This window comes from Hyperoodon ampullatus (assembly GCF_949752795.1).
Source record: "Hyperoodon ampullatus genome assembly, chromosome: 3".
Lineage (NCBI taxonomy): Eukaryota > Metazoa > Chordata > Mammalia > Artiodactyla > Ziphiidae > Hyperoodon > Hyperoodon ampullatus.
Window position 1 is genome coordinate 20155226 of NC_136916.1, and position 144179 is coordinate 20299404.

The 144179-nt window shown below is 40.8% G+C and overlaps 1 protein-coding gene and 1 long non-coding RNA gene across 2 annotated transcripts; one reads left to right on the forward strand and one right to left on the reverse strand.

Moving 5' to 3' along the window:
- Positions 1-2428: 2428 nt before the first annotated feature.
- Positions 2429-9384, reverse strand: LOC307050611. Its single transcript, XR_013810801.1, has 3 exons — positions 9329-9384; positions 7079-7432; positions 2429-2965 (listed from the first exon to the last, which is right to left on the reverse strand). It is a non-coding gene; the product is annotated as an uncharacterized lncRNA (long non-coding RNA).
- A 5476-nt stretch (positions 9385-14860) lies between these two features.
- Positions 14861-103245, forward strand: UPF2 (UPF2 regulator of nonsense mediated mRNA decay; the record flags this gene model as incomplete). Its single annotated transcript, XM_079701206.1, has 20 exons — positions 14861-15237; positions 17826-18605; positions 30044-30204; positions 38989-39186; positions 39898-40047; positions 41311-41414; positions 46198-46283; positions 57951-58059; positions 66800-66913; positions 68992-69108; positions 73733-73918; positions 76037-76240; positions 76957-77232; positions 79562-79745; positions 85004-85143; positions 90901-91005; positions 91314-91412; positions 97225-97392; positions 101649-101790; positions 103121-103245. Exons 1-20 carry the CDS (start codon positions 14879-14881, stop codon positions 103243-103245), a joined length of 3807 nt encoding a protein of 1268 aa, XP_079557332.1. The 5' UTR covers positions 14861-14878.
- Between the last annotated feature and the right edge of the window lie 40934 nt (positions 103246-144179).

Genomic DNA, 144179 nt, shown 5'->3' on the forward strand with positions numbered 1-144179 from the left:
CTTTGCACTTTCATTGGTATGTCTGACACAGGCAGAGATTTTTTTTTTTATCATTATATGTATTGGTTGGTCTTGTTAGGACTAGATTATAAAATTATGTCTTTTCTTATTCTATATTCTGATTGTGTAAAAAGGGACATTTGTATTCACATGTGTATGGTATTCAGTTGTATAAGGTGGAGAAAGCACCCTAGAATAAGAGGAAATATTACATAAGACTGTGAACTTTGGGATCAGATAGTCCAGAATTGAGGTTCTATTTAGTAGCTGTGTCATCCTGGGCACATTATTAAACTATGTTAAGCCCTAGTTTCCCCATTTATAAAAACAAGAAAAACAGTGTCTCTCAAAAAGAATCATTGGATGGATTAATGCCTGACACACATTAAGAAAGAAGTGTCTGTTTATTTCTCTCCATTCATCCATTCAATCACCCAGTGTTAAAAACTTGAATTACCTTTAATGGAAATCACAAAAAGGGACATATAATCCTATATTTGGACTGTTAAGAGTTGGTATATTGCTTGGTAAATAAAAATGAAATTCCAGTCTTTAGTCTGTTCTTTTCACTCTAGTTTAATCCTACACATTCCTGCCTAAGTACACAGGTTTTTCACTCTCTTCCAAGAAAGTGTTTGTAAGAAAGGAAAAATTTTTCCCTCTACCCTTTTAGATTTAATACCTGGGGTGTGTGAATTAAACTGACAACAGACAGATTAACAGGGGGAAAAGGTATATAAATTTAATTGATGTTTTTAATTTTGCATGCATGGGGCTACACAGAAAAGAAGTGAAAACCTAATGAAACAGACTCAGAAGCTTATGTACCATTTTAACAAAGGGTGACTAGACAAAAAAAGGGTGTGTGTGTGTGGACTTCTAGGGGCAGAAAATTGTAGGAAGGCAAATATATGGGATAACCAATGGAACCCCTTTAAGACATATTACCTATATAAATAACCTATATAAGGGTTATTTGAATAAAGTTTGTTTGTGCAGACTCATCTTGGTGTTGGCTTTCCATCTTCTTCAGATCCATAAATCTCCCAGGGAGGGTATTTATGGCAGTCCTCATTTCTCAGAAGTTTCTGCTTTTAGTCGGATAAAGAGAGCTCCAAGAAGTTTTCTTTCTGCATCTGTTGATTCCCAATTGCCTTCAGCTCAAAATAATCCATATGCCAAAGTGGCATATTTTGAGGTGGTATATTCTAATCCCTTTCATATTCATCACTTTTAATTCTTCTATCAAAATGTGATTGTGAAAAAAAAAATGTGCTTGTGGTCCCAGGACACAAAGACTAATAAGTTACCAATCATAGCCTCAAGGAGTTCACAGTCTTAATAGGAAAACAAATATAAACAAATTACTTCAATATAATATCGTTAGTGTTGCAACTGAGTTGTTCACAGGCTGCTATGGGAACCCAGGTAGGGAGAGAGACATAATCTGATATATGTGGGGTGGTGGTGATAAGAAATGGCTTCCCCAAGGAAATAATGCTTGAACGAAAACAGTCTAAAAACAGTCACGGGAGAAAGAGCATTCTAGGCAAAGTCATAATATGTGCACCAAGGGAAGAGGGGGTCCAGTTCATGCAGGTTATTAACTATGGTGAGAACTCAGACCTGTGGGGAATCAGCAGGAAATGAGACTAGATATACAGGCAAGAGCTATTGTATTAAAGGCCCTGCTTAAGGCTGAATTTTACCTTGTAAGTGAGTGGCTTCTAAAGTGGCTTGGCACTAGGGGGTGTGCAAGATTATCCATTTAGGCCAAAATATTAGAACTTGTTTTTTTAAATTTGTTCTACTTTGGGGTATGTAGTATAATGTATAAATTTGTGTAGTATTACATATATACACAGTTTATATCTAAGTAAATAGACATGGGTTGGGAGTATATGCCCTCCTCCCTTCCCCATAGGGTTGTATGACCAAAGAAGTTTGGAGATTATTGCCATTAAAGGGTGTTTTGCACGGGAGTTAAACAATTAGATTTGTGTTTGAAACAATGCTAAGGTCAGGAGGGGGCAAGATTGGAAGCAATTAGGGAGAAGAAAAGATGGTTGCCAATGGTGTGGGTTTGAGTTGCTGTGGGCCTGAACTAAGGCTATGTCAGTGGGGATACAGAGGAGGACCCAGGCAAGATCTTTTTAAGACATACTGATTGCATTTGGATAAGAGACGGTGAGTTGGGACTAAGAAACTATTGCGGGGACTTCCCTGGCAGTCCAGTTGTTAAGACTTTGCCTTCCAGTGCAGGGGGTGCAGGTTTGATCCCTGGTCGAGGAGCTAAGATCCCACATGCCTCGCAGCCAAAAAAACAAAACATAAAACAGAAGCAATATTGTAACAAATTCAATAAAGACTAAAAAAATGATCCACATCAAAAAAATTAAAAAAAAAAGAAACGATTGGGGAGGAATAACTTTTCCTCTATCCTCTTATGTTCTTTAATTGGGAGTGTGCAGATTAAACTAAGGAAAGACAGATTAACAGGAGAAAAGGCATACAATTTTCACTTATATTTATGTGCATGAGTTCTCAGAAAAGAACTGAAACACAGAGAAGCAGTTAGACTCGGGGCTTAGGTACCATCCTAACAAAGGAAAGGGGGCTTGGGTTTCAAGGGATGACAAATTGTGGGATGTCACCAGGAAATATATGGGGGAACTAATGGAAGATAAGGATTATTTCAGTAAGATCTGTTTATGCAAACCCATCTGGATGTTGTCTCTACATTTCCGGTGATAAGAGTCATTTTCTTCTTCTTGATGCTGGGGTTGAGGTTGGGGGTGGACACTTTCTCAAAGGGAAATCCATGTCTTGCATTTAGGCAGATACGGAGAGTCTCAGAGAACTCTTCCTGCATCTGTTGATTCTTAATTGCCTTCCGCTCAAAAGAATCCTTATGATGAAGACACATTTTCGGGGTGGCCTGTCTGATCCTCTTTAGCACCACTAACTGAAAGAATAAAAATAGAAAAAGAAGTAGATGGGATTAGAGGCCAAAATTAAGTTCAATTTTGGACATTTTAGTTTTGAAGTATATGTGGTATATTTCACCACAGTTATCCCACTGCAAAGACTTAGAAATATAAGGAATTAAAGAACTGAGATCAAGTAGATGACATAGGGTTAGCTTTCTCACCACTTACCCATTAGTTCTCCTAAAGAATACTAAAAATGGTTATTCTGCTGGACAAATAGAAGTGAAACCAGGATTAGAGGTGATATTTACAAACCTGTCATTATTGGTTATGATAGCTGAGAACACAATTCCTTTTTTCTCCTTTTTGTTTTTTCTCAGTTTTACTGAGGTATAATTGACAAAATTGTAAGAAAAGTAAAATGTGCAGCGTGGTGATTTGACTTTTCTCCTTTCTTTTAAGTCTTCATTTTAGAGTTCACTGTCTTAGCAGGATAAGTCATGCTGGAGTAAAAACTCCCAGGTGCACTGGTTTCACACCAGTGGGAGGGCAAAGAAAGGGCCATTGAAGCACTATTTACTCAAATTGCAAAGCCATTTAGATGATAGTGTTTATTGTTTCCAAAATGATTTAGTAATAGCTAACACTTATAGAGCATAAACTATGAACACTGTGTTAAGTGCTTTTATTTAAATCACCTCAATTACTGTTCACAAAACCCTAGAAAAAAGTACTGTTATCACAATTTTCAAGAATAAAAAGCTGTGAATTTCAAATAGCTAGTAAATGTTGGGCCTAGAATTTGGACTCATGTAGCCTGGCTTCAGAGATGCATGTTTCTTGCTTCCCTTTGTGGTTTCCAAACCAGTTCTCTTCCGTTCTTTCAAGAGCCTTGGCCCCTCTGGGCTTGCTTCTCCTGTCTATGCCTCCTGCTACCGCAATTCTTCAGAACCACTTTCTTATGTCCTTGTCTGTCCCCATTAATTCACCGAAGCCAAGCTCTTTTGTTACTGTTTTCTTTGCAACCTGTACTCCTGTCAATCCGTTAACCCCATCCACAGTCACGCACACACCTCCTCTCCCTTATCCGCCCTCTGCACCCAGCTTAGATCCCAAGATCCCTCTTTATAATAATTCTTTTGCAAACACCCAAATTCCAGTAGTTGTCTCTTTCTCTTTCATTACTCTCATGGAAAAAAAAAAGCCACAACCCTGATGAAATCTAATTGTCCATCTCTTCTGGAGAAATTGGCATATGTAGGCTGGATGGTTTTACTTTAAATTCATGACCACAAACCTCAACTGGCTCTGCAGGCAATCTCCATTGCTTTCACACTTTGTAGGGCCCTCCCAGGTACCAAAGGCTTTTAGACCTTCCCCCGAGTCCCAAAGGGCAGATTTAAACAGTTACTAATTCGAGGAGTAAGGGAATGCAGAAACAAAGGAAAGGCAGTCAAGAAACGATAGTGCAGCCACAGGGGCAGGGGCCTGGTTTCTCCTCAAGGGATATACACAACAACCTGATATAAATATCTGAGTTCTTCTACAGGAACTAAGGCCCCCACCCAGCTGGAGGATGGTAACTTCAGGCTGAGTGTAAACACTTGGATACCAGGCTGGTTGGAACCAGAAGGCAGATTCCTGGAATGCCACACTGTTACATCACCACCAACCAGTCAGAGGGTTGTCACACACCCTGCAGCCCTCCCCCCAAATTTTGCCTATAAAAACTCTTCCCTGAGGGAATTCCCTGGTGGTCCAGTGGTTAGGACTCCATGTTTCCACTGCTGGGGGCCCGGCTTCCATCGCTGGTCAGGGAACTAAAATCTCTGCAAGCTGCTCTGTGCGGCCAAAAAAAGAAAGAAAACAAACAAAAAAACTCTATACCAAAGACCATTGGGGAGTTTGAACTTTTTTAGCAGGAGCATCCTGTTCTCCTTGCTCAGCCCTTGCGATAAAAATTTCTCTGCTACAAACCTGACGTTTCTGTTTGGTCTCACTGTGTGTCAGGCACACGAACTTGGGTCTGAAACACTATTTTCTCCTCTTTTTAAACCTCCCACAATGTCTCCCTCAACCTACCCTTAGCTGATGAACTTGCCTCAAATTTCATTGAGAAAATGGGATGATCAAGGAGGAAGTCCTTCATGGACCACCCCCTAAATCTACAAGCCTATCTGTACACATATCCATCGTCTTTGTCTTCTCTTAGTATCATGCAGAAATGCCCCTGCTATTAAAGGCACTCTTTCTATTTGTACTTTATTTTTAAAAAAATTTCTGGCCTCACCACGTGACACCTTAGTTCCCCGACCAGGGATCAAACCAGTGTCCCCTGCAGTGGAAGTGCGGAATCTTAACCACTGGACCACCAGGGAAATCCCTCCACTTGTACTTTGGATACCATTCCTTTCCATCACAAAGATTTTGCTCCTTTGTTATCTTTTTTTTCTCTCTCTTGCATCCCCAATATTTCCCTCCTTACTGGATCATTCTCATTAGTACACATTCTCTATATCTTTCGTTAAAAAATACAAAAACAATATAAAAGATACAAAAACAAAATCCTCCCTGACTTCACATTCTCCCACAGTTAGTTTTCTATTGCTCTTCACAATGTCTCAAATACCTGTCTTCACTTTTTCCACCTCCAGTTTAGTCTTGAACTATTCCAATCCGTCCCCCCACTTCACTGAACTGCCTCCGACAAAGTCAACATTGAGACCCATGGTGTCGATCCAGTGAGCTCTTTTCTGTCTTGATGTTACCTGTTCTCTCAGTAACACTTGAGACAGTTAACCACTTTTCCTTTCCTGGAGCATCTCTTTTTTTGGCTTTTACAACACTATACCCTCCAGCTTTCCCCTCTCCTCACCCAGTCACCTTTTTAGGGACCTAACCTCTATATTTGGAAGTTTTTCAGGGCTTTGTCCTGGACCTTCTTCTCTTATAACATTTTCTTTGATCTCGTTCTTTCTTGACTTTATTTATTTACTGGCCACACCGCATGGCATGCGGGATCTTTGTTCCCTGACCAGGGATGAAACCTGTGCCCCCTGCAGTGGAGGCATGGAGTCCTAACCACTGGACCACCAGGGGATTCCCCCTCTCTTATGACTTTAAATATTAGCTATGTTGATGGTGCTCAAATTATCATCTCTGTGCCAGTACACTTCACTGAGCTCCAACTGCCCATTTGATAACTGTATTTGGATAACTCAGATCATCTAATTCTTCAGGTTTTAGCTTGAACTTTGCATCATTAAAGAAGCCTTTCCTGACCACTGTAACAGAAGCCACCTTATTCTCTCTCTCCAGTTCCTCACCATTGTATTTCTATTTTTAAAAAAATATTTATTGATTTATTATTTATCTTGGCCATGCCAGGTCTTAGTTGAAGCACAGGGGATCTTTAGTTGTGGCATATGGGCTTCTTAGTTGTGGCATGCAAACTCTTAGTTGCGGCCTGCATGCATGATCTAGTTCCCTGACCAGGGATTGAACCCAGGCCCCCTGCACTGGGAGCACGGAGTCTTATCCACTAGACCACCAGGGAAGTCCTTTCCCTGTTATTTCCTTTGTAGCATTTATTCTATTTAAGTTTTTTGTTTACTGTCTATCTTGTGCATTTGATTATAACTTCATTTATTTGACTTTCACTATTTGCTATGCAGTATTTTAAGCACTTTATAAGTCTTATGATCTAATTTGCTTTTTTGACTGACCATGTTTATCAAAAGCTAAAAGAAAAAAAGAGTAACCTCACACTGCTTCACTTTTTTTTTTTTTTTTTTTTTTTTTTTTTTTTTTTTTTTACTGCTTCACTTTTACTTTGGTGAAATTAATAGAAGCCAGTGTTAGTAAACTGGTTTTCAACCTTACAGTTTCATGAGAAATTTCAATATGGTTTGCTAACTAGTATCATGTTCCATATACTTTATACTTACATTTGCTTAAATACACTTAGGTTTATTTATTTTTTAAAATAAATTTATTTATTTACTTTTGGCTGCGTTGGGTCCTCATTGCTGCATGCGGGCTTTCTCTAGTGGTGTTAGTGTTCAGTATGATAGTAGATAATATATTTACTAGTTTTGTGATCTTGAATAAATTACTTAATATTTCTGTGACTCATTTTCTATACTTACCTACAGGATTATTGTGATTATTAAAATAACAAATGTAAAATAGCAAATGCTTGATAAAATGCTCTCCTTTTTTGATCCCTGTATTCACATGATTTCTTTTTTTTTAAACACCTGATTTCTTTTCTTTTTTTTTTTTTTTTTTTTGCGGTATGTGGGCCTCTCACTGTTGTGGTGTCTCCCGTTGCGGAGCACAGGCTCCGGACGCGCAGGCTCAGCAGCCATGGCTCACGGGCCCAGCTGCTCCACGGCATGTGGGATCTTCCCGGACTGGGGCATGAACCTGCGTCTCATGCATCGGCAGGCGGACGCTCAACCACTGCGCCACCAGGGAAGCCCCCGATTTCTTTTTAACACCTAATGAAAGGCAAAGGATTGAGGAGAAGGATTTATTTATCAGCAGCATAGGTGAATCTTCTTAAGGTAATCAGACAAAATGAGAAAAAGAAAATTTTGATGAGAACTTGGTGGCTATTGCTAGTATGGTGTTTTAGGATACTTCTCTCATAGTTGTTCATCAATGGTACAAAATAGCAGTAGTTGTCTTTCTCTTTCATTACCCTTTAAATGATGGGCCTATTGGTCGGTTTTTTTTTCTAAGTACAGGAGGCATCAACACTCAGTTTGGAAGCACAACTTGTGTGCTAAGAATAAATGGTAAGTGGAAGCAACCTAATTGGTTGCCACCAACAGATGAATGGAGAAAGATGTGGTGTATACATACAATGCAATACTACTCAGCCATAAAAAAAGAAGGAAATTTTGCCATTTGCAAAAACACAATGGACTTGGAGGGTTTTATGCTTAGTGAAATAAGTCAGACAGAGAAGGACAAATACTGTAGGTTATAACTTGTATGTGAAATCTAAAAAAGAAAACAAACTAGTGAATATAACAAAAGAGAAACAGACTCACAGATACAGAGAACAAACTAGTGGTTACCAGTAGGGCCAGGGGGGCCAGGGGGAGGGGCAAGGTAGGGCTAAGGGATTAAGAGGTATAAATTCGGGCTTCCCTGGTGGCACAGTGGTTGAGAGTCTGCCTGCTAATGCAGGGGACACAGGTTCGAGCCCTGCTCTGGGAGGATCCCACATGCCGCGGAGCGACTAGGCCCGTGAGCCACAACTACTGAGCCTGCGCGTCTGGAGCCTGTGCTCCGCAATAGGAGAGGCCGCGACAGTGAGAGGCCCGCGCACCGCGATGAAGAGTGGCCCCCGCTTGCCACAACTAGAGAAAGCCCTCGCACAGAAACGAAGACCCAACACAGCAAAAATAAATAAATTAATTAATAAACTCCTACCCCCACCATCTTCTTAAAAAAAAAAAAAGTATAAATTCTATGCACAATAAATAAGTTACAAGGATATATTGTACAGCACAGGGAATACGGCCAACATTTTGTAATAATTATTAATGGAATACAATCTTTAAAAATTGTGAATCACTATGTTGTACACCCGAATCTTATATAACATTGTAAATCAACTATACCTCAACAATTAAAAAAAAATGAATAGTAAGTAAAAAACAGTAAATAGAGGCAAAGGGCAAAAGCTGAACACAAGTGAACCTAGACCTGCGTCAAGGATTTGAGGTTGCTAGTAGCTTATTTTGTGGGCGGGGCGCCGCACATCAAGCAAGAATCAAGACTAGTTCTGCACCTTTGTTCCTTTGGCTCCTGACCAGTCAAAGCCGGCCTGTACTTAACACCCAGTCAGATTCTGTTGGCAAACCCTAGCACCGTTTTGGTAAAAATCGGAGGCCAGATGCACGAGTTCATCAATTTAAAAGAAAATAAGTTGTTTAGATAATAAGTTGTTTAGATAAGCTGAGCCATTTTTTTAAGTTGACTTGGTCTCACATTTCAGAAGAAATGGCAAGACTGGCCAATATTTTAACCTGGTGATTTCATTCAATAATTCCAGGAGGTCATTCCACTGTAATTTTAAAAAGCTGCTTGCTAGAACAGGGTACTTTCTAAGATCTGTATAAAAAAAGCCCTGGTTCTTCTTCACCCTGGGGTACTTTTAGGTCGAACACCTAAAACTGCTTCTGGAAATTCCCCCACGGGACTTTCGTAAGTCTAGACCCGTTCCTTACCACTTTGTACCTTCCTTACCAGCCATATTCTTTAGCCTCTCCAGTTTTCAACTCCCTAAATCTTTAACTTCACCCCAAGAATTAGTCCAATCAAACTTTCCCTTCTTAGACCTCTTCCTTACGTTAGCTCCAGGAAACTCCCATGAGACTCACATGGCTAAATTTGTCCTTAATGGCGCTCCGTAACTCGCCTACTGTGCCACCACCCTTCCTCACCTCCTGTTAGCTCCGCCCCGCCCCCTTCTCGCTTTCCTCTCCTTCCCCCCCCCCAACCTCAGTGCCTGCGCTTGCGCACCTCCAATTCAGGCGCTTTCCCTTTCCTGGCGACCAATCCACTTCCTGCCTCCGGTCCTCGGACCATTCCTCCCCTCCCTTGAGGTCCTGGCTAGAGGTGCTGTTTGTGGCTGCCCTGAGGATCGCCTGTCTGAAAAATTCGCTCCTCTCATTGAGAGGGCAATTTGAAGCAGTCGCTATGTGTGTGGCACCTATCTGAGTATTTACTCGCGATCCTCCACCCCGGAGCTAAGCTAAGCGCGTGGGGATGCCGGCGGAAGGAAGCCCCGGGCTGTTTTCGATCTGGCAATCGCACGGATAGCTGTTTCCTTTCCACCTCCCTCCGCCCCGCCCCCACTCGCAGCCCGGCCGCGCTGGTGAGTGGCGGGCGGGAGGGCCGGCGGGCGGAGGGAGGAGGGGGAGCTGAGGGAAGGCGGGCCCTCGGCTGCGAGCTAGGTGGGGGGAGGGGAGGGGAGAGCCCGAGCGCTGGAGTTGGTGCTGGGAAACCCGGGGCTAATGTTGACAACAGGCTCGAGGTGAGTCTCGGGGAACCTCCTCCCCCTCCGCTCCAACGATCGGGAGGAAGCTGGGCTGGGGGGCACCGGCCTGGACTCGTACTCCCTGGGGGACCCAAGAGGCGCCTCCGCACCCCAGCGCTCCGGGGGTGGCGAGCAGGAGCCGGACCGCGGGTCCGGCGTCGTCCTCCTCACACCCCTCTCCTCCGGAGGCTCCCATCAACGCGGGAACCCCTGGTCCGAGGCAGGCCGGAGGGGCGGTCGAGGGGGTGCCTGCCTCACATGCTCGGGCCGGGCCTCGGGGCCGGAGGCGGGGAGCCCGCCGTGACGGGCTGCAGCGGTTTGGGGGTGTGGAGGAGAGCGAGGGGAGGTTGGGGAAAGCTCTCGGGGAGCCGGGAGAGAAGCGAGGGCGAGGAAGTGGGGAGGGTGCGTGTGTGGGAGGATGTGGAGCGGGGAGACCGGCCGGAGCGTGTCGGGCTCCGTCGGTGAGGGAGTGTGGGGTGCGAAGTTCGGGTTGGGGCAGGGGTGGTGCGCGAAGGTGACCGTGGACCCGCGTGGGAAGGGGAGCTGTGGCGGGTAAGCGTGTCGGGCAGAGGCGTGTGGAGCAAGAGCAGGGGGTTGTGGGAGACGAGGGTGTAGGGGAAGGGGTTTGGGTGTATTGGGGCAGGCATTAGTGGGTGTACTTTGTTTTTTAGTCCCGTGGGCTGGTGATTCCTCACTTTGCCCTCATGCCGGGCCTCCTGGTCTTCTCTTGTTTGTTGGCCCTGTTGAAGTAACCGGACGATCGCGGGGTATTTGGTCTCCAGGTTGGCCAAGCAGAGCCAGCTTTCAGGCTTGAGGGGACCGAACCGTCAGTTCTCTTGCTCCCTTGGGCTTGTACGCAGTGATGCCTCAGACCTGAGGAAAACTATTACTCACTTTGCTCCTTTAGCAGAGTTGTTGCGTGTTCATGAGGACTGTACAACTCCTCGAGAAAATCGTTTTTGAACTCTGGTGAAATTTGTAAAAGCTTTGAAAGAGTCCTTTATACTGAGGACGTTCTTTAAAGTCCAAGACTGGGAGGTAATGCCCCTGTGCGGTTCTGCCCTTAGAACATTTTGAATGAATAACCGAGAATGAAAAGAAAAAAACAGCATTCTTTTACTCTGGAGTATTTTCAGAGCAGTCTCTTTGTGATTTCATACATCGTCCATATGGTAGTTTGCGAAGGAATATCTTTGAAAGGGAAACACCCCTTCCTCTGCACTCTCCCCGTACACGCCATTGCTAGTACCTGTTTTGTCAGTAAAGTAGTTTTTACTTTCTTCTGGAAGTTCAGAGTATATTTAGAAAACCAAACAAACTATACAGCCCAAGGGCCAAGACACTATTTTGGGAGCTAGGAAGGTGGTTTTAAAGCATGGCTTCCTTTTAAGGACTGTGTGAATGTAATTATACTCAGTAAAATAGCTTGTTAAGAGCTAATCATATCCAATTAAAAGGTCACTAATTTTTACCTTATTTTGAGATAGAATCTATTTAAAAGTTTTAGTTTTTATTTGAAAAACTTGTGAAACATTTTAGGTAAAATAGATATTTATTAAAGCATGAGTTTATTAAAATAATTAAAGAAATTTGAGTGTTTCATTAAATATAATTTAACACAGTTCAGTTTTTGAAACTTGATGTGGTACAAATGCATACTGATCTGAATCATGTTGTTCGTGTCTTTTATTTGTCTTTCTAAATCTTAGAGTCAGGGCGTATAGTGGAAAAGAGCACTGGACACAGAGTTTCAACCCAGCCGCTAGACTAGTTGTGTAATCTAGGGCAGGTCACTCAACGTACAGATTGAGCATTGGAGTAGGTAAAATCTAGTACTCCTAACTCGAAAAATCTCTCATTTTAGGATGAGCTTTTCAGTGTTCTCTGTGAAAGAGAATAAACATTTGTTGAATGCCTCCCTCATGCTGCTACTGGTTTAGAAATGTAAGAAGTCTGTAATTCCAGAGAGGTAGCAATAGTTCCATTTTATTGATGAATAGACTCAGAGGTGTTGCATTGCCCAGTTTCCATAGCTAGCAGTTTGCAGAGTTGGGATGCAAACTGAAAAGTCTGACTGACTTTAAAGCTCATACTACTTTCACATATTGCATTGATGCCTTTACATGAACCTTTAGATTTCCATCGTATTTTTTGTTCACTGAAATTTAGTTCCAAGTGTACTTTGGGTATATGTTTGTAATACAAGGATGAAATGATTCAAAGGAGATACCACTCCCAAGACTTAAGTGTCTTAACTGAGAATCTGTTTTGCCATGCTTTAGAGCAGAATTTTATTCATGAATGACTACTACAGTTTGATGTAGAAGGCACTTAAAAATCTGTTGAATAATTGAGTACTGTGGAGAGTCACAGAAGTTTGGGAGACTCTTGTGCTAATAAATGATGTTCCTTTATGAATTTGTCAGATTCCAAGTGAATTTCTTAATGTTTTAACAGAATTTAATATCTAATTTCATCTTCATAGATGAGATATTAATTATAAAGTTTGATGCCATTCTTTTTTATATCCTGGGAACTACACTTCCTCGTATCAGCTGAAATGTTGCTTGTTGCTGCTTCACAACAAAGTACAAATTCTGTATAAACATTATTATTTTTTTTGCATAGAATTACAAATATTCCTAAGTAAGATTATCTTGTTACCTAGGAATTACCTGTCCCCATATATTTTAGCATAGAATATGCCATGTGAAAACTGCATAGCCATTATCAGGGACTCTTTCTACTTTGAGATACGTAATTCTGATTTGTTGTAGTCAGTATCTGTTGTCAAGTTTTCCAGCTGACAGTTTCATATTCTAAAGGTTCTTCATAACTTTAGTTAAGAGTTCGGATTCCACTTCTGTCACTAGCTGTGGAGGCCTTGGTCAAGTTACCTGGTCAGGTCTCCATTTACTCATTTATAAAATAGGGAAAGTAATACCCACCTCATAAAGATTTTAGTATCAAATGAGATAATGTATGTAAGATGTTTACTCTGGTACCAGTGAGTAGTAGCTATTAGTAGTCTCTCTTTTGAAAGTTTGCTTGCTTTGGGGCAAAGGTGGCTATTTAATTGAAGCTGCATGAGAAATTGATAACTACACTTCCCAGATAATATAAATATTAACAGTATCTTACCACAAAAATATGTAGTTGTGCTCATATATTTTAATGATTGTTTAGACAGGATTAACAGCCTTTTTTTGTTCAAGTTCCACCAATGGTGTTAACTAAAGCCTTTGGGTGTCATTGTCCAAAAAAATGCATAGAACATGGAAGTGGAGGAGAACAAGAGTAAAAACAGAAAAAGGGAAAGGAAGAGGTGGCTGAGAGAAGGTACAGACTATGGCATGTGCCTCCAGAAATGACTGAAAGTGCTTCTGTTGGCTTAGGTTGTCTTTCTGTGGTAATATTTTATCAGAGGGCTGAAATAAATGCTTTGTGTCTATAAAATATTATTGCAAATGTTTTCTTTGCTAACCTAGTTTTTATTGATGTAATTTAAAACCTATATTTGAAAATACTTAAAGAGTACTGTTTGTCTTTAGCTTGTCAAAAAAAAAAACTAGGTAGTTAAGTCATTCTATACTTCTTAAATGGAAAGTATTTTGATTATCTTGGGTACAACTTTCAGATGATTTAGGAATTAAAACATGAAGTACTGTCCATAAGAGAAATTATATGAGGACATTAAGTTCTAAGTAGAGATGTAGTTTTAGAAAAGAAAATCATGAATTTTGCTGGGGAATACATTTTTTGTTCCAGAGTTTATTTCCAGTTAACTGTATGGAGCCTGTACTATAGACCAGTGCTCTCCAAAAGAATCTTCTGTGATGATGAAATGTTCTGTATCTGCACCGTCCGTACCCACTAGCCAATGTGGAATTGAGCACTTGAAATATGGATAGTGACTGGAGAACTGAATTTCAAATTCCGTTTAATTTTAATTAATTTATAGTGTAAGTAGCCACATGTGGCTAGTGCAGTGGTTTTCAGCTGGTGGTGATTTCCCCCCCAGGGGACATTTGGTGATGTCCAGAGTAATTTTTGGTTTTTAAAACTGGGGAGATACTACTGGCATCTACTGGATAGAAGGCAGGGATGCTGCGTTTAAACTCTGTGCAGTGCACAGAATAGCGTCCCCCTCCTCCCATCCAGAGAATTGTCTTGCCCCAGATGTCCTGAGGCTGAGAAACCCTGGGCTGGTGGCCCTTGTATTGGCCGATATAGAAGAGAATATACAGTTTTTTTATAATCATTATTATGTTTATTTATAAACTAATTTTGACTAATACTAATAAAGAGATGAAAGGTCTAGTCCAGTTTGGGATAGTTAACAGTTTTTGTATTTGAAAGTTCGATAAGGTTAGAGCAATGAGGTGAAATTTATGAGTCTTCATAGGAGGCAAGAGCTCGTTTATGCTCCCACTTATATACTTGCATTGAATATTGTATGAAGTAGTGCCACCAGCATTTCTTAATGGCTGTGAAATGGTGGGGGGGGTAAAACTGATTCAGAATGTTTTCAGTTACATACCGAAGTATTTATGATTAAATATGTTGTTTTGAAGTTGACAGTGGTTGAATCTAGGGAATGGTTACATGGAGTTCCTTATGTTGTGCTCTCCACTTCTGTTTGTGTTTGATTACTTCCTTAATAAGTAAAAAGAAAAAAAATACTTAGACATAGGCATAACTAATCATGATAGATATGGAATTTTATCACTGAAATAGTATTCGTTTTGCATGCATTTTATTTAATCTTTCACAATTGCCAAGTTGCATTAATATGTTCTGCTTAACAAAATAGTGTCACGTCACTAAAAAACGTCACTGCATCTACAATGCTGACATTCTTTTACTCTTACAGATTGTCCTGGGTAACATAATGCCAGCTGAGCGTAAAAAGCCAGCAAGTATGGAAGAAAAAGAATCTTTACTAAACAGCAAGGAAAAAGACTGCAGTGAAAGGCGACCAGTGAGCAGCAGGGAGAAACCAAAAGAGGAGATCAAGCTTACCGCCAAGAAGGAGGTTATTAAGGTCCCTGAAGATAAGAAGAAGAAACTGGAAGAAGATAAGAGAAAAAAAGAAGACAAGGAACGCAAGAAAAAAGAGGAAGAAAAGGTGAAGGCAGAGGAGGAATTAAAGAAAAAAGAGGAAGAAGAAAAAAAGAAGCATGAAGAAGAGAGAAAGAAGCAAGAAGAGCAGGCGAAACGTCAGCAGGAGGAAGAGGCTGCTCAGTTGAAGTAAGAATGTTTATTCTAACTATTGATGTGCAGGAATGGGAAGATTGGAATGTTTTGGAAAAACAGTGATTATTTGAAATAAAACTTCCAGCGTGCAGTTTCTTGAGAGTTGGGAGTATCTTAATTTACTTGTTCTGTTAGTTTTACTGACGAGTGGCATGCTTACAGTGCTTTCATTCTTTAAATTAAATAATAGTAATTTTTTTTTGGGGGGGGGATAAAGCCATTTTATTGAGGGGCTTTGGGGGAGGGTCGAAAAGCTGGGCGGACAATGAGATCCAACGTCCTTCTCCTAGCCGGGACCTTCGCCACTTCACAGTTGCTGCAATAGTAATCTTTAATAAGTATTTTTTGAGGTGTGGGGCAATCTGGGCTGTTTTTGTTTTTTAAAAAAGCTTTTTTCCCTGGTACCTTATGCCATCTTTCTAAGTTGAAAATCTTTAGTTTGTTTTTTTCTTTTTGGCCGTGCCATGCGGCTTGCAGGATCTTAGTTCCCTGACCAGGGATCCAGCCCGGCCCCTGGCAGTGAAAGTGCCAAGCCCTAATCACTGGGATGCCAGGGAATTCCTGAAAATCTTTAGTTCTAAATGGCTGCTGTTTGTTGAGTTCTTATTATATGTCAGGCACTACAGTTGTATCAGTACATGTCTTCAAGGCAGTCTAATGAAGTAGGCTCTGTGATCCTCATTTTACGGATTAATAAAATGAAGCTTCAAGAGGTTAAATGACTTGCCTAAGGTCACAGTAAGTAGTAGAACAGCTGGGATTTGAACCTATGCTGGGCTGACTTTAAAACTTTTGTCCTTAAGTACAACTCCACTAATGCCTCCCATTCTTACCTTTATCTAAATCTATTTTTAACCATGTAAATCTGTGCAAGTGATATAATGAACTGGTGAAAACTGAGGTAGTCCTCATGGGAAGACTACCAGGATGTAGCAGAAATGACAGTTGTTGAATAGTGCATGAGCTCCTCCCTTCATATATATAATTTAAAAAGCTGTTTGCAAACATGAATTTTCATGAATCCCTAGAACAGCTCAGCTACCTACTTCCTTACCAAAGTTCTTTTGTACCTCTATTTTTAATGAGGAACTGGAGCCTTGGGTCTGAAAAGCAGTAGTAGTGACCTGTTTTGGAATATTCAGAACCATGATTCTTGAGAGTTTCTTGCTTATTTTCTATTTTAGTTTTAAAAAAACAATTCACAAGGATATTTAATTAAACTGTAAGTTTTGTTCTCTCACCCCTCCTATTAAAGAGCTTAAAAAAACAACAGCAACCAAAACCCCAACTTCTTACTGGGAAAAATTCAAGGATGCAAAAAGTAGAATGAAATGATGTACCATCCCTCCCCACCTACGCAGCATCAACAATTCGCATTTTTTTCCTTTGGAGTATTTTAAAGCATCACATTATTTTACCTGTAAATTTATAAATATAAATAAATACCTTAAGTGTGTGTGTGTGTGTGTGTGTGTGTGTGTGTGTATGTATATATATATTCATTATATATCAAAGTGTTTCTAATAAAGATGATAATGGAGTTCTTGAGTGCATATACGTAATGAGTTATGCTTTTTTAACGTGTACTCTCACTGCTAATCTTGTGTTTCTGTGTGGCTGGGAGGCTTCCAAGAGATACTCACATGTCCCTGTTCCCAGTGGTAGATGCAACTCTCTGTTAACATATTGTGGCTGTTAGTGGAAAAATCATAGAATTATAGGGTAGCTCAGAAAGATGCAAATCTATTTTATTAGAAATTTATATTTTAAAGCTACATATTTTGGTATCTCAGAAACCTCAAAGTCAGATTGTCTCCACTCTGCCACTCCTGCCCAAGTTATTTTACTGCTTCTACAGTTTAAACATGTCCCATCTTTTTAGTGGAAACATAGGTAGATTTGTTTTTAATTATTCTTTTCAGGATACACTGAGTCTGTTAACCTTTTATTAAAGTGCTCTTATCCTATAGTTCTTCTGGTTCCTATACAAGCTTTCTTAATTACACTTGACCTAAACCTAGCAAGTACTTTTATTAATAAAGGTTCGTTTAATGCTGAAGTATGGAGAAATGGTACTTAACATCTCAAAACATTTTAATGCATTCTTTTATAATGTTTATTCTTTAATTAAAATATTCTTTGTGGACATTTCTTGTTTTTCTGTTTTCCCAATGCTTTTATTTGTTTTAGGTTATCCTTCCCAAATATATTACTTTGTTTTTTCATATTAAGCATCATGTGTTTTATCCATTTATTTATTTTTTTCAGCTTTATTGAGTTAGAGTTGACAAATAAAAGTGTTTTATCCATTTAGCTTGCCAGTTGGCAGAATGATTTTTAATCTAGTTATTCAGAATCCTCCGCTCTTCCACTTTTGGTGTTATCAGAATGGGTTCTCATTATCTTAAGTCATTAATCAGATGTCTTTAGTAGTGAAAGGGCCTCTTGCATCTTTTTTTCCTCTTGGATTCTGTTGCTTTTCTGATCACCTTTTCATTGGCTTTCACTCTTATAGGATTCATCAGTGATGCTTCAAAATATACAGGGTATTTTACTTACGTGTTTGTTTGTTTTTTATATAGAGAGAAAGAGGAATCCCTTCAGCTTCATCAGGAGGCTTGGGAACGACATCAGTTAAGGAAGGAACTTCGTAGCAGAAACCAAAATGCTCCAGACAACCGACCAGAGGAAAATTTCTTTAGCCGACTAGACTCAAGTTTGAAGAAAAATACCGCTTTTGTCAAGAAACTAAAAACTATTACGGAACAACAGAGAGACTCCTTGTCCCATGATTTTAATGGCCTAAATTTAAGCAAGTACATTGCAGAGGCTGTAGCTTCTATTGTGGAAGCAAAGCTAAAAATATCTGATGTGAATTGTGCTGTGCACTTATGCTCTCTCTTTCACCAGCGTTACGCCGACTTTGCCCCATCACTTCTTCAGGTTTGGAAAAAGCATTTTGAAGCAAGGAAAGAAGAGAAAACACCTAACATTACCAAGTTAAGAACTGATTTGCGTTTCATTGCAGAATTGACAATAGTTGGGATTTTCACTGACAAGGAAGGTCTTTCCGTAATCTATGAACAGCTAAAAAATATTATTAATGCTGATCGGGAATCCCATACCCATGTTTCTGTGGTGATTAGTTTTTGTCGACATTGTGGAGATGATATTGCTGGACTTGTACCAAGGAAAGTAAAGAGTGCTGCAGAGAAGTTTAATTTGAGTTTTCCTCCTAGTGAGATAATTAGTCCAGAGAAACAGCAACCTTTCCAGAATCTTTTAAAAGAATACTTTACGTCTTTGACCAAACACCTGAAAAGGGACCACAGGGAGCTACAGAATACTGAGAGACAAAACAGGTGATTTTCAAATGTTTCTCAGAAATGAGAATTTATTTTGGAGCTCATACTTAAAAATTTTAAAGTCTTCATGCCACTGAAAGAACTTTTGGAAAAGGGCTCATTGCAGGTGATTTCTTAACATTCCAGGAAAATTTCACAGTGTAACAATCTAAGTACTCATGTTTAAATGTGAGTCTTCGATAGATTTTGTTTCTGATTTTAAAAGAAATCTGGCAAGTATGTGGTGATTTTTACTTTGTGGATCTGTTTTCTTCCTGTGATTTAAAAAACTTCTTAATGTTGAGGGATAAGTTTTCTTTTTCTGTCACTTTAACTTATCTGCTATTTTTCTGTGTGTTTTGCTGTTCCCTCTCTGTAACAGGTTTGCTTTCATTGTTTTGTATTTTAGTTTATTGATGTCACTGTTGATACTTGCTTTTTAAGAGAAAAAGTCATTCATTATCAGTGATATTTTAGATTAGAAATTTGGAAAATAGTGTACCAAAGTAGCTGTGAAAAAATTCTTCAAGTGCAACTATGAATTTATGGGAGTCTTTCTCCTGGGGACATCCATTCAAAATTCTAGAGGAATGTGTGTGCCTGATTTAGGCCACCTTTGACAGTTACAAGATACTGTAGACTACTGTGTAGCATCTGCACCTAGAAGGCATCAACAAGCTAGAAGTTGATGCAGTTGGTGGGTATTATTAGGTCACCTTTATGGAGGGTTGGATTTGGAGAAGGGCTGAAGGGGTACAGAAAGGAGGCAACAGCAGTAGCCTTTGGATACTCTGCAACTATTTAAAGTGCATGTTGGGGGGAGAACACTTATTCCTATAAGCCTGTAGTTGGGGAGGACTGACTGGTTTAAGTAGTTACCACTAGAAGGTGATTGACTCAACCAGAAAAGACTGCAATAGTGTATGCCAGTAGTTCAGTTAGGTCAGGGGTAAGATAGGTGCAGAGCCTATATGGGTAAATCCTTGGTGGCTGAAGATCACTAAGAGGTGAGAATTTAAGATGGCAGTGGTGCTCCTTAATGTTTCTTAAAAAAAAAAAAAAAAAGCATCCTCGTTTTTTGCTTTCGAATAGCAAGGACTGTTGTTTATTTTTAATTAATTAATTAATTTATGGCTGTGTTGGGTCTTCGTTGCTGCGCACGGGCTTTCTATAATTGCAGCGAGCAGGGGCTACTCTTTGTTGCAGTGCGTGGGCTTCTTATTGTGGTGGCTTCTCTTTTATTTTATTTTATTATTATTTTTTAATTTTACTTTTTGTTTTTGGCTGTGTTGGGTCTCCATTGCTATGTGCGGGCTTTCTCTAGTTGCTGTGAGCCGGGGCTTCTCTTCATTGCGGTGTGCGGGCTTCTCATTGTGGTGGCTTCTCTTGTTGCAGAGCACGGGCTCTAGGCATGCAGGGTTCAGTAGTTGTGGCACGTGGGCTCAGTAGTTGTGGCTTGCGGGCTCTAGTGCTCAGGCTAAGTAGTTGTGGCACATGGGCTTAGTTGCTCCGCGGCATGAGGGATTTTCCCGGGCCAGGGCTCGAACCTGTGTCCCCTTCATTGGCAGGCAGATTCCCAACCACTGAGCCACCAGGGAAGCCCCGTGGCTTCTCTTGGTGCGGAGCATGGGCTCCAGGCACACGGGCCTCAGTAGTTACAGCACGCAGGCTCAGTAGTTGTGGCTCGCGGGCTCTGGAGCACAGGCTCTGTAGTTGTGGCGCACGGGCTTAGTTGCTCTGCGGCATGTGGGATCTTCCCGGACCGGGGCACGAACCCATGTCCCTTGCATCGGCAGGCGGACTCTCAACCACTGCGCCACCAGGGAAGCCCCGTTTCTTTTTTAAAATTTATTTTATTTATTTTATTTTTGGCTGCAGCTTTCTCTAGTTGCGGCGAGCGGGAGCTACTCTTCATTGCGGTGCGCGGTCTTCTCATTGCAGTGGCTTCTCTTGTTGTGGAGCACAGGCTCTAGGCACGTGGGCTACAGTAGTTGTGGCGCATGGGCTCAGTAGTTGTGGCACACGGGCTCTAGAGTGCAGGTTCAGCAGTTGTGGAGCATGGGCTTAGTTGCACCGCGGCGTATGGAATCTTCTTGGACCTGGGATCGAACCTTTGTCCCCTGCATTGGCAGGCGGATTTTAACCACTGCGCCACCAGGGAAGCCCCAAAGTTTTTTTTTTTTCTTTCTTTCTTTTTTTCCCCAAGTTTTCTACTCTTTTTCCACTTCCCGTGTGTCCTACCTAATACATCACAGCTGATTTTAAAAGTATGTTTTGATTACTTCTTATTGGCTACTTTAAGGGTTTTGTGTTTGTGTTTTTTTTTTTTTTTTTTTGCGGTACGCGGGCCTCTCACCGCTGTGGCCTCTCCCGTTGTGGAGCACAGGCTCCAGATGTGCAGGCCCAGCAGCCATGGCTCACGGGCCCAGCAGCCATGGCTCACGGGCCCAGCAGCCATGGCTCACGGGCCTAGCCACACTGCGGCACGTGGGATTTTCCCGGACCGGGGCACGAACCTGCGTCCCCTGCATCGGCAGGCGGACTCTCAACCACTGCGCCACCAGGGAAGCCCTGTGTGTGTGTTTTTGATTGTCCTCACAGAAGCTTATAGGGTAGGGAGTCTGTAATGATTTAATCCGGTCATCCTTCCAATGCAAAATGGAATCCATTTTATAGATTATCTGACATAAATTATCCTTCTGAAAACTTCTCGAGCTTAGTGGTCTGAGCCATTCCACTGTTGGACATACCTATTTGCTAGGAATTCAAGCTGATGTTTAACGCCCCATATAATGGTTCCCTTTGATTTACTTCTTTTTTCTGATACAGACGGAATAAAGCTACTCAAAGTGGGGGTCCATGAACTGTTTACCTGTTCACAATGAATTAAGCTGAGAAACTGAGACTAAGCATTTAAACATTTTGATAGCAATTCTCCATTGCCATGATATTGTCACTGTGTTTTATAGCTGTGCTATGATTGGAAAGAAAATTATTCCTTTATGGCAGATAGTTTGAAAAACACTGGCATGTGACATGTCTCTTCTTTTACACCACGATGTCTCAAATATTTGCAGACTGCCAAGATGTTTCCCTTTCATCTTCTCCAGGCTAAATACCTCTGGTTCCCTCAGTATGCTACATGATTTCCAGACACTTCACTATCCTTAGGATGTTTGTTTTGGATGACTTCTTATCTGCTTATGACCTACAATTCCATTAGTTTTTGTAGCTGCCTTGTCAGTCTTGACTTTTTGTTACGCCTAAAGACTAATTTCTCAGGGGAACTGCTGCCCAGCCAGTTCCTCACCTTGAACTAGTGAAATAATTTTTTTATACCTAATACAGACTTACCTCTTTGAAACTTTATTTAGATACTTTTGGCATATTATGTTAGCCTAATGATAATCGATGGTGTGTGTGTGTGTGTGTGTGTGTGTGTTTGCTGCACTGCGCGGCTTGTGGGATCTTAGTTCCCCGACGAGGTATCGAACCCAGGCCACGGCAGTGAAAGCACTGAGTTCTAACCACTGGATCGCCAGGAAAGTCCCAATGATGTGTATATTATTAATTGTACTTATGCATTGGTCACATTTAGATTAGATAAGCAGACCTTTTTTTTGTTGTTATTAAAGTCACGCAAGAAATTTTGAACAGGATCTCGTGTTGAGAGCACAGCTTTGTGGCCTTTTCCTAGAAACTTACTCATTTTAATACAGAACTATTAACTATGGTTGGTTATTAGAGGAGGTTATTTACTAAGTGTAAATTGACCTTAGCATGGTAGCAGTTATTTTATCACAGGGACTGTCCAATTAGATGTAATAATTTGGGGGAATGTGAGAATCTTAATCACAATGTAGAAAATAATTGGCATATTGCTTAATAAGTCACTCATGCCTTAGGATAGCTTCAACTTGAGCAGCCTCTGTAGTGAGGATTTAAATGCCTGACTGAGAGCAAAGAAGACATGAGGAATTGGTTAGTGCAGAGTCCCTACTTGGCCTAATGTTAGTCTCCTTACTTCTAAGAGGGTACGTTACAGTTAAAATGACCAGTTTCCAAAAGTTTCTCCTTCCCAATCATTATCCAGTAGGTGTTTTGAAGTTTTTCTGTATCATAGGAATAAATCATAGGCAATCGTTTTTTCCCAGTAAGGTTTCTCTTAAGCATGATAATGCTAGAAATCTAAGTGCCAAGCTAGTGAGTATTTAATGCTTGTACATAGTTGAAATACTTTAAGCCTTTATTCCATATCTCAATAATGATGGTTTTTAAAAAGTGACTATATTTTCAGTCTATGGATTATAAATGCTCTTGGTCATTTTAATTAACTTGGGAGATGGCACTGTGCTTAGGGGTTGTGAAGTGTTAGTCTGTACTCATTAAAGTCTTTACTTAAAAATTTATTTAACCAATTAAAAAAAATAGAGTAATAAAATCTCTGTGTTTTCTTAAAAACACTGTAATGAATGAATGAAGATGGTGACTGAATAAGACCTGTCTCAGCTGTATCTCGGCTGATAGATTTTAGATAGCTACTTCTGTTTCTAACCCCCTGAGGGATTTACGATTTACAGTTGTCAGCCAGCAATACAATTGACCCTAGCGTTGGGTGAATTCTAATAAATTTGAATTTATAAGCTTTTCGTACTTTAAGTACAAAATCTTATTTTTATTTTTATTTTATTTATTTATTTTTTTTATTTTTTTTTTTTGCGGTAGGCGGGCCTCTCACTGTTGTGGCCTCTCCCGTTGCGGAGCACAGGCTCCGGAGCACAGGCTCAGTGGCCATGGCTCACGGGCCCAGCCGCTCCGCGGCATGTGGGATCTTCCCAGACCGGGGCACGAACCCGTGTCCCCTGCATCGGCAGGCGGACTCTCAACCACTGCGCCACCAGGGAAGCCCCAAAATCTTATTTTTAAAATGCATTTGGTTAAGTGATTGATCTGGGGAATTAAAATTAATATTTACACATTTAAAAGATCATTTAGTAATATTTGCCAATTTAGAATTAATAGCTTTACTTCTTGCTAAGTTTTGTTTTTTATGTTCAGTGCTCTTTATACTTGAAATGCTTTGTACTTTGAGATATTATTCTCATTAAGGTAATATAACCTAGTATTTTTTTGGCATTTAATAAAAATTGGGTGAATAAATGATTTAATTTTATTAGCTGTAACTTAATGTTAATTATGTAACAGTTCATTTCTAGCAGTATAGTGAAATCATGAATTCAGATATTAAGTCAGAATTCTTGCTTGAATAATTCTCAAGTGTCTTAATTTCTTTTTTTTCTCCTTAATTGGTGGGAGTGGGGGTATGTTTCTCTTTTCAGTACTGGTGAATTATGACCTTCATGATTGCATGCTCAGTCCAACAGCAGTAAATGATTTAAAGTTTAGTAAGGAAGAAAAATGTAGGTAGAATGTAGGCTTTTCCCGTGTTAATAAAACCAGAGAGGTTTCTTTCTTTCTTTTTTTTTTGAATTTTATTTTATTTTTTTATACAGCAGGTTCTTATTAGTTATCCATTTTATACATATTAATGTATATATGTCAATTCCAATCTCCCAATTCATCACCCGCCCCCGCCAGAGATTTCTTTTATTATTGCAAATTCATGAGGCATTACTTTAACAGTGTTGAAACCTGAAAACACATCAATGTGAAATTAAATAGTGTTGCTTTTACCTTTCACATTCTTTCCAGATAAGTTGTACCTTACCTTTACAGGGAGATTGTTTAATAAATTGTGTAGTAATATTTAAGCACTATTAAAATGTTATATCACTGTGCTTTAGACTTAAAGAGGCTTTAACAATTTTATAAGTGCTTCAAAATTGTTACCTCCTTCCAGATATTTTCTAATTCTGAGTCAATGACTTTGACATAGTTGGTTAATAAATCTTTGGGTACAGTTATGCTTAACTATTGCGCTAGTCTCTTTTCATATAAGATTGTACAACATTTGTGACCAAATTCTAAAATGAAGCCACAAGAAAATTTAAGTTCTCATGAGAATTTGATAGAGCGCTAAAGGAGATGAAAAGTGAAACCTAGTAGTTTTTCATGGGTCTGCTTCATGGTTATTTTTTCAAGATTTGGCCATGTGTTCTATGTTGTTTTGCATTACTGCATAAGAACAAGGCTAAAATGGATTTTCTGTGGTCTTTTCAATATTTTTTTCTTTTTTAACTTGGCTAATAGAAGATCAAAATAATACTTGGCATTGAAGTTCTTGCTTTTTCTACAGTGAGCTCTGGCATTTTTTTTTTTCACGAAAATACTGTTTTACATTGATATAGTGCATCAGATGTATGATTTTAATTGATCCTCACAGTACCCTTGAAAGAAATACCTGTATTTTGAAGGTGATAGATCTGAGTTAGGGATTAAAGAGCTTGCCCAATGTGACTTGGATAGCAAATGATAGAATCAGGTTCTTTCCTACCTTTTCATTCTGTATTTTTCACATCTTCCATAGTACTCATTTTCATCTGCATTTAGTACTTATTTTTTTATTATTATTATTTTTAATGTTATGTATTTTTTAAATTAATTATTTATTTTTGTCTGCATTGGGTCTTTGTTGCTGTGCGTGGGCTTTCTCTAGTTGTGGCAAGTGGGGGCTACTCTTCTGTTTTGTTTTTTTTGGCTGTGTTGGGTCTTCGTTGCTGTGCGTGGGCTTTCTTTAGTTGCGGTGAGCGGGGGCTACTCTCGGTTGTGGTGCGCGGGCTTCTCATCGTGGTGGCTTCTCTTGTTGCGGAGCACGAGCTCTAGGTGCGCAGGCGTCAGTAGTTGTGGCCTGTGGCTCAGTAGTTGTGGCTTGTGGGCTCTAGAGCTCGGGTTCAGTAGTTGTGGCGCATGGGCTTAGCTGCTCTGTGGCATGTGGAATCTTCCCAGACCAGGGCTCGAACCTGTGTCCCTTGCATTGGCAGGCAGATTCTTAACCACTGCACCACCAGGGAAGTCCTAGTACTTATTTTTAAGGTGTCTAGTAAACTCATTAGCTACTCAGGACTTACAAAGTCAAATCCAAACAAAAGAAGGACCCAAAAGAGAATATAAAACAAGAACCTCAATGTGGGAAGGCTTGCCTTTGATATGCATTTGAGAGACATCCTAATTCAAAATAAGGTACCAAGTGGATAATTTTAATTTTATTTGAGAGGCAGTATAATCCAGTAGTTACGAGAGTGGACTTTGGAGCCAGACTGCTTGGGTTCAAGTTTTAGATGTCATTTACTCATTCTGTAACTTTGGGCAAGTTATCTCACATCTCTGTGCTTTGGTTTTCTCTTCTGTAAAATGGGATAACAATAGCACTCTGCCTCTGAGGTACATGCCAACAATGCAGTGAACTCATATGTGTAAAAGCATTTAATAACAGTATCTGGCACATTGTAAGTATTCAATAAATGTTAGTTCACCATTAATGGTATATTGCCTCCTCAATCCTTCAGAAAGGTTTTTGAATGAGAATTTCTCTTTGTGCCTTTTTATGATTGTGAAAATTTGTATGTTAAACTTCTTAAACTTTCATGGGTTATTTTAAAAATTCATTTTTAAAAACAATACAAAACAGAATAAACACTATACAAAATAAAAGAAATAGCAAGAAAGTCAGGCAATAACAATAAAAATGAAAAAAATGGAAAAAAAGAAAACCGAATGTCTCAATGCTAGAATTTTTTGAGGCATCTGTGGCTTTTCTTATTTATGAGATATAATGCTAGATTCCAGAATGGACTATTTGAAATTTTCTGTCAGTTTTACAATATTAAGTTAAATTAATATTAAATGTAGGGGGCTTCCCTGGTGGCGCAGTGGTTGAGAGTCCGCCAGCCGATGCAGGGGACACGGGTTCGTGCCCCGGTCCAGGAAGATCCCACATGCCGCGGAGCGGCTGGGCCCGTGAGCCATGGCCGCTGAGCCTGCGCGTCTGGAGCCTGTGCTCCGCAACGGGAGAGGCCACAGCAGTGAGAGGCCCGTGTACCGCAAAAAAAAAAAAAAAAAAAAAAAAAATAATAATATTAAATGTAATATAAAAAACACTCCAAAAATCAAGGATCGATGTACCTTAGGGGGTCCTCCCAGATAGTGATATCTCATATTTTGGGTGAAGGAGGTCTACTTTCTTATTTTTTTATTACAGTGACTAAGACTTGGAATTAGTTTTGTTTTCATTGCTTACTTTTCATATCTTTATGGTACCATTTCCTCCCTATCGTTCAGTGATACCAGGAGAGAGAATGAACTTGTTTATAATATATTTAACAGTGATATTCAGTTATCTCCAGTTATGACAGGGATTGGCAAACTATGGCCTGCAGGCCAGATTAGGCCCACCACTCGTTTTTGTACAGCTGGTGAGCTAAGAATGGTCTTTACCTTTTTATATGGTTCAAAAAAATCAAAAGAACATTTTGTGAAATAGTAAAACTATATGACGTTCAGACTTCAGTGTCCATAAATAAAGTTTTATTGGAACATAGTCACACTCATTTGTTTACATATTGTCTGTGGCTGCTTTTGTGCTGTATCAGCAGAGTTGAGTAGTCGCAACAAAGACCATATGGTCTGCAAAGCTTAAAATAATTATTATCTGGCGCTTTGCAGAAAAAGTTTGCTGACCTCTGGTTTATGACGGTCTCAGAATAATGGCTTCAAAGCAGCTTTGTGTAATAGATGTGTTTCTGAAGAGATTGTAATTAAAGTGATATGTGATGAATCATATCTGTAGCTTGATTTTGCTTAGTGATATATTCCCATGGAATTTACATAAGAAATTTTGGTGAGATTTATACTGATGTACAGAAAAGGTGCTCTGGTCAAAGGTGCTGTGTATATTTAGTTCCCTCATACAGGTCTAAAATTTAATCAAACTGAAAAACTTCCATATGGACTTCATAAACTTATAAAAACTGACTCATATAGTACATTAGCTAGAAACTGTTTCATTTAAATTTCATTAGAACCTCTAAATGACTAGGGATTTTAAATTTTCAGGTACCTGTTATGGGTTCTTTCTTTGCTTGAAGTCTGTAGTCTTATTACATGCTATAGGATTTGTCGGATGTTTAGGAAATGTATATTAAATAAATGGTCGAGGAAAAAATACATATGACTATATAAGTTTTGTGTATAACAGAACTCTTCTAATGCCATTTCATTGGTATCCTGTACTGCTTTCTGAGTGCGTAGTATAAGATTCAATTAGAAAACCAGTCAACCAAAATCTAACCCCCCCCAACTATTCTCATTAGACAATAACCTAAACACGTATAAATTAAGTAGTTAGGTAAATTAGTACTGTTAAAAGTTTAATCGTGGAATTGAGGTTTTGGGAGGACGAGGAATATCTCTGAAGCTTCAAAGTTTTATATGGTTCCAGGGGAAATGGAAAGGAACTGAATGCATACAAAGGGACCCCTCATAGAATTCAGTCACTTTTAATTTACCCATGCAAAGTCCCAGGCAAAAGTTTGAAAGTGAAGTTGATACTGGAAAAAAGAGTTCATTTTCTGTTCTGATAAAATAGTCACCACCTTGCTACAGCTTGTATGTCATAAATCCTTAGTGAATATTGTATAACCTAAACTGGGTGTATGTTCTTCAGATGACCAGAATGTCAACTTGTTAGAGAAATAAAGTTCCAGGTTCATGGTATTTTGAGATATTTTCCAATTTCGTTTCAAGCTGAAGTAATTTTGCATCTTAGTTGTCATTAGAGGTTTTGAAATCCCTTGGAACTATTATCCCTTTTAACATAATTTGTTTCTGAATAAACTCAAGTTTTTATTAATTTACATTTTTCCTAATAATTGTAGAACATTTTAGAGTAGCCTGCCTTTGAGTATTATTTATTCAAATTATTTAATTTTAATGGCTTTTTTAACTTCAAAAATGACATGACTTCTAATTAAAAGTTCTAACAACAACAAAAAAGTTCTAACAAGCTCATTTAAAGTAATGTCAGTCATTTCTTTCATGGCTTGAATATTTTTAAATGCTTGGGTTTTTGCTTTAATTAAAAAAATTCATTCATAAAACTTACTGAAAGAAACTTTCTTTTTGCCTGTAAAGTTAGTCTGAAATATATGTTTGAAGAGAGAAAGAAACTTCTTTAATGACAGTGTTGTTAGAGGAATACTTTTTAGCCTGGATTATTATGGTTAAACTATCTTGGCATTTTACTTATCTATTTGTAGAACGATATTGTCTAATGTGTATTTAAATCACAAGAAAGTGAGTGAAAAATTCTCACTTTAGATCCTAATAGGCCAGATTTGGGGAAAAAAAGAATTGGATTTAATGAATAATAATTGATCTTTGTATTGATCTATCTTGTGCTTGTAAATGGGAACTGCTATTCCTAAAAATAGAAAATGTTGATATTTGGAATATTGTAGCATTTAAACAAAAGTTCCTGTGGATAAGAATGGGATAAGATGGGAAACTTCGGAAATTGTTCCAAATAAGCAGGGATAAATAAGTGTAGGGATGGATTTTCTACTTCATTTTCTGTAACTTTTAAGGAAATAACACACAAAAAACTCTCTAACTCGTTTTCTTCACTGTTCCTAAGGAAACTCAAAACAAGGAATAAAAAATACTTTTAAATATTACTTTTGAAAATGACTTAATTTTCAATTTATAATTGACTTTTTGAAATCCATATTGTATTTGTATTAAGGTTTATAAATTTCAGATGTTACACTACTACATAAATATTTAGTTATAGAAAAATTGGGTACAGCTATAGACACTTCAACCATCTAAACTACTACAGTACATTTTTTACTTTATGCAATTTGAAAATTTTCATTAGTTTTACGTTTCTAATTATGGGTGGCTTATTAGTGAACTGTTTGCAGAGTGCAGGAGTACTTGTGTCCAATGCTCCTCAGGGCGGCCTGGCCTTGATTAAGTGGGTTTGCTCAGTTAATGTTTGTTAAATGTATAAATAACGAGTGCTTGCACAGTAGCTTGAGAATTGACTACGTGGAAGATGTAGGCTTCTTCAAGATAATCTCGAATCAAATCATTGTGTGAGTTTAAAGATACTGATTCTTTCTATAACGTGCTATTTTTGAAAACCAACTTGTATGTCTGATGGGAATATGGCTGTAACAAAATACTAAAAATTAGTGGCATACTGTTGAATTTTATATTTCTGCAAGCATAAGTGTTAATCACACTTCATGTTTTCTGAAGAGCCAGTGTGAAAATTCAATTGTTTAAAAAATTTTAATTGTTTAGGTGAATTTGACATACAAGTTTTAATTTCAGATATGTCTTGAAAGTTAAGTATTAAAAATAAGTTGTTAAAGAGGATTGTGTTAATAAGCTTGTGTGATAAAGTCAAATTTTATGGAACATTCCCAATGTAATAATACATGATCCCATCTATTTTGATAAGATTATCAGATTATTTCATCATTTGTTTATAGGCGTATTCTACATTCTAAAGGGGAGCTAAGCGAAGATAGACATAAACAGTATGAGGAATTTGCTATGTCTTATCAGAAGCTGCTGGCAAACTCTCAATCCTTAGCAGACCTTTTGGATGAAAATATGCCAGATCTTCCTCAAGACAAACCAACACCAGAAGGTAAGATATCCTTAAAAACAAACATTGTGATTTTTTTTAGTAGGCAGTAATCACTTATATCTTTAGTCTTCTCAGATGTGTAATATTGAAAATGGATGTTTTGAAATGTCTTTAAAATTTTTTAAATGAAGAAGTAGTATTAAGACCTAATAAGAACATTGAAAATCTGCTTGAAATGCTTCTCTGAATGGAAAAGGCTTTGCACTTAGAGAATAGTAATTAACTCATATGATGATACGATGAATTTCTTCAGGTTCTTTTCTTTTTTAATAATAAATTTACTTGTTTATTTAATTTTTGGCTGAATTAGGTCTTCATTGCTGTGCTTGGGCTTTCTCTAGTTGCAGTGAGCAGGGGCTACTCTTCTTTGTGGTCCGTAGACTTCTCATCATGTTGGCTTCTTTTGTTGTGGAGCACAGGCTCTAGGTGCGCAGCCTACAGTAGTTGCAGCGCATGGGCTCAGTAGTTGTGGCTCACAGGCTCTAGAGCACAGGCTCAGTAGTTGTGGTGCACGAGCTTAGTTGCTCCGCAGCATGTGGGATCTTCCTGGACCAAGGCTCGAACCTGAGTCCCCTGCATTGGCAGCTGGATTCTTAACCACTGCCCCACCAGGGAAGTCCCTTCAGGTTCTTCTGTAATAGATATCCTTAGATTGTGTCTAACAGGGGCCTGTCTTAAATCATACTTGGAGCTACAGAAAGATTTACTTTATTTCTTGGATAGGTAATAAGGTGAATTAGACATTTGCGATACTAATATTTCTGTGCTTATTTTTATTCGTAATTTAGTTTTTTTCTTTAAGGCTGAGATTCTACTTTATTTATTTATTTTTAACATCTTTATTGGAATATAATTGCTTTACAATGGTGTGTTAGTTTCTGCTTTATAACAAAGTGAATCAGTTATACATATACATATGTTCCCATATCTCTTCCCTCTTGTGTCTCCCTCCCTCCCACCCTCCCTATCCCATACCTCTAGGGGGTCACAAAGCACCGAGCTGATCTCCCTGTGCTATGCGGCTGCTTCCCACTAGCTATCTATTTTACATTTGGTAGTGTATTTATGTCCATGCCACTCTCTCACTTCATCCTAGCTTACCCTTCCCCTTCCCCATATCCTCAAGTCCATTTTCTAGTAAGTCTCTCTTTATTCCCGTCTTACCCCTAGGTTCTTCATGACCGTTTTTTTTTTCTTAGATTCCATATATATGTGTTAATATATGGTATTTGTCTTTCTCTTTCTGACTTACTTCACCCTGTATGACAGACTCTAGGTCCATCCACCTCACTACAAATGACTCAATTTCGTTTCTTTTTATGGCTGAGTAATATTCCATTATATATATGTGCCACATCTTCTTTATCCATTCATCCTATGATGGACACTTAGGTTGCTTCCATCTCCTGGCTATTGTAAATAGAGCTGCAATGAACATTTTGGTACATGACTCTTTTTGAATTATGGTTTTCTCAGGGTATATGCCCAGTAGTGGGATTGCTGGGTCATATGGTAGTTCTATTTGTAGTTTTTTAAGGAACCTCCATACTGTTCTCTATAGTGGCTGTACCAATTCACATTCCCAGCAGCAGTGCAAGAGTGTTCCCTTTTCTCCACACCCTCTCCAGCATTTATTGTTTCTAGAGTTTTTGATGATGGCCATTCTGACCAGTGTGAGACGATATCTCATTGTAGTTTTGATTTGCATTTCTCTAATGATTAATGATGTTGAGCATTCTTTCATGTGTTTGTTGGCAATCTGTATATCTTCTTTGGAGAAATGTCTATTTAGGTCTTCTGCCCATTTTTGGATTGGGTTGTTCATTTTTTTGTTATTGAGCTGCATGAGCTGCTTGTAAATTTTGGAAATTAATCCTTTGTCAGTTGCTTCATTTGCAAATATTTTCTCCCATTCTGAGGGTTGTCTTTTGGTCTTGTTTATGGTTTCCTTTGCTGTGCAAAAGCTTTTAAGTTTCATTAGGTCCCATGTGTTTATTTTTGTTTTTATTTCCATTTCTCTAGGAGGTGGGTCCAAAAGGATCTTGCTGTGATGTATGTCATAGAGTGTTCTGCCTATGTTTTCCTCTAAGAGTTTGATAGTTTCTGGTCTTATATTTAGGTCTTTAATCCATTTTGAGCTTATTTTTGTGTATGGTGTTAGGGAATGTTCTAATCTCATACTTTTACATGTCCCTATCCAGTTTTCCCAGCACCACTTATTGAAGAGGCTGTCCTTTCTCCACTGTACATTCCTGCCTCCTTTATCAAAGATAAGGTGACCATATGTGCATGGGTTTATCTCTGGGCTTTCTATCCTGTTCCATCGATCTATATTTCTGTTTTTGTGCCAGTACCATACTGTCTTATTACTGTAGCTTTGTAGTATAGTCCGAAGCCAGGGAGCCGGATTCCTCCAGCTCCGTTTTTCTTTCTCAAGATTGCTTTGGCTATTTGGGGTCTTTTGTGTTTCCATACAAATTGTGAAACTTTTTGTTCTAGTTCTGTGAAAAATGCCAGTGGTAGTTTGATAGGGATTGCATTGAATCTGTAGATTGCTTTGGGTAGTAGAGTCATTTTCACAATGTTGATTCTTCCAATCCAAGAACATGGTATATCTCTCCATCTATTTGTATCATCTTTAATTTCTTTCATCTGTGTCTTATAGTTTTCTGCATACAGGTCTTTTGTCTCCTTAGGTAGGTTTATTCCTAGATATTTTATTCTTTTTGTTGCAATGGTAAATGGGAGTGTTTTCTTAATTTCACTTTCAGATTTTTCATCATTAGTGTATAGGAATGCCAGAGATTTCTGTGCATTAATTTTGTATCCTGCTACTTTACCAAATTCATTGATTAGCTCTAGTAGTTTTCTGATAGCATCTTTAGGATTCTCTATGTATAATATCATGTCATCTGCAAACACTGACAGCTTTACTTCTTTTCCCATTTGGATTCCTTTTATTTCCTTCTCTTCTCTGATTGCTGTGGCTAAAACTTCCAAAACTATGTTGAATAATAGTGGTGAGAGTGGGCAACCTTGTCTTGTTCCTGATCTTAGTGGAAATGCTTTCAGCTTTTCACCATTGAGGACGATGTTGGCTGTGGGTTTGTCATATATGGACTTTATTATGTTGAGGAAAGTTCCCTCTATGCCTACTTTCTGCAGGGTTTTTATCATAAATGGGTGTTGAATTTTGTCGAAAGCTTTCTCTGCACCTATTGAGATGATCATATGGTTTTTCTCCTTCAATTTGTTAACATGGTGTATCACGTTGACTGATTTGCGTATATTGAAGAATCCTTGCATTCCTGGAATAAACCCCACTTGATCATGGTGTATGATCCTTTTAATGTGCTGTTGGATTCTGTTTTCTAATATTTTGTTGAGGATTTTTGCATCTATGTTCATCAGTGATATTGGCCTGTAATTTTCTTTTTTTGTGACATCTTTGTCTGGTTTTGGTATCAGGGTGATGGTGGCCTCGTAGAATGAGTTTGGGAGTGTTCCTCCCTCTGCTATGTTTTGGAAGAGTTTGAGAAAGATAGGTGTTAGCTCTTCTCTAAATATTTGATAGAATTTGCCTGTGAAGCCATCTGGTCCTGGGCTTTTGTTTGTTAGAAGATTTTTAATCACAGTTTCAATTACAGTGCTTGTGATTGGTCTGTTCATATGTTCTATTTCTTCCTGATTCAGTCTTGGCAGGTTGTGCATTTCTAAGAATTTGTCCATTTCTTCCAGGTTGTCCATTTTATTGGCATATAGTTGCTTGTAGTAATCTCTCATGACCCTTTGTATTTCTGCAGTGTCAGTTTTTACTTCTCCTTTTTCATTTCTAATTCTATTGAATTGAGTCTTCTCCCTTTTTTTATTGATGAGTCTGGCTAATGCTTATCAATTTTGTTTATCTTCTCAAAGAACCAGCTTTTAGTTTTATTGATCTTTGCTATCGTTTCCTTCATTTCTTTTTCATTTATTTCTGGTCTGATCTTTATGATTTCTTTCCTTCTGCTAACTGGGGTTTTTTTGTTCTTCTTCCTCTATTGCTTTAGGTGCAAGGTTAGGTTGTTTATTTGAGTTGTTTCCTGTTTCTTAAGGTAGGATTGTATTGCTATAAACTTCCCTCTTAGAATTGCTTTTGCTGCATCCCATAGGTTTTGGGTCATCATGTGTCCATTGTCATTTGTTTCTAGGTATTTTTTGATTTCCTCTTTGATTTCTTCAGTGATCACTTCGTTATTAAGTAGTGTATTGTTTAGCCTCCATGTGTTTGTATTTTTTACAGATCTCTTCCTGTAATTGATATCTAGTCTCATAGCATTGTGGTCGGAAAAGATACTTGATACAATTTCAGTTTTCTTAAATTTACCAAGGCTTGATTTGTGACCCAAGATATGATCTATCCTGGAGAATGTTCCATGAGCACTTGAGAAAAATGTGTATTCTGTTGTTTTTGGATGGAATGTCCTATAAATATCAGTTAAGTCCATCTTGTTTAATGTATCATTTAAAGCTTGTGTTTCCTTATTTATTTTCATTTTGGATGATCTGTCCATTGGTGAAAGTGGGGTGTTAAAGTCCCCTACTATGAATGTGTTGCTGTCGATTTCCCGTTTTATGGCTGTTAGTATTTGCCTTATGTATTGAGGTGCTCCTATGTTGGGTGCATAAATATTTACAATTGTTATATCTTCTTCTTGGATTGATCCCTTGATCATTATGTGGTGTCCTTCTTTGTCTCTTCTCGTAGTCTTTATTTTAAAGTCTGTTGTGTCTTATATGAGAATTGCTACTCCAGCTTTCTTTTGATTTCCATTTGCATGGAATATCTTTTTCCGTCCCCTCACTTTCAGTCTGTATGTGTCCCTAGGTCTGAAGTGGGTCTCTTGTAGACAGCATATATATGGGTCTTGTTTTTGTATCTGTTCCGCCAGTCTGTGTCTTTTGGTGGGAGCATTTAATCCATTTACATTTAAGGTAATTATTGATATGTATGTTCCTATTCCCATATTCTTAATTGTTTTGGGTTTGTTATTAGGTCTTTTCCTTCTCTTGTGTTTCTTGCCTAGAGAAGTTCCTTTACCATTTGTTGTAAAGCTGGTTTGGTGGTGCTGAACTCTCTCAGCTTTTCCTTGTCTGTAAAGGTTTTAATTTCTCCATCAAATCTGAATGAGATCCTTGCTGGGTAGAGTAATCTTGGTTGTAGGATTTTCTCCTTCATCACTTTAAATATGTCCTGCCACTCCCTTCTGGCTTGCAGAGTTTCTGCTGAAAGATCAGCTGTTAACCTTATGGGGATTCCCTTGTGTGTTATTTGTTGTTTTTCCCTTGCTGCTTTTAATATGTTTTCTTTGTATTTAATTTTTGATAGTTTGATTAATATGTGTCTTGGCGTGTTTCTCCTTGGATTTATCCTGTATGGGACTCTCTGTGCTTCCTGGACTTGATTAACTATTTCCTTTCCCATATTAGGGAAGTTTTCAACTATAGTCTCTTCAAGTATTTTCTCAGTCCCTTTCTTTTTATCTTCTTCTTCTGGGACCCGTATAATTCGAATGTTGGTGCATTTAATGTTGTCCCAGAGGTCTCTGAGACTGTCCTCAGTTCTTTTCATTCTTTTTTGTTTATTCTGCTCTGCAGTAGTTATTTCCACTATTTTATCTTCCACCTCACTTATCCGTTCTTCTGCCTCAGTTATTCTGCTATTGACCCCTTCTAGAGTATTTTTAATTTCATTTATTGTGTTGTTCATCATTGCTTGTTTCCTCTTTAGTACTTCTAGGTCCTTGTTAAATGTTTCTTGCATTTTCTCTATTCTATTTCCAAGATTTTGGATCATCTTTACTATCATTATTCTGAATCCTTTTTCAGGTAGACTGCCTATTTCCTCTTCATTTGTTAGGTCTGGTGGGTTTTTATCTTGCTCATTCATCTACTGTGTGTTTTTCTGTCTTCTCATTTTGCTTATCTTACTATGTTTGGGGTCTCCTTTTTGCAGGCTGCATGTTCTTAGTTCCCATCGTTTTTGGTGTCTGCCCCCAGTGGCTAAGGTTGGTTCAGTGGGTTGTGTAGGCTTCCTGGTGGTGGGGACTAGTGCCTGTGTTCTGGTGGATGAGGCTGGATCTTGTCTTTCTGGTGGGCAGGTCCACGTCTGGTGGTGTGTTTTGAGGTGTCTGTGGCCTTATGATTTTAGGCAGCCTCTCTGCTAATGGGTGGGGTTGTGTTCCTGTCTTGCTAGTTGTTTGGCATAGGGTGTGCAGCACTGTAGCTTGCTGGTCGTTGAGTGAAGCTGGGTGTTGGTGTTGAGATGGAGATCTCTGGGAGATTTTAGCCGTTTGGTATTTCGTGGCGCTGGGAGGTCTCTTGTGGACCAGTGTCCTGAAGTTGGCTCTCCCACGTCAGAGGCACAGCACTGACTCCTGGTTGCAGCACCAAGAGCCTTTCATCCACAAGCCTGCTAGTGTTGGAGGGTCTCCTGCAGAGGTGGGGGGTGGCTGTGGCTCACCGTGGGGACTAGGACACTGGCAGCAGAAGTTCTGGGAGGTACTCGTTGGCGTGAGCCATCCCGGAGTCTGCCATTAACCCCACCAAAGAGCCCAGGTAGGCTTCAGTGTTGGGTTGCCTCAGGCCAAACAACTAAGCTAATTTAGTTGTTTTGAATGGTATATTATCTTAAATTGTTACTTAGAATTAAAGCCTACTTTGCAGTTTTATAAGATAAATTGTTTATCATTTGTAAGATGAGTTACTTTCCATATTATTTTGAAGGTGTTTTAAACTTCCTTTTTGGTAAGGCTACTAATATACTATTCTAACATATCACAACAACTACTTGAAAAATTACTTTCGGTAGATAAATGTTAATACATTATTAATCTTAAAACTGTCTGAAGATCCTATTTACTTAAAAATCTTAAGAGTGAAATATTTGTAAAGTGTCCTTTTATAATACAAGAAGGTATTTTGTATTTTACATCCTCAATAAGAAAATACCCATTGTATACTGTGAATACATTTATGGTCCTTCCTTGGTATATGCAGGGGATTGGTTCCAGGACCTCCCAACGATGCTCAAGTCCCTCATATAAAATGGCTTAGTATTTGCATATAACCTGCACACATCCTTCCATATACTTTAAATCATCATGTAGATTACTTATAATACCTAATACAATGTACATGTAAATGCTGTGTAACAAAGTTGACAAAGTTCTGCCATCGGTTTTATTTTTTATTTAAAATAAATTTATTTATTTATTTATTCATTTTTGGCTGCGTTGGGTCTTTGTTGCTACACGCGGGCTTTCTGGTTGCGGGGAGCGGGAGCTACTTTTAGTTGCGGTGCACGGGCTTCTCGTTGTGGTGGCTTCTCTTGTTGCGGAGCACAGGCTCTAGGCACGTGGGCTTCAGTAGTTGTGGCACGTGGGCTCAGTAGTTGTGGCTCGCAGGCTCCAGAGCGCAGGCTTAGTAGTTGTGGCACACAGGCTTAGTTGCTCCGCAGCATGTGGGATCTTCCTGGACCAGGGCTCGAACCCATGTCTCCTGCATTGGCAGGCGGATTCTTAACCACTGCGCCACCAGGGACGTCCCTTTCAGGATTTTTTGTTTTGTTTTGTTTTTTTTGTTTTTAATTCTGGTTTCTGCTCTGTTAGATTCTTTTTTTTTAATTAATTAATTAATTGATTAATGTTTGGCTGCATTGGGTCTTCGTTGCTGTTCGTGGGCTTTTCTCTAGCTGCAGTGAGTGGGGACTACTCTTCCTTGCAGTGCGTGGGCTTCTCATTGCGGTGGCTTCTCTTGTTACAGAGCATGGGCTCTAGGTGCACGGGTTTCAGTAGTTGTGGCATATGGGCTTTAGACGCATGCTCAGTAGTTGTGGCGCACGGACTTAGTTGCTCTGCGGCATGTGGGATCTTCCCGGACCAGGGCTCGAACTCTTGTCTCCTGCATTGCCAGGAGGATTCTTAACCCCTGCACCACCAGGGAACCCCTCAGGGTGAATTTTAATCTGCAGGATCATTTTCTAGTTTGGAGAGATGTACAGTGAGGATAGATAAAATCATGAATGGTCTCATGATCATGAAGTAGGAAATTAGTTACTTTTACGGTTCTGAGTTTAAGAAAGTGTAGTTGTATGTAAGGTAGACTCTGTGTGTGTGTGTGTGTGTGTTTGTGTGTGTGTTATACATGGTTTTCCACTCTCTACTGAAATATCTATGTATTTCCTCATCATTCCTTCCCTTCCTTTCCAGTTATTTATCAATTGACCATTTATGGCAATCTGTCTTATACCAAGTAAATACCAAAAGGAGGGTTGCTTCTTAAGGGTTTATGGTAAGATACCAAAAGGAGTTTTGCTTCTTAAGGGTTTATGGTAAGATAAACCATAAACTTGTGATGATAATTATGATATAAATGGTACAGAGGGTTGCGAGTCTTAAAAAAATGCTTCATAGGGGAGGTGGGACTTTAAGCTGGATGTTTAGGAATGACCAGGCTTGTATATTTCTTATATTGGTTTTAAGTTTTATGAAGGTGGGCCTAATATATCAAATGGCTACTTAATCTCATATCAGTTGCTTAAAACATTTAAGAGAAAAGCATCTTTATCCTACACTTTCCTCTTGTCTGTCCTGGTTTAGAGCTTTACTTAAATCACAGTTTGTGATTTTCTGGTAAAGATGGTTACATGAACAGTCCAGAGTGCTTGTGGATTGAAGAAGCGTCTGTTAATCAAAACATTCAAGGTTTATTGGTTTTAATTCCTTGTGATTTATTTTATTGTAGAGCATGGGCCTGGAATTGATATATTTACACCTGGTAAACCTGGAGAATATGACTTGGAAGGTGGTATATGGGAAGATGAAGATGCTCGGAATTTTTATGAGAACCTCATTGATTTGAAAGCTTTTGTTCCAGCCATCTTGTTTAAAGATAATGAAAAAAGTTGTCAGAATAAAGAGTCCAACAAGGATGATTACAAAGGTAAATGGTGGAGGACAAATTTTTTTATATTAAAGTGCTATAAAGATTAGTTTCAAAATAATATTTGTAAAAATTTTTTTTATTTACTAGTTTTGTAATACGAACATTGAGTCACTAGATTAAATGAATGACAGAATAATATGGACATCTTAATTAATTTGAGTCCACTTTATCTCATCAGCTTTATCTTCCCCTCATCTTTACCACAGATCCTCATGCCATGTATGTCTCCATCCCTCCATTCATCAATCCATCAATCCATCCATATGTTCATTTCTTCAGTGAACAGATGGCATACAGAATCAAAGAAGTTATGGTCTTTGTTCTCAATGAGCATAATGTATTTTAAAAAATCTGAATATATCAAATTTCTTGCCAGGTATAAATGTAGATTCTAAGACAAATGATGCAGATTTTGTGAGTCTTTTTTTTTTTTTTTTTTTGCGGTACGCGGGCCTCTCACTGTTGTGGCCTCTCCCATTGAGGAGCACAGGCTCCGGACGCACAGGCTCAGCGGCCATGGCTCACGGGCCCAGCCACTCGGCGGCATGTGGGATCTTCCCGGACTGGGGCATGAACCCGTGTCCCCTGCATCGGCGGGCGGACTCTCAACCACTGCGCCACCAGGGAAGCCCAAGTCTTTGTATTTTTTGCAGCAGGTTTTCAATATGACTTTTAATTCAGAGGTACTGATTCTTTGATTTCAAACAGAGGCAAAGGAACCTAAGGATAATAAGGAGGTATCAAGTCCTGATGATTTGGAGCTTGAGTTGGAGAACCTAGAGATTAATGATGACACTTTGGAGCTAGAGGGTGGAGATGAAGCTGAAGATCTTACAAAGAAACTTCTTGATGAGCAAGGTAAACAATATTGCCAAAAATTTTAATTTTTGACTAGTTGTTTTTTTGTTTTTTAAACGTCTTTTTTATTTTACTTATTTTTGGCCACACTGTGCAACTTGTGGGATGTTAGTTCCCTGACCAGTGATTGAACCCGGGCCCTCGGCAGTGAGAACACGGAGTCCTAAACACTGGACCGCTGGGGAATTCCCAAGTTTTGATTAGTGTTTCTACACAAAGCCCTTGCCTGAGTATATGGGTCTTTACTCTTTTATTCCTTGTTTTCCTGTTGTTTCTAGGCCATCACTTTTTTGGAATTTGATTTGGAACAGAAATACTACATGTCCTATATTATGTGACTACAAACTTTAGTGATAATCTGAATCTTAATAGATATTTCTTACACTTCTCTACTTGCTAGCATTGTCCTTATAATGTATTCTAATTCTGATATAATCTTTACAGTCTTAACATAAGTGTATTTGAAAGTTGAGAGATAAAAAGACAATTAGTATATCAGTTCATCTGTGGTAATTTTATCTTTATAATTGAGTAATGTTTTATATTTAGTAATAAAAATAGCACATTGTTAATTATTTCCTGAATACTTCCCATCAAGTTTCTTTATTAGTTAGGATTCTTCATTAGAAAGATACCTTCTGTCAGTATTGCCTGTCTCTCTATGGGCTTCATTATTTCCTACTGCAGATTCTGTTTATCCATGTCATGAAGGGAGGGAGGCATGGCTGGAGGCTACCCTTGGCTCAAACCAGTTAGTGACATCAGAAGAAAAGAGGGCTTGTCTCCCACTGTCTGTGTATAAGCCTCATGGAAGGACTTGGCTAGTCCTGTGGCCGAGAGGAGTGGTGGTGTCTGTGCTTGGACAGCACCCTTCCCCATCAGAATCCCATGGATTGCCTTCGAGGGCAAGTGATGATTGTACTGTTAATTGAAGACATGGGAGAAGGGATGCATGACAGATAAAAATAGCAGATCTACTATAAAACTACATGCAACTTATGACGTATCATGTAAATGACTTTTCATGTAAAAGTTTGCCTTTTTACAGTTGATATCTGAAAGACAGTAGTGATGTAGGGTTATGATTCTAAAGATACCCACACTTTCTAGGGTAATATCTCAAAAAATGCTTCATTTTTTCATGAGTAAGAAAAGTGCTCTAGATTATCTATGCCCCAGATAACTTCTTACTCGATGTTTTTATTCTTATATTGTCTATGTATATATATTTTTAAACCTGTTTAAAAATGAATTTCATATTAGAACAAGAGGATGAAGAAGCCAGCACTGGATCTCATCTCAAGCTCATAGTAGATGCTTTTCTCCAGCAATTGCCCAACTGTGTCAACCGTGATCTAATAGACAAGGTATGATTGCCTCTGTGTGACTTTACTTAAGCACGTAGACCTTGTAGGATAGCTCGAATTAGGAACGTCTATGGTTTTTGGACTGTTGTGGCTGTAGAATGAACCATTTCTTCAAATGGAATCTAATATGGGAATTCAAAATAAACACATACAGTGGTAGCCAATTTGTAGATGCTGTGTTTGGGGGTGGAACTGTCTCTAGAATCCTGTTAGCTTGATACCTCTCCCCTTCACATAGGGATTCCTCAGTGTGGGAAATACTGTGTTAGACCAGAAGTTCTTAAAGTATGCTCTGTAGATTCCTGGTGTCTTCTGAGGCACTTTCAGGGCGTCTGTAAGGTCAAAACTCTTTCCATACTAATACTAGGATCTTTTTTCCCCCACTTTTTCACTGTTTTTGACATTTGCAAAAGTGGTGATGGGTAAAGCTGCTGGCATTTTAACACGAATCAAGCTGCATGGGTAGCAGACTGTACTAGTAGCCACTGCTGTGCATTATCAATTAAAAGAACAATGCTACTTTCACTTAAGAATCTCTTTGATGAATCCATAAAAATTGGAGTAATTTTGTTTCATTTCAATCTTCGAGTACACTTCCTTTTAACTTGATAAAATAAGAAGGATGTGTAAAGCACATATACTGTCTCAAGGTTGCCTCGAGAAAAGGTTGCCTCAATCATTTGTGTGATTGAGTTGCAAGCTAAACTAGTTGCTTTTTACATAGAATACCGTTTTTACTTGAAAGAACTGATGGACGAATTGTGGTTATTCAGACGTGGGTGTTTAGCAGACATTTTTCTAACATGAACAGGTGAGCCTCTCACTTCAAGGGAAACAGTTAAAAGTATTTATTGCCAGTGGACAAATTTGAGTTTCCAGCAAAAATTAGAATTTTGGAAAACTTATGTTCACCACCATAAGCTTGACATCTTCCCAGTTCTTTTCTGAAGAGGCTTTATTGGTGAAACTTTCCTGATAAGATGAGTGGTGATGTTAAATAATGTAATTTAGAAACACTGTGTAAGTGTTCGGAAGATCTGCATAGCTCAGTGAACCACTGTTCTGAATTACCAGTACATAAGGTCAACAAAATCTTGATTGGATATTAAAAATTCACTCAGTGCAAGATAGACCAATGGATTTTAATCTAGCAGAGCATGAGAAGTTGATTGATAGATACAGTTTCAGATTTCACATTGCAACTGATGGTTAAGAAACTACCACTTGTCAAGTTTTGGTGAAGTATCAAAGAATATCTATAATTACTGAAAACAATATTAAAATATGCCTCCCTTTCCAGCTACATATATGTGTGAAACTGGAGTTTCTTTTTTCTTTTTTAATAAACTTATTTATTTATTTTTGGCTGTGTTGGGTCTTTGTTGCTGCGTGCAGGCTTTCACTAGTTGCGGCACGTGGGCTTATTGCAGAGCACAGGCTCCAGGTGCTCGGGCTTCAGTAGTTGCAGCATGCGGGCTCAGTAGTTGTGGTGCACGGGCTTAACTGCTCTACCGCATGTGGGATCCTCCTGGACCAGGGCTTGAACCCGTGTCCCCTGCATTGGCAGGCGGATTCTTAACCACTGCACCACCAGAGAAGTCCCTGGAGTTTCTTCATATACTTCATCCAAAACAACATGTCACAACAGATTGAGTGCATAAATAGATAAGTGAATCTATAGATATGAGAATCCAAGGTATCTTCTAGAAGAACACCACTCTTCTGTCACTAAATTTTTTTCATTAAAAAAAATTTCCAAAAAATGTTAACTAATAGATTTATTGGTATTTTTATGTGAATTAATATTTTGAAAATTTCTGTTTTAACTTCTAAAACAGTAACTGCTGATAAACATATTAACCCACAAAAACAAAGTTCTTTCAAGTCCTTAATAATTTTTAAGAGTGTAGAAGACTCTTGAGACCCAAAGTTTGAAAATCATTGCTTTAAATCATTTTTAAGTCAAGGTGTAATGTAATCTTTTATCCTTTTTTCTCCCCATAATGCATTGAGGGTTCCCTATAGAGTACTACAGACATCAAGTTGTTTTTTGACTTTCAGCTTGTTTAGCTCTTCTACAAATAATTTAGATGTGTTTCAGTAACTATTCATATAATCAAATAGGCTTGAAAAAAATTCCAAATTGGCTAGTCACCTCTTGGAGTAATTAGGTCAATGTACAGTTTTCAAAAACTTAGTAATTACAACATTTATGTCTGTTTTCTGAAGAGATAGTCTCTTTTTTTCTTTCATCTGTAGAATATAGTGGAGACTACCTTTTAAACAACTGCTTATTTTCCTAAGGTTGGGATATGATTGAATTTTTCCCCTGCTAAATTTTCATATATTCACTGGATATCAGCAGGATGAGAGATACCTTGACATGCCTGCCACACACTTGCAGCCATTTTGAGTGCTATCCTGAAAGTTGAGTGGGAAGATCTCATGTGAATCTGTATTGGAAAGTATCCTGCAGTGCCCAGCTCAGTAATGACCATATGTTAAATTCTGGGTTAGCTCTTGGAGGTTCAGATGGAAAATAGGAGGTTACCCTGCCCTGTTGCACCCCAGTGGGTTCCTCCTGGGAGTCAGCTTCCTCATGAAAGGAATTTTTTCCATCTATATTGGCAGAAGTCCAAATGGGTTAAGAAGGAAACGTAGTTGGGAAATAGAAAAATCTAAGAATTCTTTTGAATTCAATACTTATGTAACAATATATAACCCGAAGTGAAGATTTCTTTTAGGTGACTTCTGCAGGTAATGTCATTCATGGTGATGCTTATTTCTGCATGCATTTGATGATCAGAAGAGTTTATTTTTACTTAAAAAAATAAAAAATGATTGTTGAACTGTCTTTCATTTACTTAACAACGTTTTGAAACAAGTTTTCAAAAACTGCTTGTTGAGTTGTCAGGCAGCACTTGTAACCCGGGCAGACAGGCACCACCCCAGTGATTCCTTTGCTTTCATTTCTCCCCAAAGGACAGGGCTGGTTAAATCTAAGAATTAATATACATGTGAAGCTTTTTTTTTCTTTTTAATTTCCTCAAATATATTAATTCTGGCAGTTTTCATGTAGTCTTTTATTCATTTATTCTACATATTTATTGAGCCACCACTATGTGTACCAGGCATTTACATGTTTTACGAACTCCTAATCTTTGCAGAGTTTTGAGCATTGTAGTTTTCTTCCATCTAACTGGCCTTTGATTATTGTGGTAGGAAAAGTGTTTATTGCCCTTTAAAGGATAATGTTCTAAAATAGTTATTGAAGTACATCTTATTTTTTGTTTCCTAATTTATGTTGAAACATAGGCCATTATTAGCCATTAAAATTTTTTCTTTATATTTTTCAAAAAATGTTGATTTGAGGGGTGTGTGTGTGTGTGTGAAGTTTTCCAGTGTTGACCAATTTTCTTTTCTGAGTACATGACCTTTGGGATTTTTATTATACTGGTCTAGAATTTTTCAGTGTTTCATATGGGTGAATTACTTGAAGGAACTTTAGTATATTTTCAGCTTTTCTCTTTGTTATTCTAATTAGCTGTAAGAAGCTTTAATGTTATAAAATATAAACTTTAATAAAATTTATTATACTCCCTTTACAAGCAGAAGAAAACATTTACATTGGTTTTACTTTTGACTAATAGTGACAGTTTCAATCTTGGTGAATACTTTCAATGTGAGTTAGTTTCCTGGGTTTGAATCCAATCATCATTAGTTGTGTCATTTTTTTTCAGCAAAAGTTTTAATCAAATGGGAGGTGTTTCAGTGAGTGTATTGTTGAAGAGTTGAACCCCTTTGTAGGGAAATCTGAGGATCTTTGTTACCTGATCCTCAAATCTACCTAAAGATTGGGATTAATGATAAAATAATCATGTGAACCTATGGAAGGAAAATACTTGAGATACCCAAAAGGATATTTGATAATAGTTTTTTCTTTGTAAAGTATAGCTTAAACTTGTTATTTTCTTAAACCATGTATATTGAAAATCTTTGATAATGTTTAAAAAATATATATACCTGTATTTAAAAAATACCAACTACTCATAGTTTTTTTTTCTAATGGCTTCCCAGAACATACACTTCTCATAGCTTTTCTTCTACGCTTATATTAGATGTTAGACATATTGATGAAATATTGAACACATTTTCATTATTAAAATATAGAATAGTGGATTACTGTACTAAATAATAATTATGGGTATTTATTGTAGTCCTATGATGTGGTTTCTTTAGTTTGTTATCAGATCTGATTGTTGACAGTAAACATTTTTACTCAGTGTTGAAGCACTTTTACACGTTTCTGGGGATAATCTGTGTCTTTGTCTCATACGTAGTTGGTCTTTATTCTTTTTTGGTTATCCTTATTAGCATTAGTAATTTTCTTGGTTCCTGGCTTCTTGTTACTTTGTACATTTTACCAGAAAACTTTCCTGATATTAACATTGATTTATGAGATCAAAAGCATGGATTGCACATTTCATATAGTTATTGGCCAAACATGTCATGGTGGGTCTTCAATCTACTCACTTGAAGTTCTGTTTCTAACACTAGGTTGCAATTAGAAAGTTTATGAAACATATATTTTGAGATATATAAGGAGAGAGGAGTTTAAGCTTAGTGATCTTTAAAGTTTGGGATATGCTTATAATACTAGTGTCTTAAAACCATTGTGAAATGTTTAGAAACTATTAGAAATCCATTGTAGCATGCAGGGTTTCTGCTTTCAGTAGCTAAATGGAGATTTTTTAAAGAAAAAAGTTTGCTTTTTCTCCTATAGGCAGCAATGGATTTTTGCATGAACATGAACACAAAAGCAAATAGGAAGAAGCTGGTCCGGGCACTCTTTATAGTTCCCAGACAAAGGTAGGTAAAAAAAAGTAATTTCTTAGTGTTTTTACCCTGCAATGATGATTGTAAGGTCTAAGTTCTTGTTTATTTATCTCTTAGAAAATATCCCTTGTCAACAGAACTTTTTATCATTGTTGTTAGCATATTTTCTAGAACTTATTTCTCATTGATTTTTGTTCATGAGCTCTAGTGGGAATATTTCTTCTGATGCTTTCCTGTTATTTTGAGAGAAAAAATTTAAGAATTATAGGAACTTAAATAACTTAATCATTGCTAGAAGCAACTTGTTTACACTTTTGCCTCTGAGGAGAAAAAATAATAAATGGTATATCTTTTTTTGGAGAGTTTTTATTTTGTGGAAAGCTCGGACTAAATTGATTGTATCTAATTTTTAAGAGTTGTGTTTAAATGAAAAATTTCAAGTTTTTTTTTGTTATTATGCTAGTTTGGACTTGGAAGTCACATTAGTGATTATGTTGCTGGTAATTCAAGAAATTATGAATAATGCTGGTAGAGAATTCTAATGCTCTAACTTACACTAAATTAAAACCCCTACTTCACCCGCATATTTTAGGACCACAACAGGTCATAGATTGTTGACCTTAGGAACCTGGAGGAGATCCATTTCTGTTTATTCAACAGTGAATAATTAAAGGATTTTGTTAACTATTATCATGATTACATACATCATAGCTAAGATAGATACTTTCCCCAGAAGATACGGATTCTGAGGGATTTCACTAAAGATTTCTTAAGCAAAATTTTAATTTGGTTCATTCATTGGTCTCTTAAATGGTAACATTTCGCAGTGAAACCACATCACTACTTTTTTCCTTTATATTGGTTTTTATCTCCTGTCAGCAGCATTAATGAGCATTTGTTTTTTCATTTTAGTGGGGCAAGGGAGATGGAATGTGCTAATATAGTGAGTAGATAATTCAGAATTATCTAATTGAGAAAATCATAGATGAATTATTTTTATTATGTAAAATTATATACTGCATTTCATCAAGTCTGAGGTGCCATCAGTTATGAGGTGCATCATTATTTCATGTACAACTAAGAGAGAAAAGAATATTGCCAGTTACTTTTAAGCCTTTGATTGTGAGACACATTCTACTTTCAAACTCAAAATTTCAAACTCAAAATTTTTTTCCGTAGTATTTTGGACCAGTTTTTTAAATTGATTCTTTTCTTTACTTATACAGTGTAGTGTTTACTTTCATAGTTTTCTTTTCATCTGTTTATTTGAATGAAGAAACGTAGTAACAGTTATCTGTACTTCTAGCATAGAATGATCCAAATTTAGCAAAAATAAAAGGCTTTGTTAACAAAAGAAAATATGCAGTAATATTAAATAGTTTACTTATAAGAGAGCATCTTGTCTCCCTTTATCCCCATTCCTTCCCACTCCCCCACCCCAGAGAAAACTCCTGAAAAACTGTATACTATTACTTGGTTTTGTGCCAGTTACATCCTTTATAACTGGATTTATCTGCTTAGCTCAGCGGTTAGCTGCAAATTAGAAGTAGTTGGAATCTGCTAGAAACAGACTTGAAAGTAGTAGGAAGTGACAATTATGGTTTGAGAGGAGAGAAAAAAATAAAGATACAAGTACTTAAAATGTATATCCTTTTGGAGCTATGAGGAAGAGACCACATAGTCTTATTATATACCTGAAATATATAAATATAATAATTTAGGTTTCTTATATTCAGCCTGAGTGATCAGGAAAGGTTAAATTATGTTCTAAAATTTATTCATTAACTAAGGGTCTACTCTATACTGTGATTAGTGCTGGAGATACAGTGGTGAACAAGACAGGTTCAACTCGTATTCATGCAGCTTACAGTTTCGAGAGGAAGAAAGAGAATTCTAAGTGTAGTTGACAGGAAGAATCCCAGCATGCTTTGAAGTATATAACACGGGGAACTGATTGACTTAGTCTCGGCAGTAAGAGAAGGCTGCCTGGAACAAGGGTCATTTAATCCGAGACCTGAGAAAGGAATGAGCTAGGTGAGGGATGGATGAGGAGAGGGAACGTAGAAAGCATTTCTGATACAGGCAACAGAACCAGAGACAGGAAAGGTCATGCATCAAACTACTGAAAAAACCTGTTTCTTGGTTTCCCTGGACATTGTTTTCTAGACTAAGCTGCAGCAGGGAGGCCATGTTACTTCTTTATCCTCAGCACTGAGCACAATGCCTCACAGACAGAAGGTGATAAAATTATGTAACCTGGTATTTACAATGCCCTTTCTCATCTAGCCCCTTTTCAACTTCTTCAGTCGTCATTCTAGCCACTCTTCTTGGAAAATCCTGATCTGTAATGATTTCTTGAATACCCTTTGTTCTCTGCTTCCAAGCCTCTGCTTTCTACTCTATCTGGGATATCCTGTATTTTTCCACTGAAAAATCTCCAGTCTTGAACTCTTAGCGTAAGAGTTATCTTCTCTGAACAACCATCTTTATTTCCCTTACGTATATATAGGTGCTCTTTAATAGACTTTCGACTTAATGTCTTCATACATACAAAGAATTCGGCACATTACATTAGGCATATTGGGTCAGTGTTGGTTTGCGCCTGTACCCCTATGAAACTGTAAAAATATGGGCCCTTTAAAAGAGGACTAGATCTTTTCATTTTGAACATCTACAACATCAAGTGTAGTGTCTGATACACAGTAAGGGCTTGAAAATATTTGATGAATTAATATTGGTCATATGCAAATTTAAAATTTTATTTAAAAAATAAATAATGCACTCACAAGACTCAGAACACTGAAGTATAAAACATTGTGCTGAAAAGTATCTTTCCTATCCTTGTCTCCCCATCTACCCAATTCCTACTCCTCCCAGTAGGAAACCACTGTCTTGATTCTTGAATCCTTCCAAAGTTTCTTTTGCATGTGCAAGAACATGCAAACATTCTTATATTTACTGCTTTTTTACACAAGGGCAACTTCTTATACCTATTGTACTGAACTTTACTGTTTTCACTTAACAGTATATCTTGGAAATGTTTTCATGTCTATACATAAAGATTTCTCTTGTTCTTTTTTTTTTTTTTTTTTTTTTTTTTTTTTTTTTTGCGGTACGCGGGCCTCTCACTGTTGTGGCCTCTCCCGTTGCGGAGCACAGGCTCCAGACACACAGGCTCAGCGGCCATGGCTCACGGGCCTAGCTGCTCCGCGGCATGTGGGATCTTCCCGCACCGGGGCACGAACCCGTGTTCCCTGCATCGGCAGGCGGACTCTCAACCACTGCGCCACCAGGGAAGCCCTCTTGTTCTTTTAAAAGCTGCAGTGTTTCTTTTTATGAATGTACTGTATTTAACCATTTTGGACTTCCAGTCTTTGCCATTACAAACAACCCTGTATTTGTATAATACCTTTCCTTTCTTCTTCCTCCTCTTCATTATGTTAGCTAGTGGTTTATTCATTTTAGTTTTTCACACACACACACACACACACACACACACAAAACCCAGCCTCTAGGTTATCTATGTATTTATTCTGCTGTTTTATTGTTTTCTTACTCATTATTTTTGAATTTTATCTTTATTTTCTTCTTTTTTGGTTTCTTTAATTCATTTTGTTCCTTTTTTGGCATTTATATTATATATTGCTGTCCTCTGACCCTGGTTTTAGCTGTATCTCTTAGTTCTGACGTGTGGTGATTTCTATTTTTATTTTTTCTGGAAATTCTCCAATTTCAGTTTGTTTTTACATTGTTACCTAAGGAGATATTTGAGAGAGTTGAAATTTCCAGGTAGTGGGACTTTTTTGTTTTGTTTTCTGGCTTGGTTAATGATTCATATTTTTATTGCACTGTGATTAGAGAATACTGTGTTACTTGTGCTTTATGGAATTTTTTGAAATTTTCTTGTGGCCTATTATATAGTCAGTTTTCATGAACATTCCACAAACATTTTTGGAAAAAGGGACACCTCTCTCTTTGTGTGGCATCTCCCTCCCCTCCCCCCAAAGGACATGGATCCTAGTGAATGTCTTTATTCTTCTCTATGGCCAGGATTCCCTCCTTTATCCGTTTAGCCCCTCCAGCCTGAGCCGACTATAAAAACCAGAATGAATCATTTAATAGTTACTTGAGTGCCTATGACTGTGAGGACCCGAAGGTTTTATATGTGTGTGTATGTGGTAGAGAATTTAAGCTATCTTATCTAGTTTGTATAGTTTGGTTTAGGAAGCACTAAACTCAATAACTCTTAAGGTTTTTACAGTTCTTTTCTTTAAAAAAAGCAAAAAACAAACAAACAAAAAAAACAAGCTTTATTGGAATATAATTCACATAACCATACAGTTCACCCATTTGAAGTATACAGTTCAGTGTTTTAAGTATATTCAACTATCACAACAATAAAATTTTAAAACATTTTTGTCCCCCTAAAAGAAACCTTATATCTATTAGCAGGCAGTTCCATTCCCTCCCTGCCCACTGTCTCCCCTATCCTAAGAAACCACTAATCTACTTTCAGTCTCTATGGATTTACCTATTCTGGGTATTTCCTATAAATGAAATCATAAAATATGTGGCCTTTTGTGCCTGACTTCTTTTGCTTAGTAGGTTTTCAAGATTGATCCATATCATAGCATGTATTAAAATTTCCTTCTTTTTTAAGGCTGAATAATATTTTATTGTATAGATATATACCACATTTTGTTTACCCATTTGTCAGTTGATGGACATTTGAGTTGTTGCCACTTTTTAGCTATTATGAATATGCCGTTGTGACTCTTTGTGTACAAGTTTTTGTGTGGTCTATGTTTTCAGTTCTCTTGGGTATATACCTATGAGTGGAATTGCTGTGTTTTAGGGTAACTATGTTTAACATTTTTAGTAATCACTAAACTGTTTTTCACAGTGGCTGCATTTTACATTCCCAACAGAAATGTATGAAGGTTCCAGTTTCTCCATATCCTTAGCAACACTTGTTATGGTCCCCGTTTTGATTATAGCCATCTTAGTGTGTAGTGGAATCTTATCTCATTGTGGTTTTGATTTGCATTTCTCTAATGGCTAATTATTTTGAGCATTTTTTCATGTGATCATTGGCCATTTGTATGTCTTCTTTGGAAAATGTTCTGTTCAAATCCTTTACCTCCTTTTAAGTTGTATTATTTGTCTTTTTATTATTGTTGTATGAGTTCTTTATATATACTTTGTACCCGTCTCTTATCAGATATAATTTGCAGATGGTTTCTTTCATTCTGTGAGTTGTCTTTCACTTTCTTGGTATCATTTGCAGCACAAAAGTATTAAAAATTGATTTATTCCATCTTTACAGTTCTTAAATGTCTGATGTGAAGCACTGTTTTAACTTTCAGTTGTGTTCTTCCTTCATTAAATAAATAGTGGTTAAAAAAAGATCATAAAAGGCTGGCATTATATCTCTTAGCCTGTTAATTTGAAGGAATCCACAGAAATGAAATCTACTAGAAACCTCCTTAATTATATATTTATATATCATCCTACAGTTAATTTGTAGTATAACTGTCCACACATATAATTGAAATTTCATATAAAGTGCTTACATCTTTAAAAAAAAATTTATTGAAGTATAGTTGATTTACAATGTTAATTTCTACTGTACAGCAAAGTGACTCAGTTATACATGTATATATTCTTTTTCATGTTTTCCATTCTGGTTTATCACAGGACATTGATATTTCCCTGTGCTGTACAGTAGGGCCTTGTTGTTTATCCATCCCATATATACCAGTTGGCATCTGCTAATCCCAAGTTCCTAACCCTTCCCTCCCCCACCTGATCTCACCTTTGGCAACCACAGGTCTGTTCTCTACGTCTGTGAGCCTGTTTGTGTTTTGTTTCATAGATGTATTCATTTGTGTTGTATTTTAGATTCCACATATGATATCATATGGTATTTGTCTTTCTCTGTCTGACTTACTTCGCTTAGTATGATAATCTCTAGGTCCATCCATGTTGCTACAAATGGCCGAGTAGTATTCCACTGTATATGTGTACCACATCTTCTTTATCCATTCATCTGTCCATGGACATTTAGGTTGTTTCCATGTCTTGGCTATTGTACAAGCTGCTGTGAACATAGGGATGCATGTATCTTTTCAAATTATAGTTTTGTCTGGGTGTATGCCCAGCAGTGGGATTGCTGGATCATATGACATAAAGTGCTTACATCTTAAGTATATGTGTATATCCACACCTAGATCAAGATAGAGAACATTCCTAGCTGCTCCAGAGGTTCCCTCACCTAAGCAACCTTTCAGGTGTAAAGTCAGCCAGAATCAGGGAACGTACCTAAGCATCTCTTAGTTCCTTGTTTTGAATATAGACGGACCTGGTATTGGTTTTACTGACTTTGAAGCCATATGGATTTTGCCGTGTTTTAGCAGATGGGTGTATGTTCAGAATCTCTTTACATTAATATAAACAGAATATTCTTCAGAGGTGAGGTGCTTCACTTAAGTCTTGGACAGCTTTTCCTGATCCAGCTTTTAGGAGCATTTGCTGGAGTTTTTGTGAGAGACTTTATAATTGGACCTCCCCTTGTTAAAAAATGAGAAACTGAGTTTTGGGAAATCTGTTAGCATGTTGCACCACTTGATGGCACTGTTGAATTGGGAACGTGAATGTTGTGGAAAAAGTCATCGGAGCATTTGGTTGTCAATTTCAGAGTAAATGATCCCAATCTTTTGTTTATTATATTTTCTCTTTTTTGAATCATCATCTGCTTTGGTGTTTCCTATGAAGAAAAACCTTTGTATTCTTTAATTGAACAGTAACAGTGTTCTTTCACATTAATTTTTTTCTAGACATTTTTGAGCACAGATATAATTAATAGCTTTCAACAGTTAAATTCTTTAGATTTTAAAGAGACAGAAAAAAGCTGGACTTTTTTTTTTGAAAGCTGATTGATTATGAAATAAAAGCCTTTAAGATTCCTTTTTTTCCCCCCTCAGGAACAAAAAAAAAGTATGTTATCCTGCTTTCCTATTCTTACTTGTAGTTAGTAACTGGATGTTTACTTACTTGATGATCATTAACTGCTTGTAGGATACTTAAATGTGTGATTTAGGAGACCTTGAAAGTATAAGCAAGGTTTTATTATTATTTAAGAAAAAAACATTCTTTTTAAATGGTTCACTCATTAATTGTTTGTAAAAATAATTATCACTCTCAGAAGATTATAAAATTCAGTTTTCAAAGGAAGGGTCTAAGTTTATTTTCTAGTTCACTTTTAGAAAAGTCAAATAAAATAAAATATATATCTAGCTTAAAATTTAACACAGAAATTTGCTTTTTATGTTGATTAAAGTGTTTTATAACTTTCATGTGATTGATGTAGCATTTAGCACTCCATTCCCTTTGGGCTTGCATTTGTAGGAAGGTGGAAAAGACAGAAAAACATACTTAAATAGGGCTAACATTGAAAAAATATGTAATTTCTTATATTATTTGCATCATAGGGGATCTTATTTTGTGAAGTAAGGAATGAACATTCACAGAACTTGGAAGATTTAAGTGGGGCAGGATGACATTTAGTATCAACTATCCATTTAATTGTAAAAAGTATAGTGGAAAAAGGAATTTTAGGAATTTCTTAGTTTGAGAAGGATTTGGTGAGTTTATTAGTAGAGGATTCTGAGAAAACGGAATATCTGGCTTTACTTCCATATGACCAATTCTGAAAGAAACAAAAACTAGGATTACTAACTACTTAGAAAGGCTTAATTAAAAGAGTTAAGATCTTCTAGAGGATCCTTAAACTAATTTTTAAATTCCTGTTGAAGCTGAAAGTGCTGACCTGTGTTCTTAGTTTACTGGTGTTACTCTGCATGGATAGCACAGGCTGCTTTACTTTAAAATGGGTGGCTCTATCCACCTTTCTTTTGGGGCTGGGAAAAAGCTTTGAAGTATCAATAGATTGAGCCAATTGGAAGAATAAAAAAAATGAAGTGAAGTATAGGTGACTTGCCCAGGAAAAGAAGAAAAAAGGAAATGACATAGTTTGGTTAAAATTTTTTGCTTCTACGTGTTATAATCTCAAATTTTATTGAAAAATACATTGAAAAAGACAATCAAGTTTAATATTAATTTTGTAAACCCAGGAGCTAATTCTTAAAAAAAAATCCAGGTAGAGAACCATTTAGAAAATACAAAGAAAACATTAAAAAGTTTAAGAATAAGCCAGATGATATACTAGAAGTTTAAAAAAACCACTTGAAAACCTCAGTGAAACAAGTAATTTTTTTTGGAAAAAAATACACATTTTCAAACTTGATTCAATCAAGACAAAATTAAATAGACCAGTGATTATGGAAGAAAATGTAAAAAGTCATCAGAGTAATTTCTTTGCTGTATCATTTTTTCCAGAGCATAACTTCCCATTTCATAATATGAAGAAATAGGCAAAATCTTAACAAAAAAAAGAACAAAGATGTTAAAAGTGTGGACCAGTCTCACTTTTTAATGTCGACATAAAAATTCTAAGTAAAACACTAACAAATTGTATTTAATAGTATATTAAAAACAAACATCCAGCATGATCAAAGAGGATTGATCTTAGGAATGAAAAGCTACTTTAAACAGGAAACTTATTAATATATGTAACAGCAGTAGGGAAAATAAACTATATGATTATCCCATTGACTGCATAAAAGATATCTGATAGAGCTTCCCTGGTGGCGCAGTGGTTAAGAATCTGCCTGCCAATGCAAGGGACACGGATTCGAGCCTTGGTCCTGGAAGATCCCACATGCTGAGCAGCAGCTAAGCCCGTGTGCCACAACTACTGAGCCTGCGCTCTAGAGCCTGCCAGCCACAACTACTGAGCCCACGTGCCGCAACTACTGAAACCTGTGTGCCTAGAGCCAGTGCACCACAACAAAGAGTAGCCCCCGCTCACTGCGCCCCCTGCGCGCAGAAACAAAGACCCAACTTGGCCAAAAATAAATAAATAAATAAAGATATTTGATAAACTAGTGCTTGTTTGATAAAATATAAAACTTGATCAAATTTAATATTATTCTTATAAAAATTGGATGATACTTCATTAATATGAAGAATATTTTAGAATAAAAGCTGACAGTAAGAAATATCTATCAAGCACCTGTGAACAAGTAAGTAAACTATATATGTTAGAAGGTGATAAACTCTATTTAAAAAATAATAGTGCAGGGTAAGGGGCTGGGGGGGGTGGGATTGATTTGCAGTTTCAATGGTGTATTCAGAATGGGTCTCATGGAGGGGGTGTCATTGGAACTAAGACTTGACCTTTGTGAGGGAGTAAGTGGCGGAGATATCTGGGGAAAGCGGACTCCAGCTACTGAGAAGAGCCAGTGCTGAGGCCCTGAGGATTACTGGGGGTCCGGTGAGACTGGACAGAATAGTAGGAGATGAGGCCAGGACAGTTCATGAGGTCACAGAAGTGCTGTTTGAGAGAATTAGAACCTGAGCCTCCTGACTCCCAGTGCATTACTCCTTGTTATCCCATGACTTCAACTCTTGAGTCTTGTTTTTCTGACCTGTAGTTGTGGCAGTTGGGAGGGGTAGAACCTGGGGCATAGGTTTAAAGTCCTATATTTGTAATTGATCATGAACTGAGAAAAAAAGTATTTGTTGCTAAAGTGGATATGAAAAAGCTAATGTTCCAACTAAAATATAATAATATATTAAAATATAATATTCTAACTAAAGTTTGAAAATTTAGGAAGTAAATTTGGTATTAGCATGAATCCATCTATTATGCATGAAAATTACGTGTGCAGTTGCCCTAGGCTTTTTTTTTCCCCCACACTAGCAGACGTTAAGAAAATTATTACATATTTGTGAGAGTGTCTTACAGGATACCTCTTTTTTGTAACATCAACAAGGAGTAATGTGACCCACATGTGTGCATTTTCTGTGTGACAGGAACTTAACCTTCGATTGATAAAACTTTTAAAATAATTTAAAGAAACATTTAAAATAAAGCTTAACATTAAATGTTTTGATTCAGCTCTTTACATAATGGACTGTACTTCTCATTTCTTTAAAGAAGGGTATAATGCATTTAAAAAATTTTGAGGTACTTTTACGAGCCACCATATTCTTTTTTTTTTTTTTTTTTGCGGTACACAGGCCTCTCACTGTTGTGGCCTCTCACTGTTGTGGCCTCTCCCGTTGCGGAGCACAGGCTCCGGACGTGCAGGCTCAGCGGTCATGGCTCACGGGCCCAGCCGCTCCGCGGCATGTGGGATCTTCCTGGACTGGGGCACGAACCCGTGTCCCCTGCATCGGCAGGCGGACTCCCAACCACTGTGGCACCAGGGAAGCCCAGAGCCACCATATTCTTGACTTCTCTCAACCTCTGTAGTCTTATTTCTGAAATGGTGATTATAATGTCTACCTGATGGGGTGGTTATCAGTATCAACAAGATAAATAATGGAGATTGGATGCCTAGGACAGGGCCTGGCACCTTGGTAAGAAAAATACGTGATAAGTTTTAAAGGAAATTGTAATGGTCAAAAAGGAATACAAAGTTTTTGAGGCTCTTAGGCATGAATTTGAGCACTTTCCTCTCCTTGACTCCACCTTTCAAATTTCTGTCCATTCTTCCTTCCTTCACTATGTCCCTTCTGAGTTTTCCAGGTCTAATTCTCAGCCTTTCATGGTATGCAGAGTTTTCTCTGATGATCACACCATTTTCATGTTCTGTAGTATAGTGATATATTCAGGGGTATGTAAGACTTGTAAAATTATTTGTCTGTTCTAAATGGCTGTGGGTTGTCGTAGTTTTTGAGCTCTTGCTTTGAATTTTTCTAGTTTTTTGCTTCCTTCCTCCCTGTCAGCTCCCATTACTTGCTGCTGTCAGTGCAGCTGCTTTTATTAGTTCCTCACAGCTTCTCATCTTCAGAGTCTGGTCTGCTGAGTGTTGAATCATTGGATAATCAAGTTTTATAAAATAATGTCTGTGGCAGGAATGGAAAATAAATTTTTAGCTTGTATGTTGATTCTGATTAGTAGTGGCTGCCTGGAGTGCTGGAATTTGGAGTTACATCCAAATTTGATGAGAAAGTGCTCTGATGATGAAAGGGGACAGCAGCATGAGGAAATACAGATTTGCGTTTATTGTCCTGAGTAAGAATCGAGAAGCCCTGTGTGAGAATCTGAGTGGGTTCTATAATGGGTAGAATAAGTTAGTGTGTGGGTTTTGTGATTTTTTTTTTTTTTGACTTCTTAGATACCCTTTTGGTTATTGGTTACCCTTTTACTTTACATTGAAGTTTTGAAATAACTTATCCATGGATAAATGAAGGAAATGATTTAAAAGGGTTGTTTTATACTGTTTAAGTTATCTTTGTTTATTTACTCAGTAATTATGTGATTAAAACTTTAAGCCATGTTTTCTTTGCTTGGTATTTCATATTTTATCAAAATTGAGTACTCGATGAAAATTGCAGATGTGCAGTAAATGTACTAAATGGAAAATACCAGATTATTAATAAACTTTCACAAGGCAAATTGAATTTCCAAATACTTCATTATGATGGCAATACATAGGCATGTCTGTATGATTATTATATTAGTTTTTATAATCATTTAATGTGTGAATATATCTGAGAAAGTTTAAATTTTAAAATGAGTTTTTTCTGGTATGCCTTTCCTTTTACACATATCACATGTAACTTTTGCAGGTTGGATTTGCTACCATTTTATGCAAGATTGGTTGCTACATTGCATCCCTGCATGTCTGATGTAGCAGAGGATCTTTGTTCCATGCTGAGGGGGGATTTCAGATTTCATGTATGTATTTAAGCATTTATTTTGTTATATATATCTATATATATACACACACTTATGAGTGAGGATTCTTTAGTTTAAAAATATGATTATTTTATTGGTAAGCACATTTTGAAACTTGATAGTGGTATAACAGTTCAGAATGTATGGACTTCTAAATATTTAAAATGTAAATCTACTCAACAAAGCTTGAAATTGATAAGTGCTATTCCAATTTGGAGATGAGCTGTTGCTGCTACCTTGTTTTCCCATTGTAGGTTCTGCACTTCTTGCTTTTGTAAAGTAAAAACATTCTCCAAGGTCAAGAGAGCCAGCAGGCCTCATTGGTGTTCCCCGAAGAAACATAGGATTGGCCATGACAAGTCAGGGCACACAGTGCCTGTAGGATGCCTGCTTAGGTGTTGGGGGTCCAATGTTTGGGGCACACGAAGTTGCGTAAATGCTCTGATCTCACTGAATGCTGTCATAGACCATGTTTTTATTGATTCTTGCCTTAAGAATCCTTAGCTTGAAGAAAGATTCTTAATAGAGTGCCTATGAGTGGTTCTCCCAAACCCATGTTACCCCACCATCTTGTGGATACAGGCTTGAAAGGAGTAAAAGGATACCTTAGCGGTGACTGAAAGTGAACATTGGTAGAATTTGAAAAGACATGAAATGCAAGTGTTCATGTATGCCCATGGAAAAATTGTGTTTGTAAAATTTAGCTTTATATAGCAAGTTGCTTGGAATGCAAATAAATGTTTGCTCTGCTCAATATGCATTTCATTGCACTAGCTATACATAAATCGGTAGTATGGCTGAGCACCAGAACAGACATAATTCCTGAGGTTAGGAATCTCATGATGTAATTGGGAAGATAAGGCATAAATACTCATAAAAGCAAGAGTGAAATAAAAATTTAAACCCTAAATAAATTTGATATTATAAGGAAGTACATGCTTAATTGCCAAATTAATTGTTGGAGAGTCAGTGCCTTGAGTCCAGAGGAAGCAAAAGTCTGTGTGAGGGGTGGAGTGGTCTCTAAAGGCTTCTTGCCATGGGTGTTAATTTGTTAGTATGAGATTTGTGGGTAAGATTTTTCTGGGCCAGCTTTTTTGCTGAAGTGTGTTTCAGACTTTCATAGATAATATTAATCAAGGACAGGTTTCTATGTCTAGAGAGGTTTGGAAACACTGAGATCCAGAAAGTTAAACTGTTTTGCTTTTGTTTTATGGTAAGAATTCTCAAAGCTTTAATAGGGTAATGAACACTGTGAGCCTTCTGGAAGGGGCTGAATACACAGTCACTCACAAGACACACTGTTTACATGCTGCTAGCTCGGGGGCAGATGCGTCTGAAGTCATATTGTTGGTATTTTAATCCCATCAAACAGATACAGACAAGACACTGTTTTACTAGCAGGCAGTATGACTGCATTGTATGAGTTACATGCGTACACCCCTCCACCAAAGCCACAGTCAAGCAAAACATGAGTTGCTGGACCAAGTATAATTAGTGCTTTTGGTGAGAAACCTAAAATTAAGAAAATTCTGTTCATGTGTACTTCCCATCCCATCTTTGAAAATTGGGGTGAGAGTTGAGGGAATTGGCATTTTTGTTATTGCTGTAAGGTTTCATTACAACTAGAAGAGTATCAGGATTCCACAGTATATTTGGGAACTGCTGTTCTCAGGGGAGAGAAGAGAGGGCACTTGATGTCATCGATCACCTCTGCTTCCTCCAGGATCTAGCCTTTCCCACCCTCAAATCTGCAGACTTTGCCATTGACTTTTTATCAGGCAATAAATGTGCTCAACACTCTCCCATCCTTAAAATAAAAACAGGAAAACTTTCCTCAACTGCACCTCTCCCCTCATCCTCTTTCATTTCCTTCTTGTTTGATGTTGTAGAGTATATGTGTCTCTTGCACTTCTGACGTTTACCTTTTGTTTTACCATCATAGCGCCCTGGCAGAAACCACCAGTGTCCTCCTAATCGCCTCATCCTAGTTGATGTCCCTGCAGATTCTAAATTGCTGGACTCTCCTGCCTTTTAGGAAACTCATTCTGACTCTACCACATACTAGCATTGTAACTTTGGCCAAGTTACTTAAGTGCTCCATACCTCGATTTCCTTGCTTGTTAAGTGGGATAATTTGTATTTTAATAAATTTATTTATTGATTTATTTTTGGCTGCGTTGGGTCTTCGTAGCTGCACGTGGGCTTTCTCTAGTTGTGGCAAGTGGGGGCTACTCTTCGTTGCGGTGCGCGGGCTTCTCGTTGCGGTGGCTTCTCTTGTTGCGGAGCATGGGCTCTAGGCGCGAGGGCTTCAGTAGTTGTGGCACGCGGGCTCAGTAGTTGTGGCTTGCGGGCTCTAGAGTGCAGGCTCAGTAGTTGTGGCGCACGGGCTTAGTTGCTCTGTGGCATGTGGGATCTTCCTGGACCAGGGCTCGAACCTGTGTCCCCTGCATTGGCAGGTGGATTCTTCTTCACTGCGCCACCAGGGAAGCCCCAATTTGTATGTTCTTACTGATTAAACGAGATAATTCATATAAAGCTCATCACACAGATGTCATTATAATAATAATTACCTATTCTCTACCACCACTCTCTCCTGCTTCTCACTTATGACTACTCTCCTCAATATCCTTTGCTCTGTTTTCCAGCTGAGTTTATATGTTGGTGTTCCTTCCCCAGACTTTCTTCCTTCACCCTCCTTTATGATGGAACACAGTTTACCTGGGGTTCAGGTGGCATCTATTTCCCAGCAGTCTCACGTATATATCTCTTGCCAGAACCTCTCTCCTGGTGCTTAATAAGTTCTCATGTACTTTTAGCTAAATACATCCATAAAACTCATTTTCTTCTCAAAAATGTCTTTATCCTTCACTTTCTTATACCGGCTTCTATATTCTCCCTATAAATTTGCAATATATTTTATCTAGTCACTGAGGGAAATACATCTACTTTCGCCCCTCTGACATTCGGGAACCAAATTTGTCAAATTCTATTGATACATCTGCTAAAACACCTCCTCAAGGCTAGCGTCTCTCCTTCATTCCCAGTGCCACTGTCTTTCACTCTCTGTAGCTTGAATTAGGAGAATAGCTGTTTCACCAGGTTTCCCATCTCTGGCTTCTATCCAGCTCCAACATATTGTCACAATTGATCCTATTTGTCCCATGCTTAAGAACCTCACCTGAGAAATAACGCTGGTTAGCAAAACAGTATGAAATCTCACCTGGTAGTCAAAAGAAATTCTAGTTAAAGCAATTTGACTGGGGCTTCCCTGGTGGCGCAGCGGTTGGGAGTCCGCCTGCCGATGCGGGGGACGTGGGTTTGTGCTCTGGTCTGGGAGGATCCCGCATGGGATCCTGTGCTGGGGGCGGCTGGGCCCGTGGGCCATGGCCGCTGGGCCTGCGCATCCGGAGCCTGTGCTCCGCGGTGGGGTAGGCCACAGCAGTGAGAGGCCCGTGTACCGAAAAAATTAAAAAAAAAGCAATTTGACTAACAGGTTAGTGAAGGTAATAACAATGAGAAACCATCACATATACTTGAGATTGGAATTTGGAGAAGGAATTTGGCAGTATGTTTCAAGATCCTTAGAGGAATGCATACAGTGGACAACTCTGGGAATCTGTCCCAAGTAAACAATCCTAAGTACCCCCAAAAGCTTTATTCACATCATGAATTGTAATAGGGAAAAAAAGGAAAATAATCTAGAAGTCCAACAATGGATTAAGAAAATGGTCATATAATCACAATGCTGAAATGATATAGAACCATTAGAAAGTCTTACTTACCAAAAAGTTTTCAAATCATAAAGTGCTTTTTTTTTAACATCTTTATTGGATATAATTGCTTTACAATGGTATGTTAGTTTCTGCTGTATAACAAAGAGAATCAGCTACACATACACATATATCCCCATATCTCCTCCCTCTTGCGTCTCCCCCCCATCCTTCCTATCCCACCCTTGTAGGTGGTCAGAAAGCACTGAGCTGATCTCCCTGTGCTATGCAGCTGCTTCCCACTAGGTATCTATTTTACATTTGGTAGTGTATATATGTCCATGCCTCTCTCTCACTTCGTCCCAGCTTACCCTTCCCCCTCCCCGTGTCCTCAAGTCCATTCTCTACGAAAGTGCTATTTTTAAGGGGAAAAAGAGCAAGCTCTAAAATCTTACACATAATAAATTTATAGTTATGTTAAAATTCTTGGCAAGTAAAGACTAGAAAAAATTGTATATCAGTATGCTACCAGTGGCTGTCTTTGGATAGTGGGGTTATGGGAAATTTTTTTCCTTTCTAGTTTTCTGTGTCCTCCACATTTTTAGCAAGGCCTACTTTAATAATGGAGAAGACAACTTTTATTTAAATGTAGCCATATCACCCTCACTGATGGACATTTTTGAAATCAGTGGTCTTCTAACTTTTTTTTTTTTTTTTGCGGTACACGGGCCTGTCGCTGTGTGGCCTCTCCCGTTGCGGAGCACAGGCTCCGGACGTGCAGGCTCAGCGGCCATGGCTCACGGGCCTAGCCGCTCCGTGGCATGTGGGATCTTCCCGGACTGGGGCACGAACCCGTGTCCCCTGCATTGGCAGGCGGACTCTCAACCACTGCGCCACCAGGGAAGCCCTTCTAACTTTTTTTTTGTTTGTTTGTGGTACGTGGGCCTCTCGCTCTTGTGGCCTCTCCCATTGTGGAGCACAGGCTCCGGACGCGCAGGCTCAGAGACCATGGCTCACGGGCCCAGCCGCTCCGCCGCATGTGGAATCCTCCCAGACCGGGGCACGAACCCGTGTCCCCTGCATCGGCAGGCGGACTCTCAACCACTGCGCCACCAGGGAAGCCCCCCTTCTAACTTTTTTGATCAAGCCTCTCTGTTGGTAAAATAAGTTGACCACATACCCCAGTATAGGCATATTTATTTATAAATTATTTGCATTTGTAATTCTACCAGATAGTTTATGTATATCATAAAACATACAAAAATAACTTTAAAAGTATGAGATAAAAAACAAAAACATAAATAGATGTTTCAACATTTCTTTTTCCCCACACCCCAGTAGATCAAGAGTCTTGCCCTCCCTACTTTGGAGATCAGTGGTCCCTAGAATAAAGTAAATAAGTTTCTTTGAAGGCAAATTTACTTTTTTATAAACCCAGTGCCTACTTAGTGTTTAGAGTATAGTGGATTTTCCAAAAAATTAGTTGAATGATTGAATGTTTATGTAAAACAAAATGAGCAAATTATGGAGGACAGAAAATATAATATTTGGGTGACATTATAGAGGGGCCGGTTTGGGACAAAGGGTTCTTCCTCCAGGGGGATAATGAATGAGAGGCCTTGGAAATTCTTACTTTTGTATCTTGACATATCTGAAGAGTTTTTATTAATGTATATGAATTTAGTTATTTGAGTAATCTCAATTCCAGCTGTTATTAATAAATGAGTTGTAAGCAGCATTTTTGCTAAATTTGATTATGTAAGTAAAATCTGAGACATTATTGAACTAAAAATATATAGAAAATTTTACATTGTTAATTCATCTGTATTTACTTTTGCAGAAATGTTTGACATACCATTTGATCATAAAGAGTCAACAAATGAGATTGGAAAATATTAAATGAGGAGTCAGAATAAGTTAGTCTGTTTTTATGTCACAGTCTTTTGAAAAGCCTTCAGTTTTTTCATCTGAAAATGAGGGAGTGAGATAATTGATTTCTAATACTTCATTTAAAAATTCTATAATCTTGTCATGTTAGTTAGATTGTACCTCCTTAACCGCAATAATACTTAGGAATAATTGTGAATGATACACTATGTTATGTGTTTTTGTAAATTGTGATGCTCTGTAATACTTAAATTGTATGATCTCCACAGCACAGTTGTTCAGAGCTTGTGCATCCAGAATCACCCAGGGAGACTTTTGAAAACATGTATATGTATTTCCCAGCCCTCCTCCCTCTAAAGATTCAGCTTCAGTGTATCATTTTTGAAATGCGTCTTTATCCTTTTTCTATTTCTACATTTCTTTAACTGTAAAAGAAACACATGCTCAGTGTGGGTGATTTAGAAAATATATAAAGAAGAAAGAAAGGAGGGGGAACCTCATAATTTCATCACTTAAAGGAAACCTTGTTAATATTTTAGTATATTTTCTTTACTTTTTTTCTTCTGTAGTTTTTTATGGATGCTTTTATATTTTATGTACAATTTCCCACTTTTATTTCTCACTCAGAAGTATTTTACAGCATCATTTAAAACACTTCTTAAGCATCATTTTAAAGTTTGTATACTCTTTTGTCCTAGACATTAATTGCTTAGTATCAAGTGAAGTATAGTTATCATCATTACTGCCCCATCATCATCATCCTTATTTTTATCCTTATTTTACCAAGTGAGCCAGTAGGTTCAGGGAGTTTTATATGAATTGTCCAAGATTATATACCCCTACCCCCACCCCAAATGGCATGAAATGACCACAGGACCTCAGGTGTTGTGACTGTAGATCTTTTACTCTTTCACGTCACTGCAATATGTATATAAACATTAAGCATTTTCATTAATTTGTTCACTCAGTGAATATTGATTTTGTGTCAGTGTATTAGCGATACAGTGTACAAATGTGGATAATATTAATAATGGCTAATACTTAGTGAACTCTTCGTGGTCCCAGTCACTATTGATTGTGCTTTGTATGTATCAGTTCACTTAATTAAGACTCACAACCGTATGATACAAGTTACTTTCATTAGTTCCATTTTACAGATGAGGAAATTGAGGCACAGAGTTTAAGTAACAGTAAGTGATAAAGCTGGGAATTAAACCTAGCAGGTCTGGTCCAGAGTCTACCCTCTTAATCTAGAGTGTAGATTAAACTTGCCTCGGAGTTCACAAAATAAGATAAATTAATAAGAGGAGCTTTTTTTTTAATATATAAATTTATTTATTTATTTTTGGCTGCCTTGGATCTTTGTTGCTGCACGCGGGCTTTCTCTAGTTGTGGAGAGCAGGGTCTCCTCTTCATTGTGGTGTGCGGGCTTCTCATTGCGGTGGCTTCTCTTGTTGTGGAGCACGGGCTCTAGGCATGCGGGCTTCAGTAGTTGTGCCTCGCAAGCTCTAGAGTACAGGCTCAGTAGTTGTGGCACACGGGCTTAGCTGCTATGCGGCATGTGGGATCTTCACTGACCAGGGCTCGAACCCGTGTCCCCTGCATTGGCAGGCGGATTCTTAACCACTGCGCCACCAGGGAAGTCCCGAGAGGAGCTTTCAGTATGCAGTACTTATCAAAGACCTATTTGTGAAAACACCTTTATGAAGGCTAAATTGCAAGGCTAGAATAAATAGTCAAATTTATTCAATATTAGTTTGTTTAATAGACTAATTAAACTAGAATCTAGTCCTAGTTTTTTCTGTTTGTCTCTAATCTCAAAGCTATTTTGTATGCTTGAATGACATGATTAAAGTTCTGTAAGTTGAGTTTTTGTGATTTTATTTTTAGTTGCAGTTTTATTGATGCTTTAGATTAAATATAGTTATAGTGAGTTTCTAATTTCCTCTGATTTTTTTAAGTGAGTAAACATGGTTTTGTTCAAAAATTATCACTGAAGATCTAAAAAGTGAACACCTACCTCTGTTTGCTACAGAAAGTAGGTCCTTAAAAAGGAAGATGATAAATTCCATTAAGTGTCAGCTGTCTATGTAGAAGTTTAATACTTACGTAAAAGATTGTTACTAATTGTCCAGATGCGGGTGAGGTTTGGACTTGTTTTGAATCCCAGCACATGATAGAGCAATGGAATTCTCAAGTATGAGTTTAGAGTCTGGGGTTTTGGTACTGATCCTTGGTCAGGTCATTTGACAGCTTTGTGTTCTGCTGTTGTTTTAACTATTAAATCAGAATTATACAGCTTTTGCTCCTTATAGTGTTGTTATGTGGAACAAATAAGATAGGATAGTACTCTGAAAAAATAAGGAGCACTAAACTAGTTCAAAGCACTACCATATTACTGTTATTGTTGTTCATAGAAAAGGCTTCTAGACTACAGGTTTGGTTTTCTGGTGAAATTGTAATTCTGAGGTTAAATCCAATTACATTTATCGTGATGTGTCTGTTCACATGGTACTGTTGTAATAGGATTTTGTTATGTTCAGTATTGCTTGAAATATGTGCCTAAGTAGAGGGCTTATATTTGCAAAGGATTTGAACTTTGATATACGACTGTGACTGTTGATAAAAAATAGTGATTGTATTGGAAATTTCATTGTACTAATGAATTTACAATAAAAAATGTATATAGTTCATAATTATACTAACTGAGCCTTAATATTTTTGCTTAAGTGAGCTCTTGGTGTTTATTATTTTTAAAGCAGCATTTCCTAACGTGTATTCCTTATAATATTAATTTAACAAACTAGTCGTTGTTACCATTTCAAAATAAATTGCCAAATAAATTTGAGAAACATTGAATTAAGTTAAACAGGTTTCTTTATTTGAGAGCCTCTTAAGGCTGATGAAATGCATTGTTTCCCCAAATTATTTGACCATGAAACAGTTTTGCAAAGCATGTCCTGGCACTGGTGTTCTACAGAGCTTATTTTGCTTTAACTTAAGATAATTTGAATATAGCAAGAAATTATACCCAAATTTATTTAAAATATCTAGAGTGAATTCAGTCTTATTAAAATAACAATTCTTATCACAGATTTCAAAATGTTAATTATTTAAGCAGTGTCTCTTCTCTTAATTTGTAGGTACGAAAAAAGGACCAGATCAATATTGAAACAAAGAACAAAACTGTTCGTTTTATTGGAGAACTCACTAAGTTTAAGATGTTCACAAAAAATGATACACTGCATTGTTTGAAGGTTAGTGGTGAATCATTTGAAATATTTTTTAATAGACACATCTAAAGTTTTAATGCTTCAGTTTGTAAGTGCTGGGAAATGATGTAATTAAGAAATATTTGATTAATCTACAGGAAGACAAAAGAGGAGTAAAAAGGAACAATAAACAGATGAGCAAAATAGAACAAATAATAAGATGGTAGATACAAATACCTATAACAGTAATTACATGAAATGTAGAAGGACAAAATACATTAAGTAAAAGCCTTAAGAATATGACTTGATTAAAACAGCAACATTATATGCTGACTACAAGGAAGATACCCTTAAATATTAACACCAGGAAGCCTAAAATAAAAAGATGGGGGAAATATACCATGGAAGCACTAAAAAATAATGAATAAGTAAAAGCACCTGGTTTTATTATTATCAGACAAAGTAGGCATTATTAGAAATAAAGAAGCATAGTTCATAATGATGATGAGGTCCTTTTAATAGGAAAGTGTGTTACCTTCCTGAATCAGTATGCATCCAGTACTGTATTTTTAGAATACATAAAGCAAAAAATCGACAAGGAAAGAGAAATAAATCCACAATTACAGTGAGAGACTTGAAAACACCTTTTAGTAGCTGAAAGCATAGGCAGACAACATTAGTAAGTATATTCAGGATTGAACAACCTTAATCTAATTGACACTATACCCAACAGGATCAGAATTTATAATCTCTTCAAATGCACATGGATGATTTACCAAAATCAGCCAAAAAGAAAGTCTCAGCAAGTTCAAAAAAATTGAAATTATTCAGATTATGTTTTTTTGTCCACAATAGAATTAAGGTAGAAATTCATTAGTAACTAACTAGTTATGTGTGGTAAAGCTGATGCAGCATAGATGAAATAATTCTTCTGCATTTGGAATTGGTCATTACTTAACAATAACACATTTTTTATCAAGTTGATTTCTTTGAGATATCACTAGGTATGTCACACAAAATGGGTCTCATGGGTTCAAATACATTTGGAAAACCCTGAGTTAACAAGTTTCTTTACTGCATGATTTCTTAAGAGTATTTAAAATATTAATAATCATTGTAAATATTCAAGGGGTTAAGTCTCCTAAACCTACTTGGAGCATCTCAGGAGACTACAAAGTACATTAGGGGAACTTTGGACAGCATTTTAAGAGAGGTTGTGAAAGTTTTTTCAACGTTGTCATTGAAAGGAATCATGCCATGACCAACTTAGACATATTAGTATATTTCTTTGTATTAATTACTGATATATATAGGAAGAATATACATTTATTTGACACAGGTTCATTTCTGTACATTTGTTTTAAGGAAATAATCATAAACGTGCACAAATTTATCTGCAAGAGTGTTTGTCACACCATTGTTTACAGTAGCAAAAAATTGTAAACAATTTGGATGTCCCATAAATAAAAATCAGTTAAGTTTTAGTATAGTTCATATTATAAGTACTATGCACCCTTTAAATCATGCCATAGAAGGATAATAAAGACGTGGAAAAATACTCATGTTAGCCCAAAGAAACCAAATTATTAAATGATATGTGTAAATCTTTTTTGGCTTAGAAAATGTGCACAGAAAAATATTGGAGGGATAAATAGTAAAATGTGGCAATGTGTTTGTAAATTTCATACAGTAAGGCTTTTGTTGTCAGAAGTTTAAAGGTAAGTGTCATATAAACCAAAACCAAAAAGCTATTTAGAAAATGTTAGCTATGTATGTGGCATTTGCTTAAATACATAGCATCTCCTGATAAATATAAAATGGGCTTTGATAAATTAGTTTTCATATATCTATCTAAAAGGAATGACATTAAATATCCTGAAGTTTTTAGATAAAATTTTATGGCCTAACACAAAGATACCCAGTGATGAAGCTTGGCATCTAAAGTAGACTAGGGTTTTTTTTTTTAATTGAATTATAGTTGATTTACAATGTTGTGTTTAGCTTTTCTTCTTTTTACAGTGACATTTTAAAACTTGTTGCACACATTAGGTATATAATGTTTTCTTTCTCTAATAGGATTGAAATGTTGTCTTTGTGGTTTTTCATCATTATTATTTTTACAGATGCTTCTATCAGACTTTTCCCATCACCATATTGAAATGGCATGTACCCTACTAGAAACATGTGGAAGATTTCTTTTCAGATCTCCAGAATCTCACCTGAGGACCAGTGTACTTTTGGTAAGGGCTTGAGGATCCTAGCAAGAGGTTGAGGTTTTTGATTTACTCCAGGGGTTAAAATTTTTGACGAGTTCCTTTTATCTTGCTCTGCCATTTGAACACTTCTACCTGAACTAGAACTCCAGCCGTTCCTGGAGAGCTGTAGGAATTTTTCTCATTTGACTGCCAGTGAGTTCACACTATTGTGAAGGGGGACTAAATTCAGCCCCAGGTAACTTTTTACAAATGATGCAGAGGAGCAGGTACTCTAAATACTCTTGTGTTAGAGCCCTCTTTGTGGATGTTCTTGGTACATCTTTACTGTGCCATAAATTATAAAGCTTAAATTTTTTAAATTGGAAAACATAAAACATAAGCTTGAAAAATTAACTTGGGGGAGAAGATATTTCTTAAGCTAATTAGGATGCCAGCATGGCCATCAAGTTTATTAAGCAATTAAGTTAGTATGCTTATTGGTAATACCCATGCATTCGATTGCAGCCTTTGCAGGGGAGAGAGTATGGTGGGGGAGGGTGTCAGTGTTAGCCCTGGTTTAGGACTCCCCGGGAATAGACTGTCATTACATCAGTGTTGCTTTTACGGACGTGTTGATTGTGTCTTGCCCTCTAGGTGTGTTATTTTTTTAGAATCTAATTGTAAGCTTGAATACTTCTCTGGCAATATTTAAAATGAAAAAAAAAAGGGAATTTATTTCTAATAAACAAAAATATTAATATGAAGGCCATCACATGGACTTTATTTCCACATTCTCTCTAGGCTTATTCATATAATAGTCATTCCAAGTTCAAATTTTTATTGCAACACAGAAAAAATTCTTCCTCCTCTTTGGCTCAAGCTGGTAGGGTTAAATGAGACACTGCATATGAAAATGTAATAGAGATGCCAAGAAAGCTTAGGTTTTAAAAATGTCTATATTTTATCTGTAATATTGAACCCTCTATGTTTACTTTTTGCTAAGGAAAGTTTACTAGTTGTGGTGGTGTGGATACTTATCCCACTGCTGGAAACCAGAGTTCTTCCTGCCCGACTGGTTTTCTTCACTCAGTGGATCTTTCCCCCTCTTGTAGCGAAAGCAGCTAGCCTTTTATCATTGATTGTCTTGCTTTCTGGATAGGAGCCTTGTTTATCATATAACGCTTTTGGGGCTTCTCCTATGTGTTAGGCACTGAGCTCAGTTCTGCAGGGATGTTATGGCTGGTTGGGGGTGGTTAGTACAAAGAAATGAAACATAGTTGCCATCCTCAAAGTGGTCCATATCTAGTGCTAATTCCAGTGTAGTGTTTTAAGTGCTTTAACAGAGAGAGGTATGCAGAGGGTTTTATGGGCTCATGGAGGGAGTACTTAAGCCAGACTGAATGAGTCAGGAGAGATCTTCCCTAACAACTTCCCAGTGTTTATTGAGTGTTTATTGAGTCTGACTCTTCTGTCAGACGCTTGGGATATAAAAGTGAAAAAGATAGTTCCTGCCCTCATGGAATTTGCAGTCTAATAACTCAGACAGATGGACAGTTGGAACACAGGGAGGGGGATGCAATATAATACTGTGGGTCAGCATAGGGTATTATGTGTATAGATAGAAGAGGTGCTTAATCTAGTCTTGGTATGTCAGGAAAGGTTTCCTGGAAAAAATGGTGTTTATTTTAGAGACTCACCTGAGTCTCAAAGGCAGAGAAGAGAGATACACTGAGTCAAGAGGCTGCAGGTAACACTGGAGACGTAGGCACAGCCCCGAGTGTGACCACTGTGCTAAGGAACGAGGGATTTCCCCCAGTGGTAGAGAGTAGCTATTGAAGGATGTTAAGCAGGTAGGATAGGTATGATCAGATTTATGGTTTTAGAAAGGTCGGTGTGGAGGAGATAACTGAGGTGGCTGAGGCCAGAGGTAGACAGAACTGTGAAATGGCTGTTTTCAAAACCTACGGGGAAAACAATGAAGAAATGGTAAGGATGGGGGGGTGGGGAATAAAAACTGGCTGTATGAAGAATTTTAGGAAGCAGAACTGATGAGATGTGATGGTGAGATACCAGGGGCGAGGAAGGGAAAGGGCCCTAAGATAAGACCCCGGATTCCAGCATGAGCATCTGAGTGGGTGATGGTGCCAGTCAGAGAGATGAGGGAGGAGGAGGAGAGTTTGGTCTGAAGCACGAATGCTTGCGGGATGATCTAAGATGTACCCATATTTGTTTGGGAACACACATAACCTTTTAACTGGTTTGCATTTAAAATTATTCTTGGCTGATGTTAAAAGTAGTTTGGTGTGGGGACTTCCCGGGCGGTCCAGTGCTTAAGACTTCTCCTTCCAATGCAGGGGGTGTGGGTTCCATCCCTGGTGGGGGAGCTAAGATCCCACATGCCTCGAGGCCAAAAACAACCAAAACATAAAACAGAAGCAATATTATAACAAATTCAATAAAGACTTTAAAATTGGTCCACATCAAAAAAGAAAAAAGAAAGTAGTTTGGTGTGTGTGTTGGGGGAGAAGGTTCTAAAGTGGTCTACATAACAAACAGGTTGAAACTAGTCTTGATTTAAAACTGTTATGTATGTACAAATGAAAAGTTAAGTGTTGCATCATGTTTTGTTCAAAGAACTTACAGGGTGAGGTCATTATCTCTAGCCCTGTTAATCATGGAACTGTTCTCTCTGTTGGAAGAGTCAACATTTTTTTTTTTTTTTTTGCGGTATGCGGGCCTCTCACTGTTGGGGCCCCTCCCGTTGCGGAGCACAGGCTCCAGACTCACAGGCTTAGCAGCCATGGCTCACGGGCCCAGCCGCTCCGCGGCATGTGGGATCCTCCTGGACCCGGGCACAAACCCGTGTCCCCTGCATCGGCAGGCGGACTCTCAACCACTGTGCCACCAGGGAAGCCCTGGAAGAGTCAACATTTAATAAGCATTCACAAATTATAAAATAGAGGTCAGGAGAGGAGCTAGGCTACAACCTGTATACTTTAGCAGATTCATAGACAAGAGAAACAATTGTGAAACTTGGTATACCCATAAATGAACTTATGAAAGAGCAGAATTTCCCCCAGTATACGATGGTTTTACGTGTATAGAAAGGCAGACCATGGGAAAGATTTGAATGTGTTTTAAAAAGTTCATTCATTACTTTGTATATTAGTAAACATTAATTCCAAGCCTCCCATGTGCTAGGCCAGGCACTGTTTTAGGTGCTGGGTTTACATCAGTGAACATGCTGCAGCCCCTGCCCTCCCTGAGCTTGCAGACACAGCCTTCTTTCCAAAGCTTGAAGTCTTGCCTCCACCCGCCACCACCTGCCACCCCGGTCCAGACACCTGCTTGAAGCTCGTCAGTGCTTTCCCTCTACAGGCTTCAAATTCAGCATTGTTACTATGGTCTGCAGAATCTGGTCTCACCGAGCCTCTCCTCACTCCTTAGAACTGATCTCACGCCATTCCATGCTGGCACCATGCTGGCCTTCATGTAGTTCCTGTAACAGATCCTTCTCTCCTCATTGCCTCTCGTCTTGCTGTTGCTTCTGCCTCAGGTGCTCTCTCTGTGTCTCTTCTCAACCTTTTGTCGTCCTTCAGAGCACAACTCAAATGTCACTTTTGCAGAGAGGCCGTCCCTAACCCACCCCGACTAGAGTGGGCTCTCATTACTCTCCATCTTAGGGCCTTGTTATTTTCCTTCATAACACTATTCACAATTAGTATTTAAAAGGTTGTTAGTTTATTTGTTGGCTTGTTTATTCTGTCTTCCTGCGCCAGACTCTTAGGCTTCATGAAGGTAGGAGCCATGTCCGCCTTGTTCACTGGTGACTTCCAGTACCTAGCGTAGTGCCTGGCACATAGTAAGTGCCAAGTAAAATGTTAAATGGCTGAATAAATTCAGTAATCTTAACACTTAGTGTGGTGCTCTTTTAAGAACTAGGAGTACTGTTTGAAGACCTTCAAACAGTATCAGTCTGTGGTTCTCAACTGGCATCTGGTGGGTACAGGTGAAGGTTGCTGCAAAACATCCTACAGTGCACAGAACACCCTCCCCCGACACACCCCGACAAAGAACTATCCAGTCCAAAACGTCTGTAGTGCTGAGGTTGAGGATCCTGAAGTAGATGATGATTGACTGCTTTTAATCACCTCCTGGAGCTGATGCTGAGGGCTCTGGACAAGTTGTGACACTGGGGGCTTTTAGTTTTCTTGTCTATAGAGACACGTCAGATTTACCTGGTACAACATTGGATGGCACAAGCTCTCAGAATAAGGTTATTCTCAGCTGTTGTGTGTGGAACAGCCAGAGGCATTCACCCGTTTATTTATATTGTTGGTCCTTAATTTCAGTCACTCGTATATAAGCCTTGTTTTACGTAGGGTTCATATAGTTTGGCAGAGTTATAAGTCAAGTTATGTTTCTAGCAGAGTTCTCTGAGTATTTTATTGGACAAGGCCTAAGACCAAGCAGTTATGGACTAATTTGTTCTAAAAACATGATTAGTGATATAACAATTAGTATGCTTGCATACTCTTAGAAATACCTAGTAATTGTTTTTTCCCTTTTCTAGCCCTTTATCTTGAAATCTTATCACTGAGAGTAGAACTTTAGTTAGGAAGAAAGAAACCTTAGAATGAAAGTATTTTGACTAGACTTTTTATTTTAGGAACAAATGATGAGAAAGAAACAAGCGATGCATCTCGATGCAAGATATGTCACAATGGTGGAGAATGCATATTACTACTGCAACCCACCTCCAGCTGAAAAAACAGTGAAAAAGAAACGTCCTCCTCTCCAGGAATATGTCCGGAAACTTTTGTACAAGGATCTCTCCAAGGTTACCACTGAGAAGGTAAATCTTAATGAAATCATGGAACAGTAGTCAACTTGAGATTTGTGGTAGTGCTAAGCTTATATAACATTCAACCAAATTAATTCTTTTTCATCCTGATGATAATAGTACTGATTGCAGTGCACTTTCCTTCTAGCCCTGCACCAAATTGTTTTAGGTCAAGGACATATATTTCAGTTTTCCTAGATCAGCTTGTTTATCAGTTGCTTCAGTGCCCCACAAAGTATAGATAGGAAATGTAAGTAGTTTGCATTATTCACATTTTTTGAATGGAGAAATTGAAGCAGAATTGTTAAAGTCCCAGCAGTGGAGTTTAGGAGAGGTAGGATTAGATCCCAAGTTCCATTATGATTGATTCCATACAAGTCATCACAAGAAGGAATTCATACGATGATACATAATGTATGGGACATATGTTTTATTTTCCTTTTATGATAGTAACTTCTTATTCTAATTAAAATGGTAATTCTTCTAAATTTGATGTTGCTGCTGTATGTACATTTGAAACTATTACTTTGTCTCTGATGTTCTGTAATGAATTTGCCTTTAAATATTTTGCTTTCAGTACAGGGGTTCTTAACCTTAAGTAGGCTTTAAGAGGCCCGTGATCCTCTGGAACTTAATGATATTGAATCTCTGGGCCTGTCTGTATTTTTCCGGAAGAGGGTCTGTAGCTTTCTTTAGATTCTCAGCAGGGGTCAATTTCCAGAAAAGGTTAAGAACCACCGACCTGTTACCTTAATTATTGTAGTTACCTTGTTAGAACCTTCACTTTTAAGTGAGACATGTTGAGTAAACATTTTTTGGTCAACTCTACAAGTTGAAACAACATGGTATGGAACTTTTTTCTTTTCAGGAAAAAAAAATTGAAGCAAATTAACTTCTGGACAGAGGAAACCTATGGGGAGGATAAGAGTCATGGAATAATACATGTGTCATGGGTGGGCGGGGTAGAAGGTGATGACGAATGAGCACAACTTTAAAAATTGAAGCCACCTTCAGGGATCCAGAGACAGTAGTTGTTTAAGACAACAGGATTTGAAAGCTGTTTTAGAATTGGCTAAAAGTTTGAAGAGTATGGAATGCTTATGCATTTGAGATGATGTTAACATTTCCATTGAAGCTGATATGAGAACATATTTAGTGCTTGAAAGGTGGATTGTGGGTATAGAATAGAGACGAAAGGACTACTTTACATTCTGCCAACAGTATCCATTTTCTTTCAGAATAAAAATGGAAAGAACTTGATGATGACTAGAGCTCTGCTGATTATCTCATTACCAGTAGAGATTTTGAAAGTAATAGCTAACTTTTATGGGGTGCTTGTAATGCGCCAGACACATTCCTACGTACTTCATGCACTTTAACTTGTCTAACCCTTAGACCAGACTTATGGAGTAAGTGCCTATCATCCCCCCTTTACATGCAAGGAAACTGTGTGATGTCAGTCTTGATGTTGTGTCCTCCATCTTTTTTTTTTTAAGATTTTTTTTGATGTGGACCATTTTTTTTTAAGTCTTTATTGAATTTGTTACAATATTGCTTCTGTTTTATGTTTTGGTTTTTTGGCCTCGAGGCATGTGGGATCTTAGCTCCCTGTCCAGTGATCGAACCTGTACCCCATGCACTGGAAGGCAAAGTCTTAACCACTGGACCACCAGGGAAGTCCTGTGTCCTCCATCTTAAGGGATCTTTTAACCAGATGACCTTGGGTTTATTTCGTTATTGGAAATTTTTCATTTATAAAAAGAAGTGTCTGAGGTTATTTACATCAAATGATGCACAAAAGAAAACATTATTTTTGTTAAATCTTGGGTATTTCTTTCAGTGACCTGAGTATGAGTGTATACTGTTAGCTTGATTGAAGTCCTGGAAACTCTAGGAAATTTAAGGGCGTTATGGAAAGATAAAGGGAAAATGTGAATAAATTTTACCAATAATTAGAAAAATCTTATTTTTCCTGTCTCTAAAGTGAAGAGGCTGGTAGAGAATCTATAAAGTATTTTCCATTTCAAAAGTTCTGTGACTGTACAATCATAATAAAATATTTGTATTATAGGGTATTTTGGACTACTTAGTGCTTATCTTAGTAATTTAAACAAAATTCTCTTCATTTAGGTTTTGAGACAGATGCGAAAGTTGCCTTGGCAAGACCAAGAAGTGAAAGACTATGTGATTTGTTGTATGATAAACATCTGGAATGTGAAATATAACAGCATTCATTGTGTAGCCAACCTCTTAGCAGGACTAGTGCTCTACCAGGAGGATGTTGGAATCCATGTTGTGGATGGAGTTTTAGAAGATATTCGATTAGGAATGGAGGTAACAAAGACCTGCAGCAAATTGGAATCTGTGGACAATTTAGAGAGCCTTTAAGTCCTATTATTGAAAAATAAGGATTTGAAAACCCTCTTTTCCCCAATGGTGTCATTTACTATTACTTTTTTGAAGATAATGATTTCTTAATAAACCCTGTTGTGTCAGATTTCCTAGTCTTCTCTCAGGCTAATGCTGAAGTATTTTTTGCCTTTTCTTCAAGTTCAGTTAAGCTTATTTTAGAAGAGTATAGTAAATGTTTATTATTTCCTGGTTACTCTTGGCATTCACGTTATAGGAATTCATAAATTTATTAATTAGGAGAATTGGTAATCATTTGATAAGAATTTCTATAAGAATTTCCCTCTTTCTATATGCTTGTTGTTTCCTTAATTCATGGATTTCAGAGAAAATAAGTTACAGAGGGCTGATAGGGAGAATTACATTTTAACTGTTTCATAAACTTAATTCATTTAACAATAGCTTAATATTAAATTTAATACTTAACATGTTCTTTTTATTAAAACATTTTAAAGGTAGACATTTCTTAGAGAAAAAGGACACCCGGAAGTGACTACCTATTAGAATATAAGAAAAGAACCCATTATTTTTTCTCTGTTCAGTGAGTGATGTTGTCAAGTGACGTAGGAGAGTTTTACCTCTTCTCAAACACATTGCTATTCTTTAATGGAAATCTGCTTTTTTTTTTCTTCCCCCTTTAGGTTAATCAACCTAAATTTAATCAGAGACGTATCAGCAGTGCCAAGTTCTTAGGGGAACTTTATAATTACCGAATGGTGGAATCGGCTGTTATTTTTAGAACTCTTTATTCTTTTACTTCATTTGGTGTTAACCCTGATGGCTCTCCAAGTTCACTGGACCCTCCCGAGCACCTTTTCAGGATTAGACTAGTGTGCACTATTTTGGATACCTGTGGCCAGTACTTTGACAGAGGTTCTAGTAAACGAAAACTCGATTGCTTCCTTGTGTATTTTCAGGTATATAAATTGAAATAAGCAGTTGGCATCATTTAATGCATTGTTTGTGTTACAAAAATATTAGAGAAGAAACCCTGTAGCATTCATATATTATGTATAAGATATATTCATAGTTAGGTAAGATTTATTCTTGCAAGTATACTTAGCTTTAGAGGTTTTAAAATATATGATGGGGACTTCCCTGGCAGTCCAGTGGTTAAGACTCTGTGCTTCCTGCAGGGGGCACAGGTTTGATCCCTGGTCAGGGAACTAAGATCCTGTATGCCACACGGCATGGCCAAAAAAAAGAAAGAAAAATTTAAAAAATATATGTATGATGAATTCTATCATAAACATTCTGATTACATTTTAAGTTTTATAATTGATGATCATTAATTTTGGGAATTATTTTGGTGCAGTTTATAAATTTGGTATAGTATGGATTATTTTGTATTTGGTATGTAATTCATGAATCAAATTACTTGTAATATTTATGCATTTGATAACATTCTCACTCATTTGTGTTCTGGTTTTATATCTAAAATTCTTGTTTCTAAATTTAAAAAAAAGACCCATCATTAACACTGAAAGAAATATTTGTTCATTCATTGCTAAACTCTTGGGTTGTGCTTTCCATATCTTAAGTTACTTATATAAACTGGTGATTTAGAGCAAGTACAGTATAAATTAAATTCAGATACAAATACAGAGACAGTTCTACAGCTTCTATACAGTTCATGTTCCAAAAGTTAGCTGTAGCTTGGTTGTCTGGAACCTAATCATTATTTCCCATCAAACACAATGTTATAAGTACTATTAGGGGGAATAGCTCACTATCAGATTCTCCAGATGTTACTGAAATAAAGTACCAGTGGTACCATTCAGTTCTATTTGATCATTCCTTTCTATCTAATCTGTTATGTTGTTTTTGTTTACCCATTGACAAAGAAAATAAATTTAAAACTACAACTTTGAGGTGTCAAAAATACATCCACATAGTAGCTGGTGTTAAGTGGGGGTAACTACTCTTGGGGAAGAGCTGTTTGTAACTTTCTCCTATTACTTTATCTTTGCGTTAGAGGGTAACTTGTTACTCTCTTGTTTTCTGAATTGATGAGCCAAAAATGGGGAAGGTGTGTTGAAGATTTGAGACTCAGATTCTCTGTTCCATGTAAGAAATGCCTTAAGTTGGAGACTGCCTGTATTTAAAACCAAAGTTTTGCTGCAGAATATCAGTTATCACTATCAGCGTCCAAAGCAGGATCCCTTTCGGAAGAGTGTTCTTATTTGTACTCACTCTAACATCACTGGCAGAGAGAAAAGAGCCACTCAGAAATATTCAGGAGTAGAAAGAGACAAAAGTATTTTCCACATTGATTAATAGCAGGAATGTGTAGCAGGGATATACTTAGGGCACGGGAGTAAGAAGTGAGTGAGGCCTGGGAGATGCAGTCAGTGTGTGCTGCCTGTAACACAGTGTCCAGTTACATATTGGAAGGCAGATAGAAAGGCTCACCTGCAGCAGTGCTTCTAAACTTCAGTGTGTACACACATCACCTGGCTATATTGTTAAGATGCACACTGTGATTCAGTTGGCCTAGGGTAGGGGACGTCTCAGATTCTGTATGTCTAATAAGCTCTGAGTTCTCACACTTTGAGTAGCAAAGACCTAGAAGAAACTGGACAGGAAGATTAAACACCCAGAGGAACACCTGTTTATATACAAGTAAATTCATGGGTTGTGCTTTTTAGTTAAACTTGAGAATTACAAGTACAAAATAGAATGAAGGAGCCAAGCTAGGAGACGAGGGCAAATATCTAAATGGTGCCATATACACAGTAGATGTTCAATAAATGCTTGTTGATTACTGATTTTTATATATTCAAAAACCCTATCTTCAGATACTTTGACTCTTTAAAAAAATCAAAGCAGGTAGTATAGAGAAAATAATTATAATTTATCAAAACCGTTGCCTTGAATTTGGTTGTTTTTGTAAAATTAAATATTTAAGCCCTATTTGGGATTTGGGAGTGGAGTTTCTGCCTGGTTTCAGTACCTGAAAATTTATTTGCTGTTTTATTTATTTATAATTTTTCCTTGCCTTTAAAAAAAGATTATGACAGTTACAATAAAAAATATATTTAAATTAAAGTCACCAGATGGCTTAGGAACTATATAGATGGAGGGAAATAAATGTGCTAGGATCACTGCTGTTGACCATTAATAAAAATGGTAGGTGTCTTGTACAACTCTTTAGTTGTTATAATTAGGTGATGTCACAATACAGATTATTTTAAATATTTTGTTGTTAATTTCTTATAGCTAAATTTATTTTTCATTTGTTATCAGCGTTATGTTTGGTGGAAGAAAAGTTTGGAGGTTTGGACAAAAGACCATCCATTTCCTATTGACATAGATTACATGATCAGTGACACACTAGAACTGCTAAGACCAAAGATCAAACTCTGTAATTCTCTGGAAGAATCCATCAGGCAGGTACACGACTTGGAACGAGAATTCTTAATAAAACTAGGTAAGCAATTAATTACAGAGAGAAAACAAAGATGGTATTTGACAGATCGTTTCTAGAATTTGCTTTATAATGTCTTCAGTTAGCGTTTACTTTTGTATACTTTCTGTTTTTTGATGTTGAGTGTTACATAATAGTGTTAGGTAAGACCTGGGTGACTTACTTCTTGATTTCATTAAATAATCCCAAATTGGAGGAAAACAGTCATGTAAAACTTGAAGCAAATGATAATGATGGAAAAAATATAATCCTGTCAGCCTCTCTTAATTTTAGAATTTTTGGTTGCTAATTTAAAACCTACTTTTGATTAAAGCATCTCATATACAGTATATATTTTCAATAACACTATTTCCTAAGACAGTGCAGGCTTGACACTATATAAGGGGGTACCAGTTAGAAGTTTGAAACTATCCCACCAAATTTTAGTTCCTAGTCACTGGGGGAGTTGTCTCTGTTTCTAAAGACTAGAGAACATGTGAGAAATGTGCTACAGGAGGTTTGGTCACTTTACTTTCTCAGTATCCTTCTGCGATTGTTCTGGAAGAAGAGGTAGCATTTGAATGGCTCCCCTAAAGGACTGTAGGAGCCGACTAGCCTTGCCAGTGGAAATAACTGGAACAGGGTGGGGCCTTACCAGTCTGGCTTGCTTGCTGATAGTTCTTAGCATGTTGTATTGTAGTCATTTCAAAGTGACACATGGTTTCAGCCTATGAAGCTAGTATTTTATTAGGAGATTATTTATTAGGAGACCCTTACCTTGACCAGTTATACTAATTGTATACATTTACTATGTTGCATATCTGAAAAACCACTTTTCATGGCAAAGGCATTGGTGATCCTTTTCCTCTAAAATTATTTTTTCATATTACATCCAGCATATTAATCGGGTTTCTTTCTCCAAGGTAAATCCTGTTTTGGAGAATTCAATTACTGTTATCTATTTGAGCATTATTTGAAAGGTGCTACTGATTATGCAACTATTCACTTTTCCTAATTCTCAACCCATAAACGCATATGTGATTCTTTTTGTTCTTTGAACTTTGTCCCAAGTTATCTACTTTCTTTTCCTTTTCAGATTTCTAATTGTATAAAATGATCGTTTCAAGTAGAGTGTTTATTTATCTACATACTTATTTCATTTACTTTATATGCTTTGAAATAGTCTTAGCCTTGTTTCCCAAAGACTTCCATGAATGGCTCTCTCTGTATAGTGGGCATGAGGAAATACTAGTTGGATACCCAGTTTGGTAGCAGTAAAGAGAGCAGTATGCTTTATCCTTTATCGAGCAAAGAGTTAAATTAAAGGACTTCGGGCTTCTTTTGAGGAGTCTGTCCTTGTTTAGAATATGGAAAGGAAAAAAATAGGTCACCAGTCACCATTTGCCAATGCAACTCTAAGGATGGTGGCAACTAGAATCAATATGCTCCCAAGTCGTCCCATTTTCCTTCTGTTTTAGAATCTAAATATCATAGACAAGATATACATGAATAAATCTATATTAAATCTGTTTCCTGTTGGTAAACCATAAGATAATATAGCATTTTGCTTTTGGTAGTTTTTTGTTTTCAAGCACTTGCAAATTCATTATCATTTCAATCTTATAGCTACCCAATGCTAACTTAATAGTTAGCATTTTCTCATATTTTTAAAACCATTTTAATGTTATTAAAAGTAATGAAGTGTTCATGGCAGAAATTTTGAAAAATGCCAAGAAGACAGAAATCACTGATATTTCAAATGCATGGAGAATCATGTGTTAACATTTTGATATATGTTCTTCTATTTAAAAAAAATTTCTTCACGTGTTTGCAGTTTTATAACTGGATTTTTTTCTACCTAATATATTATGAAATTTCTTCCTGACATGAAATACTTTTCTAAATATTTAATTTTTTACAAAACTGGCTATTTTTCTTTGTATGAATGTGTTAATTCTGTTGTTTGACACGTTATTTCTAATTTTGCACCCCTATAAATAACATTATTATGTTACTTTTGTGTGTATCTTGGTTTTCTCAGGATAGAGAGAATTACTGGCTCTAAGACACACTTTTTTTTTTTAACATCTTTATTGGAGTATAATTGCTTTACAATGGTGTGTTAGTTTCTGCTTTATAACAAAGTGAATCAGTTATACATATACATATGTTCCCATATCTCTTCCCTCTTGCATCTCCCTCCCTCCCACCCTCTCTATCCCACCCCTCTAGGTGGTCACAAAGCACCGAGCTGATCTCCCTGTGCTATGCGGCTGCTTCCCACTAGCTATCTATCTTACATTTGGTAGTGTATATATGTCCATGCCACTCTCTCACTTTGTCACAGCTTACCCTTCCCCTCCCCATTTCCTCAAGTCCATTCTCTAGTAAGACACACTTTAAGAACAAAACCAAAATGGTAATAGGCAATGTAATTTAATTCTGGTTTGGAAGTTCTAGATTATATTATAATATTATAAAAGGAACAGAAATGGGAAGAATAAAAGTGAAAAAAGAAAAGTCATATGAATAAATTACCTATAAAACAGAAGAGTGTATTTCATAAATTAAAAATAAAATCAGTAGAATAAAATAAAAGCCCAGAAGTTGCCCCAATTAAATACAAAACAATTTATTGTATGACGAAATAGGAATCTTAAAAATAGGATAAGAACAACAAGGTGAGCATTTAGGGGGAAAATTGATATAGAGCCACATCTTATGTCATCAAACTCCAGATGGATTGAGGAGTTAAATATTTATTTTTTAAAAGTTAAAAATAGATCTGATCATCAGATATTTGGAGAGGTGGTAATTTTCCTAAATTTTAAAATGATGCAAGAAAGCACACATATGTTGACAGATTTGGGTGCTTAAAACTTTTATACAATGAAAGAAATAACTAAGATTGAAGTGAAAATAGTTTCTGTGCCAGGTTATTATCACTTACATAAAGAACACAGGCAAATTGATACACAATAGATAGATGAACATAACATAATCAAATGAGGGAGGGCAGGGAAGAGTTGGTATTTTTATTGAGTACTTCCAGTTTGCCAAAATTAAAGTGGAAGGTAATGTTCATATTTGACAAGTGAGTTATGTAAAGCCCAAATCAAAATACTAGGTTAACAATCGAGCCAGAATTAAAGACTGTGCTCTTTCTGACATAGTAAGTATGTGGGGAAAATGCTTAGCATGTCTAGTGAGCAGAGAAATACAAATGAAAACCATTTGAAAGGGAGTATCACAATTATTACTGTGTTATGAGCAGGAAAACTGAGGCACCAAGCAGCTCAAATTCAAGAGAACAGTATTTGATTATTTTGGTCCCGAAGTACACTTAATTCTGACCCACATTTTAAATATTGTACTGTCTAGATTTTACGTTTTATTAACCGTATGTCCTTTGTACATTTTTATCTGCATTGTTTATTTTAGATTGACAGTGTCCTAGAGGTCACCAACTGAACTGTTTATTATACAGCTTAGCAAATGCAAAATATACTTATAAACTGCTTTTGAAACTAACTTGCAATGCAAATGAAAATGTGTTAGAAATAGTAGTATTTTCCTTACAAATTAGATGTACAGCTATCAAAACAAAGCTACTTATCCATTAGAGTTCTTCCTGTGACACGTATTTTAAAGTGGCTATAAAAAAGGTATAATGGTATATTAGGCCATGTGAGTTTATCAGCACTGTGATATTTTTTATTGAGAGTGCTTAGATTTATATAGTCCTGACTTTTAATTTTTTGCCTTTGATAACATTAAAGCAATATATTGCTTCTGAAATTCCAAATAAATAAATAACTAAAATAGTAAGTTAATGGTATCTCAATCTGAGATAGCAGTTTTTTCCCTCAGTATTATTTTTCTTTTAAAACAGATCTCTCTGAGCTTTATCCATCTTTTCTCAATTTTTTTTTTTTTTAATTTCCAAACTTGAATGTACCTACTTTCATCACTCTGTACATCTGTGTTTTTGTCAATTCTTAATTGGTTAGACTTAAGACACTGGAGTAATTTTTTGTTTTTGTTGGTTGTGTTAGTTATTCAAACTTTCTGGGCTTCAGTATACCTCATAAAATGAAAGGGTTAAATCACATCGTCACTAAAGTTTCTGTCTGCCCTAATTGTCTAAGATTCTGTGAGTAAACAAGTATTTACTAAACACCTACTGTGTATTTATCAATATATGGCCTCTAATGAGTTTTGAATATATAAAAAAAGTTTTTTGTTCTCAAGGCTCTTATAATCTGATGTAACATGTATTGAAATCATTAGAAAAACCATTACATGGTGTATCTTTAAGTGTAAAGTGCTGTGATCAATTCTGCAAGTGCTTTAGAGTAAGTAGGAGGAAAAGTAGTACTCAGTGAGTTTATGCAGGAAGTGAAACTTAGACTGAATTTGAAGAATGTATAGGATTTGAAAGTGCATATTGAACGATATTCTCTATGGAGAAGCAAGTTGATGATCACGAATGCAAGGTTAGTATACTTTGTGACACAGAAGAGTCTACCCCAACTACAGGAAAAGGCTGGATTAGGACTAGGGAGCGTGGGGAAAAGTCGGATCAGATGAGACCATGGTATGTGCATCTTGAAAGTAGAGAGTAGTTTGGAACTCAAATGATAATAAAGAAGAATTGACTAGGCAGCAAAATGTGGATGAACATGAGGAGGAGGAAAGAGATTCAAGCCAGGGAATTCCCTTTGGAGGAACACGCTGTTACTGAAGAAAAAAACAAGCTCTTTGGTGACACAGCTGTTAGATGTGTCACCATATAGCTTTGCCTCCTTCCCTCAGTCTTAATTTACAGACATTCAAATTGATAGTCAAATGCGACTTCTCCATTAAAGCGATATAATTTTATTATATCCTTGAGTGTTTAGAGATTCTTGAAATATCATTTGATAAAAAGTATGACCAAGGTTGCATTGTACGTGGCTGAAGCTGCACCTTATGTGCTGCTACTGTTTGCCTTTGTTCATCTGACACTGAGATAAACAGTTCGAAGCTCTGAGAAAGGGAAAAAAAAATTTTTTTTTTTTTTGGCTAGTGGTTAAGAAATGTATCAGTGCTCCTTTGTTGAAATAAAGATCTAATTAAGTTTTTTAAATGGTTCTCAAAATAGTTTTAAATTCTGTTCTTATTTTATTCTGAGAACATGGCTGTTGAATTATCTTAATACATACTTTAAGTGGTGTAATACTGTCGAAAACTTGCCTTTATCTTTTTTTTTATGTCTTTTTCTACTTTCTCCTCACTTCAAGGCCTAGTAAATGACAAAGACTCAAAAGATTCTATGACAGAAGGAGAAAATCTTGAAGAGGATGAAGAAGAAGAAGAAGGAGGAGCTGAAACAGAGGAACAATCTGGAAATGAAAGTGAAGTGAATGAGCCAGAGGAAGAGGTGATGACTTTTATTTATAGCAAAATAGGTACATTTGTAAAAGAGTATTTTGATTATATGAGCCAAGATTTTCTTTAATGTATAAAATAAGATCTCCTCTTTAGTTTTATTAGAGTACATGTAACTAGTAGTATATGTCTATTATAAAACTGCTGGATTAATTAAGAGGTTTTTTTTTTTTACAAGTAAGAAAATACTGATCATAGGATTTTTAAAAATTACTATTATTAAGACCATTTTTTTAGAGCAGTTTTAGGTTCACAGCAAACTTAAGGGGAAGATACAGAGATTTCCCATATGTTACCTGCTCATACCTACTCACACAACCTTCCCCCATTATCAACATCCCCACCAAAGTGGTACATTTGTTACAACTAATGAACCTATAGCAACACATCGTGATCACCCTAAGTCCATCATTTACGTTACAGTTGACTCTTGGTGTTGTACTTTGTATGGGTTTAGGTAAAAGTATAATGACATGTATCCATCATTATGGTTAGGATTTTTATTTAATAAGCAATTTGAAGACAAAAAATTGTTTGATCTGCTATGTATGTGTTTTTTTTTTTTTAATTTAATTTATTTATTTAATTATGGCTGCGTTGGGTCTTTGTTGCTGTGCACAGGCTTTCTCTAGTTGTGGCAAGCGGGGGCTACTCTTTGTTGCGGTGCGCGGGCTTCTCATTGCGGTGGCTTCTCTTGTTGTGGAGCATGGGCTCTAGGCATGCGGGCTTCAGCAGTTGTGGCTTGCGGGCTCTAAGGTGCAGGCCCAGTAGTTGTGGCGCACGGACTTAGTTGCTCCGCGGCATGTGGGATCTTCCTGGACCAGGGCTCAAACCCGTGTCCCCTGCATTGGCAGGCAGATTCTTAACCACTGTGCCACCGGGAAAGTCCCGATCAGCTATGCATCTTAATCTCACTTTTGTTTTTTTTGGCCACACCGTGCGGCATGTGAGATCTAAGTTCCCCAACCAAGGATTGAACTTGTGCCCCCTGTGGTGGGAGCACAGAATCTTAACCACTGGGTCACCAGGAAGTACCCTTAATCTCACTTTTGAGTGTGGACTTTTTAACCTGTAGATTTTATGAAAAAATTATGGACTAGATGTTAATAACTTTGCTTTTTCCCAGATCTGATAGTATAGGAAACCTGAAAATCATCATGTACCATAATCATCAGTGTGCCCTTTTGTTTTTACGACTCTGTTATGCCAAACTAACATGAATGACTGTTCATGAATGAAATGACTGTTCTACCATTTAGGACCTATCAAAATGTCATTTTCACATATGATTCAACCTAATAGTTTTAATTCGTTCCTTTTTTCTTCTAAAGCTGCTTAAGTTTTAAAAATTTCACCTAAAATAATAGAGTATCTGGGGTTTGCTTCATAACCTGGAAGTAGACTGGGCAATGAGTTAGGGATATACAAGAAACTATAACCTGACCATTAGCTAATAATTGTTCCGTTGTGTAATGGGTAAGGGTTCCTTATGCTATTCTGTCTACATTAATATATATTTAAATTAGAAAGTTAAGAAAATGAAAAGCAGGATGAATAAGAATAACAATAAAATACTGATGAATATAAAATTTAAATCATGGAATTAGCACTTTTTCACTTTGTAAGCTTATAATTATGATATCACGTGTATGGTTTCTTTGTGTCCCTTGGGTGCTAAAAGCATTTAGGAGAGTGATAATTTAGAAGTGTGATTTTAATTAAATATTGAAAAAGTTTAAATTTATAATCAATATTTAAATGTTTTATGGAAATTGAATTTATTAAAATTTTAAGTTTTGATTTACTTGAGTAAATAGAATACAAATGTTTAGAGGATATGGGTTGTTTCATGTATAAAGGAATGTAAATTATTTAAGACATTCATAAAAGAGATTCATAAACTGGATTTTTAAAAAGCTTCATTTAGTGCGAAAGAAAAATGATCCATAGGGACTTCCCTGGTGGCACAGTGGTTGAGAGTCCACCTGCCAGTGCAGGGGACACGGGTTTGAGCCCTGGTCCGGGAAGATCCCACATGTCGAGGAGCAACTAAGCCATGCACCCCAACTACTGAGCCTGTGCTCTAGAGCCCGCGAGCCAGAACTGCTGAGCCCGCGTGCCACAGCTACTGAAGCCCATGTGCCTAGAGCCCGTGCTCTGCAACAAGAGACGCCACTGCAGTGAGAAGCTTGTGCACCACAATGCTCACTGCAACTAGTGAAAGTCCACGCGCAGCCACGAAAGACCCAACACAGCCAAAAATAAATATTAATTAATTAATTTTTTTAAATGACCAATAATTTAAGGTAATTAAGACTTTTTACAGTTAGAAGTAGAAATCCCTAAGTCTTATTTTTTTTTTAGCCCTGAAGGTCTGTAGCTATTAATGAACATTTCGTATGATTTGACTACATCGCAAATAGCTTTGCTGTTAGTTAAAAATGAATTATTGTGTAAAAGGCAGCATAAATAATAATGTATGGTTTTTATAATTGGTTAGCATTTATAGGCAGTAGAAATGCACCTTTGTGTTGGTATTTTGCTACCACTTTTTTCCCCCAGTTTTATTGAGATATAATTGATATAACATTGTATTAGTTTAAGGTGTACATATAACATTTTATATATATATATATATATATATATATATATAGAGAGAGAGAGAGAGAGAGAGAGAGAGAGAGAGAGGGAGGGAGAAATGATTACCATAATAAGTTTAGTTAACATCCATCACCTCACATAGTTAGTAATGTTTTTTTGTGTGTGTGTGATGAGAACTTTTAAGATTTACTCTTAGCAAATTTCAAATATACAATACAGTATTGCCAGCACTTTCTCTTTCCAACCTGACCACTCCCCTAAAGTAGATATAAATAAATTGATAAAAATTTAGAACTGGAATATGTTTCTATAATTGATTTCTATGTAAGAGATGGACATTGCTATACTGCTTTTTTTTTTAAAGAAGGAAAATAATTAATTAATTCTTGGCCTTGTTGCGTTTTCGTTGCTGCACGTGGGCTTTCTCTAGTTGCGGTGAGCGGGGGCTACTCTGTGGCGGTGTGTGGGCTTCTCATTACAGTGGCTTCTCTTGTTGCGGAGCATGGGCTGTAGGTGCGTGAGCTTCAGTAGTTGTGGCACACGGGCTCAGTAGTTGTGGCACATGGGCTTAGTTGCTCTGCGGCACGTGGGATCTTCCCAGACCAGGGCTCGAACCTGTGTCCCTGCACTGGCAGGCAGATTCTTAACCACTGTGCCACCAGGGAAGTCCCTATATTGCTTTTCTAAAAAATGAGTTTGTCGTAGAAACATTCAATTATATAATTTAAATTGGCTTATTAAGTACTTTATAACAACAAAAGGAAATGAGAGAGTGTTTCCATTTTGTATTTTTAGACTAATCTTATGGCTGTCTTTGGATTTTGCTACCACACTAATTAGATAAAGAATCTAATAAATTAAACATCCTCAGTAAATGTGACATTAAAGAGTGACTCATTTTCCTATAAATTTCTCATTTGAATAGTTGTACTATATTTTCTCCTCTAAACGCATTTTCTCCTTTTCAAAAGTGAACTTTATAATTTTTAAAATTGTATCATTTTTAACTATTTCTTTTCCAGTTGCAAAGTGGATATTATACATAATATATGTGTGTTTGCTAAGTGGAAAAACAAAATGTTCGATAGGATGACTCATGAGCCTTGTCTGGGAGGAGAATTGAAAGGAATGCTTGGTTTACTTTAAGGAAATGGAGTTGGAATTGTTTGCTCTCCCACCCGAGACCATCCTTTCCCACCAGTACCCTCCAAACATAGGGAGGAGAACATTTTTAAAGAGAGAAGATGGGTTGATTATAAAGTAGTAAGAACAATGTAGGATATTCTATAAATATTTGCCTCAACTGAGAAAGAACAGGGCTGGAGTGGAACTCTTCAGAAAAGTTGTACTCTTCTTTTCCATCTTGGTCCACAACTCTTCCAAGCTCCATATGGCCTTTTGAAGTTATTCTTAGCACATAACAACCAGAATATTTTCTTCTTAGTATCAGCTGGGTAAATTAAAAGGAACTTTAAAGATGAACTAAATGTTCTTCTGCTAAAATTCTAATTTTCTGCAGCATTTTAGAGAAAGTACAAGATTTATTATTGTAATAGCAATAATATTTATTGAGCATGGTCACTGTGTTCATATTACCATTCCTCTTGGCACCCTATGAGTTAGGTGATAAATAAGGCACAGATACGTTAATAATTTGCCCCAGGTCCTAGCAAGCCAGCATTTGAACTTGGACAGTTTGACTTCTGCTGTGCTGACCACCTGCTTTCCTAACCAGCTCATGTGGTCTGTTGACTTCCTCACCTCACAGGTTATTATGACCATGGGATTAGGACAGGGAGATTCTTGTTCAGCGTTTTAATTTCAAAAGTTAATCCGTTTTATTTTGCCTGAGCAATATAAAAAATGGTGAAAGAAAAGGGTTAATGTGTTTTAGCTTAGTTTTTGAATAGGAAGCATCTTTCAAGTGTTAAGAAATGATTAATTTTTTCCAAGGGCCAATTTAAGAGCATTTCTATTGCAAATTTAAATTTGAATTATAGAATTATGTCAAAAAAGGTTAATGCATTTGAAAAAAAAGTTAATGCCTTTCTGTATTTTCCTCAACTATTTCCACTTCAGAAATTCTAAAAGTTTTCAAATGTCTCTATAGTAAGTAAGAATGCACTGTTTGGATTTTTAAAATCAATTTCTGTGTATACTAGAAGTGTTATAACAAATTTAAATCATTTGTTTTCTCTTAGGAATTATTTCTCATTCACTTTATTTCTCTTGGCACAATGAGAAACAGCTGGGTTTAGTGTAGTCTTTTTAAAAAAAAACTTTTATGGAACAGAGTGGGAGTGAATTGTGTTAGAAGGATACTCAGATGGAATGCTGCCCCTGTGTGGTTGGGGTTTTTTTTGGTTTTGGTTATGGTTATAGTTTTGGTTTTTTTGTGCCTCTTTGAAAATTCACTGGAGTTCTGCCCAATCTTCCATTTGAAAAGGAATTTTGGCTGAGAGAAGAGGATGCTGGGGGGACTGACAGGAGAGGATGGAGAGATGTAGTACTTGAAAGCCACCAGCAAGGGGAGTCAGAATGCCTATCTCCTCTGCTTAATAAAGCACATGTCCTTGGGCAAGTCACTTAACTTTTCTGAGCCTTAGTTTTTTCACATATAAAAATGAGGACCATAAAGCTTATCCATCCTTCTTCAGAATTAGGTAGAGCAAACAAAATGCTGTGAGAGCACTTTCTAAACTGAGGTGCTTTATACAGTGAGGTGCTTTATAAAATGTAGTGTCATTGCTTTCAAATGGTAACAGTGTTAAATTTGAATTGTCAGTTTTCATTGCAGAGTTAGATGGATATTAAAGAACTACTATGAGAAAATCAGCCTCAAGTTAGGGAGGAGAAAAATAACAAAAGGTTCAGGAAACTCGTTCCTTGTGGAATTCAAGGAAGAGTTTCTACAAAGGATCTTTGTATTACTAGATCAGTGGAAAATGTGAAATGGGTTTTCAGCTACTGGTATGTAGTACATGTTGCCAGCTGACTTCGCCCTACCAGTCTAGGCAGACTGCATAAAAGGCTGAAACCAGAGAATAATAAACAATTATACAGAAAATTTAACATCTTTTTAAGGCATGTAAAAGTAGTAATGTTTTTCAAAATGTCTTAATCTTCTACAAATGTTAAACAATTTCAGGAGGGTTCTGATAATGATGACGATGAAGGGGAGGAAGAAGAGGAAGAGAATACAGATTACCTCACGGATTCAAATAAGGAGAATGAAACTGACGAAGAAAATACTGTACGTATGGCTGAAAATTCGCTTTTTGAAATTGTGCACTATTTTCATAGTATTTCAATTTTATCCACTGAAGTTTTAGTTTTTGTGATAATTGAAATAATGTTTCTTTGGAAATTCATTTTTAATTTGTTTTCCTATCTAAATACTTTTCTTTATTAACAAGTTCTTTGACTATATAATAATGTTATATTGCCCACTCATTCCTTGAGTTATGTTGGAAAAGTTATCAGTACAAAAGGTTCTGCCATACAAAACATTACAGTTAGAATTTCTCGTCTGAATTCTTGTTTCTATTCTGTTTTTATAAGGAGGTAATGATTAAAGGAGGTGGACTCAAACATGTACCTTGTGTAGAAGATGAGGACTTCATTCAAGCTCTGGATAAAATGATGCTAGAAAATCTGCAGGTATTAACTGTTGCTCTAATCCAAAGTATTCAATACAAAATACTGCAGCACATTTGATTGTGTTTCCTACCTAAACATTTACCTCTGCAGCAGCTTTTTCTAAGTTAGACAGTTTGAAGCTGCCAATACTTCTGGCATCCCACATCCTAATTTGCCACATTTCTTTGAAAATAGATGGAAAAAATGTAATAAGACTTGGAACAGAGTGACTTCATTGTATCACCCTCCACCTTTTCTCTCTGAAGTCATATCTCTATTTCTAAAACCCTTCACTTGCAGTTTGTTTAGGAGTCAAACTGCGGAAGATAAATATTTGGGGAAATTTAATTTAGTAAATTCTTAAGTTTGATTTATAATTTGAATAACATATATAAATATCTAGAGGAAATTGGTCATTTGATATTTAAAGAAATGTTAATTGTTTAATCATGATATTAAGATACTAGATTTTATAAAAAGCTCCATCTTCCCAGTGATTTAGGTAATTATGTTTTTCTGTAGTTAGAGGGAAAATCCCATGGACTGTTTACTTCAGCCCTATATATAGCTATTGTTTTAACCTTTGGTGACTTGAGAAGGGGGCTTTTGTTGGAATGGTAGGTGAAAGCCCCATGGAGTGTGGGCTCAGTGGGAAACGGAGAAGGAGGAAGTGAAAATGCTGGATACAGGTAGAGCTGACTTGAGACGTTTTCTAGAAAGGGAAAAGAAATGGGGATGTAGCTAGAGAAGGTCAGAGTTAAAAGAGGAGGGTTATTTTTAAGATAGAGGAAGTTATGGAGTAGATGCCGATGGAATAATCCTTTAGAGAAGAAATACTGGATTTTACTTTCATAAAAGTAGAAGATGCTGGTAAGGTCAGAAGCTATGATCATGTATAAATTAGTGGTACAGGCCAATTTGCTTCTTCCTGCGTATATTAAAATTTCTTCATACATCTAGAAAACTCTTACTTTATGAAACCTTATATTCATGTCATTTAGGAGCACACATCATCAAATAAAACATAATCATTATAATCCCTTTGATGAGGTAATAAACAGTTTACCCCTTAAAGAAGTTTTTCGTATCTTACATGAGTCAGTAGCTATTTACTCATTCATTCATTTGTCTAGCAAGTATTTATTGGGCCTACTGTGTGACTAGCACTGTTCAGGCTTAGTATAAAATAGTAAATAAAAACAGACCTGGTTCCTGCTCTCAGAATGTACTTTTATGGGAGAGGTAGATATTTAACCACAAATATGTAATTTCAAATTATAAGTGCTAAGGAACTAAAAGAACGCTTTGGTAGAGAGTAAAGGAGAAGGGCCTTCTTTAGATAAGATGATCAGAGAAGGCATCTCTGAGAGCATGACTTTTAGACAAGACAGGTACAGAGGAGTCATCTGGGTGAAAAATTAGGGTAACGTGAAAGCAGTGTGTCAGAGGTACTGAAGCAGAAAAGAACTTGTGTTTGAAAAACTTAAAAAAGGCCAGTATTAATAGAACACGGTTTGTGGGTGGGTCACAGCATGAGAACAGGTAATTGGGAGTGGCCCGGTCCTTTAAGGAGCTGGTTCAGACTGGGATAGGACTAAAAGTGGGGAGACTAACCAGGGGGTGGTTAGAAGGCTGTGGTGGTAACCCAGGTGAGAGATGATGGTCATCTGTCTAGGGGAGTGGCAGGGCACATGGACAGAAGTCTGGATTTGAAAGCTGTTTAGGAGGTAGAATGAACTGGATTTATTTTGTGCTTGATTAGATAGCGGTGTGTGGGGCCCAAGGAGTCAAAGACGACACTCAAGTCTTTTAGCTTTTGGGCCACTGGCTGGTCTCTGACTGGAAACAGGAGAGTGAGCCCAAGTTCCACTTGTTAAGTTTGAGGAGCCTGTGAGGTGTCAGTGGAAGTGTCTGGAGATCAGAAGAGAAACAAATGGAGCGGTTGTTAGAGCATATTTAAAGCCATGGCAATAACTGACTCACCCAGATGTAGAGTGTGGAGACAGAAGAGGAGCAGGTTCAGGGTTGAGCCCTGAGGAGCCCAACATTTAGAAATAGGGTAGAAAAGCTGAGGAAGTCAGAGGAATGGGAGCTTTTGTTGTGGTCCAGTGATCGTTACTTATTGAGCACTCTTGAAGAAGTGATCTGGAAGGATGGGAGGATGTGATCAGAGAGGAGGAAACTTTGAATTCACATTTTTGCATTTGTGTTTATGTACTGGAGAAAACTTCATCCTCTGTTAGGCACTGATTTTAAATCATTATCAAATACCCCAAACGAACAGTTGTACAGACGTCTTCCTTTTGCTAAAAATCATAGGAAGATACAGTATCGTGAAGACATTGACTCTTCATGAATCAGGTCCTTAAATTTCATGCAGTCCTAATTCTGTCCCACGGGGGGCATTTGGGGATGGGGTGGGGGTGGGGGGAGAGAAGAACAGGGACATGAATGCAGGGTGAACTTAACAAAATTATTCCTAAAAGCATCTGTAAGAAGAAACAGAATAGCTAGGAGACTTGTAGAAAATGGAGGGTTGAGTTGAGATACAAGATATACATACAGTAATAGGTTGTTGCAGGAATAGACAGATTAATCAAACAGAGGAGAGTCCAGAATAGACCTCAGAACATGGCAGTTTAATCATGATGAAGTTAACACTTCAGATCAGTTGAGGGAAAATGGTGTATTCAACAAATGGTCAATAAAAATAAAGCTGGATTTCTGTTTTATTTCCACACCAGAATTAATTGCAAATCTCTCAAAAAATCTTAATAATTGTGAAGACTGTTGAGCACTGCATTAAGACTTTACATTTATTCTTCATACAGTGCTGTTGGATGTTGTTCATATTCCCATGTTTCACTTAAAGAAATAGGCTTGGAAAGACAAAAAATCTTGCTTAAGGTGAAAGGGTAGTGAGTGGTGTAGTCTCTTATCAACCATTTGTTGCATTACTTTCCAGCACAGAATGCCATAAAAACCTTTAAGAAATAACAGACCAGGGGGGAAAAAGTCTATAGCCAACACAACACGAGTCAATATCTCTACTATACCAAAGAGATCATACAAAGTAATGAGAAAATATGAATGACTCATTTTGTTGTTGTTGGAAAGAATATGCAAAATCGTGCTAAAGCTCACTGACAATCAAAAGATAAGCGAACTAAGAAAGGCCTTTTTATCAGGTCATCAGATATTAAGATTTAAAAAGTGACAGTATCTATTGTGGTTAAGTGTGGGCAAACATCTATATTTGGTAAGTGTAAATGAGTCCATTGTTTTTTAGAGAAAATTTGGTAAACCTGTCAGATCGGCATGCCATTTGATCTAAAAATGTACCCTTAATAATAGTCTCTCAAGTGCATGAAGTTAAATATAATGTCACAAAGATGTGACATTGTAATAGAAAAAAAAGTCTAAGCTGTCTATCAGTAGAGGACCAATAAAATAAATAAGACACACCCCTATAATTAGCTCTGTATATATTCAACTAGATGCCCAAGATATTGAATCAAAAAGAAGAAGAACATGTATGTTTAGTATAGAATAATATACATCATGGTTGCTCCTGTTTATATGTGTATATAGTATATGTTTATATATGTATATATGTGCAAGAAAAAATCTGGAAGGACATGACCCATTGTTAATAGTTGTTGCATCTTGGAGTCGGGCTGAGGGAGGTACCTGGAGGGATTGGTATGGACGCACTTGGTAATATATATATATATATATATATTTTTTTTTTTTTAATTAATTAATTTTATTTTTGGCTGCGTTGGGTCTTTGCTGTGCGCAGGCTTTCTTTAGTTGCAGTGAGTGGGGCTACTCTTCATTGCGATGCGTGGGCTTCTCATTGTGGTGGCTTCTCTTGTTGTGGAGCACTGGCTGTAGGCGCGCGGGCTTCAGTAGTCTCGGCACGCGGGCTCAGTAGCTGTGGCTTGCGGGCTGTAGAGCGCAGGCTCAGTAGTTGTGGTGCACAGGCTTAGTTGCTCTGCAGCATGTGCGATCTTCCCAGACCAGGGCTCGAACCCATTTTCCCCTGCCTGGCAGGTGGATTCTTAACCATTGCACCACCAGGGAAGCCCAGTAATATATTTTTGTATTGAAATAGTTTACGAAAAGAGTATGTTAATTTTGTAATCAGGAAAGAAAGATAATTTACAAATCAAGATTCATCTAACATGATTCTTTCAAATTTTAAATACTGATAAAAAGTCTTGATAAATCTTATGAACCTGGGAGAACTTTAAGCAAATTCTAAGAAATTGGAACTTAGAAATCAAAAAATAAAACCGGGCTTCCCTGGTGGCGCAGTGGTTGAGAGTCCGCCTGCTGATGCAGGGGACATGGGTTCGTGCCCTGGTCCGGGAAGATCCCACATGCCGCAGAGTGGCTGGACCCGTGAGCCATGGCCGCTGAGCCTGCGCGTCCAGAGCCTGTGCTCCGCAATGGGAGAGGCCACAACAGTGAGAGGCCCGCATACTGCAAAAAAAAAAAAAACAAAAAAATAAAACCCAAAAAAAACCAACTCTTGCATATATGGCACCTATATCAAAAGACTATTTAAATAGCAGTTAAGCAGTTTTAACACCATCATGGCCTTTCGGCATTACCTTCTTAGCTGTGAAGAGTCATGTTCCGCTCTTTTCTCATTCGTGCTCCATTCATCAGACTTAGAAATTATTTGCAGTTCCCTAAATGCACCTGCTGTTTCACATCCTTGCTTTTGCACCTATTCTTCCCCAGCCTAAATTCCCTCCATATCCCCCAAACTGCTCTTTTACCATCTGCTTGGAAGAAGTCATGTGAAGTCTTAATGTTCTCAAATGTCCCATTTTCATTCAACCTTTTGTGAAATCTCAGCACCCACCCACTCTCAGCTAGGCCTATGTGGTCACTCCATCCCCAACACACGTTATACGCAACCCAAATGAATCGTAATTAATTTATTTCTCTCTCTTACTTAACAAGTTTATGAGCTCTTTGAGGGTAGAGACTATCTTTTTATTTTTTTTTTAATTATTATTTTTTTTTGCGATATGCGGGCCTCTCACTGTTGCGGCCTCTCCCGTTGCGGAAAACAGGCTCCGGACGCACAGGCTCTGGACGCGCAGGCCCAGCAGCCACGGCTCACGGGCCCAGCCGCTCCGCGGCATGTGGGATCCTCCCGGACCGGGGCACGAACCCGTGTCCCCTGCATCGGCAGGCGGACTCCCAACCACTGCGCCACCAGGGAAGCCCGAGACTATCTTTTTAATATTAGTATCTCCAAGCCTAACATGTAGTAAGTCATTGGTGAAGGTTTGTTTAAATAATTGGTTGATAAATCCAGTGTGAATGCTAAAAATAATTGATATTAATAAGCAGGAAGTTAATCTGAACATTAGTAGATTCTATTCACTCTTAAATATTAATTGGGCACCTGCTGTGTGTAAAGCACCACCACAGAATGCCAGGGAAAGGGTTCAGTGATGAACGCCATCAGTCAGGTGGGACGTCTCATGGATAAGCAGGCAGTTATGGCCTATGATAACTACAAAGGAAGATGTGTGCCGTGAGTGTGAATGAGAGGAGAAGTGCACTCAAGGAACAGGGAAACAGTAGAACCTACAGCATTGTTTGTTTGAGCTTGGGAGAGGCTGGAGCCATCAGTAGGAGCCAAATCATATGGTTCCTCCAAGGCGTGTGTAAGGGTTTGGAGGTGGGGGATGACTCTGTGGTTTCAGAAAGACGACTTGGCTCTAGTGTTTGCTCTAACAAACATAGCACTGAAGGAATTGTTTGCAATGTATTGGGTTATTTACATTTTTTCATTTCTATCTTTAAGCAACGAAGTGGCGAATCTGTTAAAGTGCACCAACTTGATGTTGCCATTCCCTTGCATCTCAAAAGCCAGCTGAGGAAAGGGCCCCCACTCGGTGGTGGGGAGGGAGAGGCAGAGTCTGCAGATACGATGCCGTTTGTCATGTTAACCAGAAAAGGCAATAAACAGCAGGTAAGAATCTGTCCACCGTGTATTCACAGTTGGTTGTTAGTTATCAAGTGTAAGCAGTAACTTTGTTTTATAGGTTCTAAATTATCTTTTGCTTACAAGGGGAAAGACTGGAAAGTTTAAAGTATTCAGTGATAGGGACTTCCCTGGTGGTCCAGAGGTAAAGAATCTGCCTTGCAGTGCAGGGGACGCATGTTCGATCCCTGGTCGGGGAACTAAGATCCCACATGCTGCAGAGCAACTAAGCCCAAGCGCCTCAACTAGAGAGCCTGCGTGCTGCAAACTACAGAGCCCATGTGCTCTGGAGCCCGCACGCCACAACTACAGAGCCCACGAGCCCTGGAGCCTGTGCGCCACAACTAGAGAAGAGAAAAAATCCGTATGCCACGACTAGAGAGAAGCCCGTGTGCCACAACGAAAGATCCTGCATGCCTCAACGAAGATCCTGCGTGCCGCAACGAAGACCCAATGCAGCCAGATAAATAAATAAATTAAAATAAAATTTAAATCATATGTATTTGTTAGAAGATATAAATACCTTGACTTTCAGTAGAAGGGTTTCATATGTAAGCTCAGGGTGGGAAAGGGAAGGAGGGTGAGGGCAGATAATCTCAAGAAAATGCTCACTTGCCAAGATTTCTCTTGGGAAAAAACCAAAAATCATTGTTTTCTGACCCCTAATCCTTCTCCTCCATTCTCCTTAAATTACCTCTTCCTTCTTTCCCTTATCTCACAGATGGCTCTCAAAATCATTTCCCCGACTACTAAACTATCACTTTGATTCATACATTCACTCATCAAATATTAATTGTCTACTGTGTGCCAAATACCATCCTAAGTGTGAGGCTACAGTGATGAACAAGATGCAGCCCCTGGCCTCGTGAATGCACAACCCAGATGAGGGAGAGAGACAGCATAATACATTTGCAGATAGTGAAAAGTGCCCTGAAGAAAACAGAGCCTGGCTCTCAGACACAACTCTAGGATACATCATATATTACCAGTTCTGTAAAAAAAAATTCCACACTTTAATATTTCTGAAATCAAGCCACCTCTTAGAGTTGGTGGACTCTTGGGATAATTGACAGCATTTTTTTCTGTTTTAGTGGTATGTAAAATAATAGTGCATCTTATAACTAATGGAAGTGTCTATGAAATACAGTGGCTACCACAGCTTATCACAGACAAGTTCAGCACCTGCCTCCCACATTTATTTAAATAGTCATTTAACAGATACTTATTGTTGACTTGCCACATACCAGGTACTGTTCCATGTGCAGAAATGCAGGAGTCAACCAAGTCCCTCCTCTCTTGGGAGCTTTCATTCTAGTATTGAGAGGCAACAATAAAGAAATAATGTCAGGTTGGAGACAGTGCTGTGTTGGAAGATAAAGCAAGATAAGAGGATAGAAGAGACCGGGTGGGGAGGAGGCGATGAGAGGGAGACAGCTGCTGCGGGGGTGACCGGAGAAGACCGGGAATGAGGTGTTCTCTGTGAGGGCAGGGATGTTCTGTTTCCTCCCTCCCAGCACAGCCTCCAGGAGATGATGCCTACCTTAATTTTTTATCTCTGCTTTGGTCAGGTAATTTCTTGTTACTCAAAAGATCAAAGTTGTACAGTATACCATTATTTTGCTATAGTGCAAATAAATCTTGAGATATGAAAACTGAATACCAGTTAGGATCACGGAATGGAGGGCTGGGAACAGGGTTTCCATCATGAGTCATGTTTAAATAGTTAACTTTGACTTCGATTCCAAGCACTGCTGTATCTTTTTCAGACACTGTCTTCCTAATTCCTTTCTAGTCAATAGGACTTTCCTCTGTCGCAGTTTCTAGGTTTATCAAGTTTTTGTTTTTTTTTAATTTTATTTATTTATTTATGGCTGTGTTGGGTCTTCGTTTCTGTGCGAGGGCCTTCTCCAGTTGCGGCAAGTGGGGGCCACTCCTCATCGCGGTGCGCGGGCCTCTCACTATCGCGGCCTCTCCCGTTGCGGAGCACAGGCTCCAGACATGCAGGCTCAGTAATTGTGGCTCACGGGGCTAGCCGCTCCGCGGCACGCGGGATCCTCCCAGACCAGGGCTCTAACCCGTGTCCCCTGCATTGGCAGGCAGACTCTCAACCACTGCACCACCCGGGAAGCCCGAGGTTTATCAAGTTTTTAGGAAAGTTCCCCCCGTTTCTCACCCTCAGGCCAGAGATGAGCCCTCACATTTCCCCTTTCCCTCATCCTCCACCCAGTCCCCAGAAAAATAAGGGTTTGTTTTTGATCAAGACCCTAAACTTGGTGTTGGAGTGAGATCTTTGTAAAATTGCTCTTCTCAGCACTTGGAACTGCTAGTTCACCATGGTTACCAGGATTCTCAAAGCCCAGAGTTTTTGCTTTTCTTTTCTTTTCTAGGGATGACTTAGTCCTCTGAGTAGACTTTTCTATTTCAGTCATCACATTTTAGGTCTGATTCATTTTCTTTTTCTTTAAAAGCTCTCAGCTTCCCCTTTCCACTCCCTCGCTCTCCCCTCATCACCAGATTTCTTGGCACAAAAAGGAAGTTTGTTGTTTTTTTCATTGTGAAGGGCAGGGCAGTACGTGGCAACGTCAGTTCGGTAGGCCTTGGTTCCTATTCCCGTACAGCTCCTGAACATTTGTACTACATTGGCACGCTTCCTGAGCCTTGATTTTTCTTATTTAAAAGGAGGCTTAGGAATATCTTTCTGTGAAGATCAAATTACACAATAGTAAATAATCAGTTTTCTTCATTCGTGTCTCCCTTTTCTGAGGCACACATGAAAATTCAGTATACCTGTGAATTTGCACACCCCATTTGATCTTTTCAGAACATGTAGGCATAAAATTAAAACCTACCTTCAGAAACTTTGGAGCTTTGAAAAGTAAATTCATTTCAAGCTGTCCTGAATTCTAAATTGTATGGGTCAACATAGGACCATATGTCTGTGTTTTAGAAGAAATATTTTTGGTTCAAAGTGGATAGATTATATAGTGTATAATCTATATAGCTTCAGAATGAGGAGTGAAGTCCCTGTTTCTTAAAATGTGAAATTTTGTTTAAGGAAACATTTTTATTGAACTTTATTTTTAAAATGTTAGCAAACATGAAATGAGAGCTCAGAGTACTTGGTTATTAAGTAAATTTTCAACTCATAAACATTATTTGGAATTTTGGAAAATGTTCAATTTTAGGAACATTATTTGAAGAAACATCACTGTTATTTTGTGGTCTGAAGAAGAAAGTATATTTTGTTCTGATTTTTATTTCTTTATTTGACTTTTGGGTGTTGGCCCTTCTGGTGCAATGGTTTTTTTAGAAATGTGAAATGTGTAGCCTTATAGGAATCTTTAGTTTTTAAGTGAAAGATCTCTTTGTGCACCAGATTTGTGCCCAGAAATAACTTTCTTCTGTAGTCAGTAGGAAAAGAAAAATTTGCACCAATGAAGTAAGTAGTTGAAAAGAAAGGATAATACTGTTGATGGTTTCTTTCTGTATCTAAATGTCTGTGAATTAGAATAGTGAATTGAAATAAAATGTTTTGATCATTAAAGCAAAAGTTTTAATGTAATAGAGCCATTATGTAATGTTTTAAAGAACTTTTTGCTTGTTTTAAACAAATGCACAATATATTTATTATAGTTTAATACTTGTTAACAGTCCTGAAACAGGGACATCCTGCTAAAAACAAACCATTCCATAGATAAGAACTCTCCCCCATAATAGAGATATAGATCTCATCAGTCAGTTGCTTAACTCTTTCTCTTTTCCAGTGTCACAGCTGTCTTTGGAATATGAGGGTCTGTTAAGCCTGAAGGCGGACTAGACTGCATAGTTCAGGAGGGCAGAACTGATTCCAGAGGGTAGAAATGAAAAAGGTGCAGATTACAGCTTGCTGTATAAAACCCTTTCTTATAGTTAGCCATATGTAATAGGGTCTGTACAGTGGAAAATGATCCCCTGTTGCTTAGATGTGTGCTCCCAAACAGGGTGCAGAAAAGGTTGAACTTGATGGAGGTTGAACTTGATGGCCTTCCACTTCCCATCCAGTCCTAATGGGTTTGTCTCTAGCAGAGTAACACTGTTGTCTGTTTACGTTCTTAGATGATGCTGTCTTTATTGACTTATTAAGGAAGGAAAGATTATTATTTTTCTAAGCTCATTTAATTCTACTTACTAATTTATTTGAAATCTTTTTTTTTCTTTGATTTTCTCAAGCCATTTGTGATTTCTTTATTATTATTTTTTCTCAGTTTAAGATCCTTAATGTACCCATGTCTTCCCAACTTGCTGCAAATCATTGGAACCAGCAACAGGCAGAACAGGAAGAGAGGATGAGAATGAAAAAGCTCACACTAGATATCAATGAACGGCAAGAACAAGAAGATTATCAAGGTATCAAATCTTTTTCAGGATGGAAGTGGAAATTTGGGCTTTTAAAGTACAGAACATCAAAGCTTTTATTCTGCACCTTTTCATGTCATGTTTGTATATATTTAGCCTGAGAAGTTGATTGTTTTTTATATTCCATTCTGTCTTCATTTTTCTCTCACTTATTTTGTAAAGTAACACTAATGTAATTTTTGTCATATTTTGCTTCCTCCATAATTCAGTTAGGTTCTATACTGTTAGAGCTATGTTTGCAAGTGATATAATACCAAGTTTTAATTGCCTCATGCTGCCAGTCAACTGTGAGCAAATTATTATTCAACAGATGTCATTTCTTTTGTCTACTTGAGAAGCCTGGTCTCAAGGACCCTCTGTTCCTTCAGATTTGCGGGCATCAAGTTAGGATTCCAGTTTTATGCAGACATACCCAGCACACTTGGATTGACTGGGACTTTACATATAGAGTCCACTGACACTTCATAAGTCAGCCTTTTGTAATTCCCCTGGCATCCAGATTTTAGAGCCATAACATGGCTGTCTATATAGTGCTATACTCACCGACTGCTTTTTGTGCAAGAGATGGTTGTATAAATAAATAGTTGGTTTTCTATCTTTCTTTTGTTGTTAATTAATTTTTTTTTTTTTTGGCCACGCTTCGTGACATGTGGGGTCTTAGTTCCCTGACCAGGGATCAAACCCGTGCCTCCTACAGTGGAAGCGTGGAGTCTTAACCACTGGACCGCCAGGGAAGTCCCAGGATTCTGTCTTTAAATCCCATTTCTAGAATCTTCTCTTCCAGTTCAGTTGATACCCAATGTTCTTAATAATAAATAATGGTAGGTAACACTCAGTGTAATTGCTTACTATGGCAGGACACTTACGTACTTTATCAAATCACTTAATCCTCACAACAATTCTGTGAGATAAGTGCTTATTATTATTCCCATTTTACATTTAGGGAAACTGAACCAAAAGTCGCATAGCTAGTATGTGGCAGAGCTGGGATTTGAGCTAATATTATCTGGCTCCAAACGCCGTGCAGATAGCTGTTGTACTAAACTGCTTCTTATGCTGTTTCACTGCCTCACGACACTTACCGTTGTGGCCACATTGACTGTAAAGGGAGCGTTGGATGTTAAATGATACTCAAGAGCATGTCTCCTCTCTTGATTGCTCTTCTTGTACCTCTTAATCATTTTAGTCCATATAATGGTTATTTTTCTTTAGTCAGCTACCTGACAGGACTAATAAACTTGATCTCCGTAGGGTTTTATTTGCTTCTTGGGAGTACATTTACCAACGTTAAATGCCTTTTCTGTTTTGCTCCTAATTCCAGAAATGCTGCAGTCTCTTGCCCAGCGCCCGGCTCCAGCAAACACCAATCGGGAGCGGCGGCCTCGTTACCAACATCCAAAGGGAGCGCCTAATGCAGATCTAATCTTTAAGACTGGTGGGAGGTAGGACGGTCTCTCTTATTTCTGCCTTAGCTATTTTTCATGGTGTCCATGTGAGCAAATTAGATAGTTCTGGATTATACCTAATGATCAAGGCCCAATGATTAGCAAAATAGAAAAGTCTTTGAGTTGTAGATATTTGAGTAAAGAAAACCTATTTATAAAATGGTTTGTTTGTTTTTTAATCTTAATTTCAGCCACACCAATCTTGGTTTCCACTTTTTCTGAGTGGACTTCTTTGGATTTTTTAGTTTCCTCTTTTGAGGACTAGTTACAGATTAGTTTGAGAGACGTCACAGGCTTTTTGTTAGAATCTCTCAAGCCAGTGTTATGTAATCATAGTGTTTACAAAAACCCAAAACCTGTTACTAGACTTTCAGTCATGCAGATTGAGTTTGTTTTGAGGTATTTTGTTTGTTTGTTTTTAAATTATAAAATATCCTGCTGGGATCTATGCCAGTTCTTCTTAACCTTGAGTTGCTTAATGTGAAATTATTAAAACTCTGTAAGGTATTTCATATAGAAGATATTGCCTCATATCTTCTTAGATACTGCCTAAGACCTCACTCATCTTTTTTTTAAAGTTGTTGAAAGTTTTGCTGGGATCTGATCTAAAGACCCGTACCTATCAACTTGGTTTTCTGTCTTGTGTTTGGGTTATTTTCAAAAGTGACGTAGGCTTTGTGCTTTTACTGGTCTTCCTTGGGGTATTTAGACTGAGGCTCTACAGCAGCCCTCAAATGTTGTCACCTTGTTGTTGGAGACAGGCGAGCAGGTGTAGAAAAGAATGCTGGGGTAGAGAAATGGTCCACTGAGGAGAGTAGTAGCATTGGAGAAAACGCAGATGTTCCAGCCTGTGTCTTTACTCACTAAGTATATTCGTGTTCCTGGTAACATTTTTCTTTGAACTATATGCTCAGACAACTCTAATCAAATTGCAATTTAGGAAATTGGTTTGTCATTGACAGTTTAGGGATCTGTTTTGTAACAGCTATTGAGTGTAATTTTTTTTTTAGAAATCCACGTTACAAATGATGTACAATAGGCATAAGATATTAGATTATTTTAAATTACCCAACCTTCATTAAAGTCCTTTAATAATACCTTTTATTGTGCTAAGACGTGGAACCGGCTAGGTTAAGAAAGAGGCCATGGAAATTTTAGTTTTCTCCTTTTACACTTTCTTAGAGTAGCTTTAAATATATACCATTGTGTTCTTGGTAATGTCTGCTCCCTCTTTCTTATCTTGACATTTTTCATCAACTTCACCAGCCATATTGCAGCCTAACATCTCTGAACAGCATTGTGTCTATTAATCCCTAATCCTTTCTCAGTTTAGATATTGTAACAGTAGCATCATTTCCTAATTTTTCAATGTTTGGGTGACTTTACAGAATCAATAAATGTGACATTTGCTACATAATTACTATTTGCAGTAGGATTTGCTCCCCTCAGCTTACATTCCATCCAGCACCTTCCATGGATTCAGTCCTGCGCTATAGAAAATTCAGAAGTAGAAGACAGAGTCTTTACTCTCAGGCTTATAGTCCAGTTGAGAAACCAGGTCCAGGTACTTGACAGCTAATTCTGCCCTAGTCATGTATTTATTTAAAAAATCATTGATGGAGAGTCTAAGCTCCAAGCATTTCTCAAGGAGTATGGAATAAAAATATGGGAAAGCAGATGTATCAGCTTAAACATGGTGCTATAGTTGTGTATATGAACACAGAGATGTGCCTTTCTTAGTTTGCTACCAGTTACTCGGTCGTTTTTCAAAGTTCTTTGTTACCTTTCTGATTTCCTTCCCTCCCTCTAGCCCTGCAGGCAGCCAGACTTGGAACTGGCCACGCTGGCTCTCTCTCACCTCGCACTCACTGTGCATCTGCCTCCCCGCCCCTTCCCTGACACCTTGGCCTTGGCCCGGGCCGCCTCAGTGCTCCGTTCAGCCATCTGGGTGGCTGTCTCGGAGCACTCTGCACGTGGGCCCCCCTCTTCTGTCGGCACACTCTCTTCCCGTGACCTCTGCGGCTCTGCTGTCCTTTCTGGTATTCTTCTTCCCTCCCTGCCTCCTCTGCTTGTCTCCTGACTCCGGGGTGGCCTTGCCTCCTCCTGGAAACACCCGTGCCCCTCAGTCTGGTCCTTGGCCCTCCTTGCTTACGCCGAGCGCTCTCGCAGGAGGTGTCCCCTCCCGTGGCTCCGTTACCAGCCGGGTCTCCAGCCCAAGCCTCCACTCTGGTTTCTGACCGTGCACCTGCTGTCTTCTGAACAACCACCTAGACGTCTCCCGGGAACTTCGACTTCAACGTATCCCCGCCCCATCCTCTCCCCTCCTCTGTTCTCTAGCCCAGTGAACGGAAGCTCTGCCCTCGCAGTTGTCCAAACTAGAAAAGGAGGTTTTGTTTTTGACTCTTCCCTCTGCATCAGTCTCTCTGTGTAGTTAATTAACAAATACTCTGATTCTACTGGTAAATGGCTTTCTCACACTGGCCCTGTTTATTCCACCTCCGCACGGAGATCCTAGATCAAGCTACTGTCACCTCTCATCTGGATTATTGCCTGCAGCCTCCAGATATGCTTCTCAGTCTCCAATTTCAACCCCTTCCAATGCATCCTCTCTGCTCTCCCCACAGTGTTCTTTCTCAAGTGGAAACCTGCCGTCTGACCAGCAGTGAGCTCTTGTGCTTAAACCCTTCAGTGGCTCCTCGTGGCTTGTGGGATAAAGTCCCAACTCCTCACTTGGTTAACACGACCCTGTGTAATGGGGGTGCACTCCCCTTACTGGCTTTACCTCTTGCTATTTTTTCCCCTACTTCCATCCAGCTGGCCTTTTAGCTCTTCTAGTTATGCCCTTTTTGCCTCGCTCTGTTTGGAACCCTTTCGGGCTCTTCCCCGGATAACTCCTGCTCCTCCGTCAGGTCTCCCCTTGAAACTCGGGAGCCTGACCTTGCTGCCCTGGCTCACTGTGCTTCCCCAGTAAATATTTGTTGACTGGACAGAGGGACTTCAAGAAAATCTATGCTTAGTGATTTAACAAACTTTCTCCCTGTGTTATGCTCCCTAGCACCCTCATTCCCTTTTGTTTTCCTGATTTTGTGAGACTCTTGAGCTACTTGGCTTTACCTATTTTAAATCTCTTCCTAAAATAATGACTTGGAAAAAAAAAATCCTAACTTGTCCAACACTCTTGAAAATGGCCCTCTGTAAAGTCTTATGGTTTTATAGTCTTCTCAAAGCCAGTGCTCTTAAAATGCCAGTTCAGATGAACATTGTAGAGGAACAAGCAAATGTGTAAAAGTGAGTTTTTGAAGCCTTTCAAGTACCAAATGTTCTTTGCTATTTTTTAAACTTAAGTGAAGAAATGTAGTCATGTGGAAGAACGTTAGGTGATGGGTGGTGTCTTTTGGTAGTTTGGCTCCTCTTTATTTTCTTCTATTTTTAACGCTGGGCCAGACTCAGTAGAAACCTGTGCATCTAGAGCCGTGGTCCTCGGGTGTCTGCATGCTGAAGTCCTGTAGAAAGAGGCAGAGGGAGGTTCTGTGAGTGAGGTCTGAGCAACTGTTTTCAATTTGACTCTTAACTTGGCTAGTACTTTTTAAAAAAAGTTACTAAATTGTTGACATTATATGTCAGATAAAGGGAAATTTACTTGGAAACTGGTTATTAAAGCAGTTTTAAGTTTTTATTACCTGTAGATTTTGATAAGGCTCCCAGACATTAATTATAATGATTTTTATATTTTATAATCAGGATTGAAATAGGGCTGTAAGTTAAAATTTCAGTCCTTCTCCCTGGGCAGGAATGCTCTAACAAGGAGTAAGCATTTGCTTATAATGAGTTAAAATGACAGTAGCACTCTAAGTAACACAATTACCAAAGTGTTCTGTAGTGCAGGACAGGGATGCTTTCTACCCTGTGAGTGCTGAATAAACTCTGAAACTCAGCATCTTTGGCAAGTGTTAATACTAATACGGTTTATATGCTATAAACTTGTGTGGATTATACCAGCGCTCCTCAAACTTTAAAATACCTATTTTAACCATTCTGACTCTTGTTAAACTGCTGGTTCTGATTAGTTTCTAACAAGCTCCCAGATGTCAAAGCTGCTGGAGTGTGGACCACACTCTAAGTAGCAAGGGGTTATAATGTGTGTCTTATTTATCAAAGACTGTGAACGCTTCTCCTGTCATTCATTGCGTTTATCTAAATAAAGTATTCTGTTTTAGACCATTGCTTTGTCTTGACATCAGGGGAGAGACTTTCTTTCTCTCAGAGAATACTTCTTCTACTGACCTTTTCCCATTCAGTTCAGTTCTGCACGACTTAACGGATGTATCCAGCTGAAGATAGACTTTTCCGTATTTGCATTTTATTCTTTGAAAGTTTCTTGCTAATGCAACTTGCCTTGTGAGAGACAACCTGTATGAGTTTGCTAGAGCTGCCAAAAGAAAGCATGATAAACTTTGTGACTTAAACAACAGAGCGGTTTGCCTCACACTTCTGGAGGCCGAAATCCAAGGTCAAGGCCGGGTTGGTTCCTTCTGAGGCTGAGAGGAGAATCCCTCCTGGCTTCTGGTGCTTTGCCAGCAATCTTTGGCATCCCCTGGCTTCCACAGCACCATCTGACCCATGCCTTCATCTTCACGTGGCGTTCTCCCAGGGTGTTTGTCTGTGTCTGGGTTTCCTCCTGTTACGAGGACACAGTCACACTGGATCAGGGGCCCATCCTACTCCAGTCTGGCCTCGTCTTAACAAATTACATCTGCAGTGATCCTGTCTTCAAATAAGGTCACATTCTGAGGTACTGCGGTTAGACTTCAACTTGTGAATTTGGAGGGTACACCGTTCAGCCATGGCACAAACCATGAATTTTCAGCATCTTAGAAAGTAGTTACAGGAGAGCTACTGGGACCACCCGCTTCTGATCAGCATCAGAATTGCTCTTTTTAGTGCCCCTCCGCCTCCTGTTGTGTCTTAGTCCAGTAGGAGTTTGTGTTCTCTTTAAAAAGCACTGACTTGTCTGCAGACATCAGTGAATAGTGGCTGGGGCCTTTTTTAGGGGCCTTTTCTTGCTGGAGGGTCGTCCTCAGTCCTGGTTCTTTAACATTGCCCTGTTTGTGCCTCTAGGAGACGTTGATCCAGCAGCACGTGTCATTTCATTAGGTCCTGTATCTGATGTTGTGGATAGTGGAGTCCTCCAGCAATTGAATGAGAGCAGTGGACACATCTCAGCTCAGCATGTCGGTCTAGAGAGTTGCGAATCTAAACCTGGGACAGGCTGGGGCCATGAGGCAGAAACAGCAGCCTCTGCCAACACCGGAACAAGCCGACGCTTCCAGATAAGGCAGAAAAGGCCTTTTGTAATGGAAATCACGTGAGGGTTCATCTTCTCTTGAGAATGCAGTCAAGAAATGAGATGGTTGACTTGATTCCTGAGCAGTTACACCAAGAAGAGCGTCAGTGAGATGATTAAGCCGAAGAAGAAACGGTTGTAATGGTAATGGTATGGGGGAAATGAACTTGAGTTTAAACTTGATTTGAGTTACAGTGTCTCTGAATTGAACATCCCAAGTTGGAAGAAGATACATTTGGGGGCTCCAGGACTATAGTAGCAAAGTATAGAGCAAGCAGTAAAATCTTCTAGTGAAAACTTACATGCAGGACAACAAAATGATGAAAGATATCCAAATACCAGATAATCCACCAGGAAGGCTTTTGTTTAGGAGTTTGTTTCAAGAGGAACAAGGGATGAGGGAGAAAAATCAGTTTTACCCATCGGAGTCAGTAATGTAACATTGCCTATTAGGGTAAAAAGGAAATGTGAAGACGATTAGTGTACAAAGCATGTACCCAGATGGCTTAGGGGAGTCTGACACCAGCCTAAGAACAGGGATAGTTGAGCCCATTGTAAGTATCATTGAAAACAGACAGCGTGCCAGGCAGATGCCACAGAAGATGGACGAAGGACAGCGAGAAGGGGATCCGGAGATTTTGTTGACCTTCATGGGTTTACAGCCTCTGTCTCTAAACAAAGTATGGAAACAGTAGAGCTTTTATTTTGCTTTTGTTTTTGTTTTGTTTTGTTTTGTTTTCCCCCCACTAAGTAGAAATGAGCATTCTTAGTCTGTTTCTGGCAATCTGTTAATTTATTAGGATAGTTGTCTTTCGTTTGCTTTCCAGTAGGCATAGTAAATTTAGTTGAAGAGCACATCTGTATGCTACAACTTGATTACATCTTTTTTTCTAGCTATTTTGCATTTTTTCTTTTACCACGTTTCAGTTTCTGCATGTAGAATTAAATAAGAAACAAAACTTGTAAAGTTGTAACATTTCACATGGAAATGCTGCCCGATCTTCACCAGCTTCAGAAATCTGACCTTTGCCGATGCTGCAATAAAGTGTTGTAATTTAGATTTGGTGTGGTTGTGTTTTATTTGGTTTGGGTTTTGGAAACCTATTAAATGGGTAAATCAGTATCTTCCACGGTCATCACTATTCTTTATAAAATAGTCTCAGAGACGATTTCTTTAGCATTTCACTAGTATTGTTGCTCTCCCTTTAGCGTCTGTTATTTGCATTGTTTCCTGAGTTAGCTGACCTTTGGGGTCAGTACAAAAAGTAGCCAGTGGAGTCCAATAGAATAAACATTTTTAGAACAGGCTTGAAGCTGGTTATGATGGAAAATGCTGGCACAGCACAGTCTAGCCTGGGGTGGTGTTTATGATCTTACCCACGTGTGTGCCGCAGGGCTGATAAACGCCTCTGTAAGGCAGGCGGTTCAGAAGGGAATTGCGAGAACCATTGTTTTCAATTTCTTTCCAGGTGTTTATTCCAAGGCTGGCTGAGACAATCCAGAAAGCGTGAAGGAAGTTTCAAAACTCGACTTAATTCTCTTAACCCTATTTTCCAACCCTCATCGCCATCTTCCTTGCTGACCTGTGTACTATTCCTTGCTATTCGGTGTTGAGGAGAATGGTTTACAAGTTTTGTCATGTTTATATTGTTTCCAAGTTTAAATTGTTAGAGGGAACCAGGGGTAATTCTGTTGTGTATCATGCACAAGGCAGAGAATATCTGAAAATCGGCTGTGATAATTCACCTTCATTCACTTTTCATCTTTCATCTAGAAGAAATAAGGTCACTAGCAGGTGTAACCATAAGGAAAGTAGACCAAATAAGATGGTGTGCAGCACTGTGCTTTATTCCATTAGATTTCTGTAGCAGAGGTAGGTTACTGGTCACCAAAAGATTAGTGACATGTAAGATAGGTTCTGTTTTAACCACCAAGGAGTTTGCTTATATTTAAAAACATAAATAAGGGGGAAAGCCTGCTAGATTTTGGAGAAGACTGATTCTCATACGTGGTCAGTCTTTTGGCCTCTTTCCCCTACCTTGTGATCCACCAAAGGTAAGCAAAGATGTGAACAAACCTGATGTTTGCTGTCAGACTTCTCCCTTTGATCCTTTGATGCCTTTGGGGGAACAGATAAGCTGAGAAGGCCTCTGGGCAGCCCAAGGGTCACTCTCCCAGTGAGTCTCTGTACTTGCCTAGAGAGCCGCCCAGGCCCTGTGAGCTCATACCCCATACAGTACCTGACCCGTGTGAGACCTGGGGGCTGGACAGATAGCACACAGCAGCTGGAAGAGCCCAACAAGGAGCCAGACTAGAAAAGGCAAACCACATAAGCAGGACACGGCAATACCAAAGGGGAGAGCATGGCACAGGACCCTGAGAGACCTTGTGGGGTAGTAATCCTGGAACATGTAGAATGTTAGTCCTGGAAGAAACACTCAGTTTGCAGATGGGGAGTCATCCTGAGCAGTGCGGTGACTTAACTTTCAGCGTAATGAGATCAGTCATTGGCGGTATCAGAATTTTTGTGATTAGCAGAAATAACTTGTTGTAGAAAGGAAATAGGCCCAGAGTGGTGAGGCCAACAGCAAAGAGAAGGGTAGACCTCAGATTTCCTAGTAACTCCAGCCATATCATAGAATATCTTTGGAATACTCATAATGGAAAACCTGGGATAATTTTTTTTAAGACAAAATATCTTCTTATAAAAGGCAGAGATGAAATGTATCTCAGGTTCCCTTCTAAAATGGTTTTAAAATTTTGTGTGCTTGGACGGGGGTGGGGGGTAAACCTCCAGCTATCCAGAAGCCTCTTTCATTTAGTTGCAAATGAAAGAGACCCAATTTGAATTCACTTAAACTCACAGGAGTTATTGTAAGGATCCTAAAGTTTGAAACCAACATGAGAATATTGTTGGGCTTTAAAGATAGCTATATGCAACCAGAATCCTCCAGTGTGTGTGCTTTCTGCTCCTTATAGTCTGCTCAGGTGTGCCATAACAGAATACCACAAAACAGCAGCTTAAACAGCAGACACTTATTCCTCACAGTTCTGGAGGCTGGAAGCCCAAGCACTGCTTCTGGTGAGGCTTCTCTTCTTTGGCTTGTAGCCGGCACCCTCACATGGCCTTTATTCTGCATCCCTGGTGTCTATTCCTCATAAGGACACCAGTCCTATTGGATTAGGGCCCCACCCTTCTGACCCCATTTAACCTTAGTTACCTCCTTAAAGGCTGCATCTTCAAATACAGTTACATGGGGGCTTGGGCCTTCAACCTATGAATTTTGAGGGGGGCACACAATTCAGTCCATAACACTCATTGTAAACTTGGCTGCCAACAGCTCCTGAGTTTTAAATCTTGCAGCTACAGAAACAACTTGATGGACAGTGCAGCCAAGTCTGCATACCCACAGATCTGCTGGTCCATCCTTGGATCTGTGGTCAAGGGGGCGGGTTCTGTGAAACCATAGCCGCTCAAGCAGGAGCCTTAAGAATTACCTGGGGGGGGCACTTCCTACACTCAGTTATCCATAATTGGGGTTCTCAGATTTTAAACATGAGGTTTTCCACATAGCTATACATTTATTTCTAAAGTTTGGATTTTAAAGAACTCCAAATGTTTTATCTGTACAACCTCTCATTAAAACATCTTTCACTCTCTGTGGCTGGCACGAGCGTATAGCTGCCCCAGCTCTGTCTAGTGCTCTTCCCTAGACTTGTTTTGAATGAAAACAGAATGGAGGTGGAATCAATTTAAAAATATTTAGCATGCTATAAGTAAAGCCATGTTTTTGGCATTCTTATTTAAATGCAATTTTTTTTTTAAACCTTTGCACAAAGTACAAGGGACAGTCAGCCATCTTCTGTTATCTCAGTAGAAATTCTTCTTTCTGGAGGAGTAACTTTGGAAATTGTTGGATTATTACTCAAATGTTTGTTTCCTTGGAAGCGGTTCTAGTTTTATAGTTATTGGGGAAAGCATTTCAAATTCTGCTGAGTGTGTGCATGTATGTGCACAAGTGCTCATGCTATTACCCTGTCTTTGGTTTCCTATTGATACTGTATAGTCAGTCTGATTAGATTCATGGATTTAAACATTTAGATGAATACTTGGCGACCATGAGAAGGGAAAGATTGATTGACCCCATTCTGTATACCAGGCACTGGGGATACAGAGGTGGGGAAAGAATCACTGCCCCCATGGGACTGATGTTCTAGTAGGGGAGACAGACAAGAAATGTGAAAAATTCCGTGAAATTAAGTGATGGTATCTGTAAAGTGCTTAGCTCATCACATGGCATATAGGAAGGGTCCATCTGATGGTGGCTAGTGTTACTATGACACCTTTGCATATGCCGTTTCCTTTGCCAGAAATGTCCTCTGCTTACTGCCTGGCTGTGCTACTGGCCTTCCAAGATGTAGTTCAAGCTTCGCCTCCTCTAGGAAACCTAGCTGTCCCCTCATCCCTGATTTAATTTAGATGCTTTCCTTGAGCTTCATCAAAGAGACCTCTGCCTGCCCACCTGCCCCTGGCAGGGGGATGAGGTTAATTGGAGGGTGGTGCTCAGTGACTGTTCTGCAAGAGGCCTGCAGAGCCCCTCGATAGGAGTACCAGCCTAGGACTGGGGGGCCCTGTGAGGTGCTCAACACGTGCTTCCCCCGAACTACGGGAATTCTCAGGGAATCTGCTCCATCTTAGGAAGCGTGTGTGGCCACGTTCCCAAACACCTCCCCTGCCATGTCTGCAACAGGACTTCCGTGCTCGAAGGTGGGATTTTTTGCCAGGCTTCTTTGAGGGGGCATCGGCAATGGAGAAGAAGCAGACAGAGCAGAACAGGCAACGGATTTGAAAAGAGAAAGCAGAGTTGTCCTCAGCTTAATCAGGTTGACCACCTGCCTGTGTGTGTAGCAGAAGGGCACGTAGGGCTGGTTCACTATGACTTCTGTGTGCATGGGGGCCACTGACTGAACACCGAGTCTAGGAAGGATTGTAAGGAATGGCCCAAATCCCCCAGTAATTTATAATCTTGTTCTAATCTAAGCCATGCACAGAATGTGCAGCCCCCCATGTCGGCCCGGGGCCATCATGACACTGCCCCTGCCTTGGTTCTGGTGAGGTGGGGGGCGCTGGCGGGGGAGCCACACAGAGCGACCCGGGGTTCTGCTTCTGCCACTTCTTGGGTAAGTTTCTTAACCGAAGCCTCACTGATGTCATTTGTGCAATGAGAATCAAATGATGAATTTTCCAGGGTGGTCGTGAACGTAAAGCATTCACTCAACACCTACCACGTGCTGGGCTGACGTCCCCGTGACACATAAGGCAAATCCTGCTTCTATGGAGTTTCCGTTCTTGGAGGGAGAGACACATAGGAATGAAAAATTAAGAAAAATATCACAATGAGAGAAGCTGAGATGGATAGTGCAATGCCGAAGGCCCTTTTCTGGGATGAGCTTAGCTGTAGGCGCGGGAGGGGGCCTGCGGAAGCCCACGTGAAAAGGCTGATGCAGCAGGAGCACGAAGGCCTGGCATCCTCGGCCCAAGTCGGGACAACCCAAGGGCCAGTCCAGCTGTCGTTAAGCCCACATCACAGCCGCCTTGCCCCTCTGCCCGTCTTGCCGGCTCCCCTCCACGGCTGTTGGTCCCAAGTGTGCTCCCTGATGACCACTGCGTGCTCTAACCTCCTTCCCAGGCTCTGCTTTCCTGAGACCGGACTGCAGCCCAAGTGCTGTGCAGGGAGAGGTGCCGTGACTGGTGGCCCCTCGAGATTGACCCCCCCAGATGGCAAGGATCAGCCCCTGGAAGATACACATTCCAGACAAGAGGTCAGAGAGGGAGGAACGAGCATGGCCTGCTTGAGGAACGGAAGGAAAACCCAGTGAGAGGTGGACGCAGAGCTTTGAGAGGCAGGGCCCGTATCAGAGAGGACTTTTAAGCCAGAGGGACACGTGGATTTTCTTCTGGGTGTGATACGATTGATTTGCTCTGACTTTACAGGATCATCTGGCTGCTGAGTGGAGGTCAGATTGTAGGGACTAAAGTAGAACTGGGGAGACCTGGGAGCAGGGTGTGGCCAGGGCCTGGCCAAGAGACGATGGGGTGGTGGCAGAAAGAGGGGGCAGATTTCCCAAGTAGAGGGGAGAGGGCTGCATGATGGGTGGGTGTGGGAGGGGGTAGCATGTCCTGGCCTGCACGGCTGTGGTGGTGGGGGCTGGGAGGGAGGGAGGGAGGGGTTGGGTGCAGCCCGTCCCCAGGTGCTGTCATTCACAGGGCGGGAGCTGCCGGCGAGGGTTTGCATGATGTTTTCACAGGCTGCCAGGGAAAATGGCCACTGCCAAATGGACCTGGTTTCTGGAGACTACCTCGTCTGCAGGTGGGCAGGCAAAGGTCTCAGCCAGAGCTGAGGCCATGACGTTGCCCTGGGCAAGTGGAGGAGGCCCCGGGGCCTCTTCTCCAGGAGTGCTGTCCAGCTGTGCTTTTGGAGCGCAGGCGCTGGGCCTGGGCCGGGTGAGGAGCAAGGGGACCCTCCCGCCGGCCCCGTGCACACTGGTGGGACGGGGCCAACTGTAAACGGATGTCTGTCTATTCTGCCTGACCTGGATTTTCCTTTCCTTTTAATCTGACTTTTGTTTGTTTGCTTTGCAATGTTTCTGAGAGACTCTGGAGAGAGACCCGAGGCACCCGGGCTGGTGGCTGCACACCCAGATCAGGCTGGGGCTGCCCGGCCGCAGCCTCCCCTTGGCCCTCCCAGAGGCCCGGGCCTCCTTCTGCAAGCCCCCAGCTTCCCGAAGCCTCAGCACCAGGCGGACCTCACCCACCCGGGGCCTCTCTTTCCCTCCTCTTTACTGCCTGCTGCGGCAGGAACTGGGAAGTGCCATTGGCCCACACGGCCCCCCTAGGAGGAAGCCATCTGGTCACTCCCTCGGGAGCAGCAGAGAGTGGGAGAGAAGATCTGTGTATTTAGGTCCCTAGAGCCAGCAACGTGTGACTTTGGTGTCCCGCCCCTTCCATGGTCCACTGGGGTTTCTGCACCAGCTCCCGCGGTGTTCCGTGCCTGCTGCTCTAACCTGCAAACAAGCACAGAGAGCCAGTGCATGAAAGCCAGGCCACCCTGGGTGTTACAGGGAGAGGAATTCTAAAATAACTACAGAATCCCTAATCCCATTTTACTTTTTAAAAACTTTTTATCTAGAAATAATTACAGACTCACCAGAGGTTGCAAAAATAGTCGAACCCTGCAAACCCTGGGTCCAGCTTCCCCCAGGGGTGACATCTTATATGATGATAATACAATATCAAAACCAGGAAGCAGACATTGGTTCAACACTGGTAACTAGACTATAGACCTCATTCAGTTTCCACAAGTTTTTGCACATGCACGTGTGTGTGTGTGTGTGTGTGTGTGTTTCTACAGAATGGCATTCCATGTGTAGATTTGTGTAACTCCACCACCATCAAGATACAGAAATGTTCCAGCACCACAAAGGAACTCCTTCCTGTGTGCTACTCCTTGACCCCTGGTGCATTAGTGTTCTTCAGAGAAACAGAACCAAAAGGATAAAAAGAGATGTATATGGGGATATTTTATAATAGGAGTAGGCTCATGTAATTATGGAGGCCAAGATATCTCACGGTCTGCCATCTGCAAACTGGAGAAGCAGGAAAGTCAGTTCTTCAGTTCATGCCAAGTCTGAAGGCCTGAGACCCACTCTGAGTCAGAAGGCGAGAACCAGGAGCACCCATGTCTGGGGTCAAGAGAAGATGGACGTCCCAGCTTGAGCAGAGAGAGCAGGCGCCCCTTCATCCACCTTGTTGTTCTCTTCATGCCCTCAGTGGACTGGCAGATGCCCACCCACATGCATGAGGAGAATCTTTACTCAGTCCACTGATTCAAGTGTTCATCTCTTCTGGAGACACCCTCACAGACACACCCAGAAATAATGTCTCACCAACAACCTGGGCATCCCTTAGTCCAGTCAAGTTGACACATAAAATTAGTCATCATACCTGGAAATAACTAACCTGGTTTCATCTGTATAGTTTTGTCATTTTGAGAGTGTTATGTAAATGAAACTGCACAGTATGGATCAGTGATGGATTTATGATGCCCTTGAGATCCACCCAAGTTGGTGCATGTGGTTCCTTCTTATTGATGAATGGTACCCCAATGTATGGATGTCCCAGAGTTTAACCAATTACCCACTGAAGGACATTTGGGTTGTTCCCAGTTTGAGGCTATTCTGAATAAATCTATGAATATTTCTGTACAAGTTTTAAAAAATTTTGGTAAAATACACATAAAATTTACCACTGTAACCATTTTTAAGTGTATAATTTAGCATGTGTACAGGTTTTTGTATGGATGTAAGTTTTCACTTCTCTGGGATAAATGCCTAAGTGTATAATTGCTGGATCATGTGGTAAGTGCATGTTTAGTTTCTTAAGAAACAACTGCCAAACTATTTTCTGGAGTGACTATACGATTGTCCGTTCCCACCAGCAATGTAGGGGAGATCCAGTTGCTCCACACTGCTGCCAGCATTTGGTCTTATCGCTGTTTTTTTTTTTATTTTACCTGCTATAATCAGTGTGTACTGGTATCTCCTTGTTCTGATTTGCGTTTCCCTAATGGCTAATGATGTTAAGCACCTTTTTATGTGCTTGTTTGCCATTCGTATATCCTCTTTGGTGAAATGTCTGTTCGTGTCTTCTGCCTTTCTAATAATTTAATTAGAAGCAGGGCCAAACATTTGTGTATTTATTGCATTTGTGCTTTTGAGTTTTGAGAATTCTTTAAATTCTTTTATTGATTCTAGATATAAGTCAGATATGTGGTTTCCAAATAATTTTTCCCAATCTGTAGCATGCCTTCCATCCTTTTAAAGGGGTCTTTTGCTCAGCAAAAGTTTCAAATTTTGATGAAGTCCAACTTATCTTTTTTTCCCCATAAATGTTTCTTTTGTTATCATGTCTGATTACTCTTCGTCTAGCCCTAGATATCAAAGATTTTATGCTGTCCTTCTTTCCTAAAAGTTTAATAGTTGTATGTTTTACATTAGGTCCATGATCCATTTCGAGTTAATTTTGGTGTAAGGTGTGAGGTTTAGGATTTTTTTTAGCCTACGGATGATCAATTGCTCCAGTGCCGTTTGTTGGAGAGGCTGTCATTCTCTATTGGGTAGCCTTTGCACCTTTGTCAAGAAAACCACAGAACCTACTGCGTGGGTCTATTTCTGGGTTCTCTGTTCTGTTCCGTTGATCTCTGGGTCTGTTGCTTCACTAATACCACACTGTATTACTGTTTGGTGAGCTCTATGGTAAGCCTTGATATCAGGTAGAGTGATTTCTGCCCACTTTATTCTTTGTCAAGCTTGTTAGCTAATCTAGTTCCTCTGCATATAAAGTTTAGAATAAGCTTGTCTCTGTCTACAAAAATATCTTGCTGGGATTTCCATAGGAATTGGCGTTATTATTTCTGAGCGACTGTGAATAGAATTGTTTTCGTAATATCGTTTTCAGATTGTTTATTGCTAATATCTAGAAACACAGTCTATTTTTTTTACACTGGTCTGGTACCTGTGATGTTGTTTGACCCAATTAGTTCTAGTAGTTGTTTAGTGGATTCCTTAGGATTTTCCTTATACAGGATCATGTCATCTGCAAATACAGTTTGACTTCTTGCTTTCCGATCTGGATGTCTTTTCTTTTTCTCACCTGATTGCACTGTCTAGAATCTCCGATACAGTAGCCAGTAGAAGTGGTGGGAGCGGACATCCTTGCCTTGCTCCTCATCTTAGGAGAAAGCATTCTGTTTTTAACCGTGTAATATAATACAGAGAGCACCACATACCAACCAAGTACCAGGGTCCTGAGAAGTGGGGGTGGGGGTGGGTGAGGACATCTGCTTCCCAAGGAGATGGGTTGGGAGGAAGATGAGCTCACCGAGGTCAGGAAGTCTGTGAGTTTGTCCCGACATTCCAGTACGGGAACTGACAGCTGAAGAGGACGGACTCAGCACTGCTGATGCTGTTGCAGGCTTAGCTATGCTTCCCTGACAAGGTTGACCTCCTCTCCCTCCCCATCACACCCGTGAATGAGACAGCCAGACAGCCTCTAAGGGTCCTGTGCCCTCACAGGCTGCATCTCACTCCCCGTCACTCCAGGGGGGCAGGGGCAGGCAAACTGAGAGGCTCCCAAATGTTCCAGGGAAGAAAGGTAGGACCAAGCACCTGAAACTCTTGCCCCAGGATGCTTGGGGCAGCTGCCACCAGTGGGGATCTTGCGGACCTTCTTCCCATATTAGGAACCTGACTTTCATTAATCCATTCACTTATTTAATGCATTTGTCTGATACCTGCTAGGTGCAAGGCATCTTTTGAGTCATGGCATGGGATGAAATAGACTAACAAGGTCCTTATTCACCAGATACTTATAATTTACAACAGAGGGATGAGTCTCAAATGCTTATACTTTAGAAACAATGTGATCCCTGGGATGAGAGAGGCATAAACAAGTGCTATGGTCTTTCAGAGAAAGGAAACAGGGTGTGTGTGTGTGTGTGTGTGTACCCTAAATGATGTAAAGGATTTTGACAGATGACTGGCAGGAGCTCTGGGGACACCCTAGAGCTGAAAACTCTCACATGCGCATGACTCACCTGAGGTCTTGTTAAAATTCCGATTCTGATTCCATGGGTCTGGGAAAAGACTTGAGAGTTCTGACAAGCTCTCAGGTGAGGCTGACGCACGGGTCAGAGGGTCACCCTGAGTCGCAAGAGTGTAGAGAATGTCTGATATGATTTGGCTGGAGAACAGTGGGAGGGAAGGAGAGCAGAACTGGAAAAGTAGGTGGGGGCCAGATTCCAGGCTGAGGAGTTTGAACTGTATTTGGCAGGCAGTGCACAACCTCTGAAGGTATTTGGGTCATGAAATGAACCAAGCTGGCTGTTAGGAAGATTAGCCCGGAAATTACTCAGTGGAGAGATGGAGCACGGGCAACTAGAGGGACAGTGATTTGTCATACACCCATGTATCCATCCACCCACCCACCCGTTCATCTATCCACCCATCTATGCATCTACCCAACATCTGTCTGCCATCTGCTTACATTTGTTAGATACATATTATTCTCCAGACCCTGGGGAAGAATGGAGAAGACCTAGTTTTCCCCTGCAGTGATCCCAGAGCCCAGTGAGATTGATGAACCTGTGTTATGTGTGCAGGTGCTGTGGGAGCACAGAAGAAGTGGGTGGGTGAGGGGCTTCCTGAGGAGGGGACCCTTGAGAGCTTTTGAAGAGCAGTGGGAGTTACTTGGATAAAAAAGAGTCCAGTTGGACTCTCCCGGTTAGAGGGAGCCACTCAAGCAAAAGCCGGAGGCAGGCAACATGTGGTGTTTGTGTTTCACAGCTGTGAGCCTGGGGCTGATGGGGTGTGGTGTTCAGCCAGCGGAGGCTCCAGAGGTGCACTGGGGTCCCTGGCCACCAAATAATAGGGACTAGCTTTGGTTATGATGGGACTAGTTCTGAGATGGCTCTCAGAATTGATCGGAAGTTTGAAGAACCAGCTTAGGCAGGTACCCAAGGTCAGGCTGTGTCTCCCCACCTCTCTGAGGATTGTCTCCCAATGGGTAGGGTGTGGTCAGCCACAGCACAGGGCCCACTCTCAGAGGCTGTAACCGTGACTGGAGTCTGTGGATGCTTATGTGCCCAGGCACCGTGCTCAGTGCTTTCTTTACACAGGCCAGTAGCCCTGGGAGGGGTCCCCTCTGTAAGGACAAGGAAACAAGGCTTGAAGAGGTTGGTGGCTTGCCTGAGGTCACCCAGCTAATGGGGCCTAGATGAAGCCAAGTCAGCTGCACTCCAGAGCCCAGAGCTGTAACCCACTGAGCAGGAGAGGGAAATGGAAGGGCCAGCCCAGTGGGGACCACCCGGGGCTCTGGTGATGTGGGGAGCTGACCACGACCTCCACCAGGAGGCAGAAGAGGGGGTGCTGGGTGTGTTGCTGTGATGGGCTGGAGGAGAACCCGTGGATGTGGAGGAGAGGGTGCTAAATGGGGCCTGCAGGAGGTGGGGAGATGCTGCTATGGCTGCTCGGGCTCCAGGGTTGCGAGAGGTGCTCCAGATGGCACCAAACCGAACTTGAGTCCACTTGCCTGGGGTGCAGCAGAGCCAGTCTTCACCACTGGGTTGTGGTGAAGGAAAGTACAGCCTTTATGTCAAGACTCCAAACATGGAGAACAGGCAGCTCATGCTCAGAAGACCTGAACTCCCTGATGGCTTTCAGGGGAGGGGTTTTAAAGGTGACGTTTGGGGTGAGGGTTGTGGCTCGTGGACTTTCTTCTGATTGGTTGGTGGTGGGGTAACAGAGTGATGGTTCAGGAATCTTAATCATCAACCTTCTGGTTCCAGCCAGTCTGGGGTCTGCATGTTTGTGTTGGGGGGGTGGCTGGGTGTGTCTTAGTTTCTGCAGAACAACTTGAAGATGTGCATCAGATTGTTATGTGTATCCCTTGAGGAGGAACTAGGACTGTTTCATAGCTGAACTCTTGTCATTACTTTTCTTGCTTATCTGCTTTTCCTTTGTTTCTGCATTCCCTCACTTCCCTAATTAGTAACTGCTTGAGTTTGCTCTTTGGAACTCAGGGAAGGCCTAGGAGACTAAAGCCTTTTTCTACAAACAAGAAACGGGGACATGGAGGGGTTTTTGTACCCGGGAGGGCTCCACAGGGTCCTGCTCAGTTTCACAGAGAGGTCTCAGGGCTGCGGGAGCCAGAGGCCTGGCTTTAGAGCACTGTGGCCGGATGTGGACCAAGGGAGTGTTACTTAAGATCGTAACCAGAGGATGGGTGTCTGTTAGCCAAAGGCCTTGGTTGCCTCTTTGGGCCAAAAGACGCAACCAGCAAGGTTGGGAAGGAGGTCACCAAACAGACATGGCAGTAGTGCTCGGCATAGAGGTGACCTGGAGGTGGGGATGAGGGAGAGAAAAGACACCAGGAGAGGGACACTGCCAAACGGAGTCACCACCCCTACACAGACACACACACACACTCTCTCTCTCTCCCCCTCTCTCTCTGATACCCCATCCCTTCAGCTCCTCACGGGCTCTGAGGAGCCCTCTGAGGTCTGGAGGCCTTTACTAGTGAAGAGATTGGGGTGGTGTCTGGGGGCAGGTGAAAGATGGCAAAGATCTACTCCTGAAAGAATGCTGTGGAAGCAGAAACTCACTGCCAGAGATGACATCGAAGACAGAGCCCCCGTAACCCCCAGAGGCAGGGACTGGGAGTTGCTGAGTTTCCCACTGGGGTTCCAGCCATCTTACTGAGTCCAGGATGGCAGAGGGGAAGGGCCTGTCTGCCTGGGTTGCCATAACCAGGTCCCACAGACATTTATTTCTCACAGTTCTGGAGGCTGGAAGTCTAGGGTCAAGATGTCGGCAGGGCCGGGCCCTGGTGAGGCCTCTCTCCTCGGCTTGCAGTCAGCCACCCTCTCATGGACTTTCCTGTGTGCATTTGATTTGTGGGAGTGAGAAAGGGTGATCTAGTGTCTCTTCCTCTTCTTATAGGGATCCCAGCCCTGTTGGATCAGGGCCCCACGCTAACAACCTCATTTCACCTTGGTTACCTCCTTCAAGGCCCTATCTTCAAATAAGGTCACATTGGGGGTTATTTGGGGCTTCAACACATGAATTTAGGGGGACATAAATCACTTGTAAGAGAGCCTAAGAGACCCTCTGGTCCAGCCCCCTTATTTTAACCGATGAGGACACTGAGGCTCAGAGAGGTTAAGTGGTTTGCTCAAGGTCACACAGTTGGCTGGCAGCATAGCCAGAACCGGAAGTCAGGCCCATCATCTTCCAGATGTGTGGGGGAAGGGACAGTGTCTTCTAGCTGTTGAGGGTGTGTGGTGAGGCCTGCGGAGGCGTGCCCTCCGGTACCAGCCCTCTGTTTATGTGAGACAGGAGCAGAGAGGAATAGGCCCACCCCAAACCAGAAGGATTTAGCTCAGACCTCAGAAAGGCTTCCTGTTTGAAAAAGTGGGGCGTCACTGCCAAGTATGGCCAGTGGCAGTTATGGGGCTTCTTCCTCTGAAAGTGGCAGAAAGGCGGGCAGAGGGGCAGGGGAATGGACTTATAACGGCTTCAACCTCCTCCTAGACTTAGGATTCTTTGATGACAATTGGGGAACTACTCAACCAGAACCACTTGAATCCGAAAGTCTGGCCAGGAGGAAGTAGTCACGGAAAAAAATCTCCCTCTGCATACCTTTGGCCCAGCAGCCCGACCTTGGGGGTGAGGGCAGGGCCTGGGCCCTTGCAGGGCTGTTTACCTTGGTTAGGCAATGCAGATAAGTGGCCTTGTTTGTGTTTGCAGATGGGGCCAGCATTTGGGTGGGCAAGGTCGGGCCGGCGCAGCGAGGAGCTGTGGGAAGGCAGCTGGGCTCGAGGTCAGGGGCTGAGGCTGGGGCTGGGGGAGGGGCGGAGCGGCCGCAGCCCAGCTGAGCGGCCCATCATCCTCTCCCTGTGCACCCTCTGCTCTCCTGGCCTGCTTGCTCTGTGTCAGTTCCCTCTCTCTCTCTTAAGCTCTCCACAACCCACCCCTGACAACAACGTTCTGTACTGACCCAGACCAAAAAGGCTTTATTTTTTGTTTTGAGAAAATGGTGTCTTCATTGAAAAATGAATATGGGCAATCCCTTTCAGGCCCACAAGTGCCATTTGTAGGAAAATAGGGAATTCTGAGACCTGCCCTGTCGGGTAACAAAAAGAGCATTTGCCTCTCTGAGCACTGTCACTCCCGACTTGCGGTGGGAGAACACGGTCTCTGGAGAGGCCTGCTCTTAGTACAGCCTTGCTGTGACCTGTGTGCAGTGTTTTCTGGCTCCGTGTGGTAGAGCCGTAGCCCCCTGGAGAAGAAGAGTCAGGAAGGGCATCTGCGGTGGGGTGGACTCGGGGAGGAGGGGGCTGCTGTCTGCTGCTGAGGTCCCCGCTCACCCCCAAGCCTGTGCAGCCACAGCTAACACAAACCACATCTTCTCTATAGAGAGGTTCCAAGACTTTTAGAACGCACACCTCTTGGCACCTGTTACTGCGCTGGGAGAAAGCCATGCTCTGTGGCGCCCCATGCTCCACCCCCCTGCCACATCCTCTGTGGATCTGCCAGCCAGCGGAGGAACTGCCGGGCCTGGTGGGGTTGGCTAGCTTTATTTTGGCCGTGCCCACCCTTAGTGGGCAGGGGAGGGGAATGAGGGAGGGGTGTCACGTCCAGTGATGGCGGGACCCAGGTTTTGGTTCAGTTCCAACTTCAAACACTCGGCCCCACGGCCCTGGGAGGCAGCCCTGGGTGGAGACTGTTGATCTGGGAAGAGCAGTCAGTGGGCACATAGCCCTCATTCCCTGGCACCTGGTTTACTAAAGAAATCAGTGCATTTAAGACCAGAGGGGCCTCTGTGGATGGAGGAAGGCCCTGCTTCCTGCTGAAGCGGCAGAATCTGTTCCCATCCTCGGGCTCTCCTTTAACTGGGGTCAGGGTGCCTCTACGAGTAGGGTGTGACCTCGCCTCGGCCCTCAGGTCCTGTTCTGTGTGTCACTTAGATCTCAGGGCTGCTGGGATGGAGGCTGTAACCCCTTCTAATGAGCTCTTGTAAACTGTTGAAATACATCTACCCAGCTGGGGACAGGACATTTGCATGGTGCCCCTGACCTGGCCAGTTGACCTCGGACGTGGGGATGCAGCCCCACCAGCCTGTGTGTCCCCGGAGCATCCTCATCCCACCTGCAGGGCACTGGGTGTCGGGGGCAGCAGGTGGCAGAAGATGGGTTTTGTGCCCAGTGTTGCCCGGTCACTTTCTGGCTCTGTGACCTTGGACCTTGGCCTCTCTAACCTTCAGCTTCCTCATCCTTCAGCAGAGATAATAAAGGAACTACTGCACAAGTTTGTCACAAGAAGGAATTAAGGTGACCCACGTCCAGACCTTAGCATGGGAGCTTCTGCTGGGTGTTGGTCAGAGTGCAGCCCACCTGAGGTGGAATTACGCCCGTGGCCGAGATGCCCGCTGCTTACTTGGCAGTGAAGACAGCAAGTCTGCGTTTGGACGTGAGAGGGTCCAGGCTCAAACTGTACGGCACAGTCTTACCTCCGAGGGATCCTTGCTGGCCCTAAACAATAAACTCAGCTCGAATAAGTGGACTCCGTGCCCTCTCCCGTCACAAACTCAACCAAGGGGTGTCAGGGAGGCCCCCTCCCTTCCCAACAGGCCCAAAGTCATTCTCAGCTAAAAGGGCTTCTGGGGTCCCGGCGATGCACGTGACAGGCTGCTCTAATCTCAGTTTGAGCCCCTTCCTGAGACCCCCGAGGACTGGGTGTGTAGCTGGCAGCTAGTGCAGCAGCCGGAAGTGAAGACAGCGCAGGGGACATTCCGGCAACCCGTCCTCTGGGCCCTAAGTGTGAATTCTCACTGCTGGGAGCATGATGTCATTCTGGCCTGGCCTGGAAGTCACCTTTTGGGTGGGTCTGGCCACCCCGTATCAGAACCTCCTGCTCCCCAAGGGCAGGGCCCTGGGCAGCCCAGAAGCTGAGAATTAATGTGGAGCCAGAGGTGCCTGGAGATTGAAAGGCTCTTCCAGGCTGATCAATACTGTGGCCTGAGCTCCCAGCCAGGTCCCAGCAGGTCTTGGTCTCCTTGGGGCTTCCATGCAGCCCTCTCCTGACCAGGGACCTCAGAATGGAATGTTCTGGGGCCAGCAGGTGTGTGACAAATGCTACAAATGCTTGCTCACTGATGTCAGAGGATCAGGGCTGGCCCTGGGCCAGACGTAGAGGTGAAGGCTGACTTTGCTAATCCCAGCTTTCCTCCCTCCTCTTTGTACCTTCTGCTGCCCTTACACATCCTGGGCCTCTCTTCCTTTCTCCTCCTTCCTGACCTTGCAACTTCTCCTCTGGAAAGGGGAGTGCATTTAGACTACAGTGTAAATGACTGGCAGCCCTTCAGTGCTCTGCCACGCCCCTTTCTCTCTATCCTTTTAACAAGCTCCACATGGCCTCAGTCTTGGGCTTCTGAAACTGGGATCATGGATCCCTGGGGATACCTGGTGATGTTCCAGGGGGGCAGACAAAGCCAGAGGATAACCCGCTGCACCTCCCTGGAACATCCATTTTATTCGACAACGAGAAAACAATTATCTATGAAAATAAACATAGGTGTGTTATAGAGTAGGAAAAATTTGCCTGGATTTTAAAGACAAAACAGAGTCTACTCTCCATATGCAGTAGTTAAATTTGTTTCCTCAATGCTCAGAGGAGCATAGTTCCCACCTGATTATTCTAGCCATGGACTGTGGGAACAGCCGGTGATGACAAGACAGCCCCTCCCGGTCATTTACCATCTTGTCGACAGGTTGATAAGTCTTGCTCTACAAGACTTACATGTTTCTCTGTACATTTAAAGAATATTTTTGAGATGAAGTTTAGACTTCGTATAAGTGTAAAACCCATGTTACCCTTACACAGAGCTTTAAAGGCATCCACCAGATTGCCCTGTGTTTCTGAGGACGTGTTTACTTAAAGGTTTATAAGTTTCAAGAAGTACAAACCTGACTGCACCAGGTGTAAAGCTCTGAGCAATCACAGGTGAAAACTGTTCATGAAACCTTGAAGAGCGCAGGCCACAAGGACAAAATAAAAGTACAAGGAGCACGAAGGTGGACTTGAGAATATGAAAGAAAAAGGAGAAAGCTTGGAACGTGGGAAAGAGGGCCACCACCAGGAGGTCACACAGACGAGCTGGACAGGGAGAGCTGGGGGGCTGCGTGAAGGCTCTCAGCTCTGCAGCCGCCCGGACCCTGTCCTCCTGCCTCTACCATCTGCCTCACATACGCCCCGCATCTCTAAAGGGGGAAAGTTCCCTAGAGTGCAGCTGTCTCAAAGTCAAAGCCACAGCAGCTGACTTTTGAGAGAATCTGCTTCTGTTTTCCAAGGTTTATATTTGCTCTCTGATGACTTTTGCTGCAGTGAGATTGCTCTGAAGATTCCCAGTATTATAATCAGTCAGTGGATGTTGGAGGAATGAGATGAATCACCCTGATGGTGAGACGGGTGAATAAGGAAATAGACACGGTAGTGTTTTGTTAAGGACTGCTTCCTGGAACCCGGGCAAGGATGGACCTCGCCCTTGGGGGCACTGGCGTCACCCTTTGGAATTCCCCCTCTTTCCTCCTGAAATCCCCTGGTGTCCCAGCGAGCCTCCGTTCAGTGCCCCTCGACACCCGTGGGCTCCAGGACTGATGGTGATGACATTCCTCGTGATGCCTGAAGGGCTTCCCGGGCTATTGCTCCCCACCCAAACCCTTTGATTCTAGCGTGCACCAGGCACCCTTCCCACCTCCCTCTGTCCTTGGCTGCGTTCTGTCAGTCACGTGGGTCACGATTGGCCACAACACAGCATAAAGGGCAGGAAAGCCCCACAGACCAGTAAGGCCCTCGCAGACCCATCTCTGGATTGAGAGCTGGTGTGAATTCTCTGGGGGGCAAGTGGGGATAATCATTTGTCTCCCTCCTATATGTAGAGAAGCCAGACCCAGGAAAGCAGAGAAGAGAAACGAAGGAGAACAGGCATACACACAGAACCTTCTAGAGATGCAAGACATTCACCGTCAATGTCCCTTGCTCAGCGTGGGAACAGTTTCCTCACCTACATGAATGAGGAAGCGGAGGCCCTGAGAGGTGGAGGAATAGGGGTGGCTGGTGCTCACAAGCACCAACCCACTGTGGCTCTCCCATCCCATCCCGTAGGCATGGTGATCTCCGTTTTATAGATGGGAAACCCAGACATAGAGACACCAGGTAACCGCCCCCGCCCACAGGCCCAAGCTCATAAACGCTGGAGCAGTGAGTTCTGACTCCAGAGCCCGTATAGTTCACCGCCGTGCTGTACTGCCCTCCAGGCCACAGGGCTTTTAAACACAGGACTCCGAGTTGCCACGTCTCTGGCCTCTGCCAAAGGGGTCCTGAATGCCCAGTGTCTGAGGCCACATGGCGCCTCCCTCGTACAGAAGGATGCTCCAAGTGGCTCAGCCAAAAAACAAAGGCAGGGATGCAGCTGCCAGACACGTGTGCAGCTGTCCCCTCAGCCTGGCCTCCGAGGGCAGCATCCCCGCTGTCCCCAGGCATCTGCCTGGGAAACCTCGATTCAAGCTTAAGGCAGATTGTCTTTTCTAAAGATGACTTCCCTCTCTGATTTGATGTCTCAAGTAGTTTGACTTTAGGGGAAAATGCTGTAAGTATCTCCAGCCTGGTGTCACATCTGTGTTTCTGGAGCCAGCCCGCCTGTGCTATCACATCCCAGCCACAAGACCTTAGCAGCTTTTCATGTTTCTCTTTCTGAAGGACGAACCCGGCACTCTGGCGTCCAGCTCCGTCTGGGCCAGGTGCAGTGAGGGGAAGTCAGTCTCATGGGGCCCGACCCCTCCAGGCACAGACAGGACGGTCTCTCGTGGTCAAGGGCCAGAGCGGTGCGGGCAAACTCCGTCGGACAGCACGTGTGTCTCCTCCTGTCTCCATGCCTGCTTCTTCCAGAGACGCCTCCCCTGAAATAAACGTCTTTGTCTCATTGTCCTTTTGTAGGTAATATCCACCTGTCTCCTGGAGCAGGCTTTTCCTGAGGGATTCCTTCTCCCCTGAGCCCTCCCCCATGGGCTGCAGCGGGAGCTTTTCTTGCTGGGAGGACCTTGAAAATGGGCAGAAGTTTCCCCAGCCGTCTGGGTTGAGCCCTGACCATCAAGTGCACGCCTAGCTCCTATTATTTTTTTCTTTTCTGCTTTCCATGTGGCAATTTCCTGGTCAGAAAAGGACTCCAGGGTGCAATGCAGGGTCAGAGTGGAAGCGGGGCTCCATGGAAAGGTGCAGGGTGGCCGCCCCGCGCTGTTCTCCCCACTATCTCTTCCTCCCGCCCCACTCATGGAATGAGCGACCAAAGGCCCATCACACTACCTGCTCTGTCGCAACCATCTTGTCTGCGAAACGCGGGCAAGAAACCCTTCCAGCCCCCGGGCAAGGGACCATACTGTCTGATCTCTTGAGTTCCCTGCCATCTCTGAGACCTGCAGTTCTGTGAAGACTGATTCATTAGAAACAACCTCACACTTTTACAGAGGAGTGACAAGTATGATATAGATATTTTTCCAGAAGCATCAGGGAATAAACCACTGACATGGCGGCCATACCCGTGAATACTTTGGTGTGTATTTTCTACACACAAGGACCTTCTCCTCCACCACCACCTTCAAATGAAGAAGTCAGTCTGTCCCGTTCCTACCATTCAGTCTTCCCAGTAATGTCCACTGTAGCAAAAGGGTCCAGTACAGGATCCTGTGTCCCATTTAGTGGTCGCATCTCTTTGATTTCCTTGCCTGGGAAGCGTTCCTCAGTCTTTGATTGATTTACATGATCTCAATGCTTTTGAGCATCACAGACTCAGTTGTTTATAGAATGTCCCTCAGTGTGAGTTTTCTGGTGTTGCCTCATGCTTAGATTCAGGGTCTAAATCTTGGTAGGAACGGAAGTGGTACCTGTTCTCATCGCTGCACGATTTTCCATTTGTTCCATCACTGATGGAACCGACCGCTGATTAAGGTCTGTCTGCCGAGCTTCTCCACTGATGTTAGTTTTCGTTTCTAATTGTTAAGTGTTTTGTGGGGAAATACTTCGAAACTATGTAACCTAACCAGTTACTCATCAAATAATTATGGTGAATAATTAATTCTAAATATACAGGTAAATATAACTCATTAATGTAATTAATCAATTAACATACACGTGGACTTGTGGTTTCCTATTTCATCCAGTGGGTTATGACTCATTATTATCATTATTTATCCTGATGCTCAAATCATCCCAGATCTGGTCCACGGGAGCCCATTCAAGCCGACCTCTATGTCTTTTTGACATGTCCCCATTGTTCTTTGAGCACTCACTTCCTCACTTTCTGGCACAAGCATATGTTCTAGGTGCATCTTGTGGTTTCCGGTCCCAAGCTCTGGAACCGGCCATTCCTCCCAGGAGCCCTGACGCGTTTTAGTGAAGAATGAGTGGTGACAGAGACTCTCCTTGGTCTAACTTTCATCATGCTCCTCTGAGCCCTCTGCTCTGGGCTCGACTTTGGGCTTCCCTCTTTGTCCTTGGAGAATCCAGTTTGAGCAAGAACCGTGCTAGGTCAGTTTACCTAAATAGCCCCCCTTGGTATCTGGCCACCCTCACTATGTGATCAAATTCCTCATCCCTAACCTGGTTTCCTATCACCCAGCCTGGCTTCAGCAAGAGTTGTGTTGAGCTGATGTAGCCTGAACACCCCTGACGTTTCCCCTTAGTGATGTTTCGTCCTCTGACCCCCACCCGGCTCCTGGGATATAAGCTCCCATTGGTCCTCGTTGGAGGTGGACTTGAGTCTGATCATCCCCCACTGTAGGAGCGAGTGGCTCACCTCCCATCTCTAAATGTCATGAGTCATTCTTTCTTTCCCAATGGTGCCTGGGCGCCATGTGGACTTGTGGATACTGCAGTGTCCGTGGACTGAGCTCAGGAACATATGTGTGTGTAAACACACATGCATCTGCACGCAGTTACATCTGTGTTTATTCCTGCTTCTGTCGACATCACCTGAATACCTCAAGGGCACACCAGTATCTCCAATTCCGACCTGACACCAAAGGATTCCTTCTAGTTTTCTCAGCACCTTCTCAGATGGGGAGAGAGCTGGCTCCCACTGTCCTTAACATAGCGACCTCCTCGGTCACTCTCGTTATGTGACCAGCCTCTCATCATAACACTGCTCCCCCCTGAGGCTGCCACCCCCTCCCCGACCTCCCCCAGGCTCTGAGGCCCTGCGTTGGACCACCTACCCCACAGCGGCCCTCCTCCTCGCCAGCTTTGTGCCCCCTACCTGCACAGACGCCTAGCCTTGCTCAGCCCCACCCTGTGGCTCTTGGATGACATTGTGAGGGAAGGGAGAGCCTTTGGTAGCACAGAACATTCTAGCCGGGGTGACGATTTCTGAGACTTAGAAACCGAAGGTGACCCCTCACATGGACTCCCTGGGGACTGAGGCTTTCTGGCTTGGATCACCTGTGACCCCGTCTGTTTCTCTTCACAGGAAGAGTCGTTTACAGCCTTCAGGAGAGAACCTGGTCCTCTCCTCCTTCTGGGCTTCAAGCCACACGCGTGACCTTGAGAGGGTTACATTTTAATGATCCCACCACCTTCAGGTCTGGCAGGAAATTTTCCACATCTTCCCCTTGGCTATTCATGCTTTTTGAAAGCGGGCCGGTGCCAGCAGCTTCGGGCCTGCATGGCTCAGAGCGGCCCACACAGGGCCCCACCCAGGGTCCCGGATTCCAGCGCTCCTCTCAGCAGTGGGCTGAGGGGGTGCCGGGTGATTGGGGAGTTTCCCTCAGACCCCCGTGTGGTTCCCCCTCCTGGACTATCATTTCTCTTTCCCAGAAGAGAGACACACAATGTGCCAGTGACAAAAAGAATCCCGGAATCCCTCGCACAGATAATCAGAGACTGACAGCCCCAGAGGTCACCAGGGCAGAGGTCCGTTTACATGAGGCCAACAGAGCTGAAAACCCAGGGCCCCTCCCGGGCATGGCCGCTTCCAAAGCCTGTGCGATTAGTCATCACCATTTCGTAGTCTTTGCCTTAAAGAGGGGCTCCCAGATTGTCTAAGCTGTGGGCCCCACCACCTGGCCCGCCCTGGGTCCAAGGCCACATGCACCATGACTTCCAGCTTCTGTGAGTCCCAGGGGGTGAGAAAAGACCAGCGCAGGACGCTGGGCGGGAAAGCAGTCAGTGTCATGAAGAACAACCCTGCCTGGGCTCGAATCTCAGCTCTGACAGTTACCAGCTGAGGGATTCCGGAAGTTACCTAGCCGTGCTCCAGTGGTACCTGCTTCACCCCACGGGGCTGACGTGAGGATTAAATAAGTTCGTCCATATACATGAACTCTGTCTGCCTATCTATCTATCTATCTACCTATCTATCTGTCTATGAACTCTATCTATCTATCCATCGCATTCATCCATCATCCATCACAACTATCTATCTACCTATCTATCTATGAACTCTGTCTGTCTATCTATCCATCCCATCCATCCATCATCCATCACAACTATCTGTCTATCATCTGTCTATGAACTCTATCTATCCATCCCATCCATCCATCATCCATCACAACTATCTGTCTATGAACTCTGTCTATCTATCTATCTATCTATCTATCTGTCTATGAACTCTGTCTGCCTGCCTATCTATCTGTCCATCATCCATCACAACTATCTATCTATCTATCTATGAACTCTATCTATCCATCCCATACATCCATCACAACTATCTATCTATCTATCTATCTATCTATCTATCTATCTATCTGTCTACTCTATCATCTATCTACACAGAGGGGCACAGAGAGAGTCCCCAAACAGCACTCCAATGTATTATCCATCCATTAAGCTCTCTTTATAAAATGCTGCCATGAAAGTCACAAGTCACATGTCCCAAAGCCTGAAGAGCCCTTGATCCTCCCCTGTTGCTTCAAGGCCAAATACTGTTCCCTAACTTCTTTGCCTTATTTAGAGAAGGTTTGAAAGACTCTTAAGGTTTCAGAGCATTTCGATTCTGGAACCATCCGTCCTGCACTGCTCACCCAGAGAGCAGTTTGGCCTCATCCTGCCACACGCAGGGCTCACTGCTGGCGGGTAGTAGGGGGTGGGGAGCAGGAGGCTGCAGCCTGGGCTCTGTGCTGCCTCCTGGCTGTGTCCTCAGGGGAGGGCCAGCCATCCCCTGTTCCACGGAGAAGAAAATGAGAGCACGGCGGGGCCTGGGAGGGCTTAGTGTTTTCAGCACTTGGGAGGGTTGCTGGCTGGGAAGAAAGTGAAGTGGACATGAACTGGCTTGTGGAAAAAACCGCAAACGCAACCTCAGAGTCACTGCCCTGGGAATTCCAAGCTGCCTACGGGAGATCGACCATGTGGGGCATTTCACCCCTTTTGCCCCTGGTCCTGCCCACCTCTCCCTTGTTGTCAGAAAGCTGGGGGTCAAACACTTGAATTTCACCTGGATTTACCATTCTTCTTTCTCAGCCGGCTTGGTGAGACCAAGAGTGAGTAACAGGCACGCGGGCTCGGGTTCCCCTGGGGGAGGCCAGCCTGCCCAGCCCCGGGGGCCTCAGGGCTCAGCCCCTCCCGAACAGAAACTGTCTCTGGGTGCCAGCCCAGTGTCATCCTTGTCATACTAGCCCCCCAGCGCGTGCCCTCCACTCTCCCCACCACCATCTCCTTCCCTCCTGCTTCCTCCTCCAGCCTGGCTTCTCTGCCCACCAGCCCTTCCTTGCTGACTCCTGCTCCAAACCGAGGTTCTGGGTGCTACTGAACCAAACTTGGGTCTGGTCACCCATGCGCAGCAAAGCCAACATACTGACACCGGGTTGTGGGGAAGGAGAGTGCAGCGTTTATTGCAGGCACCAAGCAGGGAGTCCAGGCAGCTAATGTTCAAAAGGCCCGAACTCCCTGATGGCTTTCGGGGAGCAGTTTTTGAAGACAGGGTGAGCGAGAGGGTTGCAGGTGTGTGATCAGCTCATGGACGTTCTTCTGAGTGGTTGGTGGTGAGGTTATCAGGAGCCACCATCATCAGCCTTCTGGTTCTATCTGGTCTGAGGTCTATGTGCTTGTGGGCAGCATATATTTAACTTCTTCCACCTGGTGGAGGTTTCAGTATCTGTAAAATTACTCAAAGGATATGGCTCAGAATATTATCTATAGCCCTTGAGGAAGATCTAAAAGTCCTTGACGTTTGCTAAACTATTATTTTTTTGTCTTGCTTGACTCTTTTCCTCTATTTCTGCATTTTCTCACTTCTCTAATTAAATTTATTCTTTAGAACTTGGGGAAGGCCTAGGAGGCTAAAGTTTTTCTGCAAACAAGAGGCATGGTGGCAGGTGGGGCAGGGGGTGTCTGTCCCAGGAAGGCCCCAGAAGGTCCTGCTCAGTTACATGGGGACCGAAAGGGCTACAGGTCTTCACCTGTTATCATTTTCATCCCACACGAGATGCTTTTGAAAATAAAAGGGTGTGGTTCCAGTGGGTGAGGCTGTGGAGTCACCCTGCCCCAGTGCTGTCACCTCATACCACCCTGACCCAACTGATGCCCTCCCCAGGCCTGCATGGTCTTCCTTCCTTTTCCTCCTGGAATACCAGCAACACTTGCTTTCACTCAGCTCAGGCAGACCTCCTGTCTTCCCTGACCTGCTCCTGGTTGTGGGCCACAGCCAGCTTCTCCTCGATGACTGGACTGACTGTTAGATTTTCAGGAATTTTTTCAGGTCACCTGTCATCATCCTATTTTTTTTTAAATTAATTAGTTAATTAATTTACGGCTGCGTTGGGGCTTTGTTGCTGTGCACAGGCTTTCTCTAGTTGCAGCGAGTGGGGGCTACTCTTCATTGTGGTGCGCGGGCTTCTCACTGCAGCGGCTTCTCTTGTTGTGGAGCACAAGCTCTAGGTGCGCGGGCTTCAATAGTCTTGGCACGTGGGCTCGGTAGTTGTGGCTCGTGGGCTCTAGAGCACAGGCTCAGTTGTGGCACACGGGCTTAGTTGCTCCACGGCATGTGGGATCTTCCTGGACCAGGGATCAAACCCGTGTCCCCTGCCAATGCAGGCAGATTCTTAACCACTGCGCCACTAGGGAAGTCCTCACCTGTCATCACCTTAAAGTGAAATGATATGAATTTACAATTAAACAAGGTAATAAATACTCTAAATTCATCAGTCCCTGATTACATTACTGTTTTCTATACTTTTGATGATATTTATGTCCACTTTGTCTGTTTGGTGGGAATACCACAGGCTCAGTGATTCCTGCATTTCTTCCCGACTGTGTCTTCAATGACGTCAGGGTGGTAGCTGGAGATTGTCCACGGTGGGAGTAATTACACCATCTACATTGGCCAGCGCTATACACCAGGTCTGGAATTATTGTTTTGTTGGTTGTCGATACTCCAGAAGGTGACGTAAGAAGGAAAATGTTAACAATGCAGATTAAACTTAAAAGCTTATTGTGTCCAGGGACTTCCCTGGTGGTCCAGTGGGTAAGACTCCACGCTCCCAATGCAGGGGGCCTGGGTTAGATATCTGGTCAGGAAACTAGATCCCGCATGCATGCTGCAGCTAAGAGTTTGCATGCCACAACTAAGAAGTCTGCATGCTGCAACTAAGAGTCCGCATGCTGCAACTAGGAGTCCACATGCTGCAACTAAAATCCCACATGCCAGAACAAAGATCCTGCGTGCCGCAACTAAGACCCTGTGCCGCCAAAAATAAATAAATAATGAATCAATCAATCAATTAATTAATTAAAAAAGAAAAGCTTACTGTGTCCGTAGCCATGACATTTTTGAATAACACAGAAAACGGAGGGACCGTTTCCCAGCATTTAAGAACAGTTATCTGATTCAGCCAAGAAGTTACTCAGATCAAAAAAGGTTTCAGTTTAATAAATATAATTCATATGAAAGCGAGAAGTTGTTTACCAGATCACATATCAGATTTGAGGACCATAAATTTATTGGGGAAAGAGCTGATGGGGATGCAATTCCATTTGTCGAATCACGGTTGAATGCAAGGGCTTGGCAAAAATCAGTGGGTGCGTCCTGTGAGAACCATCTGGCTGTGTGGACTTTACAGTGTGGGGTACAGGCAGACCTCATTTTATTGTGCTTTGCAGATATTGCATTTTTTACAGAATAAAGGTTTGGGGCAACCCTGCATCGAGCAAGTCTATCAGTGCCATTTTTCCAACAGCATTTGCTCACTTCCTGTCTCTGTGTCACATTTTGGTAATTCTTGCGGTATTTCAAGCTTTTTCATTATTATTATATCTGTTCTGGTGGCCTGCGACCAGTGATCTTTGATGTCACTATTGAAGAAGGATTACAACTCACTGAAGGCTCACATAATGGTTAGCACTTTCTAGCAATACAGTATTTTTTAATTAAGGTATGTGCATTTTTTTCTTTTTTTCTTTTTTTTTTAAAAATATGGAACGCTTCACGAATTTGCGTGTCATCCTTGCGCAGGGGCCATGCTAATCTTCTCTGTATCGTTCCAATTTTAGTATATGTGCTGCCGAAGCGAGCACGGTATGTGCATTTTTTTAAGACATAATACTATTGCACACTTAATAGATTACAGTATAGTGTAAACATAACTTTTATATATGCTATATTTTTTGGAAACCGAAAATATCGTGTGACTCACTTTATTGCCACATGCGCTTTATTTTGGGGGTCTGGAACCGAACCCACGATATCTCCGAGGTGAGCCTGTATTGTGTATTTTAAGCATTATTTGTAAATCGTGTGCTACTACATCCTTTACATCACGTAAATCCGTAACAGGCACAAACATGTGTATGTCAGCAAACACGGTGTTTCAGAGACTGGCCGCCCACCCCTTGCCGGGCCAGGTGCCTCTTTGCTTACCCCACAGTAATGTGTGTGGGACTGTAACACTGCATCCTTTTGTGCGTCTTGCCTTCTGAACTTCACAAGGACAGGAAAATCTCTGTAGCTCCACACTTGATGCAATGCCTGGCACATATTAGGGGCCCCTCCCGAAATGTGATGACGGAATCCGTGGATTTAATGGTTGAGCAGTGAAGGCACCCTCTGTGTGCTTCCCCCTCCTCGGGAGGGGCTGCATTCCTGGCCTCTGCAGTGGGGTGCGGCCCGTGATGAGTCCAGTCGGTGATGTGGCAGAGTGATGTCAGCCACTTTCAGACAAGACCCTCCAGATGTCTCTTCCTTCCCTGCTCGGGGCCCCTGGAGACCAAGTGTTCCTGACTTTGTAGCCATGTGACAAGGAGGGATGCCTGGCCCACAAAGTGACTTTGAGTAAAGAAACTTTTGTTAAGCCACTGAGATCATGGGGTTTATTTGTTACAGTAGCACAGCCTGATCTATCCTGACTAATACAATGAGGAAATGGAGACATGGGAGGTGACTCGGGCTGGGTTGAATAGCTTGTTAGTGGCAGGGCTGGGCCAAGCGCCATTTTCATTTTCACTATACATACTGTTCCCACCGCCTGCAAGGCATTTCTCCCCTCCCAAACGCTTTTTCAGAAATAGTGTGAATCTGAGGTGGGTTTTGTTCAAAGTCCTGTTTCAGAGGATGACTGGTTGGGACCCACTCACAGTGAGGCCCCCAGAGGCAGCCGCCAGCCCAACAGGCACGCCCACCAGGCCTGCTTGTTCATTAGAGGATCAACCTGTATGGCTGGTATCTGGGCTTCAGTCTCCATTAACTGTCATTGGCCTGACTGATGTTTCACCCGAAGCATCTGTCCCCGGCCTGTGATTTACCACTTCCCTCTGAATTATCTGGACAGATCTGGTACTTGGATGGAGAGAGAACCAGCTTTAAAAGTGGCTTTCTCAGGGCATAGAACTTGGGCCCTGTATTGGGAAAAACCTCATTTCTTTCGTCCTATGTTCCCCCCTTCACTTGCACACTGCTACCACACTCAGCACTTCTGAAACCAGATGTGGCAGGGGGGTTCCCCCACCAGACAATTCTCTGTGACACCAGCTGGGTGTCCTGCAATTTAACTCAATTCTGACACTGTCTGCCTGGAGAGGTTGTCAGATCCCACAGGGTAAGGGCTCAGTCCCATGAGACGCCCCTCTCCTCTATAGATGCCAATCAGAAGTAGTAGGTCCCCAGGTTACCCACGACTTCTGTCTGATTTGGCTACAAACTGGAGATTCCCATGACCTCTTCCCCCTTGGATTAGATTATTTGCTAGAACAGCTCACAGAACTCAGGGGAACACTTACTCTACCAGTTTATTTTATGATAAAGGATACAGATGAACAGTCTGATAAGGAGACACGGAGGGTGAGGTCTGGGAGGGTCCCGAGCGCAGGAGCTTCTGTCCCCGTGGAGTTGGGGTGTGTCACCCTCCCAGTATGTGGTTGTGCTCATCTGCTTGGAAACTCACCAGCCGCCCATTGGGATTTTGTGGAGGCTTCTCACGTAGGCATGATCGATTATTAACTCCGTTTCCAGCCCTTCTCCGCTCCCTGGCGAATGGGGGGTAGCGGGTTGCAGGGCGGGGCTGGAAATTCCAAGCTTCTAATCATGGCTGTGTCCTTCTGGTGACCGGCCCCATCCAGGCACCCACCCAGAGCTACCTCATTGGAACAAAGGACACTGCCGTCACCCAGGAAATCCCAAGCGTTTTAGGAACTCTGTGCCAGGAATTGGGGGCAGAAACCAATATATATATTTCTTCTTATCTCACAGTCCCTGAAGGCCAAGCAGAAGAAACAGGGCTCTCCGTTGTTAGCTGGAGAGGCGTTAGCTTCCACAAACATTTATTTATTTATTTATTTTTACAACTTTGTTGGAGTATAATTGCTTCACAATGGTGTGTTAGTTTCTGCTTTATAACAAAGTGAATCAGTTATACATATACATATGTTCCCACATCCCTTCCCTCTTGCATCTCCCTCCCTCCCACCCTCCCTATCCCACCCCTCCAGGCGGTAACAAAGCACCGATCTGATCTCCCTGTGCTATGCGGCTGCTTCCCACTAGCTATTTTACATTTGGTAGTGTATATATGTCCATGCCACTCTCTCACTTCGTCACAGCTTACCCTTCCCCCTCCCCATATCCTCAAGTCCATTCTCAAGTAGGTCTGTATCTTTATTCCTGTTTTACCCCTAGGTTCTTCATGACATTTTTTTTTCTTAAATTCCATATATATGTGTTAGCATACGGTATTTGTCTTTCTCTTTCTGACTTACTTCACTCTGTGTGACAGACTCTAGGTCTATCCATCTCATTACAAATAGCTCAATTTCATTTCTTTTTATGGCTGAGCAATATTCCATTGTATATATGTGCCACATCTTCTTTATCCATTCATCCGATGATGGACACTTAGGTTGTTTCCATCTCCAGGCTATTGTAAATAGAGCTGCAATGAACATTTTGGTACATGACTCTTTTTGAATTAGGGTTTTCTCAGGGTATATGCCCAGTAGTGGGATTGCTGGGTCATATGGTAGTTCTATTTGTAGTTTTTTAAGGAACCTCCATACTGTTCTCCATAGTGGCTGTACCAATTCACATTCCCACCAGCAGTGCAAGAGCACAAACATTTATTAAGTGTGGATTGTGTGTCAGGCATTAGGCTATTTAGATAGTAGAGTGAGTGTGTATAATATAACATGTATAGTATAATAGAATATGTTTAGTATTAGTATGGTATTATTACGGCATAGCATCCTATGTATAGTATAGTATAGATAGTGTAGTAGAATACGTGCTCTAGAGGAGAGTATTAGCATAGCAGAGCATAGTACTCTTTTTGTCTTGTTCCTCCTGTGAGGGCTTGGCAATTTCCTCTTTCTCTGATTGCAAAGCAGGATTCTGGAACCATCTGGTTGAAGACAGAGCCCTGAGTGGCTGGGATGATGTGAGGGCTGAGAGCGATCCTGCCTGGTGATGACAGCGCCTTCACATTCCTCGGCCCTACCCATCCTCCTTGTTAGGCATTCCGCCCATGTCTTGTGCTTACCTCTCTCCCAAGTACCGTCCTTGGCTTTGTGTGGTTTCTGTCTCCTCAGGAGCAGGGTGTGTGTTGTGCTTTGTTTCTGTGCGGTTGTGTCCCCAGTGCCTGGAACGGTGCCCTGTGTTTGTTGAATGACTGCTAGACCACAAGGCCATATGGGCAGGGACTGCCTCCCCTGCTCTGAGGCCCCGCCTCACACGAGGTTTCATCCCAGTCACTGTGGAGACCCACAGCCCCTCACGGTGCCCTCCCCACCTAACTGCTTTAGTCCCAACTTGCCTCTGGGTCTTTGCACCGGCAGTGCCCTTGGCCTAGAACACTGCTCCCCTTGTAGTCCCGTGAGCCCTGAGTGCCCTTCAAGTCTCCGCTTGGCCACCTTCCCTGACCGCTGCCCTCTCCTCTGTCCCTGGCCCCCGGATTTCCACTTTACAATATTGCCTTCTTGCAGTTACCTTGCTTACTTGTCTGTCTCCTCCCTGGACTGCCAGCTGGGGAAGATGGCACCAGGTGTGCCCTGCTCACGGCCGTCTCCTCAGCCCCTGGGACAGCATGTAGTAGGTGCTCAAATACTCGTAGGATGAATCAATGGATGGTGATCACGACCGACATGTGACTACTTGATACACTCAAGGGAGACCCCAAAGCCGCATCACAAGGATGCAGGAAGTGAGGCCGGGCCCCTCGTCTAGGTGAGGGTTCCTGTGGATCATCTCACCCCTGGCCGCCCTGGGCAGGACCAAGAGAGTGGCCCAAGTCTGCTATTCTTTCTGTCTCTCTCTGTCTCTGTCTCTCTCCCTCAAACAGGATTACCTGCTTTCTAAAATTTAAAAGTAACATATACTCATCGGAAGACTTCAGAGCTCCTCTGGTCTTTTAATGTTCAAAACCTGTTCAGTGTGAGAGCTGTTAACTGAACACCCACCATGTGCCAGATGCCACACTAGGCACTGGGGATGGTCCCTACCCTCCAGGATATCACAGTCCAGCACCTCTTCTGCATCTCTGCTCACTCCCCCATCTGTGCACCTTAGAAGACGGAGCCTGTTTTCTGTGTACTAGCCCAGGCCTCTGAATCACATGGAAGCCTTGTTCAAACCGGACTCCTGGGTCCCACCTCCAGAGTTCCTCGTTCAGTAGATCTGAGGTGACTCTGCTAATTTGCCTTTCTAACATATTTCCTGGTGATGTTGATTCTGCCAGTCAGGGGACCACACTTTTAGAACCACTGCCCTAGACTATACTGCTCTTACAGTTTTTGGACGTTTTGCACACCCATTATCTCACTTAGTCTTTCAAAATCTCTCACCCGAGCACCTTAAGTGCATACAGCTGGTGAGAGCTGAAGTCAAATCGTAAGCCCAGGTCTTCCTATGGAACGCTGCCCTCACTTAGAGGTACCAGGTGGCATCCGAAGATCCCCACCGCCTTAGGAGTCCTGAGAAGGTGGTGGTGGGTCTGGCTGGAGGAAGCAGGGGTTGAGTTTGCAGGAGAAGGCCCCAGGAGGACATTTCTGGGAGGGAGAGAGGGCCTACCATTCCATTCTGGAAGGAGACTGACTGGGAGCAATATGGGCTGAGAGCTGCTTGAGGAAGAGCTACTGGGCCCATCCACCTAGAACATGGAGGAGGGTGGAGGTGATGCTGCAGAGGAAGGGGGGCCACCCTGGGAGCCTCCTGACCTGAGGCAGGTTTAATTGGGGCCTGGATCATTCCACCCGCCTTGTGGAGGCTTCTCTGGAAGCTCTGGCTGGCGAGGCAGGCCACTGCCCTCCTTGGGGACTGGCTGGGAGTGTGCTGGGCAGGTCGGAAAGTCCAAGAGCCCAGCCAGCCCGGCAACTCAGAAAAAGCACTTCCTCCTCGGCAGCCTTGTGGCAGCCAAGGGGCCCTGGCAGCACAATCCCCCAGTATTCCCTGGAGCCTTTCGCACGCTGGGCTGGGCCGGGCACTTCCTCCTCTGGGAGGAGGCCCCGGGGTGTGGTCGGGGAGTCCAGCTCTGAGAGGAGCTCTGCTGGGAGAGGAGAGAAGACGTGGAAAAGTGTGAGCTTGGATGGGGAGTCCTCCCATGTGTATCTAAGCAGGAAGCCAGACCTGCCCAGCCCTGGAGAAGGAAAATAAACTGGAGACCTATTTTTAGAAAGTGGCAAAACCCTGTTTCTCAATAGGCAGTGGAATTAAAATCTAAAACTCGCTCTTTTACTGAAGTAACCACTGGACTGCATGTAGGAATGGGACCATAGTGAATGGTAGATTCTGAACCAGGCTGTGAGGCCAGGACCTGCTCACCCCTCCATGCTGCTGGGCTTGATCAGAGCCATTCTGGAAGCTCTATAGGAATTCCCGTTCTGCCTTTGTCGTGGTGGTTTTGATGGTGATGATGATGATGATGATAGTGATGGTGATGGTGATGATGATGATAGTGATAGTGATGGTGATGATCATGGTAGTGATGGTGATGGTGATGATGATGATAGTGATAATGATGGTGATGATGGTGATGATAGTGATGATGGTGATGACGATAGTGATGGTGATAGTGATGGTGATGATTGTGATGATGATGATGGTGATGGTGATGATGATGATGGTGGTGTGTGGTACTTAACATATGTGGTCTCATTCACTCCTTACAACAACCCTATGAGGTGATTACGGTTCACCCTATTTTCTCCGATGAAGAAAGTGAGGCTCAGAGAGGGAGGTTAAGTCTTACAGCAATTGCAGGGCTGGGTCAGGTCAGGATAATGACAAAGCCTGCTCTATGTGAACCCGTCATGAAATCTCAGAATTGGAAGGAGTGCCGCTGAGTGCAGTTCTGGTCGCTTTCCTCTGCAGGGCACGTGCCTCGTGTCTGCACACCTCTGCGGAGGTGGGCGCTCATGCTTCTGTGAACCAACCACTCTTTCCGTTTTCAGCCGGCTCTTAATGCTATGAATTCCCTATGTTGAGTGGAAATCTCTCGTGGTGTGATCTCTGTGGCCACACAGAACTATCTACTGTGACAGCTCTTAGCTTCTGGGGTCACTCTCACGGGCTCTCTAGTCTCCTCTATTTGCGGGTTTGACACACTCAGCCCTGTCAGCTGTCTCTGCCCCTTGTAAAACATGGCCGGAGTCAGTGTGGAATCTGAATGGTACACTTAGAGCAAAATATACCTTTGAAGGTGGATCTGATTTCTAGAAACAGCCAGTGGTCTTTAGGAATCAAGACTCTGTGAGGTGGATGATTGAGATGAGAAAAACTTTTGGTTTAAAAGATCGAATTGAGCAATTATAAAATCTGGCCCAAACTGTCACTGAAAGGATTCATTCCTAGAAAAAATTTACAAAAAAATAAACAATAGCAACATTATTAGATGAAGTGTAGATCCTCCCAAGGCAAGGAGACGCTCAATTCTCTGAGAGCAGGCACATCCCAGTAAAATGTAGACCAAAACTTCAAGAATGCCATTTACAAGTATTGGCAGAAGTGTCATAACGTATGACACGATTGGAGAGAGACCACCCGTTCACGCTGCAGCTGTGTCCCAACTGCAGTGTGGCTGGGAATTTACGGTGGTGAAATAGTCCAACCCCAGCGGCACCGAGGCTTCCCCACTCTGAGCTGGTGGCCTCTTGCGGGGGCGAGGCCAAGGCCGGTGTGGGCAGCCGCCCTGCCCAGAGCCCCATGGAGCCAGGTCCTGGACTCTCCCTGAAGCCTGGTTGCCTTTCCAGTAACAAGCATGACTTCAAAGGACTGCCAGGGAGCAGATGGGCGGTTTCACCAGTGAACTCACTCAGCCGCGTGCGTGGGAGTCTTGCGCCCGGGGGTGTTGGAAACCACCCCTGGCAATTCTGGGCTCCAGAACCAAGTCCCGAGGGAGGGAGAAGGAGGATGGATGCAGCCGAAGGACCGGCTTTGAACTTGATCCCCCAAGGCAGAGGTCACACGTGGTGATTCAAGGCACCCCTGCCCGGCTGGCAGGCAGGCCGGGAGGCCCAGGGACGCCACCTGCCTTGCTTTCCTCCTTCCAGTCCCGCGCAGCCCACTGGCATGCTCTTTCCACCACGCCTGACTTCCAAACAACACAGGCTTTACCTATCTCTCCTCTCATCCCCAGAGACAAGCCCCGGCCCTATGGGCTGAAACGTAATGAGAGTACAAATCAGGATGAGCATCGTGAGAGCCGGGCACACGAGGGCAGGCCAGGGAGTGAGGGGAGAAGCGCTGAAGGAGCGAAAGAGGACGGTGTTCGGGAGAAGGGAAGGTGGGGGCTGGGCGTGTGGACGGCGTTGGCCGGCACAGCTGGGGTGGCTTCACAGAAGGTGCGGGAAGCAGGGGGTTTGCAGCCCGCACAACTAGGGCGGCCCCCGTGGCCCCCACGAGGCCCTTGTGAAGGGGAGAGGGGCCCGTGGTCACGAGGACTAAGTGATGATATTTAGCCCGTCCCACAGTCTGTCACATTCAGTACTGCTTGGGACACCTCCTAAGCTTCACAAAAAAAGAAAACGGGTTTCAGGTAACTTGTTTCACATTTATAAGCACGTTCATTCAGTTCATTTGGCCATTAAGATGGCACTGACAAAACAAAGAGCTTTACAGAGTTTCACAAACACATGGACAGTGAGCTGGGAAGAGCACGGTCACGTGTGGCCCGAGCTCTGGGTTTGGAAACCAAGCCCAGGGAAGGTGAGGCACCTCGGCTGCTACCGCGTTACCTGCGTGGACAGTCCTCCCTGCACCCTCCTGCTGTTTGAACTTGTCTTCACAAGACAGGTTATTTCCCCCAAATTCAAATGCTTAGACACTGAATAAATGGTCCAGGAAACGGTTGCACAGTAGAACTAGTTAGAAGCCGAAGAAACGCTTGTAGCACAGCCATCACGGCAACTTGTCAGGGATGTGGTTCCATGAGGAATTATGTAATATCTTTAAAGGTCACAGAGGCCCGAAAGCATCTTTAGTAACAAGGGCAAGCCTCTTAGGCATGTCCCAATAC